We start from the raw sequence: 144,179 nt of genomic DNA, 5'->3' as shown, positions 1-144,179 counted from the left end.
CCCAATCAAGGTTGGAGTAGTTGTTGATTCTAGTGATTGGTGAACCTAAGTAGGAGACTAAGAAGTATAAGTGAAGAGGTGAAGTGTGATTTCTTGAAGAAGTTCCAAGAAGATCAAAGATAGAGATGACAATAAAGGCTAGTTAGTGGATCAACATGTGAACCAATCTATTATTTGTATTAACAAAGTGAATTGTATTAGTCAAATCAAAGTTGTTGTTACATTCTAACTATTGTATTATTTGAAATCCTTTAATGAAGGTTGACCTAATAGTAATATGTAAATCCTTTAATCAATGTGGCATTCTAATGGAATTTTCTTAAGTCCTCTAACAAGACCACTCCTTATAGGGTGATTAAATCCTTTAACAAGGTCACATTTAATAGTGTGTTTTGTAACCTTTAATAGGGTTGGCTCCTAATAAAGCTCACTTAAGAAGACTGAAAGATTGGTGACATGTTAGTGGTTGTTTTTCCCAAATTGGATTTCTACATTAAATCCTAGCATCAACTTGTGTGCATGTCACTTGTGATATTTTACTATTAATGTTTTATATTATGCAAGTTTGTTACTATTAGGACAATGGACTACAAGTTTATGTTATTGATTGTCTTCTTTAGAGACTAAGCTATTATGTTTAATTGGTACATCTAGACCCTAGATAACTAATTCAAACCCCCCCCCCCCCCACCCCCCCCCCCCCCCCCCCCTCCTCCTCGCCCCCCAGTTATTCTAAATTATTCTAATAATTGGTATCCGAGCTTTGGTGATTGTAGAGAAAATTTTGAAGGTATTTGAAGCTAAAGATAAATATGTATAAAAATGAGGTGCCAAGGTTGAACAAGGATAACTTCCCTTTGTGGAAGAGTTTGATGAAGTTGCATCTAGAAGCAATTGGAGATGGTCTAATAAACTTTATGGATAATGCATATGTAGAGATAATAGTTCTTCCTCTTATAGCATAGTAGATGAAAGAAAAGAAAGAGCACAAACAAGCTATGTTTGTGATTGCCTTAGCCCTAAGCTATGCCAATTTTGATGACATAAAAGGATAAAAAAATGAAAAGGAAATGTGGGATACAATATAGACCATCTATGGAGGGGATACAAATTTCTTGAGGGAAAAATTAGAAATCTTGAGAGTTAAGTTTGATGAAATGAGAATGATGGAAGGTGAGAAAATTATCTAGTATTATGGAAGAATCAAAGAGGATTTTAATTCCATAATAGGATCAAATGGTAAGATTGATGATGAGACTATGATCAACAAGGTATTGAGAACTCTACTTCCTATTTATGCTATTAAGGTTTTTACAATACAAGGATTGAGATGTATTGCTAGTAAGAACCTAACTTTAGGAGGTGTAATTGGTAGGAAAACTACTTTTGAGATCTCAAATTTTGATAATTTCACCCCTACCACTATTGAATCTTCTTTTAAGTCACAATTGGTTCTTAGTAAGAGAGGAAAAGGAAAATGTGTCAAAAGTAACAATGATTTTTGTGATGATGAATTTGATGAGCTTGAAGCACTAATGGCTAGAATACTTTCAAGAGGTGGAGGAAAATACAAAGGTAAACTTCCTATAATTTATTTTTCTTGTAACAAAGTTGGTCATATTATTGGAAGATTTCCTGACAAAGAGGACAATGATAAAAGAAGAAAACAAATACAAAGGAAAAAGAGATGATAGGGAGAATAGGAGAAATAAGGACTAAAAAAAAGATGATAAATCCTATTACGTTACTAAAGAAGATTTTGATGAAGATGAAAAAAGGACATTAATCTCATTTGCAAGTAAAGGTGATAGGTAGATAATTGATAGTGGTCATTCACATCACATGACTAGTAATAAAAGTAAATTCAAAACCATGGAACCATATAAAGATAGTAGTGTTAAGTTTGGTAATGATGCACGATGTCTTGTGAAAGTTAAAAGATTAATACAATTGACTGATAAGATCAATTGTGACAATGCTCATTGGGTTAAAGCACTTTAACTTTTCAAGTGTTGCATAGTTGAAAAAATTAGGATACAAAATTGAATTCCATAACAAGAATGCCAAGATATTTGATGCTATTGGTGAAATAATTAGAAGTGGTGATCAAATAAGAGGTAACTTGTTCTATCCAAATTTATCAAATGAAATATGTTTGTTTGCACAAAATGAAGGTATATGGTTATGGAATAAGATATTACATTATGTGAACTTTTATAATTTGGTAAGAATTAGTAATATTAAAAGAGTAAGATGTTTACCAAAATTGACAAAACCTGATAATGTTATGTGCAAACAATGTTAATTGGAAAAAATGACAAAATCTAGTTTCAAGAGAAAGACATACACATCTAATGATATTCTGGAGTTGGTTCATACTAACCTTTGTGGACCTATTGGAGTGCAAACCTATTGTGGAGACAAATATTCCATTATATTTGTCAATGGCTGTTATGTTTCTTAAATAAAAATAGGATGTGTTTTAGTTGTTTAAGTGGTATTTAGCTAGAGTTGAAAAACAAACAAGTAAGAATCTGAAGTGCTTGAGATCTAATAGAGGAAGAGAACTTATCTCTAATGAATTTAAGATATTCTAAAATGATAGAAGAATAAAAAATAAGATGTCAGCACCAAGGACCCCTCCCCAAAATGCAATAGCTAAAAGGCAAAATAGACTAATCATGGACCATGCTAGAATACTGATGATAGAGAAGAATGTGGCACAAACATACTAAAGATAAGTTTTAATCATATAAGCCTTTAGTTTGAATAGAGTGCACATCAAGAAAGGTATAAATGCTACACCATTTGAGTTGTGGTATGGATATGCACCTAATTTGAAGTATTTTAAAGTTTTTCGAAGCAAATGTTATATATTAAAGGATAATAGAAATAGAAAACTTGATGCTAAAAGTGATGAGGGCATATTCCTAGGATATTTCACTTAGGTAAATGAATATAAGTGTTTGAATTCTAACACTAACAAACTTATGCAAAGTGAAAATATGAAAGTTGATGAATATGCATAAAAGAATGAAGTTGAATGCAAGACAAAACCTAAATATTACATCACATTCATATGTGCATGAAGGTGTTTGCTACACCCTACCTGAGAAAGAGAATAAAGCTACCAATTAGCTGAAAAAATGTGAATGTTGAGTTGCAACAGTAGATTGTTGAGAAGAAGAGTGTAGGTATTGAGCAATAGTAAAATGATGCCAAGGTACATGTAGAAGATGTCAAACATTAGGAAGAAAATGTCTGAAAAGAAGAACCTAAACTTGAAGTAGAAGAAAAAATAAAAAATGAACTTGAAATCAGTTTTCAAGATGAACCTTTAGAAGAAGAAAGGACAAAACCTGCACTAGCAAAGTATGTGTGAAGACACCATGCACTAGAGAAAGTAATTGGTAACAAATAATTTGGAGTTATGAAAAGAAAAAGAATGAGAAGTGAGACATGTCTAATCAAAAAAATTGAGCCTAAATTAGTGAAAGATTCTTTGGAGAGTGAAGATTGGATTGAAGGAATGAATGAAGAAATTAAATAGCTAGAGAAAAACAAAACCTAGTCATTCATACCTAGAACTAAGGACAAAAAATTTATAAGAACAAAGTTGGTATTCAAAAACAAGCTAAATTAAAAAGGCAAAGTCACAAGGAATAAGCCTAGATTGGTATGGAAAGGATATGCACAAGAAAAAGGAATTGACTATGGGGAAACATTTTCCCTAGTTTCAATATTAGGAGCTAGAACACTACTTGTATATTCTTCTTATAAAGGATTTAAAGTATACCAACTGGATGTCAAATTTTTATTTTTGAATGGAATACTAGAAGAAGGAGTCTACATTAAAAATCAAGAAGGATTTGTTGACCCCAAATATAAGAACATGGTATGTAAGTTGCACAAGGATCCATATGGTTTGAAACAAGCCCCTAGATCATGGTATGAAAGATTTTCTAATTATTTGATGAAGACTTGATTTTCAAGAACAAATGATAACAACAATATATACTTGAAGACTGGAGGTAAAAATGAGATATTTTTATCTAAAATCTTTTTTGATGATAACATATTTGGAAGAAAGAATGCATTATGCAAATCATTTGTAGATGAGATGGGAAAAGAATTTGAAATGTATATGCTTGGTAAGATCAAGTTCTTTGTCATTTTATAAGTATATCAAAAGAATCAAGGTATGTACATTACTTAATCAAAATACATATAGGAGATACTAAATTTTTTTTGAATGGAAGATTCAAGACCAATTAGTACACTCAAGGCTATAGGACATAAGCTATCCAAAAATGATGATTCTACTGATGTGAACCAAATATTGTATAGATCAATGATTGGAAAGTTACAATATGTTGTTCACAGAAGACTTGATTTTGCATTGGCAATTGGGATTGTTAAAAGAATTTTTGCAAATCCTAAGGAGAATCAAATGATGACATTGAAAAGGATATTGTGATATCTAAAAGGAATATAAGACTATGGCTTATATTACAAGAAGAATGATAAGTTTGAACTAAATGTGTACACAGATTCAGATTGGGTAGGAAATGTTGATGACATAAGGAGTATAAGTGGTGGGTTCTTCTCTCTAGGAAATAGACTAGTTTCATGGACAAGCAAAAAGCATAACTATATTTCTTAGTCAACATCTAAAGTTGAATATGTGGAAGTAGTAGTAAATTGTTCAAATATTGTGTGGATCAAGCAATTGTTGAAAGGGATGAAGGGATAGATCACTAATCCTATTGTTAGCTATTGTGACAACACTAGTGTTATAAACATACCAAAGAATACCATGATGAACACAAATACTAAGTATATTGCTACCAAGTATCATTACTTGAGATGGTTAGTTCAAGTCAAAGAAGGGAGATTGTATGTGAACACTAAGGAGAAAATAGCTTATATTTTCACTAAGGCAGTACCTAAGGATACACATGAGTGCCTAAGAGGTAAATTAGGGGTGATTCCTCTAGATAGGTACTTAATATGAGATGGAGCTATGCATAAAATGTGTTGATCAAAATATCTTATAGGTTGATGCAAAAAGTCATACTTTATAAGTTGCCTAAAGTAGTGAAGGAAAGAGAAAAAAATGTTATATTAGTGATGAGTACATATGACAAATGAATAATTTAGTATAGGCATGAAGATATCTACATGATACCATGAAGTAATAAGAGAGAAGGAGAGTGTGTCAATTACCATATGAAGATGGAGTTATTCGATAAGGAGATATTGCAAAGAGGGAGAATTTATGTAAGGTATTTCCAAAGATATAGAAGAATCTAATTGATTTCATTATATGGTAGAGGGAGCTTATGTGAGCTGCATGGATGAGAATAAGAATGAAACTAAAAGAAAGAGACTATTGAATACAAAGATGGGAATGACAATGAAACTAAGAATATTAATGAAGATCTGGTAATAAATAAAAAGGGAGATTGCTTGAAGTAGTACATGTTTTGGATTGTATGGTAACTAGAGGTATTTCCATCAATACCAAAGAGGAAGATTATTAGAAACTACAATTGGAACAACTTTTTATATTATCATTGATCTCAAACCTAATTGGTAAGACAATTTTCTATCTATTATGTCTAAATGATTGATGAAGAGGATTTGAGAGAAGACATAACAATAGTACCTAGAGAAAAGGTTGAGTTATAAGAAAACTACAATGGGCACTTGGTTAGTTAGATTTTGACAAGATAAAGTGATTTCTTAATCATATTATAAGTGAAGAAGGTAGGTGTACTAAAGCCTTGAAGAAGTGATCAAAGGATAACCAAATGTATAGGCTTGACTAAGTAAAAGAATAGAAGATTATGAAACTCAGAGAGTATGTCGAGTGATGCTAGTGTCAACTGAGTTCTAGTATAAGCTGAGAAAATTTAGTGTCAATCAAGAATCAATATTGACCAAGCATCAATATATGTGTCAATTAGAAAAGATAGTACTGACTGAGTAATCCAGTGATGATCGAGCATTAGAAAATAATGCTGGCTAAGGGAAAACATTTGACAAATTATGAGGAAATAATAATTTCCATCTGACATAGTTTATTTCTTGAAATATGTAGAATGTATGGAAGATAAGGATGGATGACCTAGAGCATTTAATTTGAGGGAAATAATGTTTGATAATTTCTATACAATAATTTAAGGAAAAGTTTGGAGAAGTTTTTAGAAGAGAAAAGAGGAGATGAAATGTTGGAAGGATTCAATGAATCTAAAAAAACCATATGATCAATGGTGGTATTTAAGCAAAAAAAGATAAAAATTACCTATTTAAGGAGTTGTAAGGGATAACTTGAAGAAGAGGTTCATGTTAGTAGAGCTAGTGAAGACCTAATCAAGGTTGGATCAGTTGTTAATACTATTGATTAGTTAACCTAAGCAAAAGGTTGGGAAGTATAAGTGAAGAGGTGAAGTGTGATTCCTTGAAGGGGTTCCAGGAATATTATAGACAAAGATGACAATGAATGCTAGTCATTGAATTAGCATTTGAATTGAATTGTGATCTATATTTATAAAGTGACTTGTATTAGTCAGATCAAAACTATTGTTACGTTCTAACCATTGTATTAGTATTAAAATCCTTTAATCAAGGTTGACCTAACAGTCATATGTAAATCTTTTAATCAAGGTGGAATTATAATGGAATGTTCTTAATTCCTCTAATATGACCACTCCTAATAGGGTGATTAATTCCTTTAATAAGGTCATGTTTAACAGTCTTTTTTGTCACCTTTAATAGGGTTGGCTCCTAATAAAGCTCACTTTAAAAGAGTGAAAGATTGGTGACATGTTACTAGTGGTTTTTTCCAAATTGGATTTCTACGTTAAATCCTAGTGTCAACTTGTGTGGATGTCATTTGTGATGTTTTACTGTTAATATTTTACATTTTACAAGTCTATTACTATTAGGATAGTGGACTACAAGTTTATGTCATTGATTATTTTCTATAGAGATTGGGCTATTGAATGTCTAGATCTAAAGTATGTGAAGTGATTAAATGTTCAATTGGTACATCTAGACCTTGGATAGCTAGTTCATCCCTCCCCCCTCTATCATTTTTTCTAAATCATTCTAACAAAATATGCACCCAAAAAATATAAATACATACATAAACACTCTCTTACCCTATTCTCCCCACCCACAAATAACTAAAAGATATATAAAAACAATAGCAATCAATAATTAAATAAAACCAAGAAAATAAATAAATATAAAAATAATTGAATTTTAAATAATTATGAGTAAAATACAAATTTATTGATATATAATTAGAAATATATAAATTATTTTTAAATTTTTTTAATTAAATCTAAAAAATATCAACAGATACATACATATAAACACACACATATGTATGTATATATAAGCGCACTTGATAAAATATCTATATTATATAAATAATATCTTTATTTTACATACAAACACATATAAATATACATATACATATAGAAAAATATTTTATCAAGTGAGTTTGTGTGTGTGTGTGTGCGTGTCAAAGTGATCAAAATAATGGAATTTTAAATCATTATGAGTAAAATACAAATTTATTGACTATTCAAGAAAAAGAAATCAAATTGAATCAAATCAATTAAATAATTATGTAATTAATTTTAATGAATTATATAGTTCACTTAATCAATTGAAGATTAATTTCAACCAATTTCATTGGTACACTTGGCTAAAATAAATCAAATTAATTAATTAATCAATCAAAATTTCCTTTACTAATCATATCTAAATATGTTGTAACAATATCCTTTTAAATCCACACTTATAAATCAAAACTCCAATAATCAAAATAAAGATGCATAATAATGAGAAATCATACACCATAACATAATGATTTTTGACTAGGAAAACCCTTGATCAGAGGGAAAACCCTGATGAGGTTAATACCCATAGGATAGTGTACTAATATATAAGTTCCTTGTGAAAGGATGTGACAAATCCCTATTAGAGGACCTTGAACCCTTATTAGAAGGTTCAAACCTTGTTAATGGCTTATTGGAAAAAAATAGACTCATTGCCTAAATTCTCTAGCAAGAGTGAAGAATAAATCTTCAAGACAACATATCCAAAATAATGTACTAACTAAACTGAAACTTACTTGTCAAAATAGTTCCTTTGAAGCTCAACTCAAACATCCAATTTAACTGCTTCTCTACTTTGATTTTCTAGTGTGAAAGTTGATGCAGGGAACCTCCCTTTTTGATTTTGTGAGTTTTTAGGGTGTTAGTTAAGATTCTTGTGGGAGTCCAATAAGATCCAATGATCCTTGCATTCAAACTTTGTTTGTAAAGAGCAAAAATTGCTCACAAGGTCCTAAAATTGTCAAATGTTGTCAAAAGTTGTCAAATGGGTAAAAAATTTCTAGGGTGGGGAAATTAAGGTTCTTTTTATTTTTTAGGTTCCTAGGGATCCTAGATAAGGTCCTATAATAGGTCTAGAGACACCCATTTTCTTAGAACTTGAAAAGAGCAAAAATTGCTAAAAGTTGTAAAATTGCTCAAAAGTTTCTTGAGCAACTTTTGTAATTTTTGCAAGAAATTTGGAATTGAAGTTTTGGGTGGTTGTAACCACCCATGCTCAAGTATTTGAGCATGGGATGATGATTTTTAAGGTTAGAATGAATTTTAGTTTCATACCACACATGTGAGTAGATTGTATGGATTGTTTCAATAATTTTCATTGTATTGGCAGAGTTTTCATGCCCTTGTATGATTGTGTATGGATTGGGATACTTGTTCTTATTTTATGAACTTTTGGTTTAGTTTCTTATCTTTATTTTCCATACACAATTTTGATGTCAATTTTTTAGGTATTGGTACCCAATATGGACATGGTTTCAAAACTTGTAATTTATGTTTTCAAACCACTTTGAACTAAAGTTCAAAGAAGTTTAGAATAGTTTAGTAGTTCGAATTGGTTCAACTTGCTAGGATAGGTTCAAATAATTTTACAGGTTTGTTGGTTCAATGTGCATAACAAAAATGTTCAAAGAATAGTTATCAAAGTTGCAAGGTTATGGTTGATATCTTCAGTACATTTTTTCTAATGGTTTAGTCTACATAAGAAGATTCAAAGTGGTTCAATGGTTCAAATGATCCATCTCGCCGGTTCAAATGAGTTTTGGCAATTGAAAGAATTCAATCAATTTGAGATGTTTTAAATGGTACAATAGGTCCATGGAAGATCAAATGGTTCATAGGATCAAGGAGCTCAAATAGAGGTAGATTCAATGTAAAGATTCAATAGTTTAGAGTTCAGGTTTGAAACATGACATGGTTCAGAGTGGTTCAACGGGTTTGATGTTTTGACAATTTTATATACCTCCACTCATTCTTCAATAACTTTTGATTTGGACATAATTTTATTGATTTCTCTAGTGAAGTTGGGAAGAATTAGGATCTCTCCAAAATATCCAAAAATGAAGGAAATCCAATAGTGGAATAATTAGTTATGGCCCTGGCACCAAGACCCATTTGACTGTTAAAAAAATCTGCCTAGCAAGAAATTTTTATTATTATTTTGGACTGATTTATTCATTTGCCACTTGTCCAAAAATGCTAAGATGACATTTGATTTAGTGAAAAATCTATAAAAGCTAAATGTCATAAAAATCAAAGAAAATCTATCAAGGAAGGTGAAGAGAAATGGTTTCAAGATTCAGTTAGGGAAATTGAAAAGCCATGGGAGGTGAAAAGATAAATAAGCCAATAGTAGCAAGAAAATGGGGTTCCATCTTTTTCTTTGAAATGGAAGACTGTGTGCTACAAAAGGGAGGAGAATTTTTTCCCAATTGTTGATTCCATTTTCTTGTGAGGGTGTTGGAGGCAGAGAAAGTTTTCATTTTCCTATTCTAAACTTTGTGTTAGAAAGTAGGAGCGTTGTAATTTGTTTATGTAATACAGAGGAGGAGTTTCATCTTTTTATAATGGTGATTGTAATTGAAAATGCGTAATGAGGTCTTTGTATCTTTTATGCTTTCAGGAAGGGAGACTTGAAAGTTGATTGTATATCAAAACTTGGAGTTTGAGTGATCCTCTTTCCACTAATTGTGAACTTTGTGTCACTTTAGTTTTCTCTAAACATGCTTTTACCATTATTTCTTCTTGTATACATTCTCTATTTTTGCACTTTCTCAAGAAGATGGAAAATTTATTTCTTGATTTCATCCTTTGTAGCATTTCAGGGTGAATGGACTTTGTGTCATTTATCATTTGTTTCCTCGTAGATGTTTAGTTTTTTCTACATCTACTTTGTGTTTATAGGTAGATGTTTGAAATTCTTTCATGCTTTCTAGTGAAAAGCATCCATAATCAATTTGTAGTACATCATACATGGGGAGCTATACCCAATACAAATTTAGAGGAAGGTTATCAATCCAACGATAACCTACCCAACTGTTGGTGCCAATTTATCCTCTCACTTGGGCATTCAGAGTTACATTTGCATATATTTCCTTGGAGGACAATTTGTTCACTAATAGATTTTTGATGACTCTATTGGGGAATCAAAATGAAGATTATTTCCTAACATTTGTTTCCTCAATTTTATGGTTATCTCTATATGTAGGAGATTGGCAACTCTACATTACAGACTTGTTGAATCTTTATTTATGGAGTTCTAGTGTGTGTTATGGCTATGATTGCAACTCAACCATGGGGGGCTCGGATCAGACCATTTACCTTGGCCCAATATTCAGCCTTACCAAAAAGATCATGGGAATACCTTCCCAAGTTTCATGGAGACAAAACACAAGATTCAACTGATCATATCAAAGCAGTTACTATTGCATGTGGGATTCTTGGTGTGCAGGAAGAAGATGTGTTCATCAGACTATTTGTTCAAAGCATTGTGGCAAAAGCTGTGGAATGTTTGCATAATTTACAAGATGGATGTATCACAACTTGGGATGATCTTAAGGGGATATTCCTTGAGATATTTCAACTCACAATTGATTCCTATCAATTTTTGGTAAATCTTATTCAAATTCAAATGAAAGTAGATGAATCTGTAAGGGTGTTTATTGATAGATTTAACTAGAGTGTTGGTAAGATTCCTCTAGCCTGCCAACCTACTGAAAGTAATCAGGTATGCTTCTTTATAGCTGCTATGGATGTTGAAGTCAAGTTTTGGTTACAATGCCTTGGAGTGCAAAATTTGGTGGACGCACAAAAGGAAGAAATCAGGTTGGATGATACCTGGATTCTTAGTGGTATGAAATCTATAGAGACTCCACCAATGGAAGAATACCTTTGTGGACAACAATACCACATTAGGAGGAAGCTACAAAGAAGAAGCATGTTCTAGAAGAAACTAATCCACTCCCAATGTTCCACTTTTTCAGAATCTACCTATTTTTAATGATGAAGATTTTCAAGAACCCTTGTTGGCTGAAGCTAATGCTGTAAAGATAATAGGATTCTGCTACTCGCATATTGAAAATAATGAGGAGTGTGTTGCTCAATTAGACAAACTAGTGACCAGCTTGAATGTACCAATTGCAAGTAAAGAACTTGTTGCATATGAGTAATTGTAGGGTTATCAATGGCTTCTCTTTTTCTAGAATGTCAAGGCTGCTCTTCTAAAGTTGCTAATGCCCTCTCTATCATTGATTCAGAACAACATGATATGGTGCATCAACAAGAGCAAAAAATGATGGATAGCAAAGAAGGGTATGATACTTCTCTCTTTGAATCTTTCTCATATGTACCACAACAAGAGGGATGTTTGCAATCTAAAGTAGTGATGAAGCAAGAAAATCTTCTTGCTATTCTTGAGGAGACAAATTCATTGGCTAAATTTAGAAATGATATGTTTCAGCATGAGACCTTTTTTCAGAATGATAAGAATGTTGAAACAAAGATAGATTTTCAGCCCTTTAAGTTGAGAAGTTTTCAAGTAGATGATCATGTTTTACTCCAGATGGAAGCAACTTGGCATCAACTAAATTCAGCAGTAGTAAAAAAGAGTGAAGAAAGGTCTGTAAATCAAGAGGGTAAAGTTATCTAGAGTGACCTTAATCCACTTCCCATGCTGGTGGGGTTTTGTGAGAATGTTGCTATCAAAGAAAATCCTCTTTTTCAATCTCAAGATTCACAATTAAATAATGAAAATATGTTCAATTCTTCCATATTAGAAAATTCTGAAATTTTGATGGAAGAAGGAAAGGTTGGGGTTAGTCCCTATCCAGTTGAAAACTCTGTTGAAACACCATGTGAAACTTTCATCTACAAGAAAGAGGAAGACATAATAAGCATATTTTTATCATCTCTTAAGCAAGAAGATCCTTCTTTGGATAGTCAAGGTATGAATTTAAAGGAAATAGGTTGTAAGGCTTTATCTGATGATTCATTTCAGTCTTTTGAGGGCAAAATTTGTAATGGTAATGATGACAAGGTAAAAGTGTGTGTAGAAAAGCTTTCTTCACATGTTGAAAATCAGATTGAAGAAAGAGGTGCTAAAGTTATCACTTAGCTTGCAAATAGCCATGCTGAAGAAGAGAGAATCATAAGAAAAAAATTATTATCTCTTTAGCTGGAAGGCCTCTCTCAAGTTAGCCTATTTGATGACAATCAAATTCTGTGGAAAGATGAGGTAAAGATGCCTTTGGATGAAGATATTTTTTCTGAATTTCTTGTTGAGAGGAAGAGGTATGAAATTAACTTTCAATTGAGTAGTGATCTAGCTGGTATATTGAAGGACACTCTTTGTAATGAGGAAGAGGAAATTGTAGACACATTCCTATCACCACTCAATCTAGGTCATTCCTTTAATGATGAACTAGGTATTTGTTCAAATCAAATTAAGAATGAAGCATTCATTGATAAATTTTCTTCTCATTCATCTACATATGGTTTTGCTGATTTGGATTGTGGGAGTAATGCTGAAACATGTGATAGCACTTTGAAAAAGGAAAAAAATGGAATTTGTGGCATGTTTGATGATAGTTTAGTTCTTGAAAGGGATGAAGAAAACACATATTCAAGGGTTGATCCAATGTTGGATGAAGCCTGTCTATGGTTGTAAGTTGACCATGATATTAAGGATCATGTGCAAGGATTAAATCTTGGTGACAACATTTCTAGGTATTGTGCACTGTCTCTTGGTGAGGATTTAGTATTTTATTTTTTTCAACTTCAAGTGAAATCTAATCTAATGAATGTGAAAGATCAATTCTTGAGTGAAGAAGAATGCTATGATGAGCTTTGGTTGTTTAGGAAAAAATGTTGGGTTGCCAACATTTTATATACTATGAGTTTAAGTTTCAACACTGAAGAGATTGCCATCAAGAAATGATATGGAGTTTCTTTATTAAGACATGGTTTGTTGTTGTAGAAGGGTTCCTACTTCTCCTAGCTGATAAATGGTTTCACATGATTCTTTTCTTTTATCTAGTTTCATGGTACGTCCTATTCCTACCTTTGTAAATATTATAAATAAGTTTTTGGTGTGTGTAGTGTTAGTTTGGAATAATGTGCAAGCTTCGTGCTTGCTAGTAGTGTAGGTGTTAGTTTTGTTGGTTGGTTTTACCCTACTCCCCTCTGCCCTCTCTGCAAGAAACTCCTAGTCTTCTTTTCTTGTTAACTATATCTGCCCAATGGATAAGGCACTTGTCTTTTTCCAAAGATTGTCGGAGTTCTCTAATTTTGCATCAAAATCAGTCCCTCAATTAGAGCCCCTATTGGTACCCAATATGGACATGGTTTTAGAACTTTTAATTTATGTTTTCAAACCACTTTTAACTAAAGTTCAAAGTAGTTCAAAGAAGTTCAGAATAGTTCAATAGTTCAAATCAGTTCAACTTGTTGGGATAGGTTCAAATAATTTTATAGGTTTGTTGGTTAAATGTACATAACAGACATGTTCAGAGAATAGTTATCAGAGGTGCAAGGTTATGGTTGGAATCTTCAATAAATTTTTTTAATGGTTTAGTCTACATAAGAAGATTCATAGTGGTTCAACAGTTCAAATGATCCATCCCACAGGTTCAAATGAGTTTGGCATTTCAAAGAATTCAACTAGTTTGAGATGTTTTAAATGGTACAACAGGTTCATGGAGGATCAAATGGTTCATAGGTTCAAGGAGCTCAAATAGAGGTAGATTTAATGTAAAGGTTCAATAGTTCAAAGTTCAAGTTTGAAACATGACATGGTTCAGAGTGGTTCAATGAGTTTGATGGTTCGACAATCTTATATATCTCCACTCAATCTTCAATAACTTTTCATTCAGACATACTTTTCTCAAGCACTCTAGTTAGATTGTGCAGAATTAGGATCTCTCCAACATATCTAAAAATGAAGGAAATCCAATTGTGGAATAATTAGTTATGACCTCCGCATCGAGACCCATTTGACTATCAAAACAAATCTGCCTAACAGAAATTTTTTATTATTTTTTTGAACTGATTTATTCATTTTCCACTTGTCTAAATATGCTAAGATGACATTTGATTTAGTGAAAAATCTTTAAAAGAATGTCATAAAAACCAAAGAAAATCTATCAAGGAAGGTGAAGAGAAATGATTTCAAGATTTGGTTAGGGAAACTGAAAAACCATGGGAGGTGAAAAGATAAATAAGCCAGCAGCAGCAAGACAATGGGGTTCCATCTTTTTCTCCAATATGAAAGATTGTGTGCTACAATAGGGGGGAGAAGGTTTTCCCAATTGTTGATTCCATTTTCTTGTGAGGCTGTTGGAGGCAGGAGGCTATGGGAGGTAGGTTGTGCAAAATTAGGATCTCTCCAACATATCCAAAAATGAAGGAAATCCAATAGTGGAATAATTAGTTATGGCCCCTGCACTGAGACCCATTTGACTGTCAAAACAAATCTGCCCAAAAACAAATTTTTATTATTATTTTGGACTGATTTATTCATTTGCCACTTGTCCAAATATGCTAAGATGACATTTGATTTAGTGAAAAATCTTTAAATTCTGAATGTCATAAAAATCAAAGAAAATCTATCAAGGAAGGTGAAGAGAAATGGTTTCAAGATTTAGTTAGGCAAACTGAAAAGTCATGGGAGGTGAAAAGATAAATAAGCCAGCAGCATCAAGATAATGGGGTTCCATCTTTTTCTCCAATATAGAAGATTGTGTGCTACAATAGGGAGGAGAAGGTTTTCTCAATTGTTAATTCCATTTTCTTGTGAGGCTATCAGAGGCAGAGAAAGTTTTCATTTTCCTATTCTAAACTTTGTGTTAGAAAGTAGGAGAGTTGTAATTTGTTTATGTAATGCAGAGGAGGAGTTTCATCTTTTTGTAATGGTGATTGTAATTGCAAATGCGTAATGAGGTCTTAGTATCTTTTATGCTTTAGGGAAGGGAGACTTGAAAGTTAATTGTATATCAAAACTTGGAGTTTGAGTGATCCTCTTTCCACTAATTGTGAACTTTGTGTCACTTTAGTTTTCTCTAAATGTGCTTTTACCATCATTTTTTCTTGTATACATTTTCTATTTCTGCACTTTCTCAAGAAGATGGAAAATGTATTTCTCAATTTCATCCTTTGTAGCATGTCAGGGTGAATGGACTTTGTGTCATTTACCATTTATTTCCTCATAGTCATTTAGTTTTTTCCACATCTACTTTGTGTTTATAGGTAGATGTTTGAAATCCTTTTGTTCTTTCTAGTGAAAAGCATCCACAATCAATTCGTAGTACATCTTAGACAGGGAGCTATACCCAATAAAAATTTAGAGGAAGGTTATCAATCCAACAATAACCTATCTAATAGTTGGTGCCAATTTGTCCTCTCACTTGGGCATTTAGAGTTACATTTGCATATATTTCCTTGAAGGACAATCTGCTCACTAACACTAGGTTGAAGAGATATTAAAGATTTTAGGTGACTGGGCTAGGATCTCTATTCATAGAGTTGTAGAGACAAAAATGGCTCTAACATGATCATCCATGGTTAAAAATGCATCAAACCTTGTGGTATGTGTTTGGCTTGGTTTTTCACTTTTAATCATTTTATTACATTTCATGGTGAAAACCCAGTGGATTCATGATTTTAAAAGTAAGGTGTGTTAAAAGCTCTAGGTGAAAACCCTAAGTTTCATGAAACCCTTATTGTTTATGCCCTAGTTTTCAAAAGATAGGAAAGTATTGGCTTATTTTGAAAATTTGTGGGAATTTTTTTGCTTTGGAATTTATTCTATGCATTTTTTCGTGTTTTATTTTAAATACTTTCCCAAAAAATCTTTTTCCTATTAACTTTTGTTTTAAATAAACTGTGGTTTTGACCTTGTATTGACCCACTAATATTCTTTGAAAGTTTTAAAACTTTGGTATGGTCTTTTCTTATAAATTGTTGATCAAAGAAAGATCAACAATGAGCACTTGCCCAAAATTTGAAAGTGTTCAAGTTTTAACAAATGTGGGGAAGCACCATGGTGACACATAGACCCTGATGATGGTAGTTCCCTAATGAGCCACAAAATTTGGACTTGTCAGATTGCTATTAGGACATACTATAAATTTAGAGCCTATTAATTGAATGAACTAGGTGGAAGGTACCTTTAAAAAAATGTGAAGTCACACCATCGATCATTTGAAGATCAACAATCAACGCTTTCCCACAATTTGAAGATGTGCAAACTTTATGAAATGTGGGGAAATGCCTTGATGACATGTGTGTTCAACGATGCCATTTTTGTTATGTGTCACCAGGATGGAAAAGTGTCAGAACAGTTTGAGCATGCCAGAATGCATGGAAGATTAAATCATTTTCATTGGCTACTATTGCTTAATAGGTTTCAATTAAAGTGAGTCTTATGGAACCATCAATCATTTGAAGTTTGATAGACAACACTTTCCCTCTTTATGAAGATGTTTTATTTTTAAAGAAAGTAGGGAAGCACCTTCAAAGCACATGGCCATGTGGGGTCGATCATTCCAAAAGTTGCCTAGTAGTGTTGAGTTGGGATTGTGCCATATGTCTTATGCCAATTTGTTGGGTAGTCTACCAATTTACTGAGTTGGAGGGTGACTGTGTAAGTGGGCCCAAAATATTAAAGGCAAACATAGTAATTCAAAAGGTTTTTTATGACCATTGATCTCATGAGATTGGTGACCAGCACTTTCCTGCAAATTAAAGTTGCTCAAACTTAGAAAATGTGAGGAAATGCCTTATTGACATGTGGGTAGTTTCAAAAAGGGTAACATAGTCATTTGGGTTTTAAGCTAAGTCATCTAATTCTTGCAGATTGACGATTGAATATTAAACTCCATGATGCGACATAAAATATGACTATTGGGGCATTAATTCTGATCAATGCTATTTTATGTGAGGTTATTTTTGTAGTAAGAATTCTAATTTTCCATTATTGAATACTAAAGTTGTAGAATTCTCACAAAGAAAAGGTTTTCAAAGCTAAGAGTGCATTGATGGTTTCAATTCACCACTAAATATTTTTAGAAGATATAAATAGTGAAATTGGGTAAGTATTTGGATTTTTGGAAAATTAAGAAAGAACTTTCATAATAAGATAATTTTTCAAAATACCTCCATGAAGGGATTCTTTAGGAAAAGTAGATTACTTAAAAATGGCTTTGCATGATGATATCCTAGAGAAAATTCCACAATCCATGAATGAGCTTGCAAGGGGAAAATAATTTACACCAAAGAACCCTAGGTTATTGGTCAATGAGGGTTTTTATGAAAAAGAAAACTGGTTGAGCGACGTTGAGGTATCTGTCAGAGGTTTAGAGCTTTTTTGTAAATGGTTTGCAAAAAGAAGACTTGATACTCCCCTAAATAATGTATGGGAATTTGACATTGGCAAATTAATTATCCTAGGTGTTTTCTTTAATGATTATTTGATTGTAATAATGTCAAAGAAATATGGTCCAATAACCAAAATAGTGAAGAATCATGGTGGTGATAATATTTTTAGGGTTTGACCAGAATTGATCAAAGAGGTTTTCAAATTAAACCATAACCATGAAGTTCATGAGAAGATAGATATGGAAGACCTCTAGGTTAGGTATGATACACAGAGAGTATATCTAAGGGCAGGATCACTACAAGAAAATTTTGTCAAAATAGGACAATTACCCTTGGTTACTCCAAATACCCTAGAGCCATTGTTTAGAAAATACTTCAACCCCAGAGCACAAGCATTGGATTTCTCTCATTGCAAGATTTTTGGCATGGATGAGAAAGACCACATACCAAGTTCCATTATCTTCATCATTGCTCAAACCCTTCAATACGATATGAGTTCTATTTTTGACTTTGCTACTCTCTTGGCAGAAGAAAGTCATACTAGGCTAATGGGTATTGCAAAGGATAAAGTTAATAAGCCCTTCTACTGGTACTCCATGTCAATGTACATATGTTTGTATAAAGGAGTTCCCTTTTTCTCTAAAGAAATGAAATTGAAATTAGAAAGAGATGGAAAGAAGCTTCCTATCCAATTTTGGAGTGTAGATATGATATGGGAGGTAACAAATGCAAGCTTTGTCAGATTTGATAGGTATTTTCCCTCTAGGACTAGAATGTTGTTAGTAGGGGAAAGCCCTAGAATACCTCAACCTCTACTAGAACTTATCAGAATGAAGGATCATGCCAAAGGGTTAATGGTAAGTCACAATTGGGGAGACATCATCCCATATGTAGTGTCTACTATATTTAGAGTCTATGGTTTTCTTGAAAAACTACATGTGCTACCCTATCAAGTGCCCTTGAAAGTAGGAATTGTTGAGCTCCTATGGTAGATAGGATTAGTAGAAGAAAGAGAATTGCTAGGAAAATCCAAAGGTACTTTCTTTCCCCAAGTTACTATTGTGCACAAATTTGTTTTTTTCAAAAGGGGTTGGAAGAACTTGGAGAATTTTTTGGATAATTATCAAATGGCTCAATCCCATACTCACTTTGTAGACCTAGAGGGATTTTATGACTTATTTGAAGAAAGAACTAAAGCTAAAGCTTATAAACACATGGTGTACTTTCCAGAGGATATAGTTAGGAATAAGTTCTCATTGCAAGAGTAGGAAGTTAGGAAAGAGAAATGGAAAGTAAATAGCAAGGTCCTAGATTTTTTAAATTCTTTTGAGCCAGACTATGATCCCCGTGCTGATAGAAAATGTTGGGGTGTGAAAATAGATATGTTGATGGATAAATTTTCTAAGTTTATGCAAATTTTGAATGAGAAGAAGGAAATTATAACTGAAGCACACCTAATAAGGTCATTGAAGTGGGGAAGAGATTGGAAAGTAAGATGAATCTAAACCTAGGGAGTACACATTGTAGAAGAAAGTCAGGTATATAATGGCCAAGAGTGTATAGTTTTTCCTCAATACAAAAGACCACACTCTAAAAGCCCACCTACTGTACCTACACCTAAGAAATAGAAATTGGAGTAGGGATCATCTTCTAAGGTTGAAGAATACTCCCCTATCTAGACCCTACTCTAGATAGATGATGAAGTGTACTTAAGAGAGTAGTTGAGAAAAATGGGAGGGGAGAGGGATATTGTAGTCACAATAGTAGATATAGAAATAGGAGTGCCTAAAGAACCTCTTATGCCAATACTAGCCCTCACTATAAAGGATTAAAAAGGTAAGGAAATAGATCCTATAATAGTTTAGGCCTCTAAGAAATTTATTGATGATGAGATTTTTTTCAAGTCAAGAGTTTTTGCTCAATATTTATGGAGAAGAAATATTGACAATTTTGAGGCCATGTTTGAAATGATCAAAGCAAAGCAACTTGACAAAAAGGACTCTGAAATTGAAGAAGAAGTTAAAGATAGTTTCATGGAAGAGTTTGCATAGATAACCCCTAAAGGTGAAAGATATTTGTTCAAGGATTTGGGAATTTTGATATTCACTGAATTGGATATTGCAAATACCATGGTTTTTGACACTATGAGAAAAGTGAAAGATACTCAGTTCAAATATAAAGATGAGGTGTTGTAGGCCCATAAGGGATTGAAATACAGTGATGATAATCAAGTATTGATAATATGGTCTATTCAAAAAAGGGATAAAACTAGGATACAAGAAGCCTCAGATGGTGAACATACATGTAGCCTCATGGTCTATAAGGAAGAAGAGGTAGATAGTGAAAAGGTGTTCAGAATGGTGAAAGAAATGGAGGACCTTGGAGTTTTTGTTGCTATGAAGGAGAAAAACAAGTTCCTAGAAATTAATGTTAGATTTGAAGAGGTGCTCAAGGCCTACGAGGAACTAGGAAATATAATACATCAATTAGAGGCCCATATTGCTCAAGTGGACAAACAATTTGGAAAGAGAAAAATGAGAGAATCTAGCCAACCTAGGATCACTTATCCTTCTCATCCTCCAATTGAACCTTTCAAGTCAACTCTCCTCATAGAGCTACCAAATACACCACAGAGACCTCAATTTTATACATCAGAGGATTTTAAAGTGGAAAAGAGAAAACTATGTGCATTGCATGTGGAATTGGATATACAGTATGAGGAGAAACTAAGAAAAACAATTATGTACTTGTTAGAAAAGATTGGTTGGCCTACATTTTATGAACAATTGGAAAGGATAATGAACATATGGAATGAGTTAAAAAGTAGTGAGGCTGCTTTGAAGTCAATTGTGAATAAATAGAATAACAAGGACAAGGATGTCACTCTCTTATGTTTTTCAATCATTAGTTTATCTTGTGAACAAATAGAAAACACCTTTGACTTGACTAATGATCTCTTTAATTTTTATGATAAAAGAATTACATTTTAAAAGAGAATCATAAACTATCTCTCAAAGTATTGTTGGAGATAATTTTCTAATTGTGTGTTGTCATTGATGTTACACAAATTTCATATTAGTTGGCAATTAGTATCTACCAAGCTCAGTTGGTTAGCAGAGCAAATTTTTGTATCTACTGAGCTCACTCAGGCATCAAAGGAAATTGTAGTAGAGATTAGTGTTAACTAAGCTCACATGGTTAATGAAGGAAAGTTAGTGTTTACTGAGTTCACTTAGTCTCTAAAGGATTTTTCATGGTTCACAGTGTTAATCAAGCATCTTTTGGTTAACACTGGAAATCTTTTTAGGAACAATATTTACCAAGTAGGGTCGACTAATGAAGGATTTTGTTAATTTGTGAAATAAAGTTTAATTGTTTCAAGTATTGATTCCAACTGACTAAGGTAATGATTATTGGTAATTGTAACTTGTAATTGAGCTAACTTGATAATCTAAATGGTATGTATGAAAAGTCAAGTTGAGAATTCAAAAGTGTAATGAGCGAGTATGCAAGTGTATTGATTTTTTGAAGAGGAAAGTGTGAGCGAACTCTAAAGGATGGTCAAATATCCTTGAGGAGTAGCAAAATTGTATTTGATTAGGAAGGATCTAATGAAGTAGAATAGAGATTTATATTAGCAATTCAGTTGCATCTCATTTAGGTAATTTCATTGTTACTTTCTCACCATTGTAGCAATGATTCCTAAATCTCTTAATAGAGTTGGTTTAATAGCCATCTCTAAATCCTCTAACAAGGTGAGAGTTCTATTGAATTTTTCTAAAGACCTTTTACAAGGCCACTCCTAACAGGATGATTAAATCCTCTAACAAGGTCACACTTGACAGTGTGTTTTGTAACCTTTAACTAGGTTGGCTCCCAATAGGGCTCACTTCAGAAGAGTGAAAATCAGTAGCTAGTTACTTGGTGGTTTTTCCCATATTAGTTTTCCATGTTAAATCTGGTGTCTCATGTGTTCATGTTATTTCTTTTATTCTTGCATGTTAATCACTATGAATTCTTAAGATCTATTAAAGTTAACATACAATGCATCTACCGAGTTACAACATTTTTTGTATGTTTACTGAGTGACATCAATAAGTAGTTTTATCAAAAAACTAAGGGATCTATGGATTTTTTTTTTGTGGTAACTAATTCACCCCCCCGTCTCAGTTACTCCATCTATATTTCAAACAATTGGTATCAAAGCTTTTGATGCTTGCAGGAAAGGTTTCAAGAACCTAAGCTAAAGATCGAGATGTCTTACAAGAGAGAAATTCCAAAGCTTAAGAGGGATAACTTTTTAGCATGACAAGGTCTCATGAGACTTCATCTAGCTTCCATTGGAGATATAGGATTGAAATACCTTGATGAAGAATATACAACTCCTTCTAGTACACTATTTATTAATGACATTTCTGAGAAGAAGACTCATGACACCACGATGATAGATATTGCATCTTCTCTAAGCTATGAAGAATTTGAAGATATCAAGGACTACAAAATTGCCTTTGAAATGTGGAACAAGCTAAAAGATATCTATGGAGGTGATGACAATGTGAGGAGAGCCAAAGTAGAAAGTCTTAGAGGACAATTTTATTAGATGAGAATGAGAGAGGATGAAAACATTGCCAAATATGTTGAGAGGATCAAAGCAAGTGTTAGTGCAATCAAAGATTCTAGAGGAGATATCAAGGAAGAAACAATTGTAAGTAAAGTTCTTAGAACATTGCTTCCCATTTATGCAATTAGAGTATCTACAATTCAAGAAAGAAGATTTGAGGCAAATCATAAGATAACTTTGGATGCCATAGTAGGAAGATTGACTGCATTTGAGCTAGATAACTATGACAATTATGTTCCAGCTTCCAATAATATATTAAATTTTCATTTGAGGCCAAGCTTTCACTCAAAGAAAAAGGAAAGCAAATAAAGGACTCTCAGTCAAAAAGTGAAGAAGAATCAGATGAAATTCCTAATAGTGATCTTGAGGTTGTTGAAGCTCTACTTACAAAGAAATATTCTAGACGCAAAGGAAAATACAAAGGTAAAGTTCCCCTAATCTATTTTTCATGTGAGGAAATTGGTCATATTGCAGCCAGGTGCCTAAACAATCAAAGCAAGGATGAGAAGAAAGGTCATAAGTGCAATGGCAAGAAAGATTTCAAATCATTCAAGGACAAAGGTAAGAAAACATGTTTTATGGCTAAGGACTCTAAAGATTCTGATAATAGTGAACATGAAATTATTTAGCTTGCTACAAAAGATGAATCTGATAATGATGAAGAAGATAAGATGGCACTTATCTCTCGTGTGAGAAAAAATGATACATGGATCATAGATAGTGGTTGTTCACATCATATGACTAGTGAAAAAACTAAGTTTGAACAATTTGAAGACTATGATGGTGGTATTGTAAGGTTTGGAAACAATGAACCTTGTTGCATAGAAGGAAGAGGTTGAATCTCATTAACCAAAGAACTTGTATGTGATAATGCCTATTGTGTTGAAGGACTAAAACATAATCTATTGAGTGTGGCATAGCTAATCAATATTGGATTCAAGGTGGAATTCATGCATGGAAAGGAAAGACTATTGGATGACAAAGGAAAGCTGATTGGATCAAGAAAACAAACAAAAGGTAACTTATTTTATCTTGATCTTGGTGAGTGCTCATGTTTTGTTGCTCAAGTTGAAGAAAGTTGGATAAGACACAAAAGGTTATGTCATGAATTTTGATAACATGGTAAAGATAAGGAAATTCAGGAAAGTAAGAGCATTCCTAGTATAAAGAAATCTAATGTTGGTCTATGCAAGAATTGTCAAATTGGTAAGATGGGAAAGACTAGCTTTAAAAGTAAAAACTATCAGTCAAAAGATATTTTGGAAATTGTGCATACTTATTTGTGTGGATCTATTAGAATTGAAAGCTATACTAGAGCAAAGTTCTTCATTTTTTTTTTATGACTACTCTAGAATGATGACTGTTATGTATCTAAGAGAGAAGTTAGAATCATTTCAGAAGTTCAAATGGTATCTGGCTAGAGTAGAGAAGGAAATAGGGAAAATATTGAAATGCTCAAGATTAGATAGAGGTCATGAATTTATCTCCAATGAATTCAATAACTTTTGCATTGAAAGAGTAATCAAAATACAAGTATCAGCTTCTTGAACTCTTGAGCAAAATAGAATAGCTAAAAGGAGCAACAAATCTATCATGGATTGTGTAAGGACTCTAATGATTGAAAAGAACATTGCTATTAAATACTGGAAGGAAGCTATCAGCACTATAGTTCATACCTTGAATTGAGTACAACTAAAGAAGGACTCATTCAAAACCCCCTATGAGTTATGGTATGGCTATAAACCCAATGTAAGTTACCTAAAAGTATTTGGAAGTAAATGTTACATATTGAAAGAATTTAGAAGAGGAAAATTTGATGTGATGGGTGATGAAGGTATATTTTTGGGATATTCTTGCAAGAGTGAGGCATATAGATGTTTGAATTTGTCTACTCACAAAATCATAGAAAGTGCACATGTGAAAGTTGATGAGTTTGTAGAAAGGATTGAAGAAGAAAGTAAAAAGGAACTAGAAGACTACATGAGATTTGTTTTCATTGAACCTGATACATTGCCAAACACATTTGTCAACCAAGAAATTACTACTCTCAATTCTTCCTTAGTCATTAAGTTGTAAGAAGTTCAAATAGAATCACAAGGACCCAAGTCACATTCTGAAGCTACTGAACCAATGCCTACCGAGTCAAAGTGGCTAGAACCTGAAGTTGAAGTGCAAGAGGATGACAATATAATTCATTCAAAAAGAAAGGAACTTGTATTGGCCAAGTATGTCAGAAGGCATCATGCATCAAATTAGATTATTAGAGACAAATCAAAGGGTACTATGACAAGAAGTAAGCTAAAAAGTACTTGTTTAGTTGCTGATTTTGAACCTAGAAATGTCAAAGATGCATTGGAAAATGAAAGTTGGATTGAGGCTATGATTGAAGAGATAGATAAAATAGAGAAGAAAAAAACATGGACTCTTTAACCTAGGCCTAAAGATAAAAATGTGATTGGAACAAAATGGGTATTCGGGAATAAGTTGAATGAAGATGGTAAGGTATCAAGAAGCAAAGCTAGATTGGCATGTAAAGGATATTCTCAAGAATAAGGCATAGATTATGGTGAGACTATTGCTCCTATTGCAAAATTGGAAGGTGTCAAGACCTTATTGGCATATGTAGCACATAAAGGATTTAAGGTATATCAGATGGATGTTAAATCAATATTTCTCAATGGTATTCTTGATGAAGAAGTATTTATTGAGCAACCTGAAGGTCTTGTTGATCCAAACAAAAAGGACATGGTTTACAAATTACACAAAGCATTGTATGATTTGAAACAAGACCCTAGAGCATGATATGAGAGATTGCATAACTACCTTATTTAGATTGGTTTTCAAAGAACTAATGATAACAATAGATTTTACATTAAGGAAGGACTAGATAACAAGATTATTTTGACATAAATATTTGTGAATGATACTTTGTTTACAAGAAATGATGATCAATGTAAATAATTTTTAGAGAAAATGAACAAAGAATTTGAAATGTCTATGTTTCATGAGATTAAGTTCTTTTTTGGTCTTTAGATTCAACAAAGAAAGAATGGTATCTATATTATTCAATCTAAGTATATCAAAGAGATACTCAAAAAGTTTGGTATGGAAGATTCAAAAATAGTTGGAACTCCCATGTGTACTAGACTAAAGCTTACCAAAGATGATGATTCAAAAGAGGTAGATCTAACCTTATATAGATCAATGATTGAAAAATTTTAGTATGTAATTCATACAAGGCCTAATATTGCTCTTGTAGTTGGTATAGTGGCAAGATTTTTAGAAAAACCTAGAGAAAATCACATGATGGTAATCAAAAGGATCTTGAGATGCTTGAAAGGCACTAAAGATTAGGGTAAACTTTAAGAAAGCCACCTCCAAATAAAAAAATAAAATATTGGTGAATCTCTCATTATCTTAAAAAAACAAAATTATTTCGATTGGCGAATCTCTCAATTTTTTATTCTAAATATGATTAATATTGGCGATTATTTTTGAATCATAATTTTTTTTTATAAAATATTGATGAATCTCAATAATAATAGGAAGTTCATTAATCACCATGGAATATTACAAATCAAAATTGAACATTTTTTTACTTCGTAGAATATTATGAGAATCATTACATATACTTTAAATCAATAGTGAAAAATAAATATTGGTGATATATCCCTAAAGTAACTAATAATTATGATAATTATTGGTTAGTTCAATTTAATTTCTCCAATAATATATTATATTTAGGTAACTCAAATCTATTCATATAACAAATATTGTGGCAAATATTTGAGTTTAAATTTTTGAATAAAATAAATTATTGAGCGATTTTAAATATTCTATAACCAAACTTTATAAAACTATGGCGATTTAGGTTGTATCAAATTTTAAATTATTAGCCAAATTACTAGCCAAAAAATTCTAAAATTAGCCAATTTATGAATATTAGCCACTAAATTACACCCTACTAAAGATCATGGATTATGATATAAATTTGGAGAAAATTTGAACTTAAAAGTGTTTACTGATGCTGATTGGATAGGAAACATTGATGATAGAAAGAGTACAAGTGGTGGAGCATTATTTCTTGAAAAAAGATTGGTATCTTGGACAAGAAAAAAGCAAAATTACACATCCCAATCTACAATAGAAGTAGAGTATGTTGCAACAGTAGTAAACTATTCTAATATTGTTTGGTTTAAATAGTTGTTGGAAGGCATGTAGGTTGAAATCAAAGAATCAATTGTTATGTTTTGTGATAATACAAGTGCCATCAACATATAAAAGAATCTAGTGATGCATTCCAAAACCAAGCACATTGAAATAAAATATCAATTTGTCAGAGAATTAGTGTAGGACAAGGAAATCAAATCGGAATATGTACATACAAAAGAATAGATTACAAACATATTCATCAAGCCATTACCTAAGGATGCATTCTTGTATCTAAGAGGTAAGTTAGGGGTCATTCTACTATCTGAAGCTCACTAAAATAAAGTTTTAGTGATGCATCAATAGGAACCAAGTTGATGATCTATTAGTTGATGTAGTATAGTCATGGGAACATTGCATATGAATCAATATGCAAGGTACATTGATACTCATTTGGTATGTGTTGTCTTTGGCATGTGTTGTCAAAGAGGTAGAGTTTACTATCATATCTTTCTAAAATTTGTTTGGGGGAGAGTTTGGAGAAAAAGCTATGTAATTCCTTTACAGATGGAGATTAATGCATCAGAGAAGTTTGTGGAAGAATATCTAAGAGAGAAAATCTTCTATTAGAAAAAGACTTGTTTTCAAATTTTATTGTGCTGTGACATGTTGTGTTTTCATCAATGTCAAATAGTGATATTGTTGCATACAATTTTCTAATTGTGTGTTATCTTTGATGTTACACAAATGTCATATCAGTTGGCAGTTAGTATCTACCAAGCTTAGTTGGTTAGTAAAGAAAATTTTTGTATCTACTGAGCTCTCTTGGGCATCAAAGGAAATTGTGGCAGAGATCACTGTTAACCGAGCTCACACGATTAATGAAGGAAAGTTAGTGTTTATCAAGTTCACTCGATCTCCAAAGGATTTTGTAGGGTTCACAGTGTTAACCAAGTGTCTATTGGTTAACGCAAGAAATTTTTTCAGGAACAATGTTTATTGAGAAAGGTTGGTTAATGAAGGATTTTTTTTAGTAATTGTTAGTTTGTCAGTACATGATGACCTAGATGGAGAACCACAAGTTAAACTCAACTTCCAAACATCAAAACCTAGTCCTGTTGGAAAATGAAGATGGGGTAACTGAGAGGGGAGGGGTGAATCAGTTACCACAAAAATAAATTCAACAGTCCCAAAGATGCCTTAAACTTAGTTGCTGCTGCTACTTGGTAAACACATAATTACTGCTTAAAACTTGATAGATGTTTAGTTAATTTATTAAGCATTTACTGAAATAAGTGACCATGCAAAAGAAAGTAATCATGAACACAGTAGACACCAGATTTACGTGGAAACCCAATATGAGAAAAACCACCAGCAACTAGTCACCAATTTTCACTCTTCTGAAGTGAGCCCTGTTAGGAGCCAACCCTATTAAAGGTTACAAAACACACTGTTAGGTGTGACCCTGTTAGAGGATTTAATCACCCTGTTAGGAGTGGCCTTGTAAGAGGTCTTTAGAACAATTAAACTAAATTGCCACCCTGTTAAAGGATTTATGGAATGGCTGTTAAACCAACTTTGTTAGGAGATTTTGGAATCACCATTACAATGGTTAGAAAGCAACAATGAATGATCTGAAAATACATGCAACTTATCTTGCTGAATACAGATCTCAGTTTAGCTCCACAAGATCCTTACTGATTAAATATATCTTTGCAGCTCCAAGATTTCCCTCTGCTCAACTCTGCTTAGGCACACACAAGTCTCTTCCTTGCATTTCTTTGCACTATCCGTATACACTCTCAATTCTACACTTTTCTGCATCTTGAGCACCTCTTTATATACTATACATAATACCAGGTTGGCCCAACCAACTTGACAAAACATATTCCAAAGTCGGCTTGAATTAACAATCAAAACAAAATTCTTCACTGGCCGACGCTGCTCTAAAAAAAAACTGCTTCCTGTGTTAACCAGCAAAACTCGGTAAAAACTACAGTTACCGAGAAATTTGGTAAACCTGCCACTTCCTTTGGAAATTGACTAGACTCGGTAAAAGTTTTCTTCGACTACCGAGTGAGCTCGGTGAAAACTAAGCTTTCCTTAGCTTACTGTGCAAACTCGGTTAACACTAACCGTCTGCTACAAAATCCTTTGATACCCGAGTGATCTCGGTAAGAACTAAACTTTCCTTAGCTTACTGTGCGAACTTGGTTAACTCACCGTGTGACATACAGGAACGCTCGGTATACACTGCAAAAGGCTTTACTGACCAACTGAGCTTGGTAGACTCTTGTTTGATAACTGATATGGCATTTGTGTAACATCAAAGACAATACAAAATTACTTAATTGTATCCAACAATCTCCCTCTTTGGCATTGATGGCAACACAACATGTCATAGTAGAAATGAAATTTGAAAGCAAGTCTATAGCAACACAACACAATTAACAATTCTCCCTCTAAGATAGAGAACTCTCCCTCTTACAGTAATCTCCCTCTGTGAAGGAATTAAATAATCAAATTTCAGAAAGATATGACAGTAAAACTCTCCCTCTTTGACAACACATGCCAAAGACAATCCAATTTCAATGAATTTCATTATACCTTTAGTACTGATTCATATGCAATATTTCCTTGATTTGCTGCATCAACTGATGATTGTTCAATTTTGTAAGAGCTGATGCATCACTAAAACTTATTTTTAGTGAACTTCAGATAGGGGAATGACCCCTAACTTACCTCTGAGATACAAAAATGCATCCTTAGGTAAAGGCTTTGTGAATATGTCAGCAATCTGTTCCTTTGTATGGACATATTCCAATCTGATTTCCTTGTCCTGCACCAATTCTCTGACAAAGTGATACTTGATTGCAATGTGCTTAGTCTTAGAATGCATTACTGGATTCTTAGATATGTTGATTGCACTTGTATTATCACAAAACATGATAACTGGTTCCTTGATTTCCATCTTCATGCCTTGTAGCAATTGCTTGAACCAAACAATATTAGAACAGTTTACTGCTGCAGCAACATACTTTGCCTCTGCTATTGATTGAGATGTACAATTTTTCTTTTTGCTTGTCCAAGAGACCAACCTCTTTCCAAGAAAGAATGAACCTCCACTTGTGCTTTTTCTGTCGTCAAGGTTTCCTGCCCAATCAGCATCAGTAAACACTTTTAAGTCTAGGTTTCCTCTAAATTTATACCATAATCCATAATCTTCAGTTCCTTTTAGATATCTCATTATCCTCTTGATTGCCATCATGTGATTTTCTCTTGGTTTGGCTGAAAATCTTGCCACAATTCCAACTGCAAGAGCAATATCTGGCCTAGTATGAACTACATATTGCAACTTTCCAATCATAGATCTGTACAATGTCTGATCTATTTCCTTTGAATCATCTTCTTTAGTAAGTTTTAGTCTAGTACACATGGGAGTTCCAACTGGTTTACAGTCTTCCATACCAAAATTTTTCAATATCTCTTTGATGTATTTTGCTTGAGTGATGTAGATGCCATTCTTGTTCTGCTGAATTTGAAGTTCAACAAAGAATTTGATTTCACTGAACATTGACATTTCAAATTCCTTGCTCATTTGTTCTAAAAATTCTTTGCAAAGATCATCATTCCCTGTGAAAACAGTATCATCTACAAATATTTCTACCAGGACAATCTTATTTTTTGGTCCTTCCTTGATATATAAACTACTATTATCATTTTTTCTTTGAAATCCAATTTGAATAAGATAGCTATGCAATCTTTCATACCATGCTCTAGGGGCTTGTTTCAGACCATACAGTGCCTTGTGCAATTTGCAAACCATGTTCTTTTTATCTAGATCTATAAAACCTTTAGGTTGTTCAATGTAGACCTCTTCATCCAGTATACCATTTAGAAATGCTGACTTGACATCCATCTGATAAACTTTAAATCCTTTGTAAGCAGCATATGCTAATAAGGTTCTAACACCTTCCAATCTAGCAATGGGAGAAAAAGTTTCTCCATAATCTATGCCTTCCTCTTGAGAATATCCTTTGCACACTAATCTAGCTTTGTTTCTTGATACTTTACCATTTTCATCCAACTTATTTCTGAAAACTCACTTTGTACCGATTACATTTTTGTCTTTAGGCCTAGGTACAAGAGTCCATGTCTTGTTTTTCTCTATCTGCTCTATTTCTTCATTCATTGCTTCAATCCAATTATCATTTTCTAATGCATCTTTGACAGTTCTAGGTTCAAAATCAGCAAGTAAACAAGTACCTTTCAACTTACTTCTTGTGATGGTTCCTTTAGATTTATTTCCAATGATCTGATCTGCTAAATGATGTCTCCTGACATACTTGGCTAGAAAAGGTTCTTTTTATTTTGGATGAATCTTGTCATTATCTTCTTGCATTTCCTCTTCATGCTTGGTTTGGTCTGGCTCGGTATGCACATATTCGGTTGCCTCTGGCTCTGTAATCTCTAACTCAGTATTCTCTGACTCGGTAGACGTTGGCTCGGTAGATGTTGGCTCGGTAGATGTTTCCTACAACTCGGTTAGTGATGACTCGGTAGAAGAAGGTTTCTGATTCTCAGATGCAGTTGATATTATATCCGGTTCACTGAAGACAAATCTTTTGTAATCTTCTGGTTCTCTTCTACTTTCTTCTTCAGTCTTTTCTGCAAACTCATCAACTTTTACATGTATACTTTCTATGACTTTGTGAGTAGATAAGTTCAAGCATCTATATGCTTTACTCTTGCATGAGTATCCAAGAAATATACCTTCATCACCTTTTACATCAAATTTACCTTTTCTAGATTCTTTCAAGATATAACATTTGCTTCCAAATACTTTCAGATAACTTAAATTGGGTTTATAGCCATACCATAATTCATAGGGAGTTTTGAATGAGTTTTTTTTTAACTGTACTCGATTTAAGGTATGAACTGCTGTACTGATAGCCTCCTTCCAGTATTTGATAGCAACATTCTTTTCTATCATCAAGGTTCTTGCACAATCCATGATGGATCTGTTCCTTCTTTCAGCTATGCCATTTTGTTCAGGAGTACCTGGTGCTGAAACCTATCTTTTGATTCCTCTTTCAATATAAAAGTTATTGAATTCATGTGAAATAAATTCACCACCTCTGTCTAACCTTAGGCATTTCAATCTTTTCCCTATTTCTTTTTCTACTCTTGCCAAATACCATTTGAACTTTTCAAATGCTTCTGATTTGTTCCTTAGGTACATGACGGTCATCATTCTTGAATAATCATCAACAAAAAGAATAAAATATTTTTCACCAGTATAGCTTTTAGTTCCAATAGGTCCACATAAGTCAGTATGCACAATTTCTAATAAATCTTCAGACTGATAATTTTTGCTTTTGAAACTAGACTTACCCATCTTTCCAATTTGACAATTCTTGCATAAACTGACCTCTGGTTTCTTTAAATCAGGAATGCCTCTCACTTTCTTGAATTTTCTTATCTTTACCAAATTTTCAAAATTCACATGACATAACCTTTTATGCCATAACCAACTCTCTTCTACTTGAGCAATAAAACATGAATGTTCATCAAGTTCAAGATAGAACAAGTTACCTTTAGTTTGAGTACCAGATCCAATCAGCTTTCCTTTACCGTTCAACAGTCTTGCTTTGCCTTGGATGAATTCTACTTTGAGTCCATTGTTGAGTAACTGTGCCACACTCAACAAATTGTGCTTTAGGCCTTCTACCCAATAAGAATTATCACATACAAGTTCTTGGGTTAGAGTGATTCTTCCTTTTCCTTTGATGCAACAAGGTTCATTGTTTCCAAATCTTACACTGCCACCATCATACTCTTCAAATTGATCAAACTTTGTTTTATCTCTAGTCATATGATGTGAGCAGCCACTATCAATGATCCATGTATCATTCTTACTTATGTGAGAGATGAGTGCCATTTCTTCATTGTCAGATTCATCTTTTATAGCAATGTAAACAATCTCATCCTCTTCTTCATCATTAGAATCATTAGAATCTTTAGCCATAAAACATGATTTCTTACTTTTATCCTTAAATGATTTGAGATCTTTCTTACTATTCCATTTATTATCTTTCTTTTCATCTTTATCTTTCTTGTTTGGACACCTTGCAGCAATATGACTGACTTCTTCACATGAAAAGCAGATTAGGGGTACTTTACCTTTGTATTTACCTCTTCCTCTTGAATATTTCCTTGCAAGTAGAGCTTCAATTACTTCAAGGTCACTGTCAAAACTCTGATCTGATTGATCTTCACTCTTTGACTGAGATTCCTTCTTCTTCTTGCCTTTGTCCTTGAGTGAAAGCTTGGCTTCAAATATAGACTCAATGTTCTTTGCAGCTGGAACATAATTATCAAAATTATCTAGTTCAAATGCTGTCAATCTTCCAACTATGGCCTCTAGGTTTATCTTGTGATTGGCCTCACACCTTCTTTCTTGAATGGCTGATACCCTGATGGCATAAACTGGAAGTAGAGTTCTAAGAACTCTACTTATGACTGTCTCTTCACTGATACTTCTTCCAGAAGCTTTGATAGCACTGACACATGCTTTAATTCTTTCAACATATTTGGCAATGTTTTCATCTTCTTTCATTTTCATCTGATCGAACTGTCCTCTCAGACTTTCAGCTTTGGCTCTTCTGACATTGTCATATCCACCATAGATCTCTTTCAGTCTTTCCCACATTTCATAGGCAGTAGTGCAGTCCTTGACATCATCAAACTCTTCATAACTTAAGGCAGATGCAATATCAATCATCATAATGTTATGAGTCTTCTTTATAGCAATGTCATTGACTGATAATGTACCTGATGGTTCTACATATTTCTCATCAAGATATTTTAGACTAGTGTCACCAATGGAAGCTAGATGAAGTCTCATTAATCCCTACCATGCTGAGAAGTTGTTTCGGTTAAGCCTTGGGATTTCCCTCTTGTAAGACATCTTGATCTTTGGCTTAGATCTTTGAAATCTCCTCCTGCAAGCACCAAAAGCTCTGATACCAATTGTTGGAAAATGAAGATGGGGTAACTGAGAGGGGAGGGGTGAATCAGTTACCACAAAAACAAATTCAACATACCCAAAGATGCCTTAAACTTAGTTGCTGCTGCTACTTGGTAAACACATAATTACTGCTTAAAACTTGATAGATGTTTAGTTAATTTATTAAGCATTTACTGAAATAAGCGACCATGCAAAAGAAAGTAATCATGAACATAGTAGACACCAGATTTACGTGGAAACCCAATATGGGAAAAAGCACCAGCAACTAGTCACCAATTTTCACTCTTCTGAAGTGAGCCCTGTTAGGAGCCAACCCTGTTAAAGGTTACAAAACACACTGTTAGGCGTGACCCTATTAGGAGTGGCCTTGTAAGAGGTCTTTAGAACAATTCAACTAAATTGCCACCCTGTTAAAGGATTTATGGAATGGCTGTTAAACCAACTCTGTTAGGAGATTTTGGAATTACTGTTACAATGGTTAGAAAGCAACAATGAATGATTTGAAAATACATGCAACTTATCTTGCTGAATACAGATCTCAGTTTAGCTCCACAAGATCCTTACTGATTAAATATATCTTTGCAGCTCCAAGATTTCCCTCTGCTCAACTCTGCTTAGGCACACACAAGTCTCTTCCTTGCATTTCCTTGCACTATCTGTATACACTCTCAATTCCACACTTTTTCGCATCTTGAGCACCTCTTTATATACTATACATAATACCAGGTCGGCCCAACCAACTTGACAAAACATATTCCAAAGTCGACTTGAACTAACAATCAAAACAAAATTCTTCACTGGCCGACGCTGCTCTAAAAAAAAATTGCTTCCTGTGTTAACTGGCAGAACTTGGTAAAAACTACAGTTATCGGAGAATTCGATAAACCTGCCACTTCCTTTGGAAACTGACTAGACTTGATAAAAGCTGTCTTCGACTACCGAGTGAGCTCGGTGAAAACTAAGCTTTCCTTAGCTTACCGTGCAAACTTGGTTAACACTAACTGTCTGCTACAAAATCCTTTGATACCCAAGTGATCTCAGTAAGAACTAAATTTTCCTTAGCTTACCGTGCGAACTCGGTTAACTCACCGTGTGACATACAGGAACGCTCGGTATACACTGCAAAAGGCTTTACTGACCGACTGAGCTCGGTAGACTCTTGTCTGATAACTGATATGGCATTTGTGTAACATCAAAGACAATACACAATTACTTAATTATATCCAACAAGTCCATCATAGGTAAATCCAATGGTCACGCACTTCAAGGAATGTCAATTACCTCAAGGCCAATCAAAAACTCCTCAACAAAAAAGAAGTCACAATAAAAGTGGTCCCATAAAAGGAATATTCATGATGAAAACCATTCTGTTGCACCAAATTTTGTCTTTAATTATAGTAAACTTTTTATAAATATCTTTTTGTCTTAAGGACAATTATCATTTTTCTCTAAGCCTAAAGCTTGTTGCATCTCATGTTGTATACATGAGATCCCAAGGTTAGAGAAAGGGTCTGAACTCTTATGTAATTTTCAGTATTTTTCTAGTCTTGCATTCAGTCTAGTTGTCTTGATGTATATTTCTCTACAAATATGAGAGTACATTAAGATGGAAGGATCATGTTATCTTGTCCTAAATTTTTCTAAGTTTTACACTAGTGTTGTGTAATTTTCAATGAAATTAAATACAAAGGAGAGTTACCACCATATCTTTTCTCTGAATCTTGTCTCCATTGTTACTAACTAGGTATCTTGAGGTTGTATGAGCAATACTTATTCAATTTAATGCAACTAGAATAGGTTGTATATTAGTTTACTATTGCATTTAATTCAATGGATTAAGTAAAGACATTAGTAAGGTGATAGGATTTCTAGTCAATAAGAAGGATATACATAAGAATGAGGTTTAGGGTAAATTGCTGATAATATTGATGGTTGTTAATGTTTGGTAGCTTCAATTGGTTAAACCTATAAACAAACACACACACACACATAAGTGTGAAATGTGTGTGTGTGTGTGTGTGTGTGTGTGTGTGTATGCATAGTAATTATATATTTAATATATGAGATACTATGTATATTTTTTATTGTACAATTATAATGGATAGACATGTCTCTCCATGTGTCATTTACAATAAATATAAGAGGAGATTAATGTGTTTGAAAAGTACATACCAATATATGCAATGCAAGTACATTTGTAGCAATCCAAGAAACTCAACCTGGTATTAGAGAAGGACACCAAATGAAATAAAATCTACAAGAGAACACAACACTAGTTTGGAATATAAATAATTGTGCATTATCACCAAAGCCTAGATAATATGGAGAGGCTATTGTCCTTGCTAGTCACCAAAATGATTCTACCATAATCTAAATCAATGCATTGTATTCATCAGCAATTTAGAAATATGTAGAAAATGGCCATATAATCTTATATTCACATTTTTGTATTAAAATATATTGGGTGTGAACATACTTGTGGATGACCCGTCTCTCTAGAAAGGGAAAGCTTATTTGAAATAGAGGTCTTGCAATGCTATTGTCAAGTTTGACAATTGGGGTTTATGCTCATTGTCGCAATCTATTAAATTGCCTCATTGTCAAGATTGACCAACCACTACCATCAGTACTAATAAATATCTCTACATCTGATGTTGTATTCCTACATTGAATAATTATCTAAAGACATTCAAAAATATCAGATAGGATTCCTCAACTAGCTATTAATGATATTGGGCATCCATTCAACACTATTCATATATAGCTAACAACTCCTATCCATTAGGTAGAAGTAGTATATGAATAATAACATACACAAAATGAAGAATTCTTAGATAGAAGACAAGTTCTCATTAAGCATCAAATAAGAAGAGAAAAACATTAGTAATAGATTCAACATGCATACTAGGGTCAGATATTACAATTGCAATAGCACTTTCACTATTGTATTATAACTTAGTCAAATAATACAAGTGTGATACTAAGGATAGACCAAGGAAGCTTCACTAATATTGTGATAAACCATCAAATATTGTGATCATCCAAAGATATTTTTGAAGATTCCCATAGACCATAGTTTGTAAAATATATGATTGATTAAGGCAAGATTTCATGTGCCATATACAAATTAGAGCATGTTACATAGTCACACATTGTGAAGAGAGAGAATATTGACTACCAATAATGCACATGTTCAAGGGATCAATGCTAGTACATTATACAAATTGATAGGCCAGCAATTACTAGCTTATATTGGAAGTGACAAAAATAATAGATGTAAATGGGAGGAACTCAAGCAGATGTAACCTCTACCTGTATAGTTTAGTATAACTAGGTACTGAGATATTGAACCTTGCATATGGAGGATAACTAGAAGAACATCATGACTTACTATGAGAATCATTATTTTGGTCTCACACAAGAATTTAGACATTGTTGTGGCCATCTTTCTAGAAGTTTATGCAAAGGAAAAAGAGTGAGATTGAGATTTAAAGAGAGCTTGACATTTCATTAGAGGCAAGCTTGAATGAGAGGGAGAAAATAGAGGTTGAGAGGGAGCAAATAGAGGATATTACTTAGTCAACCTTCAATGATCTTAATCATATTGATTCAGAGGGAGTAAACTATGTTGAGATGAATTATCCAATGATTAATAAATTATTATAGTCAAGAGGACAATGATTCATGAATATGTCTTATGACTATGTGATTTTAATGGGCCTACCCTTGTGTACATCATGAGGAAGTGACAAATTCCAAATGATTATCACTTGTATTTGTAAAAATTATTGAAAGGTGAAAATCTTATAATAACTTAATTTTTTTATTATGATGGATATTTGACGTAGTGCAATATGACCACACATAAAAAACACAAGAACAAGAAGAAATAATGCAAAATCTGATACCAAATCACAATAATATATTCATAAAATATAATTGATTACATACAATGTGTTGGGTTGTAATGCCTTCCCAGTTATAGCCAAATACAAAGCAAGTAATAGTTATACAAGATCCCTCAAGATCCAATCCCAAACCCTAGCTAGTCTAGATCCACACTCTAGTAGAAACTCACAAGGGAGATCTCAACTTGTGCTCACAAGCCCACCAAGCATTCTCCTTATTTTCCAAGCCATAGCTACTATCTCTGCTCCAACTTCATCCAAGTGTAAACTACCTCACATTCGACACTATGTCCACACATTCACAATTTTATCACAATCCTACTATAAACTACCTCACATTTGGTGCTCTAGTCATAGACTCAGGAAAACTCACTCTCCAGCTACTTCCCACACCCACTCCTCTTCTGAGTGAATGAATAATGACTAAAGACTTCCCCACAACCCCTACTTATACCAATCTAAGCCACAAGCACAAATTAAATGCAAATACATAAATTAAATGCCAAAGTCGGCCTCCTGCAACAATTAAATTCCCAAAATTGATGTCTTAGTAAAATTGTGATATCTCCTAGCTCCAAATGAATTAGAACTCGAGCTTCAAACCATAGGTAGAAGTCTAGGCCCTCTTCAATCTGTGAAGGTTTCATCCTTTAAATCAATGTGAAAAAATAGTTATATAGCCTAAAATAGACATCAAATTCTCAGACCATGCCAAGCAACCAAAGACCATGCCAAGCTCCAAAGAAAAAATACCCTCCAAAGAAACTACTGAGCCTCCTCCCATGAAATCCAAAGTAGTCACCAAGTAAATCCAAGATGCTCTTGCATCAATATCTTATGATGTCTATGTAGATTATAATAGATTATACTTTTAAATTGTGGATGTTATATGGTAAGCATTATGAGAATGCATGTGCACATACCTTATAAATTTTTTGAGTATATGGTGAATGTTATGCAAATTTAATGTTCTAGAGTCCATTACATAGAGTAAATGGTGAATATCATTCGACTTGATATTCTAGAGGCCATTACTCATAGTACTTGGTGAATATCTTGCATCTCATTCTGGAGACCACTACTCAAAGAGTATTTGGTGAATATCTATGTTGATATTCTGTGGAGCATTACCTTATTGAGTAAATGGTGAGTTTCGAGTTTTGATACTCTAAAGACCATTACTTAGAGTATTTGGTAAATATCGTTGATATTCTGGGAGACCAAGAGTCATGATATCAAACGAGATATCAAAATGATGAACATCTTCTGATCAAATTTATTCATATATTACATTGAATTAATATATCATCACATGTTTATCCTCCCTAGCTAAGAGGGAGTGTTAATGTTTTGTAGCTTCAGTTGGTTAAACCTATACATACATACATACATACATATATATACATACATACACACATATATAAGTGTCAAATTTGTGTGTGTATATGTATATATATTAATTATATATTTAATATATGAGATGCTATATATATTTGTTATTGTACAATTATAATTGATAGACATGTCTCTCCATGTGTCATTTACAATACATATAAGAGGAGATTAATGCATATGAAAAGCACATACCAACACAAGCAATGCAAGTCCATTTGCAACGATCTAAGAAACTCAACAATAGTAATGCAATTGATCAAATCAAAAAAAATTGGTAGACTATGAATGCCAATGAATGAGGCATTTATCATTTATTTAGTTTGCATGAGAAGAGCTCATAAAATTTCATAAAGTAGAAATTCAAAAAATCCAAAATTAAATTTACTTTCATGTATAAATAATGTAATAGCCACTCATTACTTGTTTGAATTTAATCTTTGTGTTGTGGTTTGTTGCTATAACCCAGACTTACCTATAAATTTGAGAAGAATTGTGGCTGAACATTTTCTATAAGGGATAAGTATTGTGAATGAATATCATTAAGAGAATAAATTTTAAAGATAATATCTAGTTTTGAACCCTTTTTACCCCTCAGGTGCACCTACCTTGGTTTTGCAAAACCTAAAGAGTAGAAAATCTTTGTGATTTTGTTGAAGTTGGGTTTAGATTTGAGGACTTCTTAGTTGAGCATAGGAAATAGCTAACCCTTAGACTAATTTGTTCTTCACCATCTTGGTATCAAGTATTTTTTTTCTTGGTAGTTTAAAACACCAACAGTATGATAGGTTAGACCTTTTACATATGGTTCTTTATTTCCTTTTCATTTTAGTGACTAATCTTATAGGTGTGGAGTGATGCCCTAGGCTGATTGTTGGGAGTAGGTGAGCTAGGACAATAGGAAGATGTGTTTGTAGAGCACACCCATGATCTAACATGGCCAATATAATTCCATGGTTAGAAGCCCTAGAGTGTTACCTTCAATAAACAAGTGTTTGGAAATTCTGATGTGGATTTTGAAGGATTCTAGGAGTCTTTTTGTGAAAATTGCTCTAGAGGCCTAAAAAATAGCCTAAAAAGTAGGGCTTGAATGAGAATAGGGATGTGAGTGCTTTGAGACTCTTTAATTTTGGATTCTAGAAGTTTTTAGAGATAGATTTCATAATAATATGGTCTTCCATAGGGTTGTGTAGAATAATTTGGAGAAATTGGTTAAAATAGTGAAAGTAGACTAAATGCAATTAGTCCTAATTAGCCCTATTTGTGGATAGTGGAAGTTTAGTGATTGTCAAGGTGACCAAAAGTTTCAAATAGGTTCAATAAGGATATGAAGGATATCTTCAACATTAGGAAGGGCCTAGGAATGGTTAGTGAAAGATCCTAAGCAAGGTTTTAGCATTCTAAGGGAAGGAACAAGGCATATAAGGGCTAGTAGGACTAGTCCCTAAATAAGAAGATCAAGTTCTAACATCAATCCAACCATTCCTAGGAGGAAAGTTGAGAAAGGGATTCTTGGAGAGAAATATTGGTAAAAATGATAAAGGAGGGAAATATAATTAGATGATTCAAGGATTAAACCCTAACTAGTATTAATATTAATTTACGTGTTAGAACCCTAGACCCTCTACATCAAACTAAATTGAAACTTACATGTCAAAATAGTTCCTTTGAAGCTCAACTCAAACATCCAACTTAATCACTTATCTACTTTGATTATCTAGTGTAAAATATCACATCCATTAACCACATACAATATATATGTGATGTACATGATGATTTCCAACTAAGGAAAACATCATTCCTTTATACCCTTATAGATAATTAATTAGGTTGGGTTGTTAAGGCCTCCCCAATATAAAATTAATTTCATAGGTCCATGCTAAGACACACACACCTTTATAAGAATCATTAAAAAATACTAAATTATGGTTTCCTCATGTTATAATACAAATATTACATTTTACAATAATAAAAATTATGTTTCCTCAACACAGACGACTGCTAGTAAAATACATTAAATTTTATAGAATAATGACCTTTCCAAAATAATCCAATTGTCCTTCTGTCATGAATGTAGCTACAAGAAAAATTCTTCTAACATGATCCAATCTCACTGACATTATTTTACCTCACCAATAAGATACAAAAAATATATGATCAACTATCTCTATCATTATTTCCCATACATTAGTTTGCTACTAGTCTTTACCAAGCATATTGCAACTCATCCAAAACTAAACATAAGATCTAGTGAACATAGATTTGATATCTACACTCATCCTTTTACACAAATCTAAGATCACATTTCTTAACCTATTAATTTGCAAATTTTTATGCCAACAATCATCCAATGATATACATAATTTTTGTTTATCATGGTCAAATAAGCATATGTTATCCTCAATGAAAAAATATATCATCAATAAAATAAATAAACTACTAATCAAAGTATCAACCAAACCTATATGGGAGAATCTACATCCAAATTCCACTATTTCATCACTTCTTATGGTATAATATTAATAATTTATCTAGCGTCAATCATACAAATTCTTACTAATTTGTTATTTACCAGAAGATTCATATAAAATGGGTCCACATGAGCAGGAAGTCTAGTTAACATTGTACCAATATAAATATTTAGGGATTGCCTCTTCATTTACTTGGATATCTACCCCCTTAATTTTCTTAAGAAAATGATGGATTAATTTCACTAAACTTTATCAATATTGTGACAATTCCATTATTTCATGTAGTAGAATTGATACTTTTATTTGTGGTAGAGAATGTGTGATGTCAAAACTAGATGTAGACACATTTGTTCCTAGGAATTGACTTACATATTCATTTTTGTTTTGGATCTTGGCTAACTTATTAAACTTAGCTTCACCTTGGCACTTATTATCTATTGGTTTTGAAACAACAATAATATCATTCACCTTTTTTGAAATTTTTTATTTTCTTAAACTTCCATAGGTTTTTCTTGTTCATTATTAATCACCTTGTTCCCCAAGTGATATTTAACTATAGCCCAAGCCACTACTTCTATAGTAAGAGCCCTTTTTTATTCTTCAAGAAAATATTATCCTCCTTTATATGCCACATCATCATCTAAAAATTCTTCATGTCATTGGTTATACCTTTGTGCATGTACATCAATTTCATGTCCATCCTTTGAAGAATAATAATCATCTTGTGCTCCATATGCTTGACTAGACAAAGCATTAATAGTTTTGTTGCGTTCAAATGTTTTCTTCTCTAAGAAGTCTCATTCAAAACTTTGTGCTAGTAAACACTATGAAGATTAATGTGGCAAATTACATGCCATACACAATGTACATTCATTAACCATGTTGTTCCTCTATTTTTTCAGTGGATTTGGGATATCTATATTCTTCTTTGAGATTTATAGTTTACCATATTTCAATGATGTATTATATGACATATCATGAAGTATTTTTCTATGAAAATAAGGCTTGTAACTCCTAGTCCTATTAATGTTTCCCACTTTCAATGAAATTTACTAAAACATATTCAATGATTTATCCAACCTATCTTCTTCTTTGGTTTTTTTGTGAGCCCGAGGATTATGCAATTTGATATAATCTCTTTTACCAATCTTTTGAGTAGCTTTTTTATTTCTCTCAATTGTTAAATCATCTTTGAATTCATCCTATAATTTTTTGTACCTCTTGGTCTAATCTCATAATTGGTTTTGATATGAAAAGCATCAATATAAATGACTTAACAAATTTCATCTATAGGCCACATGTATGGAGAAATTTTATATAATGTTTTTTTGAATATTTTGTTAAAATTAATCATTGATTCATTTAATCCATTACTCATACCTATAACCTCGTGAAGGAAAAAGCATGGTCATTATGATCACCAAATTTCTCCCATAATTTCCTTTTCATATAAAGTCAACCTATTAATTAAAGAATCAAGTAGTGCTTTAAACAATTCCCTTACATCTTCATCCAATGTTTAAACAAAGAGTTTCATATAGATACCCTCATGTAGCACCTTGTTATTTTCCATGACATATTCAAAGGCTTTAATGTAAGTTTCCCCTTTCTCACAACTAGATTCTATAAACTTAGGCAAATCTTTTCTCCAATCGATCAAAATGTCATGAGGTGCCCCCAAATTTCTAGTAAAAGGTATTCACTAATTTATATTGAAATCTATATTGAGGTGGAGGTGGAGGTGGTATTCTAACAAGTGCATGCCTTTTACTAATTATAATTCATAGGCCACCAACTTATTATAATTCATGGACCCCCAACTAGTTTATATTAATATCAAAAGAAACAAGTACATCATAGAGTATTTTACTTCTAGTTATCACTAATTTATATCATATAGTTGTGGTTTCCCTCCAAAATGGAAGAGACATGCTTCTAACTATTTACATTCATGACCTTCCATATTCACTCAATTCTAAGTAGCTGAAAATAAAAAAAATTTAGAGACAAACAAAACATAACTAACAAACAAAATACAAATATGTAAAAGAAAATAACACATAATATTCTTATTTTCAAAATTCATTTTTCTCCCTTGTTACTATCCACTATTGATCCAAGATAATCCTTTACCAGTGATAATTTTTTATAAAAGATGGCAATTGATGTTGTAATATAGAAGGTGCTATGAGAATATTCTCTCCAATTGTTCTTGTTTGGGCTTGATAGTTTTCTATCAAGTTGGAGCTTGGTGTTAGTGTCTTTAGTTTATTATTGAGAACCATTTGATTGTTATTTGTTGGAATCTATAAAGTACCATTATAATTTAAGTTTTCTTTTTGAGATCATCAAAGATTCCTTTTATTACATTTTCTCTAGTGATCCTAACTCCCCTCATGACAATTTTTTTAAAAGGAGGATCCATATTCATTAATGAAAGATTAATTGATTAATTTCCCTTTACTAGGTTATCTCATTCAACAATTTATCCTCCTTTTATTTCTCACTCTATTAATGGACTATTTTTCATCTTAGTAGGAAGTGCATTATCATTTTCTTGTTCAATGTTTAGAGGTACAATTAATTTCCCAATAATTAAGTTATTAAGATTAGTAGGTTTCTCAATGTATGTTGTATTTTTAACAAAAAAAACAAATTCTTGATATTTTAGAGTAATATGAACCTTAGAGAGGAATTTTAAATGAAGATTTGGTGTTTTGGTTATGTAATCATAAACGTTTCCCCTAATGTTTTGAGGATAATCTTCTTTCTTGAAAATTGCTATATCATGAATCTGATTATTATACATTTTGGGGTAAAAATGACAAATTTATTGGTGGGTTATAATCTTTGTTGACTTTAGATTTTATTTTTTTAGTTCTAGATTATTTATAATTTTAGCCAAGGAGGATTTATTAAAGGGGAAATGTGAATCAAGGATATAAACCATAAATTCATCACATAACTACACTTAACTTAAAGAGGGAGTCAAGGAAATTGATCTTTCAATTCAAATGCTAAAAGAGTACATCTAAAAATGTTAGTGCTAGTAAAGTGAGAAAGGAGCATGAATTCTCCAAGATCTAGGGATTAGATCTAGGGGGTAGAATATGGAAAATGATGCAAAAGTCCTTGAAAACCCTTAACTATAATGAGATCTAGGGAAATATATGTAAGTGAAATAAGTAGATATGCAAAAATGACAAAGTGAATAGAAGACACACCTATTAACTCTAATTTTATGCTTGATATATTACTCAAAACTAACAAATAATGTTAGATTTGGGTCTATAGTGTTGAAACATGAAAAACCTAGAAATCACTCAAAGATCTACCAAGGGTGACTTCCTCTCACGACAATGACCTCTATAACCTCACTCACAAGGGTGAATTTTATCACCTTATTTATATGCATATGACCCCATTTCTAATTTCACGCTTTCAAAGAAAGTCAAAAAGGGTATTTAAATCTACAATATATTCGCCAAACTGATATCTTAAATTTGCAATAAAAAGAGGCTTTTCTTGTTGATGGGGTTTTCCTTAATCAAATCCCACTTTAGGAATTAACCTTGAATTGAGATATTGAATTCTAGAAATATAAAGTAAATATAAAAATTCACCTTACAATAGTATGATCTCTCAAATCCAATACAATAGCAATGTAAGAGCTTCTTAGGTCAAGGAGCAATCTTGCATCACCCAAAAATACATTTCTTATATAATGTACCATTAGTGTGAATCAATGAATATGCTCTTGAATTTGGAATGTAATCAAGTATGTAGATGTAATAGCTTTGAATCAACTTTGAAAACCTTAGAAAGGAAATAAAATTGAAACCAAAACCTTCTAAAACAAAGAAGATACAACAAAGGATATTGAATGTCTAAAGGGAGATATTTAATGTTGAAAATGCAATGAAATATCTAGCATAATATCCTTCAATGGTTTGATTGGATAAATCCTTGGTCTTCAATGGAGGGGACCTTGAATGCCATGAGTTCTTCAAGAGAACTTGAAAACTTGGATACCTAAGTGCTTGATGTTATGATGTGATGCTTAAAATGGAGAAAATGGAAGGGTTTATATAGAGATAAGAATTAATTATCTTTCCTAGGCCGATTGTCCTAGAAGTTAACACCCAATTATTTCAAACATGGGACCAAGAAAAAAGAGTCCAAAATAGGGCCTCATTAGGTGTGTCATTTTCCCCTAATTGGCCCGTCAAGGGTGAAGTGTACCCTTGATGAATTAGGGGTGCAATACACCCTTGTTTTTTAGGTACACAAACTCTTGGGACAATCTAGGGACCCCAAAATAGGTCTTAGGACCTAGAAATCATTTTTAGCTTATGATGAAACCCTATTTTGGTGTCAAGAGTAGATTGTAATTTAAAATGGTACACTAGATGGTTAGACCCTACCTTTAACTTTATGCCATGAAAATAGGATCTTTCAAGAGGATCAATTATGTCTTACCCTAATTTCACCTAGGAGAAAGGAGAAGAGAAGAAAAGAAAAGAAGAGAGATGCAAGGAGATGATGATCTCACATTATATAGGTGTTATACCATCATTAAATTGAAGTGTTTCCAATTTAAGATGGCACATTTAGTCCCCACTTTATCAAAAGCGTGGACTCAATCTAAACTATTAGTAAAGTAGAACACAAGGTATAAGATAATCTGATAATAATTAAGGAGAAGAAAATCCATGAAGCCCCCAAAGGATTAAATATTTGATAGCTTCCAAGATCATAATAAGAGAGAGAAGGTGCCTAATTAATTCTCTAATGATAAATGTACATACCATTGTGAATCACAAAAAAAAAAATTATTACTCATGTATGGGACTTAAAATGTTGTTCTTGAATGTGTTTTTTTTTAATAAATAAAAGGCCAAAGCCTAGATTAATTATTTCTATTATTATAATTATTTATTATTTTATGTGTTATGTGAATTCAAACTAAGGACCTCCCACATGCGAGGCTCATAAGTTACCATTGTGTTGTAGGTTCTTGCTTGTTGTGCTTGAATGTGTTACCTATAAGTGAGATTTAGCATTTTTTAATGTTTTACCCATATATAAGATTTAACATATATATCTAGATGTGTTACATGTGTAATAGACTTAGAAAGTTGTCATTTGTGACTTGCATAAGTAATTTAGCATATGTAAAGGATATAGAGACCTAATGTCAAGGATTTTCACTTCCTAGTTGAAAGTATGCATGAAGAATCCATTCTTTAGGATTGGGCATAATCCATAAAGGGATTCACAAGATGTGTATAAAAAGGAAGGAATGAAGTAGTAATGCATGGATTCAAGGATAACCTAGGAAGCATACCAAATTTCTAGGGTTGAAGGAACCTAATCCATACTTAGAATATGTATTTACTACCCCATGATTTGAATGAAGAATGAGCAGAGCATATGCTCCCACATTCAAGTCATTGCTAACACTTTAAAAGGAGCAATGAATTTAATGGAGCATATGTACATCCACTAAGAGAAATTTCTACTATGAAATTCCCCTTAGAAAATACAAATCAAGGGAAATTAGTACATAACATATATAGAAAGCACAAAGAGATCTTCTAATTTTAGGGTCAGTGTGATAATATGGTAATGTATATAACTATTATATCAAGTGTAAAATATCATCATTCGCTAAAAGAGGTAGAACTACAACACAATGGAAGAAAGACTTGTAAGAGTTAAAAAGAAGATTATTTTGTACTACCACCATGGATACCAAAAATAATTGGTGCTACTACTACCATGTCACAAATCCAAGAAAATAACACAAGGATGTGGGTACAAAAACTAGCACATGTATAACATAACATATAAAAACATATAGTAGAAGTGAGATACGGAGAGAAGAATGATACAAAAAAATTATTCGTTTATCACCTTGCACTAATGGAGAAAAAAAAATCATCTAAATAAATCTATACAAACATACAACAAATACACTATGGGGGAAGTACATCACAACAAGAAAACACACAAAAAACCACTATGCTAGAGCAGTCACTTCAAGTGCATTTTCTTCCTCCCCTATTTCAATTAATATTATGCAAAGCACATGGACAACTTGCAAGAGGAGAAACATCCAACACAACAAGAACAATAGCTAAATCTAAAGAACCCTCCTAAGAGTCACTATGATCCAAATTAGATGTAAGTGAAGCCAGATGGAAAGCATGCTAGGTAAATCAAAATCAAGATCAATAATAACATACTCATAATCATCTAAAGTATCATCTTTATAATATTAAAAGAAATATAATCCAAAATATGAATATCACATTTATCTATCTTCTTAGCATGATTAACTTCCTTTTCAGACATAGGTTGATTGGAAGTATGTATATAAGATTTAGCACAAGCCCGATGAATATTTTGACATTCACAAGCATGTTCATTATTTTCAGTCTTAGTAGAATTTTTTTTTATAAGAAGGTGATGGGACTTAAAATTGCATTCCCGTTTTGAGTACCATTCAAAAAAATTGAGTAATTTTGAGCCCTATAAACATTTTAATGTGTGTGTACCTAGTTGTCATTTTAAGGTCTAAGTGATGTTTTATGTTTCTAACACCTTAAATTTATTATATCCATGCATCCTATAATGATAAACTATCACTAAGGGTCATTATGTAAAGTTTAGTTTTGATCAATGTTCAATTTTGCATTTTTCCCTAAGTATCAAACATTGATAGGAAGCTTATTTTGCTTTTGAATATCCTGCACCAAGTTATGTTTCATGACTTGCCACTTTTGAATTGTTTATTATGCATATCAAAGAGCCTATTTTTCAATTTTCATGTCATTTTTATATGTTTAAACTAGGTTTTGAATCCCTAGAAGTTTACTATTTACTATTATCACGCTGATGCAAATTGCTATGAATTCTAAGAGGCCCTGTTTGACAAACTATAACTTTGACCCAGTTAACCATACTGAGAAAATTCATTTTTCATTGTATTATAGAGGTCACAAATTTTCTATGTTTTAGATTTGAGCCTATGAAAAATCTATTTGATTAGTTTTCAAATGCAATTCCAAATGCAATTTATAACCTTTACTAGTGTCAAGAAGTGCAGATTGATAAGTACTCCTATTTGAGACATCATAACTATGAATCTATAATAGATGAGATCAAATGGTTTATACCACTATGTTCCACTCCAAAACTACTTGAAGTAGTTCAGTAGTTTTTGAGTCTTGACAAATTAGTCTACACACTTTCCCAAGTCCATTCCATCTACTGAAGTTCACTATTCTACAATTCTAAGTACCTCAATTTGCAAGCTTTCCAAACTCACCATATTATTCTTCATGAGACCAAATCATAGAATTATATTCCCCTCATAGAAATGAAATAATTCCCATCTTTTGTACCCGCAAGTATCTGTTAGCCCTATTTTTAAAGCCAAAACTTAATACATTTCATTGTTTTCTAACATGTTTATTTGCAAATAGTTTTTAGCTAAGAAACTTTGACGGTCATAATATTTTGACCATAAATTTTTCATGAGAAAAAATTTGATAGAGTGAAATAATGCTGAATAAAGTATCATCATGTCAATTTTTAAAGCCCAATTATCTGTTACAGTCAATTTTTAAGGCCAGTTAGAGGCCTTCTTATCAAAAAAATCATAGTTTTTGAAAACTAGGTAAAACAAGTTTTAAATGATAATTTAGTACTCAAATTTTATTTTAGTCAGTACTAGGTGCTCATTAGATCAATTTGAAATTTCAAGTGTTTTAGTTCAAAAATAATTTGCTAAACTGACTTTGGGGCTCGATTGATTTCAGCAAATTGATATGACATTGGGGTTTCAAGTTGTTCAAAAGATGTTATAGTAATTGTAATATTTTAAACTTTTTGGTGTGGGAACATCATTGTTCAATGTCAAATAGGCATAGGGTTACACACAATGAATATAAAAAGGGGAACAAGTAGAACATGCTAGTAAACTCATTGCTAGTTTTTAGAAGTGTAAAATCCTATAGTAAGTTGTGAACTTATATGTAGGATAGAACTTCTAAATAATAGTTCTTCTCCTAATAAGTTCAGAAAAATCAAGAAAATAATTGGACTTCTTCAGGTGTTTTCCCCCTTAATCTTATCTATTGAGTTGTGAGGAGATGAATATATGGGAAATGATAATATTAAATAGGGAAGATGTAAGTTTTGTGCAGATCTTTTGGATATTGGAAGGAAGCCATCTATTTAGATTTGAGTGAAAAGAAAGAAAAAGGCATGAGAAGAAGACACCTACATTTACCCATGTGTCTAGGCTACAAGATAGTTGCTCTACATTTATGATAATTGGGTGCTAGATTTACAATTTTTTTTGTTGATCATGGTGTATATGTTAGTCTTCCAATTAAAGGTCCTCACAAACTTCTCCACAATCGATGTTAAGCTAGGCATGGTTAACTCATGACCATCCAACTTAAAACGTTTAATCATTGAGGAATTAGCATGAGTAGAAGAGTCAAATTATCATTTTATCACAAGAGAGCACAAAACCCATAGCATGAGAGAATAGTCCACATTAGAAGGAAAGGTACATAACTTTGCAGTGAGATGAAAACATTGAGAGACATTGCAAGCTAGAGCAATATGCATGATGGAAAGGAGTAGAGCATCAACAGAAGAGCAAGGTCACCAAAGCAACCAATCCATGTGGCACTCAAATCAGGGGAGATTGATCTCCTTATCTTGTTGTTGAAAATGTAGGCAAAATCATAAACCACTATAGAGAGGAATGACCCTCATGAACATGGCAAGGGGAGTAGACCTCCACATCAAAGGAGGATTGTAGGGTGTAGATGGTCTGACCATCAAATGGCCATGAGGCCTATTGAGGAAGGAAATTTTTATCTTCTTCCTAGGTGAGGAAGTGCTTGGAAAATTTTAAGAGCTACTAAATGTAGGAGGGGCACATGCGGGAGATTTAGGGAGTCAATATGAAAATTTGTTATGCTAATTTGAAATAGCAATGAGGCACATGTTTGTTTATCTAACATTCTTGTTTTAATACATTAGTCCCACATTTCTAAATGTGTGGGTAGTTTCAATTGTTTTTAACCATGAGCATCACTCTATAATAACATCTAAGGGTTCTCCTTTGTGGCACAAGGTAGAAAGGTTTGTGTGTGTTAGATTGTGGTGACTGATCAAGAAACTACTATACATACTTCATAAATTCTTAAGGGTTCAGGCCGTAGCCAACATTGTAGCTGACATATGGCCGACATGTTGTAACCCTAAAATGGCATAAAATACTTGTATAAAAGGGTTAGGTATTTTCATTATGTTGTGATGTGAAATTACTTCTTGCGGCAATATTGAGCTATATGGGATTACGGATTGTAATCAGGTTGTAATCACTAGATTGTAATAATATTGGACTTGCAGTTTTGTGGACATAGCCCAAGGATTGGGTGAACCACATTAAATCTTGGTGCCTTGTGTTCATTTCTATGTGATCTATTATTTTCTATTATTGGTTATATTTGCATGTAGTTTTTATTTATGTCTGTGGTTTTATCCTAGCAAGTGGTATTAGAGCGAGGTTGTCTTTTAGTTATCCTTTGCAGGAAAGTCTCACAGTTAAGTGGGAGTCTCATGGTTGAGTGGAAGTCTCACAGCTGAGTGAGATTGATGGAAAATGAGGGTAAGCTAAGGGTTGACAGGTATAATGGGTAGAACTTCTAGTTATGGAAGATGCAAATGGAAGATTATCTTTATCAGAAGGATTCATGGAAGCCGTTGGAAGGCAGAGCCAAGAATCAGGGTTCTATGTCAAATGATGAATGGGATCTTTTGGATAGAAAGGCACTCGGAAGCATTCAGTTATGCCTAGCACCATCAGTGGCATTTAATATTACAAAAGCAAAGATGACAAAAGAGTTGATGAAAATCCTAGCGACGCTGTATGAAAAGCCCTCTGCTTCAAACAAGGTATTTCTCATAAAGCATTTATTTAATATGAAAATGACAAAAGGTGGATCTATTGCAGATCATTTAAATGATTTTAATGCTATTACTAGTTAATTATCTTATGTGGGTATCAATTTTGATGAAGAAATTAGGGCTCTCTTGATTTTATGTTCTTTGCCTGAAAGCTGGAATGGATTGGTAATGGCTATGAGTAATTCTATTCTTGGATCTAGTACCCTAAAATGTGAAGATGTGATCGGTGTTGTTTTGAGTGAGGAAACTTATAGGAAATCCTTAGGTGGATCTACATCAGAAAGTGCTTTGAATGCACAAAGTAGGGGCAGAATAACTGAGAGAGGAAATAACTCTAGAAATTGTTAGAAATCAAGAGGAAATTCAAAGGGGAAGATGTCTCAATCAAGAGGACCAAACGACTATTGGTACTATGGCAAACCAGGTCATAAAAAGAAAGATTTTTGAAATTGAAAGAAAAATGAAGGAGATAAATTAGACGATGACAAGGAGGCAAATATGGTAAGTAACAAATCCAAAGAGGATGCTTTGCTTCTATCTTTAGAAAGTGTTGATTATTCATGGGTTTTAGATTTTGGTGCTTCATTTCATGCTACACCTCATAGAGGTTATTTAATTGATTATGTCCAAGGGGATTTTAGGCTTGTTTATTTGGGGGATAATGAACCCTATCAAATTGTTGGAAAGGGAAAAATTAAGATTAAGTTGCAGAATGGTAATCATTGGCTACTACATGAGGTAAGACATGTTCCAAGGCTGAGTAGGAATTTAATTTCAGTGGGGCAACTCGGTGATGAGGGTTGTGTAGTTACTTTTAATGATAAAAATTGGAAGGTTTCAAAAGGCTCCCTTGTAGTAGCAAAAGGTGGGAAAGTAGGAACCTTATATCTTTATACAGGTCATATTATTCTTTCTACTTTGATTGTTTTAGAGAAAAATCAATATTCAGGAACAATTGATGTAGTTAAGCAGGGAAAACAAATAGCTACTATAGATTCTGATACAGCGCTATGGCACAATAGACTTGGGCACATGAGTGAGAAAGGTATGAAAGTACTTCATTCAAAGAAAGTTTTACCAGATTTGAAATTTGTTAATATGGATTTCTATGAAGGTTGTGAGTAAGGAAAACAAAAGAGAGTGAGTTTTGTAAAGACTAGGAAGGAAAAAAAAAGAGGAGAAATTAGAGCTTGTGCATACATATGTATGGGGACTAGCTCAGGTATCTTCCCTTGGTGGCTCTCATTATTATGTTGCATTTATTGATGAAGCAACTAGAAAAGTATGGGTTTATTTTCTTAGATAGAAATTTTATGTATCTCAAACTTTTAAGAAATGGAAATGCTTGGTTGAAAATGAGACTAGTAAGAAATTAAAATGTCTCAGATCTGATAATGGTGGTGAGTATTGAAGTCATGAATGTGAAGATTATTTCTCCACTAATCGTGTTTGTAGAAAAAAGACTATTCCAAGGACTCCATAGGAAAATGGAGTGGTTGAATGCATGAATAGGACTATAATGGAGCACACAAGGAGCATGAGGTTGTATGTTGGGTTGCCCTTACACATGTGGGCAGAGGCTATCAATACTACAATATATTTGATTAATAGAGGTCCCTCTACTTCTTTGGGCTATGGTATTCTAAAGGAGGCATGGACTAGTAAGAAGGTGAGTTATTCTTTTCTCAAAACCTTTGGTTGTGAAGCTTTTTCTCATATAGACTCTGAAAATAGAACCAAGCTAGAAGCTAAATCAAAGAAATGTCTTTTTTGGATATGGCATTAATGAATTTAGTTATAGGCTTTGGGATTTTGAAAATCATAAAATTGTTAGAAGTTGAGATGTCATATTCAATGAGAAAGTGTTGTACAAAGATCTACTATAGCAACATGAGAAGAAAGAAGATGATTATGTACTATTGGATGATACTCCAAAAGTTGATGTTCCAGCCATTCCTCATGATGTGCAACAACCGCAACAACAAATACCACACACACTAGTGAATGTTAGATGATCAACGAGGCAAATTAGACCTCCACAAAGATTTTCTCCCTATTTGTATTCTATTTTACTTACTAATGCTGGTGAACCTAAAAGTTATGATGAAGCTATGCAGGTGGATACTAAGATTCAGTGGGTGTCTACAATGAAAGATGAAATGGACTCTTTGCTAAAGAAAAAGACATGGGATCTATGCAAGTTGCTTGCAAGTAAAAAGGCTTTACAGAATAAGTGGGTTTATAGGTTGAAAGAAGAGGAAGGAGGTAAGAAAATATTTAAGGCCAGGTTAGTTGTAAAAGGATTTGAACAAAAAAAGGGAATTGATTTTGATGAGATATTTTCTCCTGTTGTTAAAATGACTTCTATCTGTATTGTTTTAAGTCATGTGGCTACTAAAGATTTTCATTTAGAGTAGCTGGATGTTAAAACAACCTTCCTTCATGGTGATTTGGATGAAGAAATATATATGGCTCAGCCATGGGGATTTGAGGTCAAAGGTAAGGAGAACTTAGTGTGCAAATTGAAGAAAAGTTTATATGGCTTGAAGCAAACACCTCGGCAATGGTATATGAAATTTGATAGGTTTATGCATGAGCATGGCTTTAACAAGTGTCATTCAAATTATTATGTTTATTTTAAGAGGTTGGATGATGAAAGCTACATTATTTTATGTTTATATGTTGATGATATGCTTGTAGTTGGGTCTAACATGGATTATATTAAGGGGCTGAAACGCCAATTAGCACATGCATTTGTTATGAAGGATTTGGGGGTAGCAAAAAAAATCCTTGGTATGAAGATTTGTACAGATAGGAAGAACATAAAACTAATGCTATCTCAAGCTAATTATGTTGAGAAGGTGTTGCAATGTTTCTCTATGGAGAATGCTAAAGCTATTAGCACACCGTTACCCGGTCATTTGAAGTTGAATAAGGAGATGTGTCCCAAGACACAAGAAGAGGAGGATAAGATGTCCAAGGTACCCTATGCTTCAGCTATAGGAAGCTTGATGTATGTTATGGTATGCATTAAGCCAAATATTGCACATGCAGTGGGAGTCATTAGTAGGTATATGAGTCATCTAGGATTTGAGCATTGGAATGTTGTCAAGTGGATTCTTAGATATTTGAGAGGAACATCCAATAAGTGTTTACACTTTGGGGGCTCTAATACTAATTTACAAGGCTATTTTGACTTAGATTTGGTAGGGGATATTGATACCAAGTGGAGTACTGCAGGTTATTTCTTTATTGTTGGTGGGGTAGCCATGAGCTGGGTTTCCAGGTTACAAAAGATCAATGCTCTATCCACTATAAAGGTAGAGTATGTTGTTGCTACAAAGGCATCCAAGGAGATGATATGGCTTCAATTCTTCTTGGAAGAATTGGGACATCCTCAGAAGGATAATTATTTGTTCACAGATAGTCAAAATGCCATTCATCTTGCAAAGAATTTAGCTCTGCATCCTAAGACTAAACACATACAGTTGCAGTACCATTTCATTCAATTAGTTTTGGAGGATGGATAGTTAAAGCTAGAGAAGATACATACAAATGATAATTTAGCAGATATGTTGACAAAGGTTGTAACAAGGGAGAAGTTGAACTCCTCTTCAACTTTGGTTAGTCTTCTAGATTGAACATGAATAAAAGAACAATAGAGTCCAAGGTGGTTTGATCTAGTGGGAGCCCCATGTGGTAGTGGTATTTCTCTAGGATGAGTCTCTAAGTGGGAGATTGTTGTTTAGTGTGGAGCTTGATCAGTCCCCAAGTGGGAGATTGTTAGATTGTGGTGATTGATCAGGAAAGTACTGTAACCCTAAAATGGCATAAAATACTTTTATAAAAGGTTTTAGGGTTAGGTATTTTCATTATGTTGTACTGCTAAATTGTTTCTTGTTGCGATATTGAGCTATAAGGGATTACAAATTATAATCAGGTTGTAATTATTGGATTGTAATAATATTGGACTTGCAGTTTGGTGGACGTAGCCTAGGGATTGCATGAACCACGTTAAATCTTGGTGCCTTGTGTTCATTTCTGTGTGATCTATTATTTTCTATTATTGGTTATATTTGCATGTAGTTTTTATTTCTATCTATGGTTTTATCCTAATAGTGTGGGGGTTGTGGCCGACCTGAAAATGACAAAAGTAAGTTTTGGACACCCAAACAAAAGATGACATGTGGTATCTTTGGAATACAGTTTGTAGGTTTGTAAGTAGAATGGAGGAGGCTTCTGATATTATGCTAGTTCATAGCATTGGGTGAGGAGGGAGAAAGGCTTAAGATATTTTACCATTGTTGTGATGTCAAGGATCTAAATTAGAAGTAATATGATGCTACAAAAATATCATGAGATCGGGTCATGAGAATTAGAGCCTTGATATATCACAAAATCCATAGTATTGAAAGGTCGAGAGAGAAAAATTTGAGAGTTACAATGGGATCATAATATTGAAAGCTCATTAGATTGAAAGCATGAGATTAAAATGATTTTCAAATATTGCATAAGTGAGGTGGGTGGCACCCATGAGTAGTTTGACAAATGGAAATATAACAAATGGCACCCAATGATATGAGGAGAGGGTAAAAAAAATCAAATTCTAAAATATTAAAATCACATCTCCAATCAGAATGGGCATCTAGAGTTAGAGTTTGCAAAATTTGAATTAGATTGAATTTATTATATAGTTTAAGCTATATATTTTTTTTTTTAAATCAATTTTAATTACTATGTTCATGGCTTGGGGCCTGGATTTTCAAATCAGCATCAGAGGCATCATTCTTATCAAAAATATGCAGTATAATATACCATTAAAATTAGGAGAAAATGTACTTTTCATTTCTGAAGTTAGTTTTTACATAGGTATTCATCAGAAAAAGCTACAAGAGGATTTATGATTTTTGGAACATCCTTAATATAAATATAGATTTGTTGTTTCATAGGGGAATAAGATTAGATATGATCAGATTTGCATAAGATTACATTCATAAATGACCACCAAGAGAGAATTGAATGTGTTTTAAAAGAAAATGTAGAGGATAAAGTTTTGTTGACAGGGAGCAATTGGATTTTCATGGAGAACGTAGATGAAGACAAACAAAATAAGATTGAGACCTCCTGCATATTATGACATATATTTGATCTTCCTTCATAAAGAGGTTTATTGTTGATTACTTTAAGGAGATATTTTCAAATACTCTACAACATCAATTAATCAAATTTGATTCACAGAAGAGAGAGGATACAGTTTCAACAACAATAGGATTAAGAGACTCAGTAGGACACATGTCAAATTTAGAATTTGATATGGGAGTCTTCTTCCTATCTATAAATTTCTCCTTTTCTCTCTTTGTTTTGGTTCCAATTTTTATGACTATGAGACCACAAGGTTGGCTCCAATTCTAGAATTTTTATTCCACATTTCTCAACATATTTTCCTCCATATTGAATAGCAGCAATGGAGTTTCTTGAAGCATTAAATTATATAGTCATTACTTGTGTTATTCTATGAGTTTTTGCATATATATGATGTATTGATTTTAAAGAATTTAATATAGCGTTTCATTGACAATTTCATTCTAAATTTTATCTCCTCTATGTGAGTTTTTAGTTTTTTTTTTACAATGTACAAAGTGCATATCATCCAATTATAGCTTGTTCTGAAGTTTTTGTATGTCATTGTGTGTCTTGTTGTTGGGTCAAGGACCTAAGTAATTTTCTTGATATTGTGTTGATAGAACTACAAGGATAATAGGAGGATTTGATAAGTATGAATTTATTTTGAAGAAAGATGTCTATTTGTAAGGTGAATAGATAGACCAGGTGTTTTGATATATAAGTATATTTTGGGTATCCATGTGTATGTTCTAACTTATTGAATGCCCAATGGATAAGAGATTGATCAGCTTAGAGATTACATGTTCTTGTTGTTGTATGCCTACGTTATGTTGATTCAAATCATTAATTGAATATCTTTTCCTTTCTTGTTTAAGAGTTGAAAGAGTTATCCTCACTTGGTTTATTAGATTCATGTGTCCCATTATTAGTTATTTCGTGTCCATGAATGTTTGCATAAACCTAGAAGATTCAATGGATTTTATCTACTATCTAGATTCAATTATATACCTTTATACTAGTACCATATAAAGAATATAAGGTCCACCTACCTAGGTCTTGCAGAGCCTAAAGAAGAATAAGGAGAGTATAGCCTTATAGCTGGCCCTGGTGTCTAAATAGGTGCATTTACAATGGGTTTAGCTGCCCCTAGGTATATGTGTTATTATCACTAGGTTATTAAAAAGTTGTTAATTCAAAAGCCAATAAAAGGATCAAGAAATATAGATTCCTTACTATAAATAAATGGGTTAATAGGAGGAATAACAATAGGTTGACAACTAGAAAGAGTTACAGTAGAAGGAACCACACTAGAAGGAGGAACTACAATAGAAGGAAAATCATGCCAGAAGGAGAAACCATACTACAAGAAGGGACTACAGTAGCAAGATCAATAAATGCAAGAGGTTCTTGACTTTTAGAAATAAAAGAATCAGAAGAAGGTATATGCAAAAGACCATAAGAGGTATCCCTAGACATACTCAATGTAGCAATATTTTGACATTTATAACCTTGATAAGATTGAAAAATATAATCAGGATGAGTAAGAGGTGTAGTAGGAATACGTGGAAAAAATAAATCAAGGGTATTGTAATGTCAAGGCGTAGAAGGATTATAAAGACTATGATTGATTGTCTTAATCTTGCCATCATAAGGGAATTTAATGCAATAATGAATAGGAGAAGCAATGCATTTCATAAAGTTCAAATAGGGTGAACCATAGCTTCACTTGGAGCTAATTAGAAGTAGGAACCACTTTACCATCAATCTCAACTAAAAAAGAAATAGATCCTTGAGGAGGATACAAGAAACCATTACAAGTCTATTCCAAGTATTAGTTAAATCATATAAATCACAATGTATTTTTTTAACATATAAATGATCCTTAGTGATAACATTAATTGTGGAAGGATGTTCAATAAGACACCCATAAGAAGGATACTTAGCAATCTAAGTATCAATATAAAGAGGACTGTTAGGAGCCTTAAAAATGTCAAAGTTAATAAATTAAATAGTAAGGGCTCTATACATTTATAGTTAGGTTTTATTAGAAAGTAAAGTCCACCAAGATAAGTCAGAGGGGGAAGGGGGTGAATCAATTATGCTCTTAAAATAACTCTATATATATATATATATATAAACTCTAAAATATTTAAGCAGTAGATGCAACTATGGTAGAAAGATAACCATACACAATAATACCAAATATGTTAACTAGGAAAACCCTTGATCAAATGGAAAACCCCAATGGGAATGGTACCCAAAAAATGATGTACTAATATAAAAGTTTCTTGTTAGAGGATAGACCCTATTAAGAGTCAACAAAATACAATCAATATATATGACTCTGTATTAGGATATTTTGAATCCCTATTAAGATATTCCAACCCTATTAGGAGTTGTGCCAAACCTATTACGAGTTGAAAGGAGGACAATTGGACCCACTATCCAAATAGCCTTAATATTTATTCCTTCCAAATAAAACAATGCACAATAAAAACTATCCAAAAAATAAAATGTCTTGTCAAATATAGTTTCTTTTTATCTCACCATGTCTCAATTGCACTAAACTCTTCTTTTATCTTCACAAGTTCACATATCAATTTCACATAATGCATATTACAAAGATATGACTATGTACCACTGCCACCTCTACCAAATTGAAATAACATTTCCTTTATACAATGTCCTAAAAGAAGTTATCAATTCAACCTTGAGGCTTTCCCAATTTACAATAATAATATAGGACCATCTTAAGATATTACAATACATATTACATTACAATATTATACTTAATCCGAGATTACACATAAATTGCCAGCTCACAGTCTTCATAACTTTCTACTTGATGATCTTCATATTATGCCCTCTAAACTAAAGCATCTCTAACATGTCTTCAATGTATTTCCCAATATACTCAAGCCAATTCCATCTCTATGAGAAAATAGAATCAAAATAATAGTACCCACTTTCTAGAAATGTTGTCTAAAAAATGCCTTCACTAAAATCCAAATAACTTTGTCCAACATTCATATTTTTGCATGCACTCTTAGTTAGAGAATCTATAAATACTGTAGAACATATCCTCAAGTGTGCATAAGCTGATCTTTGATCCTTATTTTGTGTCAAACACTTCTTCCTTTGTAACTATATCAATCTTTACAAAATAATTTGTATGTTGACATCAATGACAAACACAGTCATGAGTGAAACACATAAGATTTGAATTATGTCTCTCCATCAATGCTAATATAATCTCCCATTGGAATATGATCATTATTCATGCTAACAATCACCTTTAGAATTGATGGAAACATAGATGAAAAACATCTAAGTTCCAAGAATACCAAATATATTTTTTCCTCATCTTCTTTTTCTCCCCCAATCATGTTGCTCATGAATTTTACCATAAATCTTAGTATCAAATAGTAATATCTCAAATACCTCATTCTCTATCATACTCTTATCAAGTAACCAACATGCATAAGGAAGGCATTAATCTTCCCCAGACATTAGTATCTTTCATAAATCATCTCCATCAATCAAATCCTCTTCATCAATCAATAAACTATCTTCTAGATACACATCTCTCCCAAAAGGATGTATCAATTATAATTTTTTTCATATACTTATCTCTTTCATATAGTAATTAATAATCAATATCAGCAACTACATTTGTTAGAAATAGATAATAATGAGAGCAGGGAGAGAGGGATGGGGAGGGGGGTGAATCAATATTCTACAAACTTTTTCCCACAACCAAATATTGTTAATTACTTTATAACTTGCATATGAAATTAAACCAGCAATGTTGAATAGTAAATATAACTATACACATAGAGAATTTGTAACACCATTATTTTTTAACTAGGGAAACCCTAGCCAAGGGAAAACCCCAATGGTGATGACACCCACAAGATGATTCACTAAACAAAGGGATCATGTTAAAGATATTGACCCTATTAGGAGTCTATGAATTACTTATAGTGTCTTGAGTCCTTTTTAGAGGAATAGACCTTGTTATAATCCTTAACCCTATTAAGAGTTTCCAACTTTGTTAAGGGTGGTTAGATCAAATACAATGTATGCAAGAATAGCCCATTACCCTAACATGCATTTATAGAATAAAGTTCTTCACAAGAGTAGATATACATACAATACTTTCTGACTTATATAATTTCACTTTCTCTGATACATCAAATCTCACATCATAAAGTTCATATGTCATCTTACATATGTCGCACAAGTCACACATATAACTTTATTCACACCTTTATCTATGCAAGATAAGATCTTTATTTATACTTCACAAATTAGTAAAGGTCTACTTAGTTGACCTTCATGTCTTAACACGCTTGACATAATATAAAATAACTTATGGAATAACATCTACAAAGTTAGTTTATCATGACTTAGTAATTATTTTGTTGCCAAAATAATTTCTTAAGTCATACAACTCAATTCTCTACTATGCAATACTCTGCTCTGTCAAACACTTATACTGGTATTTCAATCATAACTTGCATTGTACTATATGTACACATTTGTGCACTAGCATATGTCATCATTAAATTTTCATAATCTTTCCTTAACGATGCATGAGATAACTTGAAGTGTATCATCTATACACATCACATATATCTATGTACTGCTACAAATTGTCTAACACTTAAATAATTTTCTAACTCTAAATGCCAAAATAAAAGGTTGAATACATGTTGCCATAAATGACAATTCTCAAGACATATATCTGATCATATTACCAACAAAATCCCCCGTTGGAATTGATGGCAACATTTGGAAAAATTGGCTAAGTCCCAAAATCATGTCATACATAACATAAATAAATAAAAATAACTACACAAATTGCCTTCAAAACATAACCATTTTATTCATGTTTTGATGGATCATTACATTCCTTATCTCTCCCTTACATTGATACATAAGTATACTCCCCCTTACATATAAAATATACACTTTCCTTACATATATTACTTCTCCTCCTCATTATTTACAATCATGCAATTTTCCTTTACATATTACTCCCCCTTTGACAATAATGTAAAAGGCGTCAAAACTGTATCCACAAAAATTGTGTTGACTTTTGTTGATTAGCTAGATATTATAGATATGTGTTAGTGAAAAGAATGTCTTTTACTACAAAATTTGGTAGGTCAATCAATGCCTAAGACTAAAAATCCAATAATGTTCATAACAAGTGGGTAAATGTTATTTTAATTATTTCCCTCTCAATATTTACAAGTACAAATCCCTTTATGAATAAATTATCAATGAATTTGAAAGGTCAAAATAACAAATTACAAACTTTTACCAGAAAGTGTTTAAAGGGCTCTTGTGTACTCTTAGGTATAGAGGTATTGCTTACAACCTTAAAAATTTAACATCAAATTGAAAATCTCATTCATTCCATAATGAACAAGACTCAAATATGAAATTAAATCCTACAACAACTTAAACCAATTTTCACAAATAAGGATAAATACAAACATTAGGAGAAACCACAATAGATGTCATGCAATATTAACCATTACAGCTCTTAAAGTAGCCACAAAGGATTCTTCTCAAACTCTAAGTTTCAAAGCACGATAAAATATGATATATATATATATATATATATATATATATACATATAGATATATATATATATATATATATAAAAACCCATGCACAAAGTCATTAAGAGACAACTTTTGCATATATCACTACTATTTGTCTATCACTATCTCCTTCAAAGAAATTTTTTTACAATACTAAAATATTAGAGTACTTTTATGATACTAAAATCTAACCTTATTCTAGCCAAATTCTCTAGCATTTATAGTCTTTTACAAAACTGAAAAGGCCTCCATCAAAGCCCAAATTTTTGATTTAAAATAGTTTAAAACAAAGAAACAATTTTAAAATAGCTTTGAAAACAAAATGCCAAAGATAACCATTTTTAACTAAATGTCCTCGCTAGGCTTTTCTCCTTCTACCATGGTTTGCTTAACCAACTTCCAGCTTCTTAAGGCACTTGCAAATTCCTACATTGCATGCGAGTGAGGATTTTTCAAATGAAGAATTTTTGATCTATAGGCATCTTTCTACCACTTGAGCTCCTTGATCCTATAGCTTTGTCTTGGTATAAGATCCTTGTTTAGGTATAACATCAAGTTCATGTTAGCCAGGGTGATGAAGTCTCTAGAAGTAGGGGCATCACTATCCATTATCTCAAACATGGCATCATTGAAGCTCTTGGTTAAAACCTTGGAGTCCATGTTTTCAACATCAAAATGTAGGATACTGGTATGATTAACAATCTACATATCCTTTAGTAGCTCTTTATGCATTCTAGCAACCTTGAGCTCTACCGCTCACATCTCTTTAATGGCTCCCTTTTAAATCAAATCTTTCCATCCCATATTGTTTTTAAAAATGAACAAGATGCATGAGTCCATAGTCTTCATGGGATTTTTTCTCAAGAACTTCAACACACCATATCTTTCAACTTCATGTACTTGAAACACAATGGCTTGGCACCAGCTTTGATCTGCCTCCTATACCGAGAAGAGGGTTTGGACCTCACCCAATAATACTTTCCCCTCTACATACATGGTAGTGAAATAAAGGATAAATTTACTTCCCTCCTTGACTATGGAACTTACCCATTCCTGCATTGCTTCTAAGAGAAATCTTCTCGTTTACATTTTCTTGACCAATTGTTGGCTATCTGATGAATTGGGATCAAAATATTGTGGAGTCTAAATCAATGGAAGAGTGCCCAAATTCATCAAAGAATCAATATACTTAGCCATGATGATTACCAGCCTTTTTAGTTCTTTCTTTTCTTTTTTGTCCCTTTCAGATTGAGTCAACATATGATCTACTAAAAAATTGAAAAAGTGATTCTTGGTATCTCTGGTTATAGCTCCCAATTCTACAGTAGTAACTTTGAAATATTTAGCATCAATCTCCCTAGAATCTCCCTTCTATTTATAGGTATCCACCTCTACTATCACTTTTCCAGTCATAGGGTCTTTGATCAACCGTGCATCCCTTTTCATCTTCTTGCTCTTAGAACCATGGGCTGCATACTTAGTGATGATGTCTTTAATATGTATGACACCAATTGAAGGTTATGTTTCTTTCTCACTAAGTTTGATTGTCAGGGTGGGATGGTAGAGCTAGTTGTCATCCCTTGATTACCTTTGGGAAGGGTCATGAAACTAGACTATTATGCTACTAAGGCCTCTATTAATTCCACATCACCATATTGGTTATCTAAGAAAGTGAGCTCTTCCCTTTTATCTTGTTCCTAAGCCATGATTTTATCTTTCTAAACTCTCTCCTATGAAAGTGCTTCAAATTTGGTTTTGGACCTAGTTCTAGGAGCTGTTATTTTCTTAGGAGATGTTTCTCTTTTTTCCTTCTTGGAAGTTAAAGTATCACCTGTAACACGAGATGAAATTTGGATGTCAAAAGTTAATGTTTCAAAGAAATAAAGTGCATTTGGGGATTTTGTAATTTGTTTCTCATTGACTAATCTCATATTCCTTTTCCTTAACTAGTTAATTGTATGGGTTAAAATGGATCTAGTTCTAAGGTTTATAACATCTTCTTCATCCTGGTTTCAGTCTACTTCTAGTTGCTTCTGTTCACTTGCCTCTTCCCATCTTGGATCAACAACATCTAAACCATCTTCAATTATTCCCTCCAATTTGAACTTCAATTTCAAGGAATTAATCTGAGGAAGCATTAATCTTGAATGATATCTTTTGACCACCTCTCTCTCATCATTGAAATCTTCCCACAAATCTTCCAAATGAGAAACTATTGGTGACTAACCCTTAAGGCCGAGCACCTTTGCTGCAAAACCTTCACTATCAAAATCTCTCCTTCCCTAGTAGAATTCGAGATTAAATCTGAGCAAGTTACTTTTGATCATAGAGGAATTAATTATATTACTACATGCTAAATGACCAAGTTTGATAGGAAAAATAGACTCCTACTTCTCTTGAGGCAGGTTATCCTTAATCACAGAAAAACAATTGCCTGCATATCTTGACTATAATAAAACAGTCTAATGCATACTGAGGTGGCTTCATAGATTCTTCTTCAAATCCTCCTACTCATAGGTATGTAAACTTAGGAAATTGGATGAAAGAGCTTCCATATAGTTGAATTATCTTTTGCACTCTAGGGATATCCTCAGCATTAGTGCTTTTCTAAGGTTCAAATGCACACTTTCTATGAAAATGTCATGTGTTTTCCTGAATTGCTCCAATACTTTGTCCTTTTGTAGTAGGGGACAATATTGGTAAATAGTTACATCTTTGCTCCAAGGTTCATGGGGAAGGGAAGTAATATTGCTAACACACACAATGCAATAGATCAAGTAGGACATGGAAGTCTTCTCTTGATATTTTAGAATGTTTAAGTTGAATCCTTAGCAAACTAGCTATCAATTCTATCCAATCTAGAAACTATTTTACTATGAGGATAATATCTATGTAGTGGTACATCCAGTCTAAAAAGAGGAATACATCAGCAGACCCTTTAACTGAGCATAACAAACCATGAGGTCATGGACATGAGGCTTCATGTGATCTTTAGTGATTATTTTGGGCAGCCTTGAACAACCTTTATAGTTTGTCTCTATCCATTTTTTAGCCATCATGTTATGATACTTGTCTGGGTTCTCTTGGTATTCAATAGATTCTGTGTAGGGCTAAAAGTAGAAAAGGTGTACTCAGGTAGATGCAATACTGACAAGATAGTCTCCCTAGTGATGGACAACATCACTAAGAAGCTCATACCTTTGTGAATTTAGTATTCAAATCTTCACATTCACTAGCTTTACCTTTCATATTTACTTCAAGTTGTTCTTTCTTAGATTTTCTTTCATCTAATACCTTAACCAACTAAAATAACCAAACTCCAATTCATGTTTGAGTTCTTTATTTTTCTTCCTTACTTTTGTAAATATGTTAGATTACTTGATATGCTTGGCTAGGATTTTTCTTTTTAATCCTTAAAACATGAGTCTAACCCTTGAGCTTCTTAATGTAGTCTTATGCATCCTTGAGTTTTATCTTTAGTCTTTCTTGTTCTTCATTTGATTGATCTAGATCTTTGAATGTTGCTTCAAATTTCTTTCACAAATTATCTATATCCATTGGGATCTTCTTTAAGCTATTAAACTTCTTCTAAGTAGCCAAACTCAGATACCAATTCTTAGAAATATGAATTAGAGATGAATTAGTATTGCAATTCTTTTACACCAACTAATTATTTCTAAACTTAACCATAAGAAACCATAAATGAATAAAGTGATAAGATCAAGAAATGCATAACACCATGATTTTTTTTTTGAGGAAACCTTGGCTAAAGGAAAACCACAGTGGGGATGATACCCAAAAATATGCACTAATCTAAAATTTCTTTGTTAGGAAATTTGACCTTGGTAGGAGGCTTTACATACATTTGGTACACAAGTCCTCGTGAGAGGACTAGACCTTGTTAGAGCTCTCAACCCTATTATAACTTTTATTAAAAATGATCTCACTTCTAAAATATTGTCTCCCCATATTTATTCAAAATACTCTTAGTTCTTGCATCATAGTGTTCAATACACAACTGAAGCAATTTAGGACTTAAAAGGGTGGGGGAGAAAGTAGCAGCTTTGAGTAAACCACTCGTAAAAACTTCTAAACAACCATTAACCTCATTAGCTTGATCAAGAAAATTCTCTTGTAGTTTCTCAACCCCAACCCCTTCTAGATTAGTGTTGGAAATGATGGGTCTTTTACACTTATGGCTGAAAATATTCCCAAAGAAATGTAGAACATACCTCATTCTAAACAAAAGGAAAGAAATACCCAACACTGCTCTTATTTCTCAAAGTAACAACACAAAAGAAAGGACAAGAGATTTCTTGTATTCTCACCTATAACTAGCTAAAAGAAAACTAGACCACTTCCCTTATTTCACTATTGTTCCACTTCTAATTTTCCTTTGCATAGGATAAAACAATTAAGTGAGAAATTGGTGTTTTAAAGGTAAGAGAACATACTAGCCAAAGTATTACCTTATAATGAGGTATTCATGGTGAGATTGTTGTAGCTTAACATGCATGCTTGAAACTGTGATAGGACTCCTTCATTAAATGATCACCTTAAATGAATTCCCTTGCAATAATTATGAACTCTTGACATCCAATCTAGCCCCTAAATGAAAGATTTACCTTTCTTTTAATCATGATGAAAACTTAGCCTTTTCTTCAACAAATGATAAATCAAACAGGACCTTTTAATCATTACTTTGACTCCATATTTAATTTCTTGGGAACCACCATTCTTTTAAGAATCATTAATATCCATGTGCAAAATCCTCAGTAGTAGAACTACTTTGAACTACTTTGAATCAAGGTTCAAAGAGGTTTGAAGTAGTTAAAGAAAACATCTTTATTGTACTTAGTAGGTCCCACCGGTATTAAAAAAGGTTAGTATCAAAAAGCTTTGGTTGAAGTTCTTTGAACTACTTTCAACTAAGGTTTAAAGAGGTTCAAAAGAAAGATTTACAAGATTGACTCCCATATGCAAGGCATGATGACTTTTGAAAAGAAGAAAATGTGAGGAACTTGTTGATGTGAGGTTTCAGATTTTAAAAAGCAACTTGAAATTTATAATGGTAACTCAAACCTAGGGCTAACAATATACAATCTATAAAATCATGTTTCAGCATATCAAAGTCCTTCTTATAGTTCTCTTTGACTTTATCATTTATATTGATGAGTGCACAAAGTGCATAAGATGCCACTTCCAGTGAGCTCAAGTTAGTAAAGGAAAATTTATCATAGGATCTCTTAAATGCAAGACACTCCTCTAACTACCTTTGAAACATGAAAACTTTGGGTGATAAGTATTCTCTAAGGATAGAGAATCTCCTTAATACCTTCTCCTTGTCAAACTTGATGTTTTTGATAGAATTATGAATCATCTCCATCTCAATTTTAAAATCTTCAATTCTAGCCTCTGGTTGCTACAATCTTGTAGTGAGTATCTGAAGTTTGCTCACTTGGCCTTTGATCTTATTATCAAAATTTGATAGGTAACTATTTGACATTGCACACTATCAATACAACTTATTGCCTTCATTTGTGCTCTTCCTCAATTCTTTGATACACACATCTAAAGTTTTTAGATCATTTTTTATATTTATTCATACTATATCAAACAATGATGCATCATTCTTGGTTTGTGCTTGCACTGAAGCTACCTCTAATTCTATTATGAACTCTTGATCAAAATTCTTCACCAATTCCTTGATCTTTGACTGCAAGTCTAGAATAGTTATAGTTGTGGTAACTATCTTCTACATTATGTCCAAGACTTCAGTTAGTGTCTTCTCTAGAGATGTAACTAATTTATTTTTTTGGAGAAATTTTCTCAAAGAACTTACTAGTTCCTTTAGATCATCAACATCATTAGATGCCATTACTACTATTTTTGTTGCTACTACTACTATAGGAGTTACAACTAGAGTGGATGTAACTATAATCTTATTTTCTTCCTCGGCCTTCCACTTTTCTTCTTCTAATTTCTTAGCCACTTCTTTTTCTCTTTATCTTCTTTCTTCTTCCTTTCATCTTCCTCTTTCTTCCTCTTTTCATCTTCCTTCTTCTCTCTTTGCCTCTTCTTTTCTCTTTTCCTTAGCATCTCACTAACATCATAAACTATCTGACTATCCATTTTAAATATAATTGTATGCACTAAAAAAACTTAATTCAATCACCATAAAAGACCTTAACAATTATCTTTTAGGGCTTCTACAAATTTTCACTTCAAACATCTTTCTTTGCACTTGAAATTTCTTTCAAATCACTCTTTAATTAGCTCAAGACACTTCACATAAACAAATGGTACTCAAAATATTGTTCATGATCCTTAAATTATTTCAAATTGCACTACACATTAAATGTGTATCTACCACAAATTCAAATATTGTGTATGTTTTCCAATAAACTTGTTTTTTGAATTCTCTCTTGTTGCAATCATATCTAAACTTGCACACTTGACCATAGCTTATGCTTTATGTCATTAACCTCTTGTTAATTGCACAACTTCCAACTTTCTCTCTAACATTAGGTCTAACCAACTGATGCTCTACCTCTTTTGAAACTACTTAATTCAAGTAGGATGAGTCACAAATAATTTGTGACTTCAATGTCTCATTAGGTGGATCAAAATATTGTTCCTCCAATTTTTTACAAGAGATTTCTGGATCCTTAGCTTTTACAAATGATTCTTTGAATTCATTAACATGTTCCTTGATTGATTTCTTCTTATTGTTATCACTACCATTTACATTCCTTTTGTCATTTCTATTTGTGTTCCTTCTATCGTTAAGATTTCTATTGAAATTCCTTCTATCCATTTTGCAATATCTCATTGTGTATCCAAAGTTATTACATAACTAATGTACAGGTACATTCCTTCTCTAATTGGTTCCATTGTGACTATCAAGTGCTCTACAATTATTTGCAATGTATCCAAGATTGTTATACTTGTGACACACAAACTATTTCTTTTCTCTATCAAAGCTTCCTCCATCATTGGATCTTCTTTGTGATTTCCCTATTTCATTACCCATAGAGTTAGCATTCCTAAACAATCTACTATTTGCATTATTACCATCAAACTTAGGTTTCTTACAATCTACTACCTTATGTCCATAACCATGACAATTATAACAATAGAAATTAGTAAAAGGTGTAAAAAAATTAGATGTGAAATCTCTTTTCATATGACCAAATTTATTGCATATGAAGCATCTACCTCTAAACACATGCCTCACTTCCTTGGGTGGTTCATATTGATTAATTTTATCAAGTTTCTCCATTTTCTTAGGTTTATCTTGTTTCTTTGAAAAATCAACTAATTTAATTTCTTTTGATAATTTAGTGGTTCTACTCTCTTCTACCTTAACTAAAATTCTTTAGGGGATTCAACAATTGGATCTGGTTCTCTTTTGATTTCAACTCTCTTGGTTGATTTCTCTTCAAGATGATATCCAAGTCTTATCTTATCATAAGAAGGTCTCTAGTGAAATATATGTTCAGCAATCTTCTCACAACTAGAATAAAGTTTCTCTAACCATTGCTTAACTTGTGTCAATTCTCCTTTCACAATGATATTGTATTTTTCTAATTATGCATGCTCAATCTTGATAGTATCTAATTTAGATGTTACTTAACTCAACTAGAATCTAAGGTCTACATTCTTAGTTTTCATATCAGGTTCACTCTTACTACCATCTTTCTTAAGATTTAACTTGAGTTCAACAATTTTTAATTCATGTTTCAAAATTTCATTTTCTTTCTTGAGATATCCTACTTCATCATTGTCACTAGTCTTCACAATTGATTCCTTGCCAGATTTCAAATCATCAATCTTGTCTTTTAGTTTATCAATATAAACTTTTGCATCTTTGTACCTATCTTTCAGGCGATCTCTTTCTTCTTTAAGAAGATCAATCTGTTGAAGATCTTCGTCAAGGTTTTTCTTTAACTATTCCATATTCATGGGGATCTTACTCAAGATGTTAAACTTCTTTAGAGTAACTATGCTCTAATACCAATTGTTACAAATAGATAATACTGAGAGGAGGGGAGGGGTGAATCAATATTCTACAAACTTTTGCTCGCAACTAAATATTGTTAATTACTTTATAACTTGCATATGAAAGTAAACCAATAATGCTAAATAGTAAATATAACTATACACATAGGGAACACATAACACCATTATTTGTTAACTAGGGAAACCCTAGACAATTGAAAACCCTAGTGGGGATTATACCCACAAGATGATTCACTAAACAAAAGGATCTTGTTAAGGATATTGACCCTATTAAGAGTATATGAAGTACATATAGTGTCTTGAGTCCTTGTTAGAATACTAGGTCTTCTTAGAAGCCTCAACCCTATTAGGAGTTGGTAGATCAAATATAATGTATGCAAGAAGAACCCACTACCCTAACATGTATTTATACAATAAAGTTCTTCACAAGAATCGATATACATATAATACTTTCTGACTAGTGTAATTCACACTTGCTCTAATCATACATTAGATCTTGCATCAAAAATTTCTCATATCATGTTACATATGTCACACAAGTCACACATATCACTTTCTTTACACCTTTATCTATGCAAGATAAGATTTTTACTTATACTTCAAAAATTAGTAAATCTTTTCTCAATCGGCCTTCAAGTCTTCACACACTTGACATAATATAAAATAGTTTATGGAATAATATACACAAAGTCAAATAATCATGACTTAGTAATTATTTTGTTATCAAAATACTTTCTTAAGTTGTACAACTCAATTCTCTGTTATGCTTTGTTCTGCTCTGCCAAATACCCATACTAGTATTTCAATCATAACTCATGTTGTATTGTATGTACATATATGTGCAATGTCATACGTCCTCATGAAATTGTTGTAAATATTTCCTTAATTGTGCATGAGCTAACTCAAATTGTGTCATTTATGCACATTACATTTGTCTCTATACTGCTACAAATTGTTTAACACTTAAACAATTTTCTAACTCTAAATGCATAAATGAAATGTTGAATACATGTTGCCATAAATGACAATTCTCAAGACATATATCTGATCATATTTTCAACAACATCTCCCCCCATGGGATGTTTATCATGCACATATCTCTCCTAAATTTGTTGGGAAACTCAGGTGAGGAATCAGCTTCCTACACTAATCTCTTAAGAGAAGTATGGTGCAAATCTTATTGAAATCTTTTGCACTTACAGATTCAATATCATGTAAACAACAATATTTCAGCCAAGCAAGCATAAAGAAAATAGACAGAGAAAGAAAATACATAACACAATGACTTTTTGGTGGGAAAAAACCTTTCAGTAAAACAACCCCACCCCTTCAAAACCTACACAATGTATTATCTTCAACACAAGGTTACAATACACTTGCAATGCAAGTTCAACATCAATAGCAGAAGACTCCAGTAGCTACTCGCAGTACCAACAATACACCCTTTTTGCATAACATCTCTTCACAACCCTAAAAATGCTTATAACATGCACTTCACTTTAGGGCTAATCCCAAAGGTAAACTGTAGTAGGGTTTTACCATTCTCCGAAAAAATAGGAACCCCAAACTCCACTATTGGGGTAGAGTGTACAGTACTCAAATATCTTAGTTGCCACATGTCTTCTCCTATCATTGAATCTTCCTAACATAGCTCTTACGTGTCATAGGAATCCGTCATAACCATTTTAGTCATGATCTCCTTACACACAATTCAAGATGTTGACACATCAACATTATTTGCAAGAAATACATTTTACAAAACAAATAATAAGAATAAGAATTATATAAGGTTGAGACACCTTATTCCTAACAAAATTGACATCAACAATAGAAGTATCATTATTTCAATTTTAAAAGTTCAATAATTTCAAAAAGAAATTTCTCAAGGTCTAGTGTCCAAAGATACTATTTAATACAAATACCAAAGTCCTTTGTTAGAATCTAAAAAGACTAATAACCTAGAAAACTAGTGCAAAGAATAGATATCTAAACTATCAATGCAAATGATACAAAATAGAAATAGCAACATAGTGTTAGTCTCTAATAGAGTAATGAAAATTCTAGAAGAAAAGTAGCATTAAGAGGATGCAAAAGAAATCAAGTACAAATACAATCCAGGTAGCATGCTTATGTAGACTAGGAAGAGGGAGGAGGTGGTAACACTTACCAATGAGGAGCAACCATCTATCGAACTAAACATAAAAAATTATCTTCCTAAGATAGCTAATGGATACTCATATGTAGGAAGGTGACACCAAAAAACCACTTATTAATTAAGACATGCTTTATTAACCTAGGAAAGATTATTAAAAGTGTAGGAAAAACCTAGCAATATAGGGAAAAATAAATAAACCACTAGAAAATACAAAAAACTACACTAACACCCCCCCATAAGCAAAGCTTAGGTGGATGTAGAAATGGGTCCTAGAAAGTCATGTCTGATGATGTACCCACGTACATATACGTCCCCTAAAAGAGAGAAAAATGAGACTCCCCAAAAAGTCAGGACTCTGAGTGAGAGGAAGAGACAATGGTTGTTTGATCTAGATGCCAAACTCAATGAGAAGATGTTGAATCCTAATGGCCTCAGTAGTAGCATTCACAAACCCCCAATACTCAACCTCAATAGAAGATAGAGCAATACTAGACTATTTTTTGCTCAACCAACAAATAAGACCTAAACCAAGTGAGAAGTTGTAACCTAAAGTAGACTTGTGATCCTAAGAATCAAACATCCAATCTAAATCTATGTAGCCCCACCAAAACAAGCTCAATACCTATTGCATAGTGAATCCCATAACTATGAGAATCTTAAATGTAGTGAAGGATCTACTTGGCTACTTTTTAGTGTAGCTCACGAGGCTCCTATATGAATCAAGAGACCATGCCTATAGCATATGAGATGTTGGGTCTTGTATAAGTTAGATAAATGAGACTACCAACAAGTTGGTGATACAAGATGCCATCAACAAGTGGAGAAGAACATTGAGCCTTAAGTTTGACTATAGAAAGGAAGGAAGTCAAAGTAGGCTTACAGTCCACCATATGAAACCTTGAGAGTAAATCTAGAGCACACTTGGACTGTGTGATGGTGATCCTAGAAGGAGATTAAAAGATCTCAATCCCAAGAAAGTAATGCAGTAAGCCCAAGTCAGTCATCAAAAAAATTTCCTAAAGGGAAACTTTGACATCTTTAATGGTGGGTGAAGAACTTCTTGTAATCAACAAGTTATTAGCATACAAAACTAGAAATAGGAGTGAATCATCCTATTGTGAAATGTAGACATTAGGATCAGAATGGCATGAAGTGAACCCAACTAGAAGAAGGAAGGAGTCCATCTTTGCATACTAGGCCCAAGGAGCCTAATTGAGGCCATGGAGAGACTTTCAAAGTCTATACACAAGTGAAGAATCATAAAGGAAACCCTATGGCTGCTCCATGTAGATCTCCTCCTGAAGGTCATCGTAAAGAAAATCACTCTTCACATCCATCTAATGTACTTCCCAACAAGTAGTAGCAATGTATTAGATTATGGTGACTAATTAGGGAAGTATTGTACATACTCCATAATTCTTCACCAGGGTTTGGGGCCCTATTTTATCAAGATTTTGGACTTACATGTAATTATTAATTTTAACCCTAAAGCGATAAAAACACTTGTATAAAAGGGCTTAGGGTTAGAGATTGTTTTATAGTGGTGATGTGAAAATTGGTTCTTGTGGCAGTATTGAGCTATAAGGGATTATTGATTGTAATCAAATGGTTTGTAATAATATCAAACTTACTATTTGGTGGACATAGCCCAAGGATTGTGTGAACAACATTAAATCTTGTTGTCTTGTGTTTTTTCTATGTGATCTATTATTTTTTGATATTGGTTATATTTGTATGTAATTTTTATTTATATATGTGGTTTAATCCTAACAAGTGGTATTAGAGAAAGGTTGTTTTTTAGTTATCCTCTATAGGAAAGTTTCATGGTTGAGTGGGAGTGATGGCAAACAAAGGTAAGCTGAGAGTTGATAGGTTTAATGGGCAAAACTTTTAGTTATGGAAGATGCAAATGGAAGACTATCTTTATCAAAAGGATTTATGGAAGCCATTGGAAGGAAAAACCAAGAATTAGGGATCTATGTCAAATGATGAATGGGATCTTTTAGATAGAAAGGCACTTGGAAGTATTCAATTATGCATGGCACCATTAGTGGCATTTAATATTATAAAAGTGAAGACGACAAAAGAGTTGATGCAAACCCTAGCGAAACTATATAAAAATCCCTCTACTTCAAACAAAGTATTTCTCATGAAGTGTTTATTTCATATGAAAATGGAATAAGGTGGATCTATTGTAGATCATTTAAATGAGTTTAATACTATTACTAGTCAATTATCTTCAATGGGTATCCATTTTTATGAAGAAATTAGGGATCTCTTGATTTTTTGTTCTTTTCCTTAAAGTTGGAATGGATTGGTAATGGCTATGAGTAATTATGTTCTTGGATCTAGTACCCTAAAATATGATGATATAATCGATGTTGTTTTGAGTGACAAGACTTGTAGGAAAACCTCAAGTGGATCTACATCAGGAAGTACTTTGAATGCACAAAGTCGAGGTAGAACAAGTGAGAGAGGAAGTAATTCCAAAAATCATGGGAAATCAAGAGGAAAGTCAAAGGGGAGGAGGTCTCGATTGAGAGGACCAAATGACTACTAGTACTATGGGAAACTAGGGCATAAAAAGAAAGATTGTTAGAATCAAAAGAAAAATGAAGGAGATAAACTAGATGGAGACAAGGACGCAAATGTGGTAAGTAACAAATTTGAAAAAGATGCTTTGCTTCTATCTTTAGGAAGTGTTGATGATTCATGGGTTTTAAATTTTGGTGCTTTGTTTCATGCTACACCTCATAGAGGTTATTTCATTGATTATGTCTAAGGGGATTTTTAGACTTGTTTATTTGGGGGATAATGAAACCTATTAGATTGTTGGAAAGGGAAAAGTTAATATAAAGTTGCAAAATAGAAATCATTGGCTACTACATGAGGTCAGACATGTTCCAAGGTTGAATAGGAATTTAATTTTAGTAGGGCAACTTGGTGATGAGGGTTATGTAGCTACTTTTAATGATAAAAATTGATAGGTTTCAAAAGGTTCCATTGTAGTAGCAAATAGTGTGAAAGTAGGCACCTTATATCTTTGTATAGGTCATATTTTTCCTTCTACTTTAATTATTTTTTTAAAAAAAATGTTCAAGAATAGTTGTTGTAGTTGAGTAGGGAGAACAAATAGCTATTGTAAATTCTGATACAACACTATGGCAAAATAAAATTGGGCACATGAGTGAGAAAGGTATGAAAGTTTCAAAGAAAATTTTACTAGGTCTAAAATGTGTTAATATGGATTTATGTGAAAGTTGTGTGTATGGAAAATAAAAGAGAGTGAGTTTTGTGAAGACTGGGAAGGAAAACAAAAAGGAGAAATTAGAGCTTGTGCATTCCGATGTATGGGGACTAGCTTAGGTATCTTCCCTTGGTGGCTCTCATTATTATGTTACATTTATTGATGATGCAACTAGAAAGGTATGGATTTATTTCCTTAGACAAAAATCTGATGTATTTCAAACTTTTAAGAAATAGAAATGCTTGGTTGAAAATGAGAATGGTAAGAAATTAAAATGTCTCAAATCTGATAATGATGGTGAGTATTGCAGTCATGAATTTGAAGATTATTGCTCCACTAATGGTATTCATAGAAAGAAAATTGTTCCAAGGAATCCACAGGAAAATGGAGTGGCTAAATGCATGAATAGGACTATAATGAAGTATGCAAGGACCATGAGGTTGCATGTTGGGTTGCCCTTACACATGTGGGCAAAGGCTATCAATACTATTGTATATTTGATTAATATGTTAGAATTAAAGATAGAGTAACTAAGAGTGGGGGGGGGGGGGGGGGGGGGGTAAGGGGGGTGAATCAGTTACTTACAAAAATTAATCCACAAATCCCTTAGATGTCTTAATGATCTAGTTACTGCTTTTACTCAGTAAACAACTGTTGTGACTCAATAAATTAAACTATTACTTTCTTTTCAAGAATTCATGCATGTAACTAGAAATAAAGTGAACACAAGAGATGCCAGATTTAATAGAGAAACCTAATATGGAAAAAACCACCAAGTAACTAGTCACCAATTTTTCACTCTTCTAAAGTGAGCCCTATTAGGAGCCAAACCTATTAAAGGTTATAATACACACTGTTAGGTGTGACCTTGATAGAGGATTTAATCACCCTATTAGAAGTGGCCTTGCTAGAGGTCTTCAGAACAATTCAACTAAATTGTCACCTTGTTAGAGGATTTACAAAATGGTTGTTAAACCAACTCTATTAAGATATTTGAAATCGCTGCTATAATGGTTAGAAAGCAATGGTGAATTGACTTGAACAAGATGCAATTGAATTTGCTGGATATAGGTCTCTATTCAACATCATTAGATCTTCCTTGATCAAATATGACTCTGCTGCTCCTCAATGATCTTTGATCATCCTTCAAATTTGCTTCCACAATAATCAGTCTTTATATCACATTAACTTCTCATATCTCCACATACTTCTACCTTTTTGAATTTGCAAACTTGACCTCTTACTAATACCATTCAGATTGTCAAGTTGGCTCATCTACATTTTACATTTACCAATAAACCATTCATTAGTTGGCTACAGATATTATTCTTAAGAAAATAAATATCCTTTACTGGCTGACCCTACTCGATAAATATTGTTTCCAAGAATTTCCAGAGTTAACCTTCTTGACTCGGTTAACATTACAATATCTTAAAATCCTTTGGCTGCTAAGTTTACTTGGTAAGAACTACTTTTACCAAATTACCTTTGATGACTGAGTGGACTCGGTAAGAACTATTTCTGTCATATTTTCTTCGATTATCGAGTGATCTCAGTAAGAACTACTTTTGTCATGTTTTCTTCGATTACCGAGTGAGCTCGATAAGAACTAAATTTCTTTGATTACCTTGAAGGCTCGATAACCAGTTGTCTACTCGATAGACACTGCAAGCTATCTTTACTAACCTTTTGGGCTCAGTAGACACTATCTATTGCCTTGCTGACCTTCTGAGGTCGGTAGACACTGTCCTTTACTTTGCTAAATTTCTAAGTTCGGTAGGCACTATCTAATGACTGATATGACATTTGTGTGATATCAAAGACAATACACAATTGAACAATTGTATCCAACAATCTCCCTCTTTGGCATTGATGGCAACACAACATGTCATAGTAGAATGAAATTTTTATATAAGTCTTTAAATGAAAAAACTCCCTCTTACATATAATCTCTCCCTCTTACACAAAATCTTGTTATTTGCAAATTTCAAAAAGATATGACAATATATATTCTCCCTCTTTGATAACACATGCCAAAGATAACTCAAAATAGCTAAATAGCATTGTACCTAATGTACTGATTCATATGCAATGCCTTCATTGGTTTGCTGCATCAACTGATAGATCTTCAATTTTGTTCCTGTTGATGCATCACTAAAATTGTATTTTAGTGAGCTTCAAATAGGGTAATGACCCCTAACTTACCTCTTAGATAAAAAAAAATGTATCCTTAGATAAAGGCTTTGTGAATATGTCATCAATTTGTTCCTTTGTATGCACATATTCCAATCTTATTTCCTTTTCTTGCACCAATTCTCTAACAAAGTGATATTTTATGGCAATATGCTTGGTTTTTGAATGCATCACTAGATTCTTGGAGATGTTAATTGCACTTGTGTTATCACAAAACATAACAACTAGTTCTATGATTTCTTACTTCATGCCTTTTAATAATTGTTTAAACCACATAATGTTTGAGCAATTTACTGCTACTGAAATATATTCAGCTTCTGCTGTGGATTGAGATGTACAATTCTACTTTTTGCTTGTTCAAGAAACCAACATTTTTTCAAGAAAGAAAGCTCCTCCACTTGTGCTCTTTCTATACACAATATTTTCTGCCCAATCTACATCAATAAACACCTTTAATTCCAATTTTCCTCTAATTTTATACCATAATCCATATTCTTCAGTTCCTTTCAAGTATCTCATGATCCTTTTGATTGTCGTCATGTGATTTTCTTTTGGTTTTGCTAAGAATCTTACTACAATTCCTACTGCAAGGACAATGTTTGGTCTTGTGTGCACTACATATTGCAACTTTCCAATCATAGTTCTATATAATGTCTTATCCACTTCCTTTGATTCATCATCATTGGTGAGTTTTAATCCAATACACATAGGAATCCAACCAGTTTGCAATCTTCCATACCAAACTTTTTCAGTATCTCCTTGATGTATTTAGATTGAGTGATGTAGATGTCATTCTTATTCTGTTGAATTTGAAGACCAACAAAGAATTTTATCTCACCAAACATTGACATTTCAAATTCCTTGTTCATTTGTTCTAAATATTCTTTGCAAAGATCATCATTTCCTATTAACGAAGTGCCATCTACAAATATTTCTGCCAAAATAATCTTATTATCTAGTCCTTCCTTTATGTACAAACTACTAGTGTCATTAGTTCTTTGAAAACTAATCTAAATAAGATAGTTATGTAATCTTTCATACCATGCTCTAGGGGCTTGTTTTAGACCATATAATGTTTTATACAACTTGTAGACCATGTCCTTCTTGTCTGGATCAACAAAACCTTCAAGCTGCTTAATGTAAACCTTTTCCTCCAATATGCCATTGAGAAATGTTGACTTGACATCCATTTGATAAAATTTGTATCCTTTGTATGCAGCATATGCAAGTAAGGTTTTGACACTTTCCAATCTTGCAATAGGAGCAAAAGTTTCTCCATAGTCTACACCTTCTTCTTGAGAGTATCCTTTGCATACCAGTCTAGCTATGTTCCTTGATACCTTACCATCTTCATTTAGTTTTTTTTTGAATACTCACTTTGTTCCAATCACATTCTTGTCTTTGAGTCTAGGTACAAGAGTCCATGTTTTTTTTTTCTCTATCTGTTCTATCTCTTCATTCATAGCTTCAATCCAACTTTCATTGTCTAGTGCATCTTTGACATTTCTAAGTTCAAAATCAGCAAGTAAACAAGTGCCTTTCTTACTTCTTGTCATTGTTCTTTCTGATTTATCACCAATAATCTGATCTGGTGCATGATGCTTTCTGACATATTTGGCTAACACAGGCTCCTTACCTTTTGAATGACTTGCATTATTATCCTTCTGTCTCTCAACTTTTAGATCTGATTCAGGTTGCTTGGGCTCGATAGATGCTAACTCGGTAGCTTCTTTTTGTAGTTAGAGTTCTTGCAGCTCGGTAGATGCTGACTCAGTTTGAACTTCTTGTGACTTGGTTAATGAAGACTCTAGTGTTGAGGATTCTTGATTGATTGGTATAGTTGGTATTGTATCAGGTTCAATGTAAACAAATTTTCTGTAGTCTTCAAGTTCCTTTTTGCTTTCTTCTTCTATTCTTTCTGCAAACTCATCAACTTTCACATGTGCACTTTCTATAACTTTGTGAGTAGATAAGTTCAAACATATATATTCTTTGCTTTTGCAAGAGTATCCCAAAAATATTCCTTCATCACTTTTTACATCAAATTTACCTTTTCTAGATTCTTTCAAAATGTAACATCTTCTTCCAAATACCTTTAGATAACTTACATTGGGTTTGTAGCCATACCATAATTCATTAGGTGTTTTCAATGAGTCCTTTTTCAGCTGTACTCAGTTCAAGGTATGAACTGTAGTGCTGATAGCTTCCTTCCAGTATTTGATAGCAATGCCTTTCTCAATCATTAAGGTTCTTGCACAATCCATGATAGATCTGTTTCTTCTTTCTACTATTCCATTTTGTTTTGGAGTTCTAGGTTCTGAAACCTATCTTTTGATTCCTCTTTCAATGCAAAAGTTATTGAACTCATGTGAAATGAATTCACCACCTCTGTCAAACCTCAAACATTTCAGTCTTTTGCCTATTTCTTTTTCTACTCTGGTCAAATACCATTTGAAATTTTCAAATGCTTATGATTTCTCTCTAAGGTACATGACAGTCATCATTCTTGAATAATCATCAACAAATAGAATGAAGAATTTTTCACCAATATAACTTTCAATGCCAATAGGTCTACACAAATCAGTATGCACAATTTCTAGAACTTCTTCAGTATGGTAGTTTTTGCTTTTAAAATAGTCTTTCCCATTTTACCAATTTGGCAATTCTTGCATAGACCAACCTCAGGTTTCTTTATGTTAGGAATACCTCATACTTTCTTGAATTTACTGATCTTTATTAAGTTCTCAAAGTTTACATGACACAACCTCCTATACCATAACCAACTTTCTTCAATTTGAGCAATGAAACATGAACATTCACCAAGTTCAAGATAAAATAAGTTACCTTTTTTTTTAGTGCCAAATCCAATCAGCTTTCTTTTTCCATCTAGTAATCTTGCTTTTCCATGCATGAATTCTACTTTGAATTCATTATTGAGTAGCTATGCAACACTCAAAAAATTATGCTTTAGTCCTTCTACCCAATATGTATTATCACATACAAGTTCCTTTGTTAGTGAGATTCTTCCTTTTCCTTTTATACAACAAGGTTCATTGTTACCAAATCTTACATTGCCACCATCATAGTCTTCAAAGTATTCAAACTTAATCTTATCACCGGTCATGTGATGAGAACAACAACTATCTATGATCCATGTATCATTTTTTCTCATATGAGAAATTAGTGCCATTTCCTCATCATTATCAGATTCATCTTTTACAACAATGTAGACAATTTCATCTTCTTCTTCATTATCAGAATCATTAGAATCTTTTTCCATAAAGCATGTTTTCTTGCCTTTATCCTTGAATGATTTGAAGTCTTTCTTGCCATTGTACTTGTGTCCTTTCCTCTCATCTTTGTTCTACTTATTTGGGCACCTAGCAGCAATATGTCAAATTTTTTCACAAGAGAAACAGATTATAGGAACTTTACCTTTGTATTTTCCTTTGCCTCTTGAATATTTTCTTGCTAGTAGAGCTTCAACTACTTCAAGATCACTGTCTGAACTTTGTTCTGATTCTTCATCACTTTTTGATTGTGGTTCCTTCATCTTTTTCCCTTTTTCTTTGAGCGAAAGCTTGGCTTCAAATGTTGATTCAACATTCTTGGCAGCTAGAACATAGTTGTCATAGTTGTCTAGCTCAAATGCAGTCGATCTTCCAACTATGGCCTCTAAATTTATTTTATGATTTGCCTCACATCTCCTTTCTTGAATTGCAAAAATTTTGATTGCATAAATAGGAAGTAGAGTTCTAAGAACTTTACTTATAACTGTCTCCTCATTGATATCTCTTCCAGATGGTTTGATTGCACTAACACATGCTTTAACTCTTTCAACATACTTTGCAATGTTTTCATCCTCTCTCATCCTCATTTGATCAAATTGTCCTCTCAAACTTTCTGCTTTGGCTCTTCTTACATTATCATCTCCTCCATAGATTTCTTTCAACTTGTTCCACATTTCAAAGGTAGTTTTGCAATCCTTGATGTCATCAACTTCTTCATAACTCAGAGCAGATGCTATATCTATCATTATGTTATTGTGAGTCTTCTTTTCAACAATATCATTGATAGATAATGTACCAGAAGGTTCTTAATATTTTTCATCAAGGTACTAAAGTTATGTATCACCAATGGAAGCCAAATGAATCCTCATCAATCCTTGCCATGCTAAGAAGTTGTCTCTGTTAAGTCTTGAAATTTCCCTTTTGTAAGACATCCTAATCTTTAGCTTAGATCCTTGAAATCTTTTCCTATAAGCACCAAAAGCTCTGATACCAATTTTTGGAATTAAAGATACAGTAACTGAGGGGGGGAAGGGGGGTGTGAATCAGTTACTTACAAAAATTAATCCACAAATCCCTTAGATGTCTTAATGATCTAGTTACTACTTTTACTCTGTAAACAACTATTGTGACTCGGTAAATTAAACTATTACTTTCTTTTCAAGCATTCATGCATGTAACTGAAAATAAAGTGAACACAAGAGACGTCAGACTTAATGTGGAAACCCAATATGGGAAAAACCACCATGTAACTAGTCACCAATTTTTCACTCTTCTAAAGTGAGCCTTGTTAGGAGCCAACCCTATTAAAGGTTACAATACACACTATTAAGTGTAGCCTTGTTAGAGGATTTAAACACCCTGTTAGAAGTGGCCTTGCTAGAGGTATTTAGAACAATTCAACTAAACTATCACCTTGTTAGAGGATTTATAAAATGGTTGTTAAACCAACTCTGTTAATAGATTTGAAATAACTGCTACAATGGTTGGAAAGCAACGATGAATTGACTTGAACAAGATGCAACTAAATTTGCTGGATACAGGTCTCTGTTTAGCATCATTAGATCCTCCTTGATCAAATATGACTCTACTACTCCTCAATGATCTCTAATCATCCTTCAAATTCGCTTCCACAATAATCAGTCTTTATATCACATTAACTTCTCATATCTCTATATACTTCTACTTTTTTGAATTCACAAAATTGACCTCTTACTAATACCATTTAGATTGTCAAGTCGGCTCATTTACATGTTACATTTACCAATAAACTATTCATTAGTCAGCTATAGATATTATTCTTAAGAAAATAAACGTCCTTTACTGGCTGACCCTTCTCGATAAATACTGCTTCTAGGAATTTCCAGAGTTAACCTTCTTGACTCAGTTAACATTGCAATATCTTAAAATCCTTTGGCTTCTGAGTTTACTCAATAAGAACTCCTTTTACAAAATTACCTTTGATGACCGAGTGGACTCTAGAACTATTTTTTTCATATTTTCTTTGATTACCAAGTGATCTCGGTAAGAACTGCTTTTGTCATGTTTTCTTTGATTATCGAGTGAGCTCGGTAAGAACTAAATTTCTTTGATTGCCTTGAAGGCTCGGTAACTAGCTGCCTACTCAGTAGACACTACAAGCTATCTTTACTAACCTTTTGGGCTTGGTAAACACTATCTATTGCCTTGTTGACCTTCTGAGCTTGGTAGACACTATCCTTTGCTTTGCTGAATTTTTGAGTTCGGTAGGTACTATCTAATGACTGATATGACATTTGTGTGACATCAAAGACAACACATAATTGAACAATTGTATCCAACATAATAGAGGTCCCTCTACTCCTTTGGGTTGTGGTATTTTAGAGGAAGCATGGACTGGTAAGAAGGTGAGTTATTCTTTTCTCAAAACCTTTGGTTGTGAGGCATTTTCTCACATAGATTCTAAAACTAGAACCAAGCTAGAAGCTAAGTCAAAGAAATGTATATTTTTTGGATATGCCATTAATGAATTTGGTTATAGGCTTTTGGATTTTGAAAATCATAAAATTGTAAGAAGTAGGGATGTCATATTCAATGAGAAAGTGTTATAAAAAGATCTATTGCAGCAACATGAGAAGAAAGAAGATGATTATGTAGTGTTGGATGATACTCCAAAAGATGATGTTCCAGCAATTCCTTATGATGTGCAATAACCACAACAACAAATACCACACACATTGATGAATGTTAGATGCTCAACAAGGCAAATTAGACCCCCAAAAATATTTTCTCCCTCTTTGTATTCAATTTTACTTACTAATGTTGGTGAACCTGAATGTTATGATGAAGCTATGCAGATGGATACTAAGATTTAGTGGGACTCTACAATGAAAGATGAAATGGACTCTTTGCTAAAGAAAAGGACATGTGATTTATGCAAGTTGCCTACAAGTAAAAGATATTTATAAAATAAGTGGGTTTATAGGTTTAAAAAAGAGGATGGAGGTAAGAAACGATTTAAGCCAGGGATGATCCCACAATAATGGGTTCCACTTTTTGACCAATTTTGACTCTGAAATCAATATTTTTGCAACAAACGTCACGTTCAAGTGACTATATCTCCAAAACTATAAATAATTTCAAGATGATATAAACTAGTGATTTTGAGTACTTTGTTCCTACTTTGTAACCATATTTTTTAATCCAAAAAAAAAATTATTTATGTCAATTTTTTTTATCTCCTCCAAAAAGTGGTACATAATAAAATTCAATATTTTAAAAAGTGACAGTCTGTTTGACACACATAACTTTTTTTCTAGAAATGATAATGAAGTAATTCTTTCTACATTGGATTTGTAGCATCAATATCCAGTGTTTGCATTTGGTTTGATTTATTTTTGTTGAATATTGTATAGTTTATGAAGTTTTGAAGTGACATGAACCATAATTCAGACATACGTTCCATTTGACACAGATAATTTGAAGTCAATTTATCATAAAATATTTTTTATTTTTTTTTTGAATAGAAAGGTATCTCAATAAGCCAGTGCCTCCATATTTTTCAAAAAAAATTTGACCTAATTTACTAATTTTCCCGAGGTGTCAAAGTAGGTTGATGTTCAATAGGTAATGAACCTATAATGTGTTAAACTCATATTTGAAAGTCTTAATGATTAAATTATGTAATAAAATTATAGTCGTTGGAAAGCTTGCTCCGAGAAGCACATTTTGAAATTTTTAATTTTATAGTAGGAGATCATTCTCCTACAATTATGGCAGTCAAAAGCGCAAAAAAAAGAAAAAAAGAAAAAAAGGTTAAATTTTTTGTGATTTTGCATGTTCGTGCGAACATTGAATTCATGCAAACACATTTACCATGTTCGCGTGAACCTATGTTTGTGTGAACATGCAAATCATGTTTGCATGAACATATATATCACATATGGTAAACTCAATTTTAAAATTTTGAAATTTTTTTCATTTTTTTTCGTCCCACTAAAGTGGAACCCATTATTGTGGGTTCACCCCCAGGTTAGTTGTCAAAGGATTTGCACACAAAATGGTATTGATTTTGATGAGATATTTTCTCCTATTGTTAAGATGACTTCTATACATACTATTTTAAGTATTCTGGCTACTAAAAATTTGCATTTAGAGTAGCTTGATTTTAAAACAACCTTTCTTCATGGTGATTTGGATGAAGAGATATATATGGCTCGGCTACAGGGATTTGAGGTCAAAGGTAAGGAGAACTTAGTGTGCAAATTGAAGAAAAGTTTACATCGCTTAAAGCAAGCACCTCAGAAATGGTATCTAAAATTTGGTAGTTTTATGCATGAGCATGGCTATAGTAGGTGTCATTTAGATGATTGTATTTATTTTAAGAGGTTGGATGATGATAGCTACATTATTTTATGTTTATATGTTGATGATATGCATGTAGCTAGGTCTAACATGGATCATATTAAGGGGTTGAAATGTCAATTAGCACATGTATTTTCTATGAAGGATTTTGGGGTAGAAAAATTAATCCTAGGTATGACGATTTGTAGAGATAGGAAGAATAGAAAAGTGATGCTATCTCAAGCTTATTATGTTGAGAAGGTGATGCAACATTTCTCTATGGAAAATGTTAAAGCTGTCAGCACACCTTTACCTGGTCATTTGAAGTTGACTAAGGAGATATGTCCTAAGACACAAGAAGAGGAGGATAAGATGTCCAAGGTACCCTATGCTTCAACTATAGGAAGCTTAATGTATTCTATGGTATGTATTAGGCCAGATATGCACATGCAGTGGGAGTTGTAAGTAGGTATGTGAGTCATCCATGAATTGAGCATTGGAATGTAGTCAAATGGATTCTTAAGTATTAGAGAGCAATATCCAATAAATGTTTACACTTTGGGGGCTCTACTACTGATTTACAAGGCTATGTTAACTCATATTTGGTAGGGGATATTGATACTAGGTAGAGTACTACAAGTTATGTCTTTACTATTAGTGGGGCAGCAGTGAGTTGTGTTTCTAGGTTACAGAGGATTGATGCTCTATCCATTATAGAGGCAGAGTAGAGTATATTGTTGATACAAAGGTACCCAAGGAGATGATATGGCTTCAGTTCTTCTTATAAGAATTGGGACACCCTCAAAAGGATAATTATTTTTTTACAGATAGTATGAGTGTCATTCATCTTGCCAAGAATTCATCTCTACATTCAAAGACCAAACACATACAGTTATGGTACCATTTCATTCGATTAGTTTTGGAGGATGGATAGTTAAAGTTGGATAAGATACATATAGATGACAATCTAGCAGATATGTTGACAAAGGTAGTAACAAGGGAGAAGTTGAACTCCTCTTCAAATTTAGTTGGTCTTCTAGACTAAACATGATTCAAAGGACAAAAAATTTCAAAGTGATTTGATCCAGTGGGAGTCTCATGGAGTAGCAGCATAGCTACAAGATTAGTCTCCAAGTGGGAAATTTTTGTTTAGTATAGAGCCTGATTAGTCCCTAAGTGGAATATTTTTAGATTGTGGTGACTGATTAGGGAAGTACCATACATACTCCATAATTCCTTATTGGAGTTTGGGGATAGCTTAAGCCCTGAGTAGGGTTTTGACGGTGGTAGCCCCCAATATGGTCAGGGTCGATAGGCCATGGCTATTTGGGGGTTCGAGGGCAGAGCCCTTGAAAAAAAAATTGGGCCCTATTTTATCGAGATTTTGGGTTGACATGTAATTATTAATTATAGCCCTAAAGTGGTAAAAATAATTATATAAAAGGGCTTAGGGTTAGGGATTGTTTTATAGTAATGAAGTGAAAATTGGTTCTTGTAGTTGTATTGAGCTCTAAGGGATTATAGATTGTAATTAGGTTGTAATTATTGGATCGTAATAATCTTGAACTTGTTGTTTGGTGTACATAGCCTAGGGATTAGGTGATCCATGTTAAATCTTGGTGTCTTGTGTTCTTGTCTATGTGATCTATTATTTTTTGATATTGGTTATATTTTCATGTAATTATTCTTTCTATTTGTGGTTTAATCCTAACATAATGGCAAGAATAAGTCGAATGAAATTCATTTGGGCAACTAGCACAAAAGTCTGAGAGTTGTCAATCCCAAGAACTTGGGAGAATCTTTTAGTGACCAAGCAATCCTTGTGCTTGTCAACTAACCCATCTACTAAAAATTTTGTCTAATAGATCCACTTACATTGAACAATTTTTCTTCCCTTAGGAAGAAGGATAAGATCCCAAGTGTGGTTCCTCATCAAGGAACTACACTCTTCCTGCATAGTTTTATCCCACTTAGGAATACAACTATGGATCTAAGGTAGTAGCAATGAAGACATGTGGATCATCCTAGACTTGTTAACAAGTCCACCTAGCATCTAATGGATCTCCAACCCAATCACCTATAGACTGCAAGGTCTATGTAGCCGAAAGTGGACTAGAAGATGGAGAATCTAGAGAGGAATCATTAACCTTTGAATGATAACTAGGAGAGGAAGGAGGTGAGTTCTCTGAATCACTCTCTGCATCAAAAGTGCAGGTAGAAGATTGCTCAGGTAAATCTAACTCATCAAAAGATCTATCATGTATTCCAAGTGACTCCAATGTCAAAGTAGAAGGAGTTGAAGAAGTCATAGAAAGTAAGCTTGAAGATCCCTCCTCAAAATGAATACTCCTTTCAATGAACAACTCATGTGTAGTAGGGTGTAGAAACTGATAACCCTTCACACCATTAGGATAACCTACAAATATGCAAGGTCTTCTCTGTAGATCCAAGGCCTTGCATTTCTCTATAAGAATGTGAGCCCATAAAGGAGAGCCAAATACTTGAAAGTTCTTAACTGATGATTTTTTAATGCTCCAAGCTTCAAAAGGAGTAACTCCCTTCAAGGCTTGGTGAGGAACATAGTTCTAGATATAACAAGCATAGTTAATGGCCTCTACCCAATACTATGGTGTAAGAGATCTAGAGTGAATCATATACTTTTCCATTTCCTTCAACGATCTATTCTTCCATTCTGCAACATCATTCTACTGAGGATTGTATGGAGCTAAATCTTGTAAATCAATCCCCTCTAAAGTGAAAAATATTTCAAACCAATGGTTGACATACTCACCACCATTGTCTATGCACAAAACTTTGATGACTTTCTCAGATTGCTTATCTACTAAAGTTTCAAAGTCTTGAAAATGATCAAATACCTCTGACTTTTGTTTGAGAATGTACACCCAAGTATATCAAGAAAATTCATCAATGAATGTGAGGACATATCAAGCCTTGCTAAAAGAAGGATGCTAAAATGGACCAGCTAAATCACGTTGAACTAACTCTAGTATCTATGAAGCTCTACATGCCTTAATTTTTTCAAACTTTTCCTTAGGATTCTTACCAAGAATGCAACCTTGGCAAACACCACTTGAGAACTTAATTGAAGGCAATCTTGTAACCATGCTCTATTGGTTGAGCTGATGCAAATAGTATAAGTTAAGATGGTCACACCACTCATGCCATAATTTACTCACATCATTAGAGTGAGTGAGCAAAACAATCAAAGGAGGATCAAGAACAAAGTAAGAAGATAGATAGAGTTGTGACTAATGATCTGCTCTCCCAACTACAACTGTAGAATCATCGTACAACTCACGTATCTCCACTAAATTAGGAGTGAACTCAACCCATTTGCTTGAACCTATGTGAGTGATCTAGTATACCAATAGGAGATTAGTTGATAATGAGGGTACACAAAGAACATTACGAAATGTGCCATCCCCCACATCAATAGACCTTCTCCCACACACCTCAACAGGAGTGTCATCACCCATCAAAATAGAAGGCTTAGTACATAGCTCCAAGGATGCAAGTTCTTCCTTAGATGAAGCCATGCGATGTGAAGCATCAAATCAAGAACCCAAGTGGATGGTGAGGAAGCAACTACAAAAAGGGCCTTGCCCTTTCCTTTCCCTTTGTTATTTTATTTTTCCTTGTTAGACCCTTCATTAGAACTTTGTTTGATAGACTTAGGAAAACTTATATTATTCTTCTTAAGAATGTGTGTCATGTGATCAATTTGTTTCTTCAAACATTTATGTTCATCATGATTGGGTCTTTTACAATAGAGACATTGGACCTTTTCTTTCTTAGGTTTATCACCCTTGGAAGATGGGGTATCAATAGTTTCTTTTGAAGCAACTGGTATCTAATCCTTCATCTCCTTGCTATTATTTTGTTTCTCTTCCTTAATATTGTTGTTACTACTTTGTCCTTTTTGTTCTTTTGTACCTTGGTTGGTAGCCAAGGCATGCGACTTAGAGGACTCAAGAGTGCCCATCTGGATTAGCTTGTCCTATTCTCAAATGAGATTGACAACAAAATCAGCTAAAGATGGCATGGTGAATTGAGTACCAAGTGCACCCTTAGTAGCATAGAAGGTATGGACAAACATAGAATATTATGAACTTAGCTAAGAGAGAATACTAAGAATTACTTGTTTATCTTTCTTTTCAATTCCACTTTTTTTAACTACAACCTTAGTGATTTCAATTTAGTGAAGAAATCTTGGATTGTGTTAAAATTTCCTAGACTTAAACTAATTAGTTCATTTTCCAACATATGACCCCCATTGAAACTTCTATGCCAAATAGTGTTTCTAGCTTTGTCCATATTTCATTTGGTGTATCCAAATACTCAATGTGAAATAGAAAATAAGGAGAAATAGAAAAACACAATGTTCCATATGCCTTATCACATTTGTTAAACCACTTAGGCTTATCTTCATCTTTATTACGTTCAGTTTCAAGTCCCATAACTATCCTATTTAATCCAGTTTTCCTTAAGTGAATTGTCATACATGATTTCCACTCAAAGTAATTGCATGGAGTTAGGATGGGCATATTTGTTTGATCCATGATGAAGAAATGCAAAGAAGAAATGTCAAAAAAAAAAAGAGAACCCAGCCATGACAATGCCCCCTTTTACTCAATCAAAGAACCCCCCCAAAGAAATATGATTTGGCACTTTATTTTAGTGTGTTTACAACTACCACTAGCCAGAAATACTAAGTGGTCTTGATTTCAATGCATTACAAAACTCTCACAAAGAGCATATTCTGAAAGTGAAACTTGGGCACAATACTCAAAGAAACAAATAGCACCACTATGATCTACTCAAAAAATCATGAACTTTCAAAAAAAAATCACCTCAATACGAGGTCGTATGAGAAAGTTATGATCCTCCAAAGTTTCCAAAATGAGAACTATGCAAAGTCATGGCTGAGAATCTACAATTTTTGAAAAATTTATGCATGAAAATCAAAAAATGACTACACTAGTGGATAGAGAACAAAAAAATAGCCAAGATCATAACAAGAATTGTCAAAATCGAAATCTGTATGAGCAAGAACAAGGCATTTGAAAACTACATTCAAATCTGTAACTGCCAATGGAGAGGGGTATGGTTGTAGCTTTTTGTGCTTGATTCTACAAAATATATAAATTTCATGAAAAAACTAAAATATATCCATATGGTCTTTTGTTGTTGTGAAGAAAATTGAGAAAGCATTTTTCTTGTTAATGTATAGAAGATGTAGCTGTAGTGTAAATCAGATACCTTTAACAATAAAAAATGGCCCCAAAAACCAAAAATCAACCCCAACAACTAAAAAATGACATGAAATGGTTGAATCAGCTACCTAAGTCAATCAATGGTATGCTAGAACCTACATTACACCAAATATGCAAGTTGGTTAACAAATTTGAGATTGAAACCCCAGAGATTAAAAACATTTTTTTTTAACCTTTTTTTATTCTCAAGATCATTTGAAGATGCAAGAGAAGAGCATACTAGGTTTTTCAAAAACCTACAATAAGATTTACTAGCACCCCCCCCCCCCCCCCCCCTGAATCTCTCAAATAAGGAAACTAAAATCTATTCTCGCACATAGAATGACTCTGATACCATGTTATAATCTGAAAAGATTAATAACCTAGAAAACTAGTGCAAAGAATAGATATCTAAACTATGAGTGTAAATGATACAAAATCAAAAGAGCAACATAGAGTTAGTCTCCAAGAGAATAACGAAAATGCTAGAATAAAAATAGCATTAAGAGGATGCAAAAGAAATTGAGTACAAATACAAGCTAGGTGGCATGCTTATATAGACTAGGAAGAGGGAGGAGGTGGAAACATTGACCAATGAGGAGAAACCATCTATTAGACTAAAGATAGCAAATTATCTTCCTAAGATAGATAATGGATGCTCACATGTAGGAAAGTGACACCTCGCAACCACTTACTAAATAAGACATGCCTTATTAAATTATGCAAGATTATTAAAAGTGTAGGAAAAACCTAGCAATATAGGAAAAATAAATAACCCACTAGAAAAATTTTTTAAAACTACACTAACATCCTTAATGACTTAGCTCAAATACAAATAGTCCTCCATAGTAAAAGCATCAAGCATCTAGTCTAGATAATAATAGTGCTCTTCTACCAGCTAGACTAATCCAATCTCTACATCAGTTACTTAATAAGTAGGTTGGATCATAACCCTAATCATACCTTTCAAATACTCAAATGTGTCTTTAGCCAAATATTTAGTGAAGATATCTTCTATATGCTCCTTTGTGCTAATATATTTCAATGTGATTTGTTTTTTTGCAAATTTATCTCTCAAAAATTGATAATTAATTAATAGATGTTTTGTCTTTTAATGTAATACTAAATTGTTTGGCATACTTAATGTACTTTTGTTATTAGAATATATGAAAATAGGCTCAGTAAACTCTATCCCAATGTCTTTTAGCATTTGCTTCATCGAAATAATCTACTTACAATTATTTTCTACTACTACATACTCTACTTTTGTTGTACTTTTTGAAATGCAATGTTATTTCTTGCTCAACCAAGAAACCAATCTTCCCCTTAAGAAGAACGCTCCACCATTGGTGACATTTTTTTCATCTACACTTCCTACCCACTAAAAATTTGTCTATACACATAAAGTGAAATCATCTGATATTTCATACCATGATACATTATCAGGTTTTCCTTTCAAATATCTAAAAAATCTTTTTATTGGTGCATAATGTGACTCTTTAGAATCTACCTAAAATATTTCTACAATCCCAACTACATTAGTTATGCTTAGTCTAGTATGTGTCAAATATTGTAGTCCACCGATCATAGATATTTATTTTTTCCATTCAATAGTAGGAGATTCATCTTTGATAGATAATTTGCATTCAATTACCATAGGTTTTCCAATAGGTTAATAACTTTCCAATCCAAAAAAAATCAACAAATCTTTAAGATACTTTGTTTATGATATAATATATCATCTTTTTTTGTATAATCTACAATTCCTAGAAGTATTTCATCTCTCCAATCATACTCATCTCAAATTCTATCTTCATTCTTCTAAAATTTCTTCACTTGCTTCATCATTACCTCCAAAAATAATTTCATCCACAAATACCACAATAATCAGTAACCATTTATCATTCTTTCTTAGATACAAGTTACTATCAACAACACCTTTCATAAATTCCAAAGTTGTCAAGTATTTATACAATCTTGCATGCTAGGCTAGGCTCTAGGTGCATATTTAGGTCCATACAATGCCTTTTTAAATCTCCAAACCATATCATCTTTATCTATCAAATGAAAACCATTAGGTTGTTCAATGTATACCTCTTCTTTGAGCTCTCCATTTAAAAAAGATGATATTACATTCATTTGATAACATTTAAATTTATTGTTAGCTACATATGCTAAAAACATTCTTACTACTTCTTTTCTACCAACATGCACAAAATTTTCTTCAAAATAAATCCCTTCTTTTTTTTAATAACCTTTAGCTACCAATATTTATTTAATTCTCAGAACCTCACCTTATTTATTCATCTTGTTTCTAAATACCCATTGATGGGGAGCTTCTTCACTTTAGAGCTTTCCTGCTCTACCAAGGCTACTCATAGCCTACCTAGTGTTAATATTCCAAACCCCAAACTAGAGGACTCTATCCCAATCCCCTTTCACCAAGAAACTCTCCAATCAAGTCAACTTTTTGTCCTTTACCTTCAAATCACCAACATTGCACTTTTTTACCTAGTGTGCCAAAACTCCACCAAAATGCACCTAAATGGCCAAACTCAAGTTTATACCATCTCTCCATGGTTATTGATTCTTCTCATGTAATTATACATCCTTTCGTTAAGTCTACCATACCCACAACTCCAAATTGCCTTGTTTTCCCTTGTAGCCCTGAAAGCCCCTATTAGCCCTCCTAAAAAAAAGGAACTAGCTATAACTCCCAAAAATCCTTAACAAGGCCTCTTGGTGTCTTTAGGAATTTTATTCCTAATGACCTAGTCTTGAATATTTTCTAGGTCTTAGGCAACTATGGTGTCCATATAGTATGGCTCTAGAAAACCCTTATTTTTAGGGTTTCAAAGGCAATGACGATGTAACTTTCATAAATTGCTCCAAAATAAAAATCCAACCTCCTCTGAGTTATGGACCCCTAGTATCCTACTCTATCATTTCCTAAGAAATATTTGCACATGCCAATCCTCTGTTCTAACTAAAACTTCGTTACAAGCTTTCACTGCACATTGCCAAGCCTTTCTTGCTTGCCTAGGGCTTTCTTGTAAAATTAGTTACTTGACTTACACAAACCTCAAAATTATTATATACATAGTATAAAAAGGCTATTTCTTGATTTCCAAATACCATGGCATTTTAACCATGGAAGTTCAAGCTATAGCCATTTGAGTGCTAGTAATATAAAATTGGACTACAAGAACACAAGTTTTAACTAATTTTGTAAAACCTATCAAATGAGTGCTCAAAACCAAAAAAAATGAACGCATAATTAACACATGAATCCAAGATACTACTTTATTCAAAATAGTAAACTATATAATCAATTTCCCTTGCATATTCTTCAAAACTTTGTTTTAGGTCAAGAAAAAACTTTCCTTCCAAATGTGTTGTCCATACAAATAAGTGTCCAAACCTTGCAACTGATTTGCAAGGTTTTCTTATAGGCTCTCCTAACCACCTTTTAATTTGGTTTGATCCATAACTACCCATGTTTCTCTTTCTTCCAAACTATGCAAAAATTTCCATTGCAATTTTGCAAAAATTACAAAGTTATCAATGAGCAACTTTTTGACAACTTCAGTAATTTGCAAACTAAGCCTTCAAACTTGAATAATTTTTTTTCAAAAAATATTAAATAAACCTAGGACTCTAATTACTTATTTTGAAAATTTCTAGCCCCTTTTCAGGCATTTTTCCAAGTTTGACCTTATAGAGCAACTTTTACCAATTTTGGGCTTATCAAGACCTAGTTGTCAAAACTTGACTTACACTTAACTCTTACCTAACCACACCTCCTAAACCTATCTTGGGACTTTATATTGAGTCCTTATTCACTCAATTCTTGGTTATACCTTTTAAAAACAAAAAATGAGTTAGGGTTTCACCTTTACCCCTATGTGCTCCTGCACTGTTCTTCCCCTATAAGATGAAGCCCAAGGTATTGTTGGAGAGAGGAATTCATTATTAATGCCATGCTTCTTTAAATCACTCTTAGTAATCCAAGTGGCCTCAACTTCAAGCTTATCCAACCATTTCACTAGGTGTTCTTTATAAACCTTGTTTCTTGTACTCTTTTTCACTCTAGAATTCAAAATCCTCTCCACCTGTGGTTGCTTCTTTTTAGGTACCTGCAGGTTTGACATATCCTTTATTAGCTCTTCCTAATACTCTACTTCATCCACCCTTGGAACTTTGTAAGGTATTAGGTCTTTGACATTGAAGATGGGGGTGATATCCATGTTTTTGGGTAATTCTCCTTTGTAGGCATTGGGTCCATACTTCTCCAGTACCTTGCATGGCCTAATCCTCTTCATCTGCAACTTATGAGGAATGCTCTTCTCTAACCTAGATTTTTTCAAATAGACCATCACCAAGTCTCCTACCTAAAATTTTAGTTCTCTTATCCTCTCGTACTTCTTCTCCTTTGACTTCGTATTTTCCTCCATCAAGCTCTTCTTAACTTAATCATGCACCTCTTTCATAGACTAGGAAAAGTCATCAGCATGTCCACTTATGTTTTCATGGCCTAGTAGGTCTCTTATTTCTATTGTGCCCCTTGGATGAGTCCTATACACTATTTGGAAAGGACTTTAACCTATTTTCCTATTCTTTCTATCATTTTAGGTAAATTATGCTTGAGGTATGACTTGCTCCCAACTATGCCCATACTCCTTGGTAAGACACCTTAAGAGGTTTCCTAAGACCATGTTGATGACCTATGTCTACCCATATATTTGTGGATGGGAGGTAGAGCTATGAGCTAGGTTTTTACCCAACCTCTTCCATAGGGTCTTCCAAAAATACCCTATAAATTTGACATCCTTGTTAGCTATGATGCTCCTTCACAAACCATGTATTCTGACCACCTCCTTAAAGAAGAGATTGGTTATATTGTTTGCATCATGTGTTATTTTGCATGGGATTAAATGGCTCATCTTGTTGAACCTATCTACCACTAAAAATAAATTATCTAACCCTATCCTAGTCCTTGGAAATCCCACTATGAAATCTATGTTTATGCATTCCCAAGGCCTATTAGAAATGGGTAGAGGTTGGTTCCACATCTTTGCATTGCATTGCCCTTTTCCTTTTGACATATGCTACACTATTCCACATACCTCCTTACATCCCTTTGCATCTTGGGCCAATAGTAGAACCTTTCCACAAGATCTATTATCTTGTTAAGGCCAAATTTCCCACTCATGCTTCCATTACACTTCTCTTGTATGAGATTTTCTCTCATAGATCCCTTTTAGATGCACAATTATTGACCTTTGAACAATGACCCATTTTGCAAGGTATAATCAGAAAAGTCACTATAGAAATTATTTTCAAAGTTAGTCTATACCTTGTAGCCTCTAAAAAATTAGTGTCCTCCTCATATAGGTCTTTGAATCCATCCAATCCTATGCTCTACAACTTGACCTCTTGTACTATTAGCAACCTCCTACTCAAATCATCTTTCACCTTATTGTCTGTGACATATTTGTATTTAATGGTGAAAGTATAGGACTGCAAGAATTCTATCCATTTAATATGACTCAAGTTTAACTTCTCCTATGAGCTGATAAAGCTTAATGTTTTCTTGTTAGTGAAGACAATAAACTCCTTAGGTAATACGTAATGCCTCCATTTCTTAAGAGCTTGGAAAAGTGCATAGAGTTCCAAGTCATATGTTGAGTACCTTGTCTTGGCTTCTCACTAAAAAATTCTACTAGCCTACCCTCTTGGCTTAAAACTTCCCAACCTACTCTATCACTAGCATCACACTCCACCACAAATGGCTTCTTAAAACTAGGAAAAACTAAAACTATTGAGTTTCCACTTCCTTCTTTATTCTCTCAAAACTTTCATCTATTTCCTTGGTCTACATTAACTTGGTCTTCAATCCTCCTTTGATGGTGTCATTCACTGGTGCACAAATATCACTAAACCTCCTCACAAACTTCCTATATAACTATGCCAAGCCATGAAAACTTCTAAACTCAGTAGAAGATCTAGGAGTAGGCCAACTTAAGATGGCCTCTACCTTACCCTTATCCATTTTTTATTCCCTTGGGATACTACAAAACCCAAATACACTAGCTCCTCCTTCATGAACTCACTCTTCTCATAGTTTATTGTCAACTTTTCCTCTTGAAGCTCCCTCAACACAATCTATAGGTACTTTATATGCTCCTCCTTTGTCCTACTGAAGATAAGGATGTCATCTAGGTACACAACAAAAAATAGTCCTATGTAGTCTTTCAAATCCTCATTCATGACTCTCATGAAGGTACTTGGTGCATTGGTAGGGCCAAGTGGTATTACCAACCACTCATAGAGTCCTTCAATAGTCTTAAATGCAGACTTCCATTCATCCCACTCCTTCATCCTAATATAATAATAGCCACTCTTCAAATCAATTTTGAAAAAGTATCTAGCTCCACCTAGATAGTCCATTAGATCCTCTATCCTAGGAATAGGAATTCTATACCTAATTGAGATTCTATTGATTTCTCTAGAATCAATACACATTCTCCACTTACCTCCCTTTTTAGGTTCTAGTAAAATTGGTATTTCACATGGACTGATGCTCTTCCTAATTAGCCCTTGATCAAGCAACTCTTGCACTTTTTTTGCAATCTCCTTGTTTTGCTCTAGTATGAAGTCAATTTGATGACTTATGGATCTCTTTGGGGGTAATTTTTGTGGTACTCCATCACAAGTTATATCTTTGAACTAATCTAATAGTTTGTGTACCTTTGTAGGTATAGTTGCTTGTGTAGATTTATTTTCCTCCTTAGACTTCACAATGATGGCATATCCTACTCCTTCACCTTCCTTGAAGTCCTTAAGGAACTCTTTCCCACTCATTAGCAATGTCTTAGTAGTAGCCTTCTCCACCTTATCTTCTTCCACTATGGATTGTATCCTATAGGTGACTCCATCCTTCTTGAAAGAGTACTTTTTCTCCTTCCCATGATGCACTACCTCCCTGTCATACTACCAAGGTCTTTCTAATAGCAAATAGAAAGAATCCATGAGAAGCACATCACATATAATCTTGTCTTGATACTTACCAATAGTGATGTCTTCCCATACTTGTTCATTCATGAGTATATTATGCCCCTTGTTTAACCAAGTCACCCTATAAAGACACACATGGTGAATCTTTGTTAGGCCAAGCTTTTGTATTGTCTCCTCTAGCAAGACATTGTTAGTAGACCCTAAGTCTATAATCCCTTTGCATACCTTACGTAGTATCTTACAAGTAGTTTTGAATAGTTCTCTTCTCTACTTTGGCTCCTCTTTTGCTTGCTCCTTAACCAAGACTCTCCTCAAGATGAGATTTTCACCCTTCTCTATGTAAAGGTGGATTTTACATTCTTTTTTATTATCTTCCTCTTGTACATAAGTGATCTTCTTCTCTCCATTGGATGATGATTCCTTCTCTAGACATCTTTAGGTAGGATGCTCCAACTTGCCATAGTTGTAACACTTCATATTGTTGAAGTGTGAGCCTCTACTACTATTCCCATATCTACATTTTCCACCATTTTTGGATCCTCTTCCTCTACTAGATCCTTCCCTTTGACTATTCTTACTGGCCTGCTTATTCTATTTGGAATCTCCATAACCTCTCTACTCATTAGCCCTTCCACCTAGACCTTCTCTTGAACCACCTTTGAAGTGTTTACCTATGCATCTGCCTTTGGATCTTGAGTCCCCTTTCTTCCTTAGTTTATATTCCACTTTCCTATCCATTTGAAAATAGCTTTATAATGTGCTAAAACTAAACAAGCTCAACTGATCCTAAATAGACCACTTAAGGCCATTTAGGTACCTTATCACCTTGATGCTCTTTGCCTCTTGTACCCTTGACCTTAGAGCCAATTTTTGAAACTCTCAATATAGGTAGCCACACCAAGATCCTTTTTCTTGAGATTCTACCTCTACTTATAAATTTGAATCTCATAATATTTTGGCAAATAGGTCTCCTTTATCTTTGCTACCATAGCCTTCCAATTGGCTAATGGATTCTCCCCTTCACTATCTCTTTCCTCTTACACAAACTTCTACCAAGTCAATGCTTGTCCTTTCAATTTGTATTTTGCAAATCTCACCTTTTGAGCCTATGTTTTCCCTTCACATTTAAAGTATCTTTCAATGCTCTCAATCCATTCTAGGACCACCTCTGCATCCATCTTTCCATGGAATAGTTGGACATTTTCTAGGTTCTTTCCTCCAAATTCATTGATGGATTTGAGGAATGGTTCTTGTTCCCCAAGTGGAGGATTTGGTTCAGGTATTTCATCCTCCAAACTCACCTTCTCTTTACCCTTGTTGAAGTCTTCATCTTCTTTTACTTGGGTTGCATCTTTCATCTCCTCTATGGCCTCATCAAGAAGGTTGGTTTTCTCCTCTATGAGCTTGTTTTTCTCATCTACCTCTTTTACCAACTCTACATTGGTAACTACCTTTGAAGATCTACTTAATTTAGTGGAATAAAAAATACCACCACAAGCCACAATCTTATGGCTCTTATACCACCCATTTATTTCCAATAATACTCTTATCTTTAGCTCTAGGAACCAATTCCCAAGTCCTTTTCATTTCAATCTAATTCATTTCTTCTTTCATATATGTTATCTAATAATCATCTCTACAAGTTTCATCAGTATTCTTAGGTTCAACTTCAGAAATTAAATATAATTTTTCATGTACCTTGTTCTTTTTCATAACTATTTTGTCCTTACTTTCACTAATCTATTCAAAAAGATGATTCTTTTCCACAATCATGTTAGGTATTACTTGTTCAATTCTATTCTTTTGGGCTCTTCTCTCTGTTCTTTTCTTAACTTATTTTGTTGTTCAATGTTGGTTTCATAACAATTCTTGCTAAACATTTTTCTTATTAGATATTTGATTAGTTTCCTTATCAAAATTATAATCAAGTATCCTTTCTTAAATTCTAGACTTTTCATCAACTCTCACATTAGCACTTTCAACAATAGTCTTTTTTTAAATTAAAATATCTGTATTCTTTTCTCTGAGAAATGTGATCCATGGAATTCTATTAAAATTATCAAGAAGAATCATAAAATTCCTTTCACCATAGAATATTGTACTCTTTGTAGGACCACTCAAATTTGTGTGCACGATCTCCATCTTTACTGAAGTAGTAAACTTTTTCTTAGAAAATAACTTTTGTTTTGTTTTTTGATCACAAATTCTTTATATAATAGGGGCATCCCATGCATGGATTTAGATAGTATCAGTCTCCCCATTCTATCTATATATGTGGCACTTACCAGCTCTCGTTTTGGCTGACAAACCATTTCTCTATTAAGAGCTTGATTGTGTTGTGCATTATATCTATATATATGAAACACCCTCTCCTATATGAGTTAGACATCGCTATGCATGTTTAGGATAGTGGGTCTCCTATTAGGAGCCTCCCCTACCACCATTTTCTAAGGAATGCCTTGATGTCCCTATCTTGCTCTATTTTTCCTATCATATGTATTCCTAGCATATTGGATATCCTTATCGATTATCGATACTTCTATTCTATGAGATCCCAGCAAACCTAACCTATACTATGGATAGTATGAAATTAATGAGCCCTATAAAGACTTACTTTCTTATTTTCTATGGTATTCCAAGGGTTCATACTCATGAGGCAATCCTATCCTAATGGGTTGCTTCCTAGATAGGGATGTTAATAGGTTTCACAATCTTAGGCAATTCTCCAACTACAAATGTAGTACTAACCTTCATATTCTTATCAAATTTTGTATGACAAAATATATTATTCTATAGCCAACTTTCATCCACCTCAAGACTCAACTAAAATAAATAACCGTGTACTTATGCATCAATAGCAATCAATATGGAATTCTTATCCTTGATAATACAAGTCTTCTTTATTAGTTGCAACTAATATCCATTGTCAATAATCTATCAAACACTCAATAGATTATTTTTTGAACCATCCAAAAAGTAAATATCTTCAATGTTAGTCTTTCCATAAAGTGTAATAGATCTTTTTCCTTTTATGTGACATGTTGCATTATTTTCGATTAAATTTTTTTTTTTAACTTGTGATACTAATTTTCTTTCTTCTTTTATTTATTCTTTTTTAGAGCTCTCTTCTTTAATAGAAACAAATAATTTTTCATCTTCATCCTCTTCTTCACCATTATTCAATAAGTATACCATTTTGAAATCAAATTCACCATTTTCATTAACATACAAGAAATCCTTGGGTACTCTTGATTTATAGGTCTTTTTAGTCTTGAACTTTTTTTTGTCTTCTAAAATATTTAGAAGAGTAATGACCAAATTCTATACATGTTAACAAACAATAATTTTGTTACCTTTAAGATCTCTCTTCATAAGTAGGGAAATTACTCCTTCAATATTCTTATCTTTTTCCTTTTCTTTTTTCAGTTGTTATTGGTATGGTCTCCACTTGTACTTGCACTTCTTGTCAACATAGGTTTGTCTCTGTGCACTAAAGGTTGTCTCCACTCTAGGTTGTTTCATCCACATATCAAATGTCTATAATTTTGCAAGAAGATTCTCTCTTGTAAGGTGTGCAAGGGATAACATGTGTAATCATTTTCATTATTTGTTTGTACGTAGCTGTTAAGGTCTTCAATAATTTCCTTACAACTTCATCTTCTAATTTTTCTCCTCCATAATTTTTTATTCATGTGACAATCTTTGATATCCTAAAAAAATTATCTAATAGTTTCATCTTCCAACATATTATTATCTTGAAATAAACATATCTAACTTTGCAATCTAGCCTTCTTATAATGTTTATCACCCTCATATGTACGCTGAAAACATTCCAAATCTCATTAGAAAGACTTAAATATTTTACCTTTTCATATTCAATTTTAGGAAAATCTAATAATAGCGCTTCTTTAGCAAGAATATTTTGCATAAATAGATCTTTATGTGCTTCCTCACAATCTTCATTCTTGTCTTCTTTAATGATAATTTTAGGCTTTGTAGGAACCAAGAAAAATTTGGGACCCATGCATACCAGGTGTCTCTTCATATTTTCTTTCCAACTATCATAATTAACCCCATCAAAATTTAGACTATCTTTCCTAAAATATATCTTAGATATCCTTAAGTTGTTAATATTTTCCTTCAAGGACATGAATCTCAAATACCAATTATTAAAAAGTAAAGTTCACCAAGATAACTAGGGGGTGAATTAGTTATACACTTTTAAAAACTCTCTATATCTTTATTAATTCTAAAACATATGCGGTAGATGCAACAACCATAGAAAGATAACCATACATAATAACATGAGATATGTTAACTAGGGAAACCCTTGATCAGAGGTGGGGATGGTACCCACAAAATGATGTACTAATATAAATGTTCCTTGTTAGAGGATACACCATGTCCCTCTTAGGAGACTTTAAATTCCTGTTAGCAGATCCAACCCTATTAGGAGTTGAAAAGAGGATAATTGAACCCACTATCCAAATAGACATAGAACTATTCCTTCTGAATAATATAATGTGAAATAAAAAGCGTCCAACCAAAAACTTGTCTTACCAAATATAGTTCCTTCTAAGCTTATTGTGCCTCAATCATACCAAACTCTTCTTTGATCTTCACAAGTTATCATATCAAGTTCACACAATACATATTACAAAGATATGACCGCATACCACTGCCACCTCTACCAAAAGGAAATAACATTTCCTTTATACCAAGTCGTAAAACAAGTTATTGAGTTATCCTTAAGGCTTTCCTAATTTATAATAATAATATAGGGCCATCTTAATGTTGATATCTCTAATTTTGTTGTCTATTAGTGTCAAACACTTAGTCATATAGAAGGAAGAGTAGGCTAGTCATCACTATAATTGAGTCACTCTATAGGAGCTCAAAAAGTCTATGGTCATTGAGTATTCCTATGGAAGAAAAGTTCAGTATGCCAAGAAAAGAAGAGAAAGTGGATGTTGAGTCATACAAAAGGTGTCAAGCTAGTTAAGGTCAAGTGTCAGGATGCAAAATAGTTACAACTGAGCATCAAAGACAGTATGTATTGAGTAATCTAGTTTGAACAAGAATGTATAAAATTGCATAAAATTTGAGGTAAACCATTTTAATATGACATGAAAATAATATTTAATGATTGTAGAGTTTTTTATTAAAAAAATTTACGCATTTTGAAGTAGATCATCGATCCCTATGAAGGAAAGATAACCAATTGGATTAAGAGGCTAACAGGGAAACATCCATATCATTGATCTTATTCTAGAAGACTCTACATATGTCTATTTAAAGTAAGATCCAAAACCTATTTCAAAATTATATTAGGTGTTATGAGTGGTTATGCGAAGGAGATGTTTTTTGGAGGCTGCAAGTAAAGTTGTGAAGTAACAAAGTATAGTGACCGAGTGAAGCAATGAAGAATAGAGCAAAGATATATTAGATGGGAGATCATATCATAGAGTGGAAAGAGAAGATCTATATTTCGCATGTAATTTTAGACCAAAGGATTAGGTACTAATATATTTTGACAAGTGAATGAGGGTAAATCTCTTTAAAAAGTGGTCCTAACAGGCCTAAGTAAATATCTTAACAAAGTGCTTACTTCATTGTGAGTTTTAAATCATTTAATCAAGGTAGACCTAATATTCTTGTAAAGCTCTTAACAATGCAAGCCCCTCATAGGGTAGATCATCAGAAGTGATCAAATTTGTGGCCCTAATAGGAAAAATTTGTTACTTTGTTATGTTACCTATTGTACTACGGTTGGGAACCTAATGGAGATCAATGTATACTTTAGTGCTAATGCTTTAATCCAAAACCATGATGATGTTTTGTGCAAATCTTGATGTAAAACTTGATGGAGAATAGTGTATATGTCTGGTGTTGATACTTCATCCCATGCTTTTAATGCCAAAATACATGATGATCTTCCTAGTTCTTCCTCACCCTTATTAATATCATTGACCTAGCTAGGATAGATGTGAGTGAGGGATGCATCTCAATTTATGTTTTATCCATTTTTTTATTGAATGTATTATTTATTTCTTTAGTTATGTATGTTAATTATATATTGGATTTGTATATAATAAGGATACTTGTAATATAATTTATAAGAGTTATATTATATTTAATTGAAAAGTATTTATAGCTTATGCGAGTTAATTGATTAGTATATTTTGGATTAGTATTAAATGTAAAATATTTATAATATAATTATAAGAGAGGAATGATCAACAGCTTTTGTATGAATGATAAAATGATCAATATATTTTGTATCAATATTAAATGTTTTTAGACAATTTATAATTACAATTTGGGTAATTTAGGGTATATGACAGCCATCCCCTCTCAAATTGCTTGTCCTCAACCAATTCCTCTAAGGTTCAGGTGATCCAATATTTGAGACCCTTTCCACATTGTATCTTCCACTTTTAATCCTTTCCATTTAAATAAACATTCTTTAGTGTTTTTGTTCCTTTTTCTTTTCTCTCATACTTTGAGAATAGTCTCTAGCTCTAGAATTAATCTTCCTTCATCATCTAGTGGTGCTAAGTCCAACCATGGATTAATATGTTACCCCAAAACCTTCTTTAGTCTTGACACATGGAATATGTTATGAATTTGACTATCTGAAGGAAGCTCTAATTCATAGGCTACTTCACCTATCTTTTTAATCACTTTAACAGGCCCATAGAATCAAGATTTGAGACTATCGACTCCACTAGCTTTAATGGAAGTGTTGGAATCTTAAAACTATTGAGTAATAGAAAGCCTCAATCCTAGAATGATAATACTTATGCAACCTGAGGATTAGCTATTTCCTATTTTCAATTACACATACAAATCATTTGGATCCAACATTAACAAACCCAAGAATGGTTTTCTTCTCTTTAGGCTCTGCAAAACCAAGGTGGGTATACCTAAGGGATGACTCAAAAAAAAAACTATTGTATGAAATTATCTTACTATCATTCTAATTTTCATCTTTTATCCTTAAGCACATATATAGTTTATCAACTCCTTTGAAACTCTGAAATCTATATGCATCCCTTGTAAGAAGATTTGGTCCTAATTCTCCTAGAATTTAAAAGTATTTATGGGAATAGTAGCTATCTATGACCTAGAAACCTAGATGTAAAAGAGTGGTGACCATCATTACAACCTTGAACAAAATAATACACGAATGATTTTGAATTTATAATTGATTTATCATGTAGAAGCAGAATTTGATCTTAATTATTCCTGATTTTTATACCTTTTCCTTATCCATTGGGCAAGGAGTCAAATATTGGTAGGAGATCTTGTTTCAAATAACTTTTAATGAAACCATCAACTATAATCACCAACTTCCATTCTTATGAAATATCCCCCTCATAAACTCATGAATTCTATCGATTTATTGAAGCATTTACATAATCCATTGAATTATAAGAAACTATAAACCAATATACAACCCATCCAGACTACATTCAGCCAATTGAATCTTATTCAAATGACTTCAAAATATACAAATTCATGAAATGGGAGACAAAAAATGGTGACACAGATATAATATGAATACCCGTTTGCATTATACTTTTATATGACCAATACAATAACCAATAGTAACTCACTCATAAACCTAGAATATCCTATTAATTTTTTCATTCCTTAATACTATCAGGAAATACATAATTCAAATAAAAACTTAGAAGAAAAACTACATATATTGGACTGACTATATTCTTTTGAAAGACTAAAAATTATACATGTCTCGAACCCTCACATTGCCTTGAAAACTCATTTATATAGGCATGAGTTGCAACAAGCTAAGGGAAAATGTGATTTATAGGTGTCCTTTACACAAGACCCCTAAAAACACCTATCAAAAAAGACAAAACTGTAAACAATAGAAAGATTTGTAGATCAAATATTCCTTTGCGGGTCCCTTTCTGTTACATTTTGGTATTCTGATTTGGCTGCAACTCTAATTCCTTTGTGTATGCAATAGCTAAGTCCACCAATGATGATAGTTGTTCTGAAGAGTGCAAACTAACCTCAAATTATGGGTTTCATTATCATTATACTGTACTGTGAGAGTCATTCTTACCTGTCACTATTGTTTGGTTATACGGGTATCCTAGGGTAATGGGATTGTCACTTAATATGACACATCAGAGCTTTAGAGGCAATGTGGCTGTCAAATATAACAAAATGAGCATTTCCTACTTCTTCAGCATTATCTGCATTCAAAACCATTCCTCTACCAAAATATATCCCTCTTTTGAAAAGAAAAACATGTGTTAACAAAAAGTAAGAGTTATTATACACATGAAACCCACGAGTATAAAATCTTCTTCACCCTCTTCAAAAACTCTGCATAGGACTCTATATATCTCTATTACCTTGGTACTAAAATATGTTTTCTTGAAAAATTATTTATAGAATGATGTTATTGCTGATAGGATTCTAATTTTTCCAAGCTCGCCCTTGGATCTTTTCACTACCTTAGTGGCTCATTCATAGTTCTTTATCATAGTCTCAAAGAGATCATAATCCACAAAAACACTTAGGATTACTTGTCTTCCTCACTTAAAATTCCATATACTAGCAAGTGGAATAAACAACTTCCTCTCTGCAAACCATCTTTTGTGCAAATTCAAATCAGTTTGCAAGGTATCAAAATCCCTGACCCAATTGATTTCATTTAGGAATCCCTTTGCTATCTACAACCCAAAACTTGATGAGTCCATTGGAGGGATTCTTTGACTAGACTTGTAAGACTAGAGCACAATAGAAATTATAGTATAGTTACTCAATTGAAGTTCTATCTTATTTATTTTTACAGTTCTACAACCTTTTCACAAACAAATTACTGCACACACTTGCCAAATATAATCTTCTCATTAATTGCTTCTGCTCATAAAATTTTTGAAATCTTTATTCGCATAAGGTGGGATTGTAAAAATCTTCTATATTATACTCTATTTTGTTTTACACATGCGAAGCTTTCATATCAAATAAATACATAGAGCAACACCACCTTTTGTTTATTTTCCTTTAAAATTTGCACTGTCAATCTTAACAAATCCTGTGATCAAGGGATGCGAAAAAAGGTGACAAGTATTCCACTTGACAAGTTGGTTAGTCAATCCAATGAGATCAAACCATGTATATAGCTCCCTTCCTAGTGGCATCTTCATTTGGACCTACTGGCAACTAAGACACATGTCATAAAGTTGCTACCTTGCTATACATATCCTCTAAGCAATTCTTCCTAGCGAGATAGCGACAACTCTAGATCTGAGATCAATCCAAAGGTTAAGAAATTGCACAAAGTTCACTGAAGAGTGGTGGGTCCCATACTTGCTATGTCACATAGAGTAAGCACTGCACATCTTTCCATAGCAAGGTAGTGAGGATCATTGATCTTAGCTTGATTTGACAATCAAAATCCATCATGCATTTTATGAATGGGGCATGGGGCCACGATACTGATGACATAAAAAAATTTCACATCTGGCACAACAAAAATTTACTCTAATCCAAGTCACCTTTCCATGTTGTATTGAGGTTCCACCACGTGTTCATTTCTCAATGACTCACCATGTCATAGGCGGTGAGATATTGAAAATTTTTGAAGTGAGGTAGCAAGCTCTGGTATCTTTAACAAAACTTGACGCCAAAAGAATAAAAACAAATCAAGCCACCATCACCCATATTAACTACTTTTGACAATGATATTTATTATGCACCATGCCACTTGGACAAATTTATGGTCACTAAGAAGTTTGGAAGCCATTGCATCTTGTACTTTTTGAGTACTCACTACTTTGCTAAAGGCAAGATACTTAGTTTTCCTGACGGCGAGGTAGCGAGTCATTAGGAAAACCCTTATTCTGGTGACATCTTCTGGCTACCTTTTACTGGATTACTTTTACTGCTCTAACATTTCCAACAAAGTGCACATGACTAAAATTTTGGTCATAACCAAATCTTTGACCACCACACCTTCATTGTACAATTCCATTTTCTAAATTTTTCGGTCTCGCTACCTCGCTATACATATCCTTCACACACCTTTCCATAGCAAGATAATGAGAACTGTAGATCTTTTCAAAATCAAATGGTGAGTAACATGGGAGGAAAGACTACTGAGGGCACGTAAAAATTAAAAGAAAATAGAATATTCGCCAAAACTCCTTTTTTCAAAAAGATTCATACCTGCAAGATTTAAAAGGAATGAGCCATAGGGGTTTTAACAAAAAAAATTCAAATGCTAACAAATGGATGAATTAAATGAGAAACTCTAGTCATCATTAATGGATCCAATCTAATTTTTTATACCTAGGCAAAGGAAATTTTTTCATGCAAAAAATCAAACCAACAATGGCTCTATCTAGGGACATTGAATTCTTTGGATTCAAATGAGGACTTAGAATTTCTGGGAGAAGCAGACCAACAAGACACCCTACAAACAGACAACACTGAGAGAACAACACACATAGGAAAACTACAAATAGGAAACTATACAAAGACAAGAGGATTTACAAAATGTAAAAGAAATCCTAAACTATTGTTAATGGAAAACAGATACTTCAAGAAAAATACCTCTTCAAGAATTGTCCATGAACTAGCAATTCAAGAATACCTTCAGTTATATCCTTTAGAAAATATGAATCTTCTCCATTTTTATCATAAATGTTATATGGGCCAAGCCAAATTGGGTCAAATTTACCATGTTTTCCTTTATCTTCCACCCTATCATTTCACATCAGTACCATGTCACCTATTTCAAATTTCTTGTCACTGGCTCTTTAATCATATAAATGCTTCATTCGTGATTGTAACTTGGCACTTTGAATAGAAGACTCTCTCCTTGCTTCCTCTAGTTGAAAAATATCCTCCATTCTGAGTTTCATCTCATCAATAATGTCATCTTCATATAGTGGAACAAATTTATACATCCCCTTTAGGTTATTTTGTGGGAGTCTAGCCTATATACCATAAACCAGATCAAATGGGGCACATCCAATGGCCTTTTCACAATAACTCTATTAGCGCATAGAGCTAATGAAAATTTTGAATCCCATGCTTTCTTGTCTTTCCTTAGATTTCTTTTGATAATCTTTAGTATACTCTTATTGCTTGATTCTACCTGACCATTCCCTTGAGGATGATAAGGTGATGATGTGTACTCTGTAATACCATACTTCTTACAAAAAAATTTGTATTCCTCTAATTTGAAACACATAGCATTATCAATTACAATCTTCTATGGGCAACCAAATCTAGTTATAATATTAATAAAGATGAAGTTTATCACCACTTTTCTTGTTGCATTCTTGGTAGGGATCACTTCCACCCATTTAGTGAAATAATCAGTGGCTACTAAGATCCATGAATGACCACCACTAAACCTATTTGTGATCTCACCTATAAAATCAATTTCCCACTGTTGAAATGGTGCTTGTACTACCATATGTCTTAATGGAAAATTTCTAGATAATTTTAACTTTCCACTAAACTTTTGACAAGCATCACAAACTTTTACAAACTCATGAGTATCCTTGAAAAGTGTTGGCCACCAAAAACCAGCCCTAAGAATTTTATGAGAAGTGGTTTTAGCCATATAATGACCACCACACACACCTTCATGCATATCTTTCAAAATTATTTTAGACTCGATCTCCTCCACACACTTTAAAATTACTCCTTCCATATTTCTCCACCACAATTGATCCTACACTATAACATACCTTATGGCCTATAACTTAAGAGATCTTTTATGATTGTCTATTAACTCTGATGGAGATTTCATATTTTGCAAATAATAGATTAAATCTCTATACCAGTCAGAGGCATCCATATCACAAAGATTATCCTTGCAACTATCATCAAGTTGAGTAATTTGGTTGGCCTCTAGATTAGCTTATGTCATTAATTTTTCCAAACCTTGACCCCTAACCAATTTGGTAATCTAAATATCAATATTAAACTCTTGTATCCTATTAATCCATCTACACCTCCTATTAGATACCTCTTATTGTGAAAAGATGTCCTTCATAGTAGCAGTAGGAACAAAAGCAATGATAGTAGCTCCCATTAAGTAACATCTAAACGCATTAACTCCTTTCACCAGTGCATATGCCTATTTTTCATTCATGTCATACTTAAGTTCTACTACTTGCAAAGACTTGTAGAAGAATGCAATTGATTGCTCATAACCTTTCTCATTTTTTTTTAACAATACTATAGCAACAGTGTGAAATGAGGCAAAAGAAAATATATGCATTGGTTTATCATAATTTGGAGCTCTAAGGATAGGGGCATCTTTAATAGATTGCTTAATTTTTTGAAATACAATGTTAGGTTCACCATCCCATTTTATCTTAGATCCTTTCTTTAGCATCCTTGATATTGGCCTACTAATCTCTACAAAATTTGTTACAAATCTCCTAAGAAAGTTGATCTATCCAAAGAATGACTGAATTCCTTTAACACTTTTGGGTTTTTGAATGTTATCTATTGCTTCTACCCTTTCAAGGTCAATCCTCACTCCATGCTTTCCAACTAAATGTCCAAACATTTTTCCTTCAGTAACACCAAACTGACACTTTTTGTGATTTAAGGAGACACCATACTTGAGGGCCCTCATAAACACCTTTTCAAAATGCATGCAATGATCATTTTCATCCTTAGAATAAGTAGTTAAATCATCCTAATGTACAACCAAGAATTTATTAATGACATAGACAATAGCCACATCCATTGCTCATTGAAAAGTTGCCCCAACATTAGTAAGCCCAAATGGCATCCTAACATATACATAAGTACCCCATGTAGTAGTGAAAGAAGTTTTGAATTGTTTTGATTCTTTGACAACCACTTGATTATATCCTAAAAATCCATCCATCGTGGACATCAGTTCTGATCTAGTGACCCTTTGCAACATGGCTTCCATATTAGGTAAACAATAATTATCTTTTAATGAAGCTATGTTGAGATTCCTAAAATCAACACATAACCTTATATCTCTATTTTTCTTTCTTACTGGTACTAGATTGGATGCCTAAGAAGAATGTTTGATAGGCTTTATAATCCCATCATCTCTTAACTTGGTCAATTATTCTTGCATTTTGGGAGCCAAAGTTGGGTTTATTTGCCTTTGTTTTTGTCTAAAAGGCTTAGCATTTGTTTTCAAATGGATTCCATGTTGAAAGAGATCTTCCCTATAGGCCTTTAGACCATCATATGACCATGCAAATAAATGCCTATACTTCCTTAGAAAGTCTATTAAATATTTCCTAATTTTAGGAGGTAATTTCTCACCAATATATACCTTTTTAGGTGTTTCCTGAGTTCCCAAGTTCACCTCCTCTAAATATTTTTCATTATATCCATTAGTATCCATATGTGACTTATCTTGGTTGTCAAAAATAGTTTCTAAAACAACTAGACCCTTTGGAATTTTGTTTATTTTAAATTGCACAACTTTCTACCCAAAAATAGTATCTTTCCAATTTATATTTTCTACATAAGTTGCACAATCAATCTCTTGTCCTAAAAAAATATTCTCATAGTTCAAAAATCTCAGAATATCATTATCATCTTCAAACACTTGCCAATTCTGAACATTATCAAGGATAGAAGGTCTAGATTGAATCTCAATCTTAGACACACTAGCAAATGTAATATCATCAGGTTTTATTGCTATTTTTGCCAATAAGTCTACCATCTTATTATTTTTCCTCTCTTTCCAAATTATCCCAAATGCATCAAAACATTCAATCATATCCCATACTGCATTTCTATATTATTTTAACATTTTGTTCTTTGACACATTAGCATTTCTTACTTTGGATACCACTAATTTAGAATCTCCTACAAAATATAAGCACTTTATCCCATGCTTATGAGCTAATCTAAGACCTACCAATAAAGCATCATATTCTACTATATTGTTAGTACAAGGGAAACTTAAAGTAAAAGAGAATTTGTATGTTACCCCTGCTAGAGATATCAGCAAAATGCCTGCATCGAATCCATCTTTGCAGCATGCACCATCAAAAAAAATAGTCCATAAATCACCTTTGTCCATTTTTTTTGATAGCTTCCATTTCAATCTGAGACTTATGTTTGGACTTCTTCAAATTCAAAACCTATACTTTGAATTTATTTACATCTATATCCACAAATTTTTATCATATCATCCTCGATATCTTCTTCTATCATATATATGCTCTTTGGTTCTCTATTTATTCTTACCAAATTCCCATCAATGTTAAAAGTAGCAAATGATAGATCACATTGCAAACTCCCTCCCATGGAAGCACTCCATTTTCTAGATAATAACATACCATACTGACGTGGAATATCAACAACTAGTACACTCATAGTAGGTTCTATATCTGGACAGGTGATCAATCTATAAGGTAAGGTATTAATAGTACCTATGACTATCACTTCTCTTTTATCAATGGCACAACATCTCCCCTGACTGGTGTCAACCTTCAAACCTAGTTCCTTCATTATTTCAAAAGGCATAACATTATTGGAAGCACCAGAGTTAATCATACAATTTTTTAATGTTTTACCATTTATTATGATACTCAAGAACAATGGCTCAACACTTCCCAAACATTCATTGATAGAGCTATCCAAAAACATCTAAGGAATCTGGGATACAACTAATTCAACTTCTTTTTCTTTTACCTTTTCCTTACTACTCTCCTTTTGACTGTGGTTTTCATTGCACTCATGTCTTACATTTGTACCAGTATTTCCCAACCATGTTAAAGCTTTATCTCTATGTTTAGGGATCCTTAATAATTTAGATAAAGGAACTTTGATAGTGATTTGTGATAATATTGTAGTCATATCTATAAAAGAATCAGATGAGCTATCAATGACTGTACTCCTCTTATCATGATGCTTATCAAAAATACTTATCTCACATTGTTGATTCCTATCACTTGTAATGATCACTTTTGGTATCTTCTCCTCTAACTTCTTCGAAACACTATTTGGGAACTTACCAAATTTAGGATTATTTTCCTTCTTTGGTTACCACTTTTTATTTGTAATATTAACCTTCTTAGTAGGGATCTTTTCAGGCTTCATAGCTTCCCCCTTTTTAGGATTAACTCCCTTTATAAACATGCCAGCCACCTTATCATTTCCTTCCCTTTTAACCATGTTTCTAGTCTGTACTTGAGCTATCATGTTTGCAATAATTTGGTCAATCTCTTCCCTAGAAGGCTTCCTTAAGGTAATTTCTTCTTTGACACTTACCATGTTACATATAGTGTCTTCAACATCACTCTCATCAGAGAACACTTGTTGTTGTACTTTATTCTAAAACTCTCTTTTCTCATTTACATCTATGTCATAATCCTCATAGTCAAAATGATCATAATGTGATTCAAACATATTACACCCTACATCCTCTTGGTCTTCTTGATATTCTTGACATTTTTCTACTACATTCTAATTTCCAAGGAAAGACAACGCTACTGCACAAGATTCAGGAGCATGGAGTAATTGAGACACAAAACACCATTTGGGTTCAGTAGTAAATTCAAGTTCATCTACTACATTTATAGAGTTTTTAGATAAGGGATCAGGGATGACCCTATTGTTTGTATACTTTGGGGAAGGGACATTTGGTTTACCATCTTTCTAGGTGGTACTATAAGGGAAATTTTGCAACCTATTTTGTCTATTGAAATTTGACTGGTAAGGGACCCTATTTTTAGTAGGATTCCTATCATTTTTCACCTGAGGGATATTTAAATTCTTTATAGCATTTAAAACATGACTTATCTCACTAGGTTCTTGCTTTTTCCCACCTATACCTCTATTATCCTCCTTTCTATTTCCCTTATTTCCAAAAAGTCTAGGGTCATCTCTCTTACTTTCGAGCTTTCCTAACATTCTCAAATTATTTTCCACATTTATGGCAATTTTGAAAGCATCTCTTAAAGTCCTAGGCTCTTTATCCCTAAGTTGGTATGTCATTTTTCCATCAAAAGCATTCAAATAAGTAATCAAGCATACCTTATCATCTAATCACATGGCCTGCATAAGCTTGTACGTTCTCTTCTAGAATCTAATGTTAAATTCAGTGACATATTCATTAAGTAACCTCTTAATATTATTGAATATACTCAAAATGTAGCTCTTATTTTTCTTATCACCATATTGTTCCTTGAAACAGTATTCAATATCCTTCCAATCAACAATAGATAATTTAGGAAGTCTTTTGAACCATTCTCTAGCATCTTTAGTTAAGGACTGAACAAACGACTTCATAATAACATCCTCAACCTCAACCTCATAATCACTCATCATATCAAGAAAACTCCTCAAATGATCTTCACAAGTTATATCATTGTTCCCAGCAAATTTAGGCAACCTTTTTCTCATTTCTTGTGGAATAGGGTTAGGGTAACTAGGGATTCCATCAAAACATATTTTCTTAGAGCCTTCTAATTGGATAGATCTTCTGTGTAAATCAAGATTAGGATAATGGTCAATATCTTTCCTCGTGTTACCCACACTATTACTAGTACTAGCATCATCAACAAATTTGTTAAGATCTACTTTATGTGAAAATGAGGATACGAAAGGAGCGGATACCTTAATAGTATTTTGATTTGCATCATTAGATCCACCATCATCTTTAGGCATAGTTGCAGATTGACTTTTTGCATTCTCCAAGAATTTGATCTTATTGTTTATCTTAGCTATGGCTGCTTTATTTTCTGCAATCTCCAATTTCTTAACCAAGGAATCCTTCTCTTTTCTTTTCTTCTCTAGCTCAATATTTGAAAGTGACATGGAATCATGGATTTGAATTATTTTTACCCGTTCATTAATCTTAATACCAATATCCTTCTATTTTCCTTTGTCCTTGGCACCTACAACAGGTTCCACATTCTTTACTTTATTGTTATCCACTTCTAAAGCAATATAATTCCTTTTTTTTTGTATTATAGGTCCCTCTAAATTCATTTTTTGATTTTCCAGTAAATTTTTCTCTTGCCTCCTAAGGTGTTCAACTTGTCCCACAATCTCAAGCTGCCAAGCACTAGTTGCTATCTCATTTTTCTTCTTTAGAGCAATAATTCACCTAAGTAATTCTTGCTTTTCTTCATAATCCTTTGTGACCCTTTCTTCTCTTTCCTTTTGAAACCTCATATCAATAGCTTCTTGCTCAACAAGCTGTGCTCTCAAATTCTCATTCTCATCAAGATTAGGAGTAGTAAACTCAGAGCCTGGTGTTTTCTCATCATTGAAACTTTCAAGTTCTAAGTGTTTAGGTCTCATTTTTTCAGGAGAATAATCTGACATGAAAGGGTTCGTGCTACACTAGAATAGATTGTTACTAATCCTATCCTCAAGACTAAGTGCATGTGGTTGCACAACCTTTTCTTGACATATCATTTCAGGGGTATTATAGAAATCATCATCAGACAAAACTAGGTGAGATCTCAGACCTTAGGAGAAAGGTACCTTTTTAATAGTTGAATGGTGAGCATTATCTTTTCCTACTATTTGCTCTTTTGAATAGCTTCCTTTCTACATCTAGTTTCCCTTCATAGCCTAATTTTGTCTTCCTCTAGGAGGGAGATCAATTTTTAATTTGGTTCCTAGGTTTTTTCTCACATTTTCCCATGTATTTCATTTATTTTCCATAATTTGGGACAACAATTTTCAAAAAATTGACACTGATTAACCATTTGAGTTGCCACCCACCCTATCAGAATGGGAATAAATTTGCTAAATGGATAAATGTGATGACCTCACTTAATAATCTCAAGCAAAACATTAACAACTTCCAAACCCATGGGAATCTTCTCATGAAATTTTTGCAACTCTACCCAAGGGGACATAGATCTCTAATAATTCACTATTTTATGGAAATACTGAATATTTTCCCTAGTGGAGTCACCATTTTGTTGGAGTCTTAAAACTACTGAGCAATAGAGAGCCTCAATACTAGAATGATAATACTTATGCAACCTAAGGATTAGCTATTTCCTATTTTCAATTACACATGCAAACCATTTGGATCCAACATTAAAAAAAACAAGAATGGTTTTCTTCTCTTTAGGCTCTGCAAAACCAAGGTGGGTATACCTAAGGGATGACTCAAAAGAAAAATATTGTATGAAATTATCTAAGTTTCATTTTTATTTTCATCTTTTATCCTTAAGCACATACACATTTTATCAAATCCTTTGAAACTCTCAAATCGATACACATCCCTTGTAAGCATATTTAGTCCTAATTCTCCTAGAATTTACAAGTATTTCTAGGAATAGTAGCTATCTATGACTAGAAACCTAGATGTAAAAGAGTGGTGACCTGCATTACAACCTTGAACAAAATAATAGATGAATGATTTTGAATTTAGAATTGATTTATCATGTAGAAGCAAAATTTGATCTCAATTATTCTTAATTTGTATACCAGTGCCTTATCCATTAGGCAAGGAGTCAACTATTGGTAGGAGATCTTGTTTCAAATAACTTGTAATGAAATTATCAACTATAATCACCAACTTCCATTCTTATGAAATATCCCCCTCATAAACTCATAAATTCTATCGATTTATTGAAGCATTTACATAATCCCTTGAGTTATAAGAAACTATAAACCAATATACAACCCATCCAGACTACATTGAGCCAATTGAACCTTATTCAAATGACTTCAAAATATACAAATTCATGAAATACGAGACAAAAAATGGTGACACAGATATAATATGAATACCCATTTCCATTATCCTTTTATATGACCAATACAATAACTAGTAGTAACTCACTCAGAAACCCAGAATATCTTACTAATTTTGTCATTCCTTAATACTATCAGGAGATACATAATTGAAAATAAAACTCAGAAGAACAACTACATATATTGGACTGACTGTATTCTTTTGAAAGACTGAAAATTATACATGTCTCAGACCATCACATTTCCTTGAAAACTCATTTATATAGGCATCAGTTGCAACAAGCTAAGGGAAAATGTGATTTATAGGTGTCCTTTACACAAGACCCCTAAAAACACCTATCAGAAAACACAAAATTGCAAACAACAGAAAGATTTTTAGATCAAATATTCCTTTGTGGGTCCCTTTCTATCACATTTTGATATTCTGATTTGGCTGCAACTCTAATTCCTACGTGTATGCAACAGCTAAATCCACCAATGATGATAGATTTTTTGAAGATTGCAAACTAACCTCAAACCATGGGTTTCATTATCATTATACTATACTATGATATTCATTCTTACCTATCACTATTGCTTGGTTATATCAGTATCCTAGGGTAATGGGATTGTCACTTAATATGACACATCAGAGCTTTAGAGGCAATGTGGCTATCAAATATAGTAAAATGAGCATTTCCTTCTTCTTCAACTTTATCTGCATTCAAAACCATTCCTCTACCAAAATATATCCCTCTTTTGAAAAGAAAGATGTGTGTTAACAAAAAGTAAGAGTGATTATACACATGAAACCCACGAGTATAAAATCTTCTTCACCCTCTTCAAAAACTCTGCACGGGACTCTATATATCTCTATTACCTTGTTATTGAAGTATGTTTTCTTGAAAATTTCTTTAAAGAATGATGCTATTTCTGATAGGATTCTAATTTTTCCAAGCTCACCCTTGGCTCTTTTCACTACCTTAGTGGCTCGATCATAGCTCTTTGTCACAGTCTCAAAGAGATAGTAATCCACAAAAACACCTGAGATTACTAGTCTTCCTCGATTATAATTCCATATACTAGTAAGTGGAATAAACAACTTCCTCTTTGCAAACCATCTTTTGTGCAAATTCAAATCAGTTTACAAGGTATCAGCATCCCTGACCCAATTGATTTCATTTAGCAATCCCTCTGCTATCCATAACCCAAAACTTGATGAGTCCATTGGAGGGATTCTTTGACTATACTTGTAGGACTAGAGCATAATAGAAATTGTAGTATAGTTACTCAACTAAAGTTCTATCTTATTTCTTTTTGCAATTTTGCAACCTTTTCACAAACAAATTACTTCAGACACTTGCCAAATATAATCTTCTCATTAATTGCTTCTACTCATAAAAGGCTTAAAATCTTTATTTGCATAAGGTGGGACTGCAAAAATCTTATGTCTTATACTCTATTTTTTTTTACACATGTGAAAATTTCATATCAAATAAATACACAGAGCAACACCACCTTTTTTTAATTTTCCTTAAAAATATTTGTTGTCGATCTTAACAAATGGTGTGATCAAGGGATGTGGAAAAAGATAACAAGTATTCCACTTGATAACTTGTTCAGTCAATCCAATGAGAGCAGACCATATATATAGATCCCTTCCTAGTGGCATCTTTGTTTGGGCCTACTGGCACCTAAGGACATGTGTCATCAAGTCACTACCTCGCTATACGTATCCTCCAAGCAACTCTTCCTAGTGAGATAGGAATAGCTCTTGCTCGCAGATCAATCCAAAGGTTAAGAAACTACACAAGGTACACTAAAGAGGGATGGGTCCCATACTCACTATGTCACATAGATTAAACACTGCACATCTTTCCATAGCAAGGTAGCGAGGATTGTTGATCTTAGCTAGATCTGTTGATCAGAATCCCTCATACATTTTATGAATGGAGTGTGGGCCCAGGATACTGATGACATAAAAAAATTTGCACATCTGGCACAACAAAAACTTACTCTAATCCAAGTCACCTTTCCATTTTGTTTTGAGGTTCAACCACATGTTCATCTCTTGGCGACTCGCCATGTCACAAATGGCAAGATACTAAAAATTTCCAATAGCGAGGGAGTGAGATCTAGTGTCTTTAACAAAACTCGACTTCAGAAGAATAGAAATAAATCAGGCCACCATCACCCATATTAATTGCTTTTGACAATGATAGTTATTACACACCATGCCACTTGGAGAAATTTATGGTCAGTAGGAGGTTTAGAAGCCACTATGTCTTGTACTTACCAACTACTCACTACTTCGCTAACAATGAGATACTTAGTTTTTTTTATAGCAAGGTAGCAAGTCATCGAGAAAACCCTTATTCTGGTGACATCTTCTGGTTTCCTTTTACTGGATTACTTTTACTACTCTGATACTACCAACAAAGTTCATGTGACAAAAATTTCAGCCACAACCAAATCTCTAACTGCTGCACCTTCATTGTACAGTTCCATTTTCTAAATTTTTTGGTACTCACTACCTCACTATACATATCCTTCACACACCTTTCCATAGTGAGATAACAAGAATTGTAGATCTTTTCAAAATTGGATAGTGAGTAACATGGGAGGAAAGAAAACTAAGGGCACATAAAAATTAAAAGAGAATAGAATATTCGCCAAAGCTCCTTTTTTCAAAAAGATTTCGTGCCCACAAGATTTAAAAGGAATGAGCCATAGGGGTTTTAAAAAAAAAAATTCAAAGGCTAACAAATGGATGAATTAAACAAGAAACCCTATTTATCATTAATGGATCCAATCTGATTTTTTATACTTGGGCAAAGGAAATTTTGTCATGCGAAAAATCAAACCAATAGGAAGTTTGTTTATATGGTTGGAGTCTTAAGAATACCATATCCTCTATTTCAAATGTTCACTCCATTCGCTTTTTATCAGCATAAATCTTTTATTGATATTGTGCATGATGTAGGTTGTTCTTGAGTGAATTCATGATGTCTATATTTTCTTTTATGAAGTCTTTGGCGCCCTGTACTTGACTCTCTGTTTGGATCAAGTCTCTAAGAGATGTTGCTTCATATCCATATAGTGCCTGAAATGGTGTCATCCCTATTGACATATGATGGGTGGTATTATAACAATATTCTCCTAAATGCAACCATTTGATCTATCCATTTTGCTGCCCTATAACATAGTTCCTTAGGTATCCTTCTACCCATTTGTGGATGGTAGCTGGTGTTAGGTGTAAGATCTATCCTAGATAGTTTGAATATTCCTTTCCAAAATAAGCTGAGAAATTTTGGATCTCAATTGCTGACAATGTTTCAAGGAAATCCATGTAGTCTAAATATTTCTTTAAAGAGTACTTTTGCTAGTTGAGGGGCTTTGAAGTCTGTTGATATGGTCATGAAGTGTGCATACTTAGTTAGGCGATCCACCACTACATAAATGTTTTCTTTCCCTTGTATCTTTGGTAATCTTGTAATAAAATCCATACAAATACTTTACCATTTTTTATTAGGTATTGGCAATGGTTGGAGAAGTCCTACTAGATGTATGTGTTCTTTATTTTTCTAACAAACTAGGCATTCATTAGTATATTTGAGAACTTCCTTTTTGAGACCTCTCCATGTGAACCTTTCTCTTATTTTCTTATATGTTTTGAAGTATCCTTGGTGTCCTGAAAGTGGGTTATCATGGTAAGTCTTCAAAATCTCTTTTTTTAATTTGGATCCTGGAGTAATAAACATTCTATTTTTGTATAGGATGATATCATCTTGAATTTGATACCTCTCAACCTATATTCTTCCTTCTAATATATGGCTGGAAAATTGATCCTTCGCATATTTAGAAATGAAAAGTGTCTTCCCTTTTGTATTTATTGTTGTCATGGTACCCAAATGTGGTTGTTGTGATAAGACATCAGCTACAATATTATTCTTTCCTTTCATGTATTTGATGTCAAAATCGTATGCTTGTATTTTACTTACCTATTTCAAATGTCTATCATTTAAATATTTTTGGCTCAAAAAGAATCTAAACTTGTGATATATTTTTACAATGATTTTTTCACAAATTAGATATTGTCTAAACTTTTCAATGGAATACATAATGGCTAGCATTTCCTTATCATATATTGAATATGTTTGTTCTATGTCTTTCAACTTCCTACTTTCAAATGCTCTGGGATGCTTATGTTGTATTAATACTACTCCAATTCCTTCCCCTAAGGTATCACAATATATTTCAAATAGTGAAGAAAAGTCAGGTATTGCAAGAATTGGGCAAGAGCTCATAACTTCCTTAAGTTTTTCAAAGGTTCTCTATGCTTCTTCATTCCAAGAAAAAGCTCCTTTCTTGGTGAGATCAGTAAGGTAGGCAATTAGTCTGGAGAATCCCTTCAAAAATATTCTATAGTAGCTACATAATTCCAAAAAATGTCTAAGTTTTGTTAATGTTTTTGGTTTTAGCCAACTTTGAATTACTTCAATTTTCTCTTCATCTACCCTAACTCATTGGGCACTAATTTTGTGTCTCAAATATAGAATTTCTTCCATGCCAAATTCATGTTTTGAGAGTTTAACATATAACAATTTTTCCTCTAAGATACTTTATCAATATGTTGTAGATGATCTTCCCATGTTCAACTATAAATTAGGATATCATAAAAAAAACTAACAAAAACTTCCTTAGTTGTCCTCTTAAGATATGGTTCATACACGATTAGAAAGTAGCAAAAACATTAGTTAGCCTAAAAGGTAGAACAGGGAATTCAAAGTTTCCATAATGGCATTTGAATGTTTTTTTTGAAGCACCTTCCTCTTTTAGTCTAATTTGGTGATATCGTGACCTTAGGTCAATTTTCAAAAAGTAGCAGGCTCTATGGAGTTCATCAATAAGCTCATCAATCCTTGGAATTGGATAATTATTCTTTATTTTTTTCTTATTTAGAGCTCAGTAGTCAATGCACTCTTTCTTTTTTGAAAGAACAATTGATAAAGCAAATGGGCAAGAGCTTGGTTGAATATGACCCATCTCTAGTAATTATTTTATGGTTTTCTCAATTTCTTCCTTATATTTGTGTGGATGGTGATAAGGAGTAGTAGCAATGGGTTTTGTCCCTTTTTCTAACTCAATGGAATGTTCAAATCCTCTTTTGGGAGGAAGACCTAGGGAAATATCACTAAAGAACTATTTATGCCTTTTTGGTATGGGTTGTATATGTATATGAATTGATTTTTCTTTCAGAGTTGAATTATCCAAGATTAAACATTGGGCAAACCATTCTACTTGTTTGTGTCTAAGTGTTCTTTCCATATTTTTTGCTGATATTACCCTAGGAGATCCATCTAATATCCCATGGAAGGTGACTTTATTTCCTTTATGAAGGTAGCATATTTCTAGCTTTGGGAGATCAAAAATAAAGCATCCCAAGGAATGTATACATTGTCTACCCAAGATTATGTTAGTATCTTTCATGTCTACAATATAGATTTTTTCTTTCACTGGATGTTTTCCTAGGGTGATATTTAGTTGAGATATTTTCTTCTTACTAGGAGTCACAGATCCATCAGCAAGTGTTACCTTGAACCCTTTGAAATCTTTTGTCTCTAGGTTTAGTCTAGAAACTAAACTTTAGTCAATGAAATTATGGGAAGCTCTAGTATCCACCAATGTGGTTACCTTTTCCGTTTTTATTACTCCCTTGATTCTAAAAGGTTGATGTTTTGATTCCTTTAAGATATAGGAAAAGTACCACCATCCTCCTTGTCTTCATTAAGCTTTTTCTTTTTACTAGGACTTTCCTCATCTTCTAATTCATAGGTTATTTCTTCCATGAAGTTGACTTGACTTTTTTTTGACATCTATGCCCTAGTTCCCATGCTTCCTTACAATCAAAACATAGTTTCTTCTTAATAAGATCCTTTTGATTACATTTGTGTCGGGGTGTCCAAGGGTCCTTACATTTATAACATTTTATCTTGATCTTTTCCTTTATTGCAAATATTTCCACGTTCCAATTTTTCGTTACATTTGAAACATATTTTTTTCCACCTTAATTCTTCTCTTTCCCATTCAGGAATAAATTTTCTTTACTTCCCACTTTTATCATCCCTAAACGAACACTTAGGATAGATCTTCAATGTATTGATGGGCGGGGGATCAAATTTTAGTGCTTTTTGTATTGCTTCTTCCAATTTGGTTGGTTCATGAGCACCTATTGCACTTTTGATTGGCTCTTTTAGTCCATCTATAAATAAATAAGTCTTTTTTGTGATAATTCTAGTACCATAGCTGAAAATTTTTCAAATTCTCTAGCAAATTCCAACACTGGTCCCTCTTGTCTAATTTGGGTCAACCTTTTAAAGTACCATTCTAGATCTATCCAATCAAATCATTTTATGATTTTTTGGGTGAATTCATCATAACTCTTAATGTGTTTATGCCCTTGGTTGTTAAGACCATGCTACCACCAATTGTGTGCTACTCCTCTTAGGTGAAGCACGAAAAATTTAATAACATCTTTTTCTATCATGGTATTCAAGAAGAGATAAGTATCCAATATTTTTACCCATGAGTGCGCAGTAGTTCTTTTTGATCCATCAAATTTTGGGAGACTCACTTTATTTATTTCCTCTTTTAGGTTCTTTTCTTGATGTGGATGTCTTCTTTTTTTACTAAATGACTTCATCTAGGTGTCATAATAGTCTTTTAAAAGGTATTTCCCTTCTAAGTTCATGATCAATTTTAGAGTACTCATTTATAATATCATTTATATTCTTTACTTCATTTAACTCATCCTCATCTTCTTGTTCTTCTGCAAGTAGGAAGGGAGGTCTTGTGGGTCTACACTCTAATTTTGGTGTATGCAATTGATTATTATCATTTTTAGATTGATGAGAATTCTTATCTATCCCTTTCTTGTTTATATTAGAAAGGGCTTCTAAGAGGAGTCTATTTATTTCACTTTGCTCAGTTATAGCCCGAGCATTTCTTTTAGTTTGTTCCATGAGTGCTTGATTAGTTCAGTTTGTTTGTTCCATGAAGGCTTTTAATTCATTACTTATTTGATTATTCATTTTGGTGGAATACTTCCTTCCTTCCCTTTCTAATACTCTCTGATCCCTTTGGTATTTTTACATTAACTACTTCCCACAAGCTAGCAAGAAAGATGCTTTGATACCACTTGTAATGTCACCTTTTTTAAATCTTCCTATAGTAGACTCCTAACAAGGTATTTATACTCTTAGTTTTCCTTAAACATAAAGAGATTAATCTTAAGGTGATTCTATCAAACTATTTTCAATAAGAATTCTTTAAAAGCATAATTTCTATAATATCAAATGCTTAACTTATATTTCAATTATAGGAGGAGAAACCATAATAGGGTGTCCTATTACCCAATCAATGGACCTCACTTTCTCCCTCATTATTGTTACCTCTCTCCAATTATCATTCCCAAGATGGTGCCCTTGTATGATGTACCCTAGGGTATTCACTCCACTATAGGCCTTATTCAATTCCCTTGGGTGATGAAGGAAAATGCTCATCTCACCACAAGCTTTACCTAGTATCTTCGAGTGGTGTCACCCAGCCCATTCCACCGCAGGCCTTATCCAAACTTGGAGAATTATGATCTTATTAAATTTAAGTTTTATTCAATTACTATCCTAATACATTCCCTTGGTAGAGAAATTAATATTAATTACCATTATTCACTTATTGTCCTAATATATTCCTTTAGTTGAGAAATCAATATTAATTCCCTTTATTTAATTATCATCTTAATATATTCCTTTAGTAAGAAACTAATATTAATTAATTTTTATTTAATTTCATTTATCCCCCTAAATATTAAATTGGATAAATATACATTTTAATGAAAAATGAACATATATTATTCATACTAACCTTAAACATATAGTTGCTGACATCCTCTATCACCTGATGTACTGTGATCAGTACCTCCATGTGGAACCCAATGGGAATCAGTGTATAGTAGTTGATTTTACCTATTGTACTATAGTTGAGAACCTAATGGAGATTAGTGTATACTTCAGTGTTGATGCTTTAATCCAAAACCATTATGATGTTTGGTGCAGATCTTGATGCAAAACCTGAGGGAGAATAGTGTATATGTCTAGTGTGGATAATTCATCCCACACTTTTAATGCCAAAACTCATGATGATCTTTGTAGTCCTTCCTCACCCTTCTTAATACCACTGACTAGGCTAGGATAGATGTGAGTGAGGGGATGCATCTCAATTTATGTTTTATCAATTTATTTATTGAATGTGTTATTTATTGCTTTAGTTATGCATGTTAATTATATATTAGATTTGTATATAATAAGGATACTTCTAATATAATTTATAAGAGTTATATTATATTTAATTGAAAATAATTTATAGTTTATGAGAGTTAATTGATTAGTATATTTTGGATTAGTATTAAATGTAAAATATTTGTAATATAATTATAAGAGAGGAATGATCAACACCTTTTGTTTCAATGATAAAATAATCAATATATTTTGTATCAATATTAAATGTTTGTAAAAAATTTATAATTACAATTTGGCTAATTAAGGGGATATGACAGAAGAAGTTAGAGGATTGAAGAGAGAACATGAAATCCAATCAATTAGGCTATGTGAAGTGACTAAACAAAACAAGAAACCTAAAGAAGACAAATTTGTGACTAAAGAAGACAAAAGACAAATGGTTATCAGACTTGAAGGAAGGTTATATGATGTGAAAAAGCTTACAACACTCAACTAGAAATGATGAATCAAATGTTACTTACAAATCAAGAACTAAATAGAAAGGACATGGAATTGCGAATTTGAGATCACAAAGTGGTCAACTAAGGAATGAGTTAAGATCTGAGAAAAAAATCTTGGAGAGGATGAACAAATTTAGTAAAGCTATAAGATATATTGAAGAACTGATGAAATCACCATGATCATCCAATGATACCTTTGGATTAGGACATGTCAAGCACTACTCATCTACTAGAGTAGAAGAACAATCCAAGACTAGAGAGGAAGAAAATGTAAAACCAAAAGGAAAACCTACATGTCACTATTGTGGCAAGTCAAAACACACAACAAACATTTGCAGAAACAAGATTAGTCAGCAAGACCCTCGACCTAAGTTTACTATTAACTATTTTAATTGCAAGAAACAAGGTCATCAAGCACATTAATGTAGATCAAAGGTTAGCCATACATCTACTTCACCTAGATTTGAGGGATATTTCTAAAATTATCAAAAGTATGGACAAAGAGCACATGAATGCAGATCATAGGAAAAATCTAACTATACAAACAATAGTCAAGAAAATTCACCTAAGATATGTAACTTTTACAATCGGAATTACAATACATGGTATAGTTATCATTATTGTGGAGAATATGGTCACATTCTAGAAAATTACATAAGAAAACATTTCAAAGGAAATTAAAAGAAAAAGGTAAATGGAAGCATAGCTTGTTTTAGTTGTCACAAGTCTAGACATGTGAGCAAACATTACAAGACCTGAGCACTAATACCAAACAATAAATACATCAAGGGAAAAAACAAAGTGGATGAAGAAAAAAAAAATGAGGAGATGAATCAAACCTGAAATAATAAGGTAGAAGATGGAAGTAGTGGAACAAGTGAGGTTGATATTACCCAATCCAATGAAGAAGGTTATCACACTACCTCAAACTGATCAAGTAAGGTATGTAAGGAATGGCATATTCAAATGAAGTATCATACATTAGTTCCTAACACATAAAGTGTATCGAAGTTCATATTTGCATAAGATAAGATGTATTAGAATAGATTTATTGAAAGAATTGAGAAATGGAATTAATTACATTATTAGTGCCAAGCATCAATAATATTGTATGTATTGACTAAGCATTGCAATATTGATTGAATGCCTACAAAGACCAAGCTAATGTGTTGGCCAAAATAAATGGTATTGAGCGAGTTGTATAGAGGAGACTGAGTTAAAAGATGAAATGTTGACTAAGATAGTTGGTTTCCACCTAACAAAGTACATAGTATTTATGAGTGCTTTAATTTGAATATGCAAAGGTATATAATGCAAAATTAAATGTATTTCACATACCTTGCATTCAGATTTCAAGAGCTCAGGTGATTTGAGAAATTTGTGAAGTGATTTTCAAGGTGACAGTAATAAAATTTATTTTTGAAGCATGATCAAGCATTGATTGTCAAGTGAATTTCAAAACCCTAAATTCAAGAATAGCATCTAGATCATCATTAGTGGGGAGGAATCAAGGTGAAGAGGTTAGTAATGTTCAATTGGTGAAGAGTGATACTTGTCCTCCACCTAAATATTAAGTTATTTGTGAAATTGCTATGAAAGTAGATTCAATGGGTGCATTATCAATGATACCACCTAGGGTTATTATGATTCATGATGTGCATAGTTGTTACATGTGTAAGATTGGTGAAGTAGGAGATTACAAGATCCAAATGAAATTGTAATGAAGGGGCATTAAGAGACAAGTTCAATATTATAGAGAGGAAAGGGTTGACATGAGACCAAGATTTTCTAAGAAATTTCAATAATGAATGGATTAAAGTAGTGTTGAGCCAAATTCATGATATGGAGTTATGGCTGGAGAGTGGACCAGTAAAAATCATGACAAAGATTATTCATGTTGTAATAGGGTATCCAACATTTCAGAAGAAGAAAACCATGAGATTCTAGAGAAAAGACATAGTTGAGGAAAACACCAGGCCAAGTGGAATGGATGTGGCACGTCAATTTCAAACATTATTGATCCTTTGATAGACTTTTTTATGAGATTGATTGCACATGATTTTTACTAGTCAAGCCAACTGAACAATGTGCCATGTATGGAAATGGATCAAGCTTGGAAAAATGTGATGAAAGACCATGAATATGATCTTGTCGAGCTCCAGTGATTACAACTAGAAGATAACCTTTTAACAATCAAGAAGGTGAAGAATTCAATGTGTAAGTTTGGATCATTGATAATGTGAATCCTCTTTTATGCTCAAAGTTAGTTTCCAACTACTGGCAATGTTTTATGGGAGCAAGGAAAACCTTTTACCAGGCAGATAAGTGAGTATATTGTAAATCTAGGAGACAATTTTGAGAATTTATTATATGGATATTTTGATGAGTTCAAATATAAAATGAGGAGAAGAAAAAGGATTCTTACATTTTTAGTTCAAAAATACTATAATGATGTATGTTTTCTAGTTGATATTGATTACATATATGTATAGATAGTTTAGCCAATGGTAGCCAAGATTAAACCATTTGGGTATGAGATTGACATTGATGATGTGAGTGTAGTAATAAATAAATTTCTTGCTGATGAAATTGATGCAATGGTTGAGCCCTTTGGAAAATTTGAGGAAGCAAAAGCCAGAATAATAGTAGATATCAAAATTGCTTCATCTGGCAAGAAAATAAAGTAGATAGTCAAAGACCAAGAGTAAAAATTAGGCACATAGATTGAAGGTGAAGGACCTTTAATAATTACTCAAGGTCTTGGATAATATCAAGAAAGTGAAGGTGATGTAGAGGAAGAGGAAGAAAGCATAGAGAAGAAGGGTAAAGCCCTAGCACTTGTCTCATCATAGGCAAAGAAGGCCAAGATAATAAAAATTGTAGAGCCTAAGGTAAAGAAGGGTGTAAATAAAGTAATATCTAATTATTTTTTAGTGATCCTAATTCACCCCTCCCCCTCTAAGTATCTCACCTTCCCAATAAAATTCCAACACTTAAGATACTACAATACATGTTACATTACAATTTTACACTTATCCAAGATTAGAAACAAATAATTAGCTCATAGTCTTCATAACTTTCCACTCAATGATCTTCTAATTATGTCCCCTAAACCAAGGCATATCTAACATGTCTTCAACCTTTGTCTTATTTTTCTCAAGACAATTCCATCTCTATGAGAAAATAGAATCAAAATAATAGTACCCACTTTCAAGAAATGTTGTTTGAAATTTTCCTTCACTAAAATCCTCATAACTCTATATAACATTCATATCTTTTCATGAACACTTAGTTGTATCATCTAGAAATAAAGCTAATCTTTAATCCTTGAATTGTGCCAAATGTTTCCTTCTTATAAATTTTTCATTCATAGAATAACCAGTATATTGACATCAACGAAAAACACAATCATGAATGTAACACATAAGCTCTAAATCATGTCTTTAGCAATATTAATATACTCTCCCATAGGAATATCATTAGGATTCCTAGTAAAAGGTTTAGGTTCAGGATGATTATTAGATATAGATGAAATATTTTTCTTAGGTGGAGGTGGAGTTTGAGTTGTACATTCTATAGTGTTAATAATACAATTATTCTCTTCCCACAAAGTATCATAAGAAAAATTTAGAGTCAAAGAAGTAGAAGAATAAGAACAAGGTTGAAAATAGTATTAGTAGTGATTTTAGGTAAAGGATTGGTATCAATTTTAAGGTGTTGATTAGGAGGCACCATACAAAAAAATTAGTGTCATGACTATCAACAAATAAAACATTAGAATCAATTAAATCTTGAATCTTATGTTTCAAAGTATAACACACCTCAATATCATGTCTATGCTAACAATGATATTGACAAAAGGCTTTAGGATCAAATTGTGGACTTGATGTATTAGAAAGAAGAAGTGGTTTAGTAGAAATGAGTGTAATAATATTAGCACTAACTAACCTTCCCACTATAGAATGTAAATATTTAGTAAGAGGAGTAAACTTACGATTCATCCAAAAAATAGAGGAAGAAGAAGTGGCACCTTAGGATGCAACATCTATTATATTCATGGATTTTTTAATCTTGACGTAGTTATTAGGATTCTAGAGTATTTTATGATTAGGTGTGGCATCACTCTTATTAATGAGTATAGGATCCATTATATTGGTTCTCTCAAATTGACTCACTTGTAATTTATAATGATGAAGTGTTGTAAAAAGTTGTGAAAAGGAAGTAAACTCACTAGGAATAATCTAACTCTCTAATTTCTTTCTGTGGATTCACAATAAAAATATGTTAAATATCAATATGGGGCACAAGATAATAAATCTAAGCATGAAATTCCTAAATATTCTAATATAATCAATCACTTTTTCCTTAGGATCTTGTTTACAATGCATCAAATCAATCAAAGACATTAAAGGACCACTGCTATTCTAAAAAAATTGGATAAAGGCATTAGCAATTTTATGAAAGGAATAAATAGAATAAGGTGGAAAAGAGAAATACCATTGCAATTTTTTTTCACAAAAGGTACAAGAGAACAACTTAGTTGAAATCCAATGATCATGAGCATAATCACTAGATAGAACTTAGATAGTTGTAAAATGAGTCACGAAATCACTTTTACCATTATAAGTATCAAGAAAAGGTATATCATCTTGATGAGGAATAGTCATATGGATAATGTCAAAAGACAAAGGATGGCTCATATCACATTTAGGTTCATTAAACTTAGATTGAGTAAGGGAAACAAGTTGTTGTTTCAACAAAGAAGAAATAGTTTGTGATGAAGGGTGCTCCCCTTAATACCATAAACACATAATAGAAATAGATAAATAACAACAATTAGCAAGAATAAAATAATGGATATGACACTTAGCCTCAACTAGTAGGCTAGTATATCCAAGATGAGCATCGAGCTATAAAATTAGGACATTCCAAGCTCATATGATTAACATACTAAGTAGGAAGTCTACATAGACAATAACTCTACATTAGGAAAACCCTTATTATAAAAATTGAAATGAAATATTTTTGGTTGATGCAAGATTGCTCTTACACCCAGGATGCTCTTGCATTAGACACCTGGGGTAATTTGAGAAGTGGCCCCATCACATCTTAGGTGTTTAGGGGAAAACCAAGATGGTTAACCTCCTCTCTTGCTAGTGACAATGAATCTTCTACTAGAATCCCTTTCTATTTTATTGGGTATTCTTCATAAGTTATGTTCCTTGTACTTTTTCCAACACAATTGTTTAGTATCTCCTCAATCTCCTTTGTAGATGAACTAACTATTGGAAAACTCTATTTCCCTTCTACAAATTCATCCCCATCCCCTCTTCATAATACTCTATCAAAACTAAAATATTAAAATACTCATGAAATACTTAATTTAGCAAGCAACTCCACTTCATAGGCATTTCTAGAATCATGCCTTTTCACCATCTTGCATGGTCCAAACTTCTTCATTTTTAGCTTATCATATGTACCTAATGGAAAATGCTTCTTTCTTAAATAAACTATGACTTCATCTCCAATATAAAATTCCTTATACCTCCTTTTCACATCTGCCTTATCCTTCTACTATGTATTCATCTTTATAATGTGATTTCTCACATCCTCATGAATGTTCCTCAAATGTTTAGCAAATTCTTCTACTTCAGCACTACTTATTTCTCCTTTTTCCAACTACCTCAATTCAAAATAATTTCTAAGACTAATCCCATATACAATCTAAAATGATAATTTACTAATACTCCTACTCAAAAAATTATTATATGAAAATTCTACCAATGGTAAAATAAAAATCCCATCATTTTGGTTTATCTCCAACCAAACATCTTAATAAGTTTCCTAAACTATGATTCACAACTTATTTATGCCCATCAGTCTATGGATGATGTGATAAATTTAAATTTAAATCTATCTTCAATTTCTTCCACAATGTACACCAAAAATACCCAAGAAATTTGGTATCTAAATTGAAACTATATTCTTTGGCATACCATGTAGTCTCACCACTTCTTCAAAAAATAACTCTACCACATAAACAATATCACTAGCCTTCTTATAGGGAATGAAATGTGACATCTCTAAAAACCTATCAACCACCACAAAAATAAAATCATGCCCTCATTGAGGTCTTGGTAATCCAAGAATGAAACCCATGTTGACACCCTCCCATGACTTCTCTAGTATAGGTAATGGTTGATACAACCCCATTATTTTATTCACTCCTTTTTCCATCTAAGATACTCTCCAAAAACTTCTTCACATATTTTTATAACTCTAGCTAGTAATAATTCTCACCAACCAAAGAAATGGTTTTATCTCTACCAAGGTGTCTATCCAATCCTCCACTATGCTTCTCCTTGATTATATTCTCTCTCATTGAACTTTTTGGAATGCACAACTAGCTCCCTTTGAACAACACACCATCTTGGATTATGAAATCCAACAACTTTTTCCTATCAAGAGTAACAGGTTTTGTACAAGCCTTCCATGCTTTACCAAAATCAGGATCCTCTAGATATAAATTATTGAATTCCTTGAACCCAACCACCTCAATCTATATCTCTATCGACAAAATTGTCTTCCATTAAGAGCATCTACAACCCTATTAGACTTCCCACTCCTATGTTAAAAAAAAAATGTATAACTCTACAAAAACTCAACCCACTTAAAATGTATTTGGTTCAATTTTCCTTGACTATTCAAATATTATAAAACTTGATATTAGTATACAAAAATAACTCCTTAGGAAGAAGATAGTGTCTCCTCTTCTTCAATTCCTAGACTATAGCATAAAATTCATGATCATAAATAGAATGTATTCTTTTAGCATCATTCAACATCTCATTAAAATAAGTAATAGGTCTACCTTCTTGGCTCAAAATATCTTCTATTGTAGTACCATTACCATCACAATCTACTTGAAACACCTTGTTAAAACCCAAAAGTGCTAAAATAGGTTGCTCCATAACTTTTTGTTTCAACAAATTAAAACTCTTATCAACTCCTATCGTCCACTTATATTATGCATACCCCCTTCATTTTTTGAGTCAAGGGTCCATAAATACTACTAAAACCTCTTATGAACTTTCTATAAAAACTAGTCATCCCATGAAAAGATCTTACCTCTATAGCACTCTTTGGATCAGTAGGCCATTCAAGGATAGCCTTCACTTTCTCTAAGTCCATTTTTAGACCTTTTGTTGAGACTAATACTAGAAATACCAACTCCTTTACCAAATTGCACTTCTTCATGTTTATTAGCAACCTTTCTTCCCTCAACTTATCAAACAGCTTTTGAATATGCATCAAATGCTCCTCCAATTTCCTACTAAAGATCAATATATCATCTAGGTAAACAATGAAAAACTTACCCATAAACTCCTTTAGTACCTCATTCATGAGCCACATGAAAGTTCTTAGTATATTGGTTAGCCCAAAAGGCATGAATAATCACTCATACAATCCTTCCCTTGTCTTGAAGGAAATCTTCCAATCGTCTCCTTCTCTAATGCAAATTTGATAGTACCCACTCTTCAGATCCATCTTTGTAAAATACACATCTCCACTCAAACATCCCATAATATCATCCACCCTTGGAAATGGAAATTTTTACTTGATTGTGATCTTGTTGATAGCCCATGAATCTATGCACAACCTCCTTTCTCCATTCTTCATTGGTGCTAATATTGTTGGTACAACACATGGACTCAAATTCTCTCAAATAAACCCCTTCTGCTACAACTCATGAACTTTTTTGTTCAACTCTTCACTTTCTATTGGTGTCATTTTGTGTGCTTCCTTGTATGGAAAAATTTCTCCTAAAATCAAATCCATTTGGTTAATAATCTTCCTCATTGGGGCTAATCCATTAGGTAAATTATTTGACAAAATATCAGGAAACTCTCCTAACAAATCTACAACTTCTACAGGCTCCTCCTCTACTTCTTCTTTACCATATTTTGGGATTACAAAAAAATAAATAGCTCATGCTTCATACCTTGGAGAAACTCCTTTCCATCAACAAAACATATACTAGTAGCACTACATACATTTTCTTCTTTCTCCTTCAATGGCTTCAACTTATGTTTCACTCTATCATTTGTTAGAGTATAGGTATTTTCTCACTCATCATGTACAACATGCCTAACAATATTTCATGGCATACCCAAAAATATATGACATATGTCCATAAGTATGATATTGTAGAGCACCTCATCCTGGTAGCTTCCAATATTGAACTTCACTGAGTCACTAAGCATTTTCCATTGACCATGACCTTGTGGTCATCTTGCACCTAGGAAATATGATATGGATGTAGGTGTTTCTACTTCTTTAGCTTCAAATTTGTGACTATATTTTCATTGCTTCCACCATCAATGATCACATCATAACACTTATCTTCACATTTGCACATAGTGCAAAAAAATCCTCCTTTGATTAGGTTCATTCTCACCACTCAAGAAGACTCTTTGATTAACTAGGACTTATTCTCTTTCAACATCTTTAGAATGGGATGATTTGGTATCTTTATCAACATTTGTAACTCTAGCCTGACCTTATGTTCTTCAATCTATCCTTCCTTGGCATTGGGAACATTCAAATTCTCAATGCCCTTCTTCTTTGCAATGAAAAAATTTCCACAAAAACCTCCTCTTCCAAATTCTTGCCCTCTACCTCTTCCAGTCTGATCTTTATTTTTTAATCATGGAAATGATTGGAATTATTTCCCCTATGCTTTTAACTACTATTGGTTTCCTCAGCATTGATCTTTTGATCATCATTTTGACCTCCATAAAATCGTCTAGCAGATCTTCCATGGTGACCTCTTCCACTATTCTTACTATCAAACACTTTGCTTAGATTCTCCTTAACTCTTAGGGAGAAATAGTATGCCTCCTTAATACTGGTCATTCAAACCAAACTCAACTCCTCCTAAATACTTGGCCTTAACCCATTAAGATAATGGTAAACTTTCTCATTATCATCTTCCACATGGTTAGTTCTAATGAGAACTTGGTAGAACTCTTTGGTACACTCTTGATCAATTATTCCCACTTGCTTCAACCCTTGCATTTTCTTCAATAGATCAAGCTCATAATCCATAGGAATGAACTATCACTTCATTTTAGCTATCATTTCATCCCATCAAGTTATTTCATCTTTATTTCTTCTATTTCACTCCAATTGGATCTTCTACCACCAAATCTTTGCATGACCTTTTAGTTTGGCCTTTGAAAACCTAACCCTATTTGCATCTTCAATATCTTCATATTCAAAGTACTCTTCCAATTCATTGATCCAATTGATCAATTCCTCTAGGTTAAGATTTCTCAAAAATTTGGGAACATCAAACTTAGGTCTTTTTCCCTTAGAAATAGCCTTAAAAAGTTTTTCCTCCTCTAGGTTCAAAACTTCATCTCCTATTGCTTGATCAGTGTTTCCTTCTTCTTTCCTTTCATCCTGACTTTCATCACCACCTAAGGAAAGATTCATAGGGCCCTAAAACCCTTAGGTGTAACACCTACGACTCTCCCACCATGCTCTCTTCACAGAGGCATCTTTGCACTTCTACTAAAACCCAAGTGTACACTACCTCATGATTAGTGATCTATCTACATGCTCAACCCAAACCATAGTCCTAGTGTAAACTACCTCATGATCAGAAATTTTTCCACACACTTAGGAATTCCAACTCTGATACCACTTGATGAAGGGTGATCCACTTAATACCATAAACACAAATTTTAAATAGAGGAGTAATAGCAATTGGTGAGAATAAAATATGGCTCCTTATTATCATTGCAAATGCAAAATTACATAATTTTTAAATACAATATGAAAACCCACATCTATGCCTTCCTTACAATAATTTGCAACACAAAGCTGTAAACTATCACCCAAAATTAGCCTAGACAATGCTTGGGCATTTCTTAAAGAGGCAATTTTATGCCATCCTGGAAGGTTCTAGACACTCAAACTTCATACCTAGGGCCCATAGACCCTAACAATACATATACAATTGGTCAAATACATTTTTGACATTTATTTTGGAAGTTTTGGTCAGCCCAACTTTGGAAGGCCATAACTCTTGAACCATTGCTCTGATTGGCTATCATAACCACTTTTCAAAATCCTCAGCTTTTTATCTACAAGTTTGGATTTTCTTAAGTGCCCATCTAGTGAGTTTTTGGGCCTTATCCAAACACATTTAGGCCTTCAACAATGAGCTTGAAGTTTTTAAATGAAAATTGCACACCAAAAATCTACAATAAATCCATGAAAACATATTATATGGCACTAAGCATCAACTAGTAGGCTGGTCTATCCAAGATGAGCAATTACCCCTAAAATTAGGATATTTTGACCTCATATGACTAACTTACTAAGTAATGAGCCTCCAAAGATAGCAACTCTACATTAAGACAACCCTTATTCAAACAACTAAAATGAAATTTTTTTGGTTGATGCAAGATTGCTCTTACACCTAGGATGCTCCTACATTAGTTTGAAAGAAACTAATGATAGTGGAATTATTAGATGAAATAGGAGTATGAATTAGCTAGGAAAAGTGTATGAATTAGCTATAATAGAAGGTGCTACAGGTGGGATACTAGGAATCATAGTAGTAGGATTATAAAAAGTGAAAGGAACATTATTGTATGAAGGTTGTGAAGTAGGAAATGAAGCATGTGGAACACTCACAAGAAAATAAGGAATAGGATAAGGGAAAGGAATAGGAATTGGAATGTACATGCCTTATAAACCTAATTTTTTCTTGATATGCTATTCAAAATCAGCAAATAATTGTTGATCTAGGTTTGAAATATTAAAATCTACAAAACCCAAAAATTGTTTGGCAATCTGGAAAGGGAAACGTCTACTCATGACGATGACCTTTGTGGCCTTTCTTGCAAGGGAAACTACTAAAGCCTTCTACAATGTATCTAGTCCTAATTTTGATCTCATAGATTCTAAAGAATGCCAAAAAGGGTATCTGAATCTACAACTTATTCACCAATCAAATATCTAAAACTTCTAATTAAAAAGGGATTTTTCATTGATGGTAGTTTTTGCTTCCTCAAAACCCAGTTTAAGAATCATCTTTGAATTGAAATAATTGAATTGTATAAATATCAAGTAAATATACAAATTTGTCTTATAATAGTAGGATCTCTCAAATTGAATGTAATGAGTTCTATTCACCAATTGACTTGGATAAAAAATGTGAATGAATGGATGTAGAAGATGTCACAAGGGACCTTGGATGGATTGAAGGAGATATTGAATTGATTGGATGCTTGGGTCATGGATCTTCAATAGAGAAATTTCTTGAAGGATGCTTGAAGACTTGCATGCTTGAAAAATTGAGTGCTTGACTGCTTGAGTGATAGTACACATTAATTATATCTCTTTCCAAATGGAGGAAATGGATGGGTTTATAAAGTGCTTAAAATTAAATAACTCACATGGGCTGACCCACCTAGAAGTTAAAATCAAAGAACAATCCAGACATGAGATTTGGGAAATAGCAAATATACAATATGTCCCTAATTGTCCTAGAAAGGGTTCACTACATCACTAATTGGTAGGGTTTCACTAAGTCCTTTCCAAATAGGGCCTAGAACCTTATGAATTTCTTTGGCATCTCAAAATAGGCCTAAGATCCCAAAAATCAAGTGCAAAATCCAGGATATAGTTTATTTAGTGAGGATAAGAGATTCTGAGTGATTAGATGAAGGAAAGGTAGGACCTAGGTGGTTAGATACTACCTCAAGCTTGTTAGCATGAATATGTATGGTATTTCTATTGAGGAGTATCATAGTATTGTAGGAGACATGATTCAGTGCTTATGTGTTGCATTCATGACAATGTTTGTCATTGATGTTAACATAGATATTATTTTGTGAAGATTTTGAGAGTTAATGGTCAACAACTTGAGTTGTGCACTTTTAGACATATGAATTGTGATGTGTGAAGATACTACAATAAAATGAGGGGAAAGGAATATGTAGTTATTATAGATTTATGTGATGTTTTCTGGAGATAGCTTTCAAAGAGAGTTTTTGGAAAGAGGGTGACTATAAATCAATTATATTTTTTGGCTAAGATAGAATTTGGTTAAGTCCAATAAAGGATGATAAAAGACATGTTGAAAATTATATGTTCCAGATGGGAAGATTAGATATGTAATTTGAGTCAACTTATGAAGTGTGTTCAGCATGTTGTTTTCTATGAGCTGACTATTGTAAAAATTATTGTGGAAAGGGTATAATTGTAATGCAATGTCTAATGACATATATTAATGATGTCCTATATTGTTCATTTTAAATGGATAAATCCTCAAGGGTGACTCAATACTTGTATTAGGACTTCGCATAAAGGAAAGTTCTTTTTTGTGGTAGAGTGTGGTATTGATCACTGAGATCATCGTGTGAACTTGAATGCAAATTTTGGTAAACTCATAGCAAAGATTGATGTTGAGAATGTATTATGAGCTTAAAAGGAATTGTATTGGCAAAGAATTTTTGTTTAGTCAATTCATAACTTGTATAGATCATCCTGAAGATTATTTGGTGAAGATAGTCTAAGGCTATTTGAATAGTGGGTTCAATTGTCCTCCTTTCAACTCCTAACAAGGTTTACACAACTTCTAATAGAGTTAAAATCTTATAACAAGGATTCAAAGTCTTCTAACAGGAACTAATATGTATTGATACTATTTCCTTGGCTCCTATTAGAGTTTGTTCATTAATAAGAAAATTTTATTAGTACATCATCTTGTGGGCATCATTCTTACTAAGGTTTCCCTAGTTGACATACTTGGTGTTATTGTGCATGGTATGTTTGTCATTGCACCAAAGTCTTGAACTATCAATAAACATCACAAACACCAAACTTACCCAAATCTACAAGAGTTGGTTAAGCCATGTCATGAACCCCAAAGGAGGTTCTTACCACCAAGTCAACAATCTCCCCCTCAACAACAATTGAGGGTTCCACTCCGATAGAATGAAGGAGACTTCCCAAGATTTGAACCCATGACCCAAGGCTCTGATACCAATTGTTGGTATGCTTTCCATTGTGCCAAAAGCTCAAACTATTAATGAACTTCACAAACACCAAACTTATCTAGATCTACAAGAGGTAGTTAAGCCATGTTGTGAACCATGAAAGAGGTCCTGAGCACCAAGTTGACATATCTTTCTATGGTTGGTGCATCTATTGTTTACATATTTCAAAATTAATAAAGAAATTGAAAGTTTTTTTAAATACATAACTAATTCACCTCCCAACCACCTCCCCCCCCCCCCCCCCAACATTTATTTTGGTGGAATTTACTTTCTAAGAATTGGTAGCAAAGTTTTGAAGAAAAAATTTAATAGCTTGAGGAGATCTTTGGCCTCTTATTTTAGAAAAGAAAGTCTAAAGTATGATCGAGTTAATTATGACAGTTAGAAGGATAAGATAAAAACACACCTATTGTGTATGGTTCTAGAATATGGGCTAGTTTTATTGCATAAATAGACTATGATTGGAAAAGATAAGCTTGACTTCTATGATCAAGAAGAAAAAGATCTATTCATGTAGAATATGCTTTCGAGGGAAGCAATATTGACATCTCTTCTTATGGAGAGAATATTTAAGACTTGATAATGAGATTTGGAACACTTTACAAAGAATATAGGAAGGTGATAAACATTTTAAGAAGGATAGATTACAAATTTGGATATGTTTATTTCAAAATGCTAAAATGTTGGAAGATGAAACTATAAGAGCTCATTTTGCTAGAATATCAGAAATCATTAATGGAATCAAGATTTGTGGAGGTGAAAATATAGAAGATAAGATTGTGTGGAAAATCTTGAAGACCTTGACACTTTCTTATCATTTAAGATAATAGATGACTAAATATTTTGTTTCCTCTATGCCTAACTTTACAAGAGAGACTCTTCTTGCAAGGTTGTAGACATCTGAAATGTGGATGAAATAGAATGGAGAATTTCCTAGAGTGGAAACTAATTTCAGTGTAGAATGAGACATACCTTTTGATAAAAATTATTCAATTGTATATTTTCATTGACGTTACACAAATATTATACTCTAATTGAGCACTGCAAGTTGGAACCGAGTTTAGAAGACTCTAGTATCAGCTAAGAAAAGTTTAGGATTATTGTGTAAACTAAGTTAGGTTGGCTACAAAATTATTTTAGTGCAATTTGAGTTAGGTTGGTTACCAAGGAACTCAGTGGTAACTAAGTGACCTAGTTTTTAGTCCTAGTCAACCTTCAACATATTAGTTTTATTTATTAGTTGGTTTATGCAAGCTAACTTAGTGGATGTTATTTATTTATTTGAAATGGAATTCAAGATGACTTGACATTTTGTTTCATATATATGAAAGGTCAAGATGTGGAATGAAATATGAGAAAAGTGGAGAAGAAGATACGATGCAAATAAAGAAGGATATCTACTTTAGAGCAGAGTATCCAAGGAGCTACAAAGAATATTCTAATCAAGAAGGATTCAGAGGATAAGCCAAAGTAGTGATTCCAATCTGCAATCTAGTTTCTTCATCAATCAGGTCAATCATTGTTACTTTCTAACAATTGTAGTAGTGAAAAAATCATTAATATACAAATAAAGAAGGATATCTACTTCAGAGCAGACTATCCAAGGAGATACAAAGAATATTTTGATCAAGAAGGATCTAGAGGATAAGCCAAAGTAGTGATCTAAATTTTTAATCTAGTTTCTTCATCAATTAGGTCAATCATTGTTACTCTCTAACAATTGTAGCAGTGAAGAAATCTCTTAATAGAGTTGACTTAATAGTCATTTTGTAAATCCTCTAACCAAGTGTTATTTCTAGATTGAAGTGTCTTGAATACCTCTAACAAGGTCATTCCTAATAAGGTGATTGAAATCCTCTAACAAGGTCACAACTAACATTGTGTTTTGTAACCTTTAACAGGGTTGGCTCCTAATAGGGTTCACTTTAGAAGAGTGAAAAGGTGTAACTAGTTGCATTGGTGGTTTTTCCCAAATTGTGTTTCCAAATTAAATCTTGGCATCTCATGTGTTCATGTTATTTTGTTATTGGTTTATCTTTTTGCAACTAAGTTACTAAAGGTTAATACACATCATTATCTTAAGATTTCTTTGTTAACTAAATCATAGTGGATAACTGAATTGTGAGTTAAAAGGAAGTTTTATTGACATCTAAGGTATTTGGAATTGTTTTAGTGGTAATTGATTCACCCATCCCTTCTTAGCCACTCCTCTTATATTTCCAGCAATACCTGTATAGATATGAAGTACAAGTACAAGTGGAGATAATGCCAAAAGTAGCCAAGCATCAAAAGAGGAAGAAGACAAAAAGATTGATGAAGGAATTTCCCTTCTTATAAAGAAAGAACCTAAAGGTAAAAAAATTCTTGTTTGTTGAACATATAAAGAACTTGGTCATTATTCAAAGAAGTTTAAGCCTAGAAAGCCTTACAAATCAAGAGTACCTAAGGAATGTTTCTATGTTGATGAGGGTAATGAATTTAATTTTAAGAAGGTGAAGTTCCTAGATGATAATGATTGTGAGGATGATGAGATAGGATTTTTTCCTATTAAAGAAGAAATCCCTAAAAGAGAAATAAAAGAAGAAAAAGAATTAGTATCACAAATTGAGAAGAAAAATTATGATTGGATTATAGCTAGTAGTTAATACCATCATATGACTAGAGATATGAACAAATGTGTTGAATTCAATAGTTATGATGGTGATATAGTTAGAGTTGGAAATAATGAAACATGTCACACAAAAGGAAAATAGTATATTAGTCTTGATGGATAAACAAACACTAAGGATGTTTACTTTTTTGATGGTTTGAGACATTATCTTTTGAGTGTTGGACAACTTGTTGACAAGAGATATCAATTGTAATTTATAGAGAAGACTTGTATTATAAAGGATAAAGATGGTAAACTAATTGGTATTGGTCTAAGAGCAAGAGGCAATGTATTTTAGTTGAACCCTACTACAATGACATGTTTGGTTGCTAAAGTCAATAATAGTTGTTTATGGTATAAGAGATTTTGTCATATCAACTTTGATAGATTAGTACTACATTTGCAGTTAGAGATTTTCCTAAGATTGTTAAACCTACTAACATGATGTGTGAAGAATGTGTGTTGGAAAAGTAGAAGAAAAGTTGATTTCCTAGCAATAAGTTTCCTACTTCAGCAAAGGTAGAGATTGCACATATAAGTCTGAGTGGACCTACAAGAACTAAATCATTTAATGGAAAAATGTAATTTATTCTTCTTATTGATAATTTTACTAGAATTACATGGGTTGCATTTCTTAGAGATAAATCTAAAGCTTTTGAGAAATTCAAGATATTTTAGTGTAGAGTTGAAGATGAATCTTGTTTGAAGATAATATGCGTATATCTAATAGAGTAGGAGAATTTATTTCAAATGAATTTAACAACTTTTTTTAGGATAAATGTATAAAGAAACAACTTTTGGCCCCTAAAACTCTGTAGCAATATGGGATAGAAGAAAGAAGGAACAAATTAGTGACAAAAGTAGCTAGAATAATGATGTTTGAGAATAATTTAGTCCATGCATTTTGGAAAGAAGAAGTGAACATGGAAGTATACACTATGAATGGAGTAAAAATTATATAACATACTAGTAAGACACCTTATGAAGTTTGGTTTGGACATACACCTATTATAAAATACTTTAGAATCTTTGGAAGTAAATGTTATATTAAGAGGGATGATGATATTTGAAAGTTTGATTCTAGAAGTGATGAAGGAAAATTTTTTGGTTATTCATTAAAAAGAAAATAATGTAGATTTTTAATCATAGATTGAAGACTATTCTTGAAAGTGCTAATGTGAGAGTTGATGGAAAGTCTAGAATTCAAGAAATGATACTTTAGTATAATGTTGATGATGAGATTAATCAAAAGACTAACAATTAGAATGTTGAGAATGAATTATTTTACAAAAATGACATTGATTTGAAAACTAAGTTACAAGGAGAAGTACAAGGAGTAGTACAAAGAGAAGAACCTAGCATAGAAATTAGAGTTAAACAAGTAATGCCTAACAAAAATGTGACAAAGAATCACCCAATTGAACATATCATTGGAAGTGTGAACAAAGGAGTTATGAAAAGAAACAAGGATAATGAATAATTGTGTTTGATTTCTCAATTTGAACTTAAGAATGTTGATGAAGCTTGTAAAATATGATGATTGGGTTAAAGCAATGAATATATTATAGTAGATTAAAAAGAGCAAGACATGGGATTCGGTTCCTATACCTAAATATAAGAATATTATTGGAACTAAATGGGTATTTAGAAACAAGATGAATGAACAAGGTGAAGTTGTGAGAAATAAAGCAAGACTATTTTGTAAAAGATATTCAAATCAAGAAGGAATTGATTTTAAAGAAACTCTTATGCTTTTTGCTAGATTAGAGGCAATGAGAATTTTTTTGGCATATGTAGATACCAAGAACTTTAAAGTTTATCAAATGGATGTTAAGTCATCTTTTGTGAATGGAGAACTTAAAGAGGAGGTATACATTAAAAAATCTGATGGTGTTCCTTTGACATATGAAAATGATATGGTTTACATATTAAAGAAGGTACAGTATGCACTAAAACAAGTACTTGTAGCCTAGTATGAAAGATTAGGTTAATATTTGACAAATTTGGGATTTGTGAAAGGTAATGTTGATAGTAATTTGTACCTAAGAAAGAATGAAATTTTTTTTTTGACTGTTGTAGTATTTGTGGATGACATTATTTTTGGAGGTAATGATGAAGTTGGTAAAATAGTTTCAAAAGAAATGAAGAAATAATTTGAGATGAGTATGATTGGAGAGATTAAATACTTCTTGGGATTACAAATTGTATAAAATAGAGATGGAATTTTCATATGAAAAGCATTCTTAAATATTTGTTGAAGAGATATGGATTGGAGAATCGTAAACCTATTGGAACACCTATGGTAATTGGATGTAAGTTATCTAGCAAAGATGAATCCCTTAATGCAAAATAAACAAAGCAGGCATCTATGATTGGTGTATTGCATTATTTGACACATGCAAAACCTAGTATAGAAAATGTAATCGGAATTGTGGCAAGATTTCAAGCGGATCCTAAAGAGATACACCTTGCAGTGATAAAATGAATTTTTAGATATTTGAAAGGAATGCATAATTACAGTTTATGGTATGATATATCACATGATTTCACATTGTATGAATACATTGATATTAATTAGGCATAAAGTATAGATGATAGAAAGAGCACTATTGGTGGAGCATTCTTCTTGGAAGGAATATTGGTTTCTTTGTTGAGAGAGAAATGGGATCACATCTTATAGATTATAGTAGAAACATAGTATGTAGTAGTAGAAAATAATTGTGATCAAATTTTTGAGATGAAGGAAATATTGAAAAATATTGGAATTGAGTTTATAGAGCCTATTATCATACATTGTGATAACACAAGTATAGTGATTATGTCAAGGAATCTAGTTTTAAAATCAAAGACAAAGAACACATCTATTTGAAGAGAAGGAAGTCATATTGGAATATGCTAGCACAAAGGAGAAGATAGTAGACATGTTTACAAAACCTTTAGCTAAGAACACATTTGAGTACTTGAGAGGTGTTCTTGGGGTTATGCCCTAGACCACTTAAAAGTAGTTGATGCCAAGATTGCATTAGTCCAATTGGTAGAAAAACACTATTTTCCTTTTATTTGTATTGGATGCTTAATACTTCTCTTATGGAGAAGTATCTATGTTTTGAGTTGAGTTAGTGAGGACTCTTGGTACTAGTATTAATAGTATTTTTGGATACTTTTTTGAGAGCTTAAATATATTATTTTTAAAATGATTGAGCTTTGAGAATTGACATAACAATATATTTATCATTGATGTCAATGGTGGAGAGGTTAGTACCTAAAAAACATTATTTAAATACATTCCTAATAGGGAGAAAGAGTATTCCTTATGGGGGAGTGTAATACATTGATTGATTT

This window comes from Cupressus sempervirens, chromosome 6 (genome assembly GCF_028749045.1).
Source record: "Cupressus sempervirens isolate cs-2001-9-10 chromosome 6, ASM2874904v1, whole genome shotgun sequence".
Classification (NCBI taxonomy): Eukaryota; Viridiplantae; Streptophyta; class Pinopsida; order Cupressales; family Cupressaceae; genus Cupressus; species Cupressus sempervirens.
Note: the sequence above shows the minus strand (reverse complement) of the source record.